Source organism: Balaenoptera ricei, chromosome 15 (genome assembly GCF_028023285.1).
Source record: "Balaenoptera ricei isolate mBalRic1 chromosome 15, mBalRic1.hap2, whole genome shotgun sequence".
Lineage (NCBI taxonomy): Eukaryota > Metazoa > Chordata > Mammalia > Artiodactyla > Balaenopteridae > Balaenoptera > Balaenoptera ricei.
The window spans coordinates 24,355,743-24,498,108 of NC_082653.1; the positions used below are offsets into that span (position 1 = coordinate 24,355,743).

Consider the following 142,366-nt stretch of genomic DNA (forward strand, 5'->3'; position numbering starts at 1 on the left):
TTTATTTATAACTGCACGTATTCCATCTTGCTATGACAATTTGTTGGTTAGTTTATTAACTCCCTATTTTATGCCTCTTTGTTGAGATAACATGTATCTAACTTTTGACACAGTGTCTGGAACATACATAGTAGGTCTTTTTTAATGTAAAATTTCTTCCTTTCTTCCCTTTGCATTTCTACCATAATTTCTGATACATAGCAGGTGTTCCATGAACAGCCTTGAGATAACTAGTTTGAAGCCCAAGCCAAGAACCTTGTGGCAAAATTAGTGTGTGTGTGTGTGTGTATGTGTGTGTGTGTGTATGCATCTTTTTGGGGAGAAGGGGTTTAAGCTTTCATCATAGAAGGGTCCTCAGCCCCTCAAAAAGTTAGGAAGTGCTGTTGTAGATTAAGGAGTGATTGGCTCTGGAAGTGAGGAAAGAATCTACATTGGTGGGGATTGGAGCAGAGATCTAGAGTGATTGTATTTTCTGAACTCAGATCAGGTGACAGAGTTGAACAAGTTCAATTCTCACAGGGGCCATTTAAAATTAGGATTGTCCCAGAAAATACCAAAAGGACACAGGAACTGGCTTGACAGGACTACCACTGGTCAAATTTGGGACAATTTGAGCATTAAAAACAATAATGATGTTGGATATTAACCTGTTATTGGACATATTTGCGAATATCTTATGCCATTCAATAGGTTGTCTTTTCATTTTGTCCATGGTTTCCTTTGCTGTGTGAAAGCTTTTAAGTTTAATTAGGTTCCATTTGTTTATTTTTATTTGGTTTCCTTTGCTTTAGTAGACGGATCCAAAAAAATATTGCTGTGATTTATGTCAAAGAGTGTTCTGCCTATGTTTTCCTCTAGTAGTTTTATAGTATCTGGTCTTACATTTAAGTCTTTAATCCATTTTGAGTTTATTTTTATATATGGTGTTAGAGAATGTTCTAATTTCATTCTTTTACATGTAGCTGTTCAGTTTTCCCAGTACCACTTATTGAAGAGATTGTCTTTTCTCCATTGTATATTCTTGCCTTCTTTGTCATACGTTACTTGACCATATAAGTGTGGGTTTATTTATTTCTGGGCTCTCTATTCTGTTCCAATGACCTATGTCTCTGTTTTTGTGCCAGTACCATACTGTTTTGATTACTGTAGTTTTGTAGTATAATCTGAAGTCAGAGAGCATGATTCCTCCAGCTCTGTTCTTCTTTCTCAAGATTGTTTTGGCTATTTGGGGTCTTTTGTGTGTCCGTACAAATTTTAAAACTATTTTTTCTAGTTCCGTGAAAAGTGCCATTTTATTTTGATAGGGATTGCATTGAATCTGTAGATTGCCTTGGATAGTATGGTCATTTTAACAATATTAATTCTTCCAGTCCAAGAACACAGTATATCTTTCCATCTGTGTGTGTTGTCTTCAGTTTCTTTCATCAGTATCTTATATATAGTTTTCCGCATACAGGTCTTTGACCTCCTCTGGTAGGTTTATTCCTAGGTATTTTATTCTTTTTGATGTGATGGTTAATGGGACTGTTTCCTTAATTTCTCTTTCTGACAGAATGAAAAGACAACCTACTGAATGGAAGAAGATATTTGCAAATGACATGACTGATAAGGGGTTAATATCCAACATATATAAACAGCTCATACAACTCAACATCAAGAAAAAAAACAACTCAATTAAAAAATGGCCAGAGGAACTGAGTAGACATTTTTTCCAAAGAGGAAATGCAGATGGCTAAAAGACACATGAAAAGATGCTCAATATCACTCATCGTAAGGGAAATGCAAATCAAAACCACAATGAGATATCACCTCACACCAATCTGAATGGCTGTCATCAAAAGGAACCCAAATAACAAACGTTGGCATGGGACTTCCCTGGTGGCACAGTGGTTAATACTCCATGCTCCCAATGCAGGGGGCCCGGGTTCGATCCCTGGTCAGGGAACCAGATCCCACATCATGCTGCAACTAAGAGCTCACATGCTACAACTAAGGAGCCGGTGAGCCGCAACTAAGGAGCCCACCTGCCGCAACTAAGGCCCTGTGCAACCAAATAAAAAAAACAGAAACAAATGTTAGCGAGGATGTAGAGAAAAGGGAACCCTCATACGCTGAAAAGACAGAAAAATGAAAGGGACTCTTTCATGAGACAGAAAAGATGAGGGGAGTCTTAGAGATTAAAAGACACTAAAGAGACATGGCATTCAAAAGCAATGAGTGATCCTTGATTGAATCCTGGATGTGGGGGGAAGACTCTATGGGACATTTTGGGGGGCAATTGCAGAAAATTGAATGTAAGGTAATATTATATCAACATTAACTTTCTTGGGTGTGATGGTGTCATGGTTATTAGGAGTATGTCCTTGTTCTTGGGAGATAGATGCTGAAATATTGGGGTGTAGTATCATGATATCTGTAATTTACTTTCAAATGGTTTGGCAAAAACTATGATATATATGTATATATACACATGTAGATAGAGAAGAAATAGATAAAACAATGTTAACAATTGGTGAGTTTAAGCAAGGATATATGAGTATTCATTGTATTATTCTTTCAGCTTTTCTGTAGATTTGAAAATTTCCCCCCAAAAAGCTGAGGGAAAATAAAATATTGCAAATAAGGTGCTTGGCCAACGGTAAATGCTGAAAGAAGGGTGGGTCTTACACAAGTGTATAAGCTCCATGAGAGCAGGGACTTTGTTTCTTTTATTTAGCATCTACAGTAGTGCCTGGCAGGTGAAATGGTACTCAACAAACATTTTTGAAACAAATCCTTGAGAGATTGTACATTAGAAACGTCATGTGAAAGAGTATAACCGTCGGAAATAACACCAAAGGACGATGCATGAACAGCTGTTTCTGTGGTCTGAATATAACTGTGCTAGTTGCTTTGATTAAAATGACTTTTCTATGATTAAAAAATATGATCTAAAAAAATTGCCCCAGAAAATCCATCTGCCCAGTTGAGTTTGGTAACTCATTTACAAGAAGTGATATTCTCTGAGTAGTATCAGCATGTTTGGTTAAGCCACTTGGGATTATTGTGGGGAAAAAAAAATTAGCCTATTAAGGAGCTTCAGTTTTTCTAACCCTGACCTAAATTGACATCAACTGGCCTCTTACGGGAGGGGTGCTCTGCCCTCTGGTGGTGAAAGACACTCATCTGGTTTCTACAGAAAGGGCCAGCAGAACAGAGATGAAGTGAAGAGTACCTTTACCCAGAGGTTTCTGGAAACCTATCTCCTTATTTCCTAGTCAGTATTGACCTTAGGACTGAACTTGATGTGATCATTTTTGACAAGGTGAATAGCCAGCTTTGGGGAATGCCTGGGCCAGGCTGGGCTGAGGAAGGTTCAAATTTAGGAATGTAAAGTGACATTTGTAGTTGGGTCAAAACTGAGGTGGGAAGACTTCCCAGCATGATGAGTGCCAAGGGAAACCTGAAGGGCCATTTGAACTGTAAGGTTTGTCAGGATCCTGTCTCCTTGCTGTGACAAGGATGAGAGTATATTCCACCATATGCCTCAGGAAGAGCTCTGGGTGGAATCTTAGGGCTGTGATTGCCCAGGGAAGGCTGGCTGCTGCACAGACGGCTGACCAATGTCCAGCTTTGTGTCCCTGGAATGGAATTTTTTTCTTTTTTTTCTTAATTTCTAACATTAAAAGAACTTTTTTTCCTCTCTGAGTGTAAAAATGATACATGGACTATGTAAAAAATTATGAAAAATATTAATAAAGTAAAAATTACCTGAAGTCTGTCTACATTGTGATAACCACAGTTGACATTTTTGATAACATTTCTTTCAGGTAATTCTGTGCATATAACCATATAGAGTATGAATGTCTAATTATACATGAATGGGGTCATAATATACCTCTTCCTTTGTAACTTGCTTTATTTTTCTTTCAAGAATGTGTGGTGAGCACCTTCCTATCCAGTTATAGATATGTAATTTTAAAAATTTACATTTTAAATTATTAAAGTTATCTACACTTATAATAAAATGCAAGGAATAGTGTAAAAGTTAGGAGAATGAATATTCTTTCCCTACCTCCTAATTCCGTTTCCCAGTGGTAATTGCTTTCAACTATTTTGTGCATAATCCTCCAGGTTTTGTAATGTATATGTAAATTTATATAAGTAGATGATTTTTTCTTACACAAATGAGATCACATGATACACAGTGGTCTTCCATGAGCACTTTTTTTTAAACAATTTTTTTTTTTTAAACAATTTTTTAAAGTTTTTTTTTTTGATGTGGGCCATTTTTAAAGTCTTTATTGAATGTTACAATATTGCTTCTGTTTTAATATTTTGTTTTTTTGGCGGCGAGGCATGTGGGATCTTAGCTCTTCGACCAGGGATCGAACCCACACCCCCTGCATTGGAAGGCGAAGTCTCAACCACTGGACCGCCAGGGAAGTCCCTCCATGAGCTTTTTTAACTTAACTGTGTCATGAACATCTTCCCATGTCAGTGTGTGTGTGTGTGTGTGTGTGTGTGTGTGTGTGTGTCCTATTCCTTTCGGTGACTGTGCAGTATTCTGCTGAGTAGATGAAACGTGGTTCGTTTAACTAGTCCCCTATTGATGGATATTCAGATTTTTCCAATATTTTGATATATAAATATCTCACTGAATATTTCAGTAATACATCTTGGTATACTTGTTTAGCTGTTGCTAAAACATAAATTCCGAGAAGCAGATCAAAGTATATGAATATTTAATTTTATTTGAAATCTTAGTATTTTATTTTGTAAATGATGATGTTCAATGGCTCAAATATTCCATTATATTGGAACACTAGATTTAACCATGATCCTACTTTATTGTTATATTTTTTTTCTATTTTTGCTTTCACAAATAATACAGTAATAAGCATTTTTGCATTAAATCATCATCATATCAAGTAATATCATTAGGGAGCAATTATCAAGTCAAAAAGTTTGGATTTCTTTATGACTTAATTCATATTGCTAAAAAATTTCTTTGCAGAAAGATATATCAGTTTATGTTCTCACCATCAACATTCTACTATTAATAAAATTGAGGGTGGGCAGTTTTTACACATTTACTGGCCATTTATTTTTCTTTTGTGAATTGCCTCTTCCTTTCTACCTATATTTCTATTGGGTTGTTTGGTTTTTTCCTTGATTTTTTAAAAAAACATTGATTTATTTATTTATTTTGGCTGCACCGGGTCTTCGTTGCAGCATGCGGGATCTTTTTAGTTGCAGCAATGTGGACTTCTTAGTTGTGGCATGCAGACTCTTAGTTGCCGCATGCATGCGGGATCTAGTTCCCCGATCAGGAATCGAACCCGGGCCCCCTGCATTGGGAGCCTGGGGTCTTACCCACTGGACCACCAGGAACCCTTTCCCTTGATTTTTGTAGGTGTTCATGCATCTGTTCATTAATTTTTTGAACCAATAAACAAATATTTGACCACCTACTATGTGTCAAGTACTATTCTATGTGCTGGAGATAAATGCAGCAATGAACAAAGACCAAGATTATACTCCAGTCAGGGGGAGGGGTGCAAAAAGTAAACAACTATGTCATGTGGAGATAGTGCTATAGAAACAAAGCAGGTAATAAGATGGTGAGTTTAAGGAGTGCTGTTTTTATATGGATAGTAGGGAAGATCTCTCCGTGAATAGAAACCTGGAGTTCATGAGGAAGCAAGCCATTCAGAGAGCTTCCTGGGGATGAGAACTTCAGGTAGAGGGCACAGTAAGTCCTTCATACATTCTGGATATTGACTGTTTCCCAGAATATCACTTGCCTTTTATGGTTGTTCATAGTGTCTTGTACAGAAAATTTTAACATTGTTAAGGTCAAACTTGTCAATCTTTTCCTATTCATGACTTCTGGGTTTTATGATTGAGAAGAACTTTTCTATCCCCAAATCGTAAAAGTATTCCCATAGATTAACTTATACTATTTTTTTTTTCATAAATTTATTTATTTATTTTTGGCTGCGTTGGGTATTTGTTGCTGTGCATGCGGGCTTTCTCTAGTTGCGGCGAGCAGGGGCTACTCTTCTGTGCAGTGCACGGGCTTTTCACTGCGGTAGCTTCTCTTGTTGTGGAGCATGGGCTCTAGGTTCGTGGGCCTCAGCACTTGTGGCACGTAGGCTTGGCAGCTGTGGCTCATGGGCTCCAGAGCGCAGGCTCAGTAGTTGTGGCGCGCAGGCTCAGTAGTTGTGGCACAGAGGCTCAGTTGCTCCGCGGCATGTGGGATCTTCCCGGACCAGGGCTCGAACCCGTGTCCCCTGCATTGGCAGGCAGATTCTTAACCACTGTGCCACCAGGGAAGTCCCCACTTGTACTATTTTTATACTTTGGTTTTTAACATATCAGATAATTTACATATCATAAATGTATGAGGTATAATTTACATATCATAAAACTCACCCATTTTGAATGTACAATCTAATGATTTTTAGTCAACTTAAGGTTGTATAACTATTACCACAATCCAGCTTTAGAACTATACTTTGATTTTGTTATACATAGCTTTTAGTATGTCTGAGATTCATTTTAGCTTGGTGTAAAGTTTAAGACCTAACTTTTTTTTTCTTTGCCCATTGATTTGAAATGTCTCCCTTACCACATGCTAAACTTCCATGTACACCTGGACCTGACCCTGGTCTCCCTGTTCTAGGGGTCATAAATAGGGTTTTATTTGGCCCATGGAGTTTTAAAAATTGAGTGATTTCACATAAAAACCCAGACTTTTGGCCTTTCTGGAAAAACTAGACAATTCAGCAACAATCTGAAGGAGGCGAGTAGAGACCACTCCTTGTAGCTGGGCATGGGGATGGTGACCACAATCACAGTTTGCCAGGAACAGTCCCTTTACACGCCTGCTGTCCCGTTGTAATTAATAGCATCCTTTCATTTTTAAAAGTTCTGGTTTGGGCAATAAGTTATGGGTCACAATCTCCACCATTCCTTATTGCATCACACCCAGCATTCCTCTTTCATTTATGTTACAAGACCCCCTCCCAGGAAGAAAAAAGGAGAGGAGATGCCATGATCCTGACACAAAAGTTTGCCAAAAAAATGATTACCTGGGCTCAGAGTAGAACAGAACATACTATCTGGTGGGGAGAAATCAGGACAAGAGTCCTCTGACAGAGAATATGATGTCACAATTTACCAATCCTTTTCCCTTCCATTATTTCATTTAACATCACAACAACCTACCCAGTTACACAACTTACCTAGTTTGTTACTGTGCGTCTGTGTATGGATGTGCTGTCTTTCCTGTAACCCGCATTTCAAAACAGGGACCTAGTTACTCTGCTCTGCTCACCACTGTTTTCTCAGGGACCGTTCGGTGCTGGGCGCAGAGCTGGCCCCAAGGAACTATTTCCTGGCTGAATAGGCTCCCAGGAACTACTGACTGAATGAACTAATGAGGAAATTGAGGCTCAGAGAGGTCCATGGCAAGTCAGAGGCAGAAAGAAGCAGGCGGGAAATCAGACCAGACGGCCTGATTCCTGGTCTGGAATCCAAGATCTTTTCCTAGCCAGTTGGCTGTAACCTCCCCCAAATAGGCAAGAAATGGGAGAATGCACACGCAGGGACCTGTCTTCGACCTCGGGGGACCTCACTGAAATGCTGGACGGAGGGGCCAGAAGGATAAGTGGCGCAAGAAACGCCACATCGCTCTCTCGCACCTGCCCTCCTGAGAGCAGGACTACATTTCCCAGCAGTCCCCGCGGCGCGCACGGCCCCTGCCACGCGTCTTGCGCCTCTGCCGTCGGCCCGCTGGGGGCGCTGCGGCGACCCCTCCGCCGCCCCGTAGGAATCTCCGCGGCCCCGGGGCCGCTTGCTTCCTGTTTGTCGGACGAGGAGACATGGCGGCGGCGCCGGCGGCTGCTGGGTCTGGGGTCGGCCGAGGGCGACGGGCGGCGGCAACTGTGGCGGCTTGGGGCGGATGGGGCGGCCGGCCGCGGCCTGGTAACATTCTGCTGCAGCTGCGGCAGGGCCAGCTGACCGGCCGGGGCCTGGTCCGGGCCGTGCAGGTACGAAGCCGGCCCGGAGGGGCGGGGCGGGGTGGACCGGGCGGGAGCTGGCGGGGGGCCGGGCAAGAGGCCTTTCCAGGCCGCCGCTGTACGGGCCCGACCCCTCTTGGCTGGCCGCGGGGCCTCCCTGTGGGCTGTCGCGACGCTGTCAGCCGCGGCGGGGCAGTGGGCAGCGGCAGGCTAGAGGCTCCGGGTTAGGGGCCGAGCAGGGCTGGGCTGCATCGGGCATTGATGGCGTGTACGAGTCCTAGGCCCAGCTCCTGGATCCTCCCTTCCTTGCGCCACGTCTGCACGTCTGGGGGACCCTGGGCGAGTTTGCTGTAGCCTCTGCGGGCCGCGAGTTTCTTCCCCGTGACTTGGGCGGTGGGTCATCACTGCAAACCCCAAACGGTTCGCAAGCCATCATAAATGTCATTCTCTCAGAGAGGCCTTTCCTCGACACAACCCTCCCCCTTCTAAAGTGGGTCCCCATTGTTATTCAGTTACAGGCCTGAATTCGTTCCGTTCACATTACTTTCTTAGTCTGTAATTACATATTTCTTTGTTGTCTATCCTTTTTCTCGCCTGTATCCCACGTTAGGCTGAGCTCCAGCGGATGCAGGGACTGTATCTCGTTTGCCAGAGTAGAGCGTCATGGTTAAGAGCTAGGGCTCTGGAGTCAGGCCTGGATTCAGAACCCTGCTCTCTCTTGCTTGGGCAAGTTACGTTTCTGTGACTCAGTTTCCTGATTTGTAAAATGGAGATGATAATTAGTAACCTACCCGTTAAGGTGTTGTGGGCATCGAAGACAATTGTGTAAAGCGTTAAATGCATTTCTGGTGCACAGTAAAAAGCTGAAGAGTAATCAGTTAAAGCTATAATTGGTATCTGGCTTATAATAGTGCCCAATATATGATTAGTATTTTTTTTTTTTTTTTTTTTGAGTGAATGAAGGACACTGCTTTAGGGTAAAGCAGGATGAATAAACCTAGGCTGCTCGCTCCTCTACTCCACCGGCCCCCATGTTCCCAGAACTTACGTTGCAAACACACCTGTAAAACATTGGCTTAATTTAAGGACAGCTTTTGCATAAAGAAACTTTTTAAGTAAATACAGGAATAGTAATAAAGTGATTGGTGGGAGTGGAGTGGGAATTGGGTAGATGAGGGAGAGAATGAGAATGAGACTTTCCACAGTATAACTTTATATAAGAACTTAATTTTGAACCACTTCAGTATTACTCATATTACTCATAAAGGACAGAATATAAGATAAAGACCAGGTGGTCTGTGTTTGTAGAGGGTTACAGATGAAGAAGCAGTTCTGGGTGAACAGTATTTTCCTGAACATCAGTTGACCATAGATGAGCAACTTTTTTCCCTTTGCATTCTTCTCTATCTGCTGTAAGATTCTGGAAATACTTGCTCTATCCTTTAACCCAAAGACCCTTAACTGAGCTGGGTATGTAGGAATGGGCAGAAAGGGAACTAACTCACCTTTACTGAGCACATATTTTGGATCAAGCATTGTGCATGGTATACAGTGTCTTTATTTAATTCTCAATCTTTTGAATCAAGTGTCGGGACTCATCTCAACACAGATGAAGAAACTGAGGCTCAGAAAAATTAGGTAATTTGCTCCTAAGCACTCGTCTTGATAATCCTCTATGTTCTGAGGGCAATAGGGAGCCACGGAAGTTCTTTAACTTAATGAATGGGGAAATTTAGTACACTTAATTTGTTTCTAGTGCTGGATGACTTGGAATGGGAGGAGACTGAAGAAGCTCACCAGATAGAAGGTGCTGGAATGTTCTTGAGCCTGGTCTAGTCTGGTTATTGTGGTAATCAGTAATTGTATACAGACAGGAGTGGGAGCTATTTCAGAGGTTGAGATGGAGGTACCTTCCCAAAACTATAGTGAAGATAAAGTGGGGAACTTCATCTTTCAGATGTGTCCTTTCTTAGTCACTTTCTTTGATCTCTTCCTTGCTACACCCCCACGTTGCAGAATAAATTATATCCTCACAAGTATTTCCATAGCACAGTAAGCATATCCATTATGGCATGTGGTATACTTGGAAAGACCAGATTAAAATTTTTTTTCTTTATGTTTTAAACACATAAAATTTACCTTCTTAATCATTTTTAAGTGTGCAGTCAGTAGTGTCAAGTATTCACATTGTTGTGAAACAGATCTCCAGAATTTTTTCATATCGCAAATCTGAAACTCAACCCATTAAACAACTACTTTTTTCCCCTCCCCCATCCCCTGGTAACCACCATTCTACTACTTTCTGTTTCCATGAATTTGATTACTTTAGATACCTCATATAAGTGGAATCATACATTGTCTTTTTGTGCCTGGCTTATTTCACTTAGCATAATATCCTCAAGGTTCATCCATGTTGTAGCATGTAACAGGATTTCCTTGGAAAAGACCAGATTTTGAAGTAAGATGGACCTGGATTGAATCCTAGTTCTGTCAGTTATAACTAGGTTATATTATTTAACCTCTCTAAACCTCAGTTTCATTATTTCTAAAATGGCTGTAGTAACATCTACCTCATAGGGCTGTTAGGAGGAGTGAAATAACATGTCTAAAAAGCTTGGCCAGTGTGTGGCACATAGTAAATGTTCAGTAAATAGTTGCCATCAGCTCATAGCTATCAGACTGGGCTTCTTGAGAGACTGTGTCTTATTTTTCTTTGTGTCTGCAGAGGCTGAAATACTTGAAATACTGTATGTGAGGGCTCTGTCCTCCTCCTCCTCAGTCCTGTCTCTTTGTCTATCCCAAACAGTCACATGGCTTTAAGGAGTTCTGGAGTCAGATTACCTAGGTTTAAGTTCCAGCTCTGGTACATATTTGCTATGTGTCTTTGGACAAGTAGCGTAATCTCTTTATGCATCAGTTTCTTCATTTTTAAAATAGAGATAATCATGGGACCTAACCTGCTAAAGCTGTGGTAAGGACCAAGAGCGTTTATACATATAAAGCACTTAAAATGGTGTCTGAAATATAGGAAGCATGCTATAAAGATTAGCAACTATCGTTTTTAGCGAAACTATATTCTGATAGATCCTAAATCTGTGTTTCCATCCTGGTTTCTCTCTTTAGCTCCAGTTGGATATATCCAGATACTTTCTCAGGATCTCCACCTAGGTGTCTAATGGTCACCTCAAACTTAATATGGCAAATACAATTCCTGATTCCTCTTGCACCAAACCTGATCTTCCTCAAGTCCCAAACGGAACTTGAGAGAAGCCTGGGAGAAGACCCCAGGCCACATGATTTAGAATGGGCCTGTCCTACTTGGATTTTAATGTGCCTTATTTTCATCTCTCCCTTTCAATTTGACCTCTATCAAGGTAATAAAATATGCTGGTATGATGCTTTAGCATTTACAGAGCCTGTTCACATTTATCAGCACATTTGATCCCTAAAGCAAATCAGGTCTTATAATCCCTTGCTTAAAACCCTCCAGTGGCATCCCATTGCAGTTGGAATCAAATCCAGATTCCTTTCCAGGGGTGCACAAGACTCTGCACGATCAGTAGGAATTGAGGGAAAGGGATAGACTAGGCAAAGCAACTCACACAGGTCATGACCCACCGCACCTAGAGATGTTACTGCAGTTTGGCAATCTGGTGACAGGCTAGGTTATGGCATCCTGTTTTGTTTCCCAAATTTCCGGTCATTGCTTCCTTCGTGATTATTGGCATATCTAAATTCTACCTGAGTGTTACTTCATATATATTTTTTCAGATTGACTCCTCTTTTTTTTTTTTAATTTCAATTGGCACAATTGTTTTAACCTTGTTCTGAGCATTAGCATTTGAAACCTAGCGGTTCAAGTCAAATACAGTCTTCCTTTGCCTGTCAAGGATAATTTGATATCGAAAACCCCATATATAGGATAAATTCTCATTAATTAAAAATATGAATAATATTTAAACAGTTTTTGTATTCGCAAACCATAAAATTCATTCTTATATTAAAACAAATCCCATTAAAGTAGACACAAGCATTCATTGGTTAATGTTTGTTATCAGAATAATATAACAGTGTATTTAATCTTCATTAATTAAAGGTATTTAATCTTCATTAATTATTCTTTAAGAAGGCTATTTACTTGCACTTAATACATTTTGAGGCATTAGATATCTTAGGACTAAACAAGTAAGATATACATTTTATGTTTATGGAATTCAGCCTTTAATTATTTAAAAAAGAAAAGCAGTAAAGACAAAAACAAGTCAATGAAAACTGTAAATGTCTGGAAGTGTCACATTCACTAAACAGGTTGACAGCTTAGGCAGCATGATGTAAGAGATTATCACTCCTGTAAACTGTCAAACCACAAGTATTCTGAGAGAAGAAACCCATACAACATCTGCCAAAAATTCAACTTTGAAGATGCCTGGATGGTGGCTCTTTTCATCACACTACTCAGCTGTTCACAAGGGAAACAAAATCCAGATGATTATTTTTATTTTATTTATTTATTTATAAATTTATTTACTTTTGGCTGCCTTGGGTCTTCGTTGCTGCATGTGGGATTTCTCTAGTTGCGGCGAGCAGTGGCTACTCTCCGTTGCGGTGCGCGGGCTTCTCATTGCGGTGGCTTCTCTTGTTGCAGAGTGCAGGCTCTAGGCACGCGGGCTTCGGTAGTTGTGGCACGCGGGCTCTAGAGCGCAGGTTCAGTAGTTGTGGCGCACGGGCTTAGTTGCTCCACGGCATGTGGGATCTTCCTGGACCAGGGCTCGAACCCATGTCCCCTGCATTGGCAGGTGGATTCTTTTTTTTTTTTTAATTAAATTAATTAATTAATTTTTATTCTTGGCTGCGTTGGGTCTTCGTTGTTGAGCATGGGCTTTCTCTAGTTGCGGCAAGCGGGGGCTACTCTTTCGTTGAGGTGCGCAGGCTTCTCATTGCAGTGGCTTCTCTTGTTGCGGAGCACGGGCTCTAGGCACATGGGCTTCAGTAGTTGTGGCACACGGGCTCAGTAGTTGTGGCTTGCAGGCTCTAGAGCGCAGGCTTCAGTAGTTGTGGCTCACGGGCTTAGTTGCTCCGCGGCATGTGGGACCTTCCTGGACCAGGGCTCGAACCCATGTCTCCTGCATTGGCAGGCGGAGTCTTAACCACTGCACCACCAAGGAAGCCCCAGTAGGCAGATTCTTAACCACTGTGCCACCAGGGAAGCCCAAGATGTTTATTTTTAAATGGGAGTAAATGCCTTGTGAGACAAACTAGTAGTAGTAAAAGAAATTCCATGTGAAGTTGAATATTTTGCATACGATTTGGAGGATCTCTGGGTATCATGAACCTTGTAACAAATAACAGCAGTGCCCCCACTTTTCACCGCCAAGTTCCACCCTCCCCAGGCAACCACTGCCCACACTGTAGCTGTTTTCTTTTGTAGGGCAAGAGTCCAGGAAACAGGAAAGCCAGCATTCTAAATAACATGCTTATAAGGCTATTTCTTGACTTCACAGTTTTAGAGATTATCTGTTTTCTTCCTCTTGTAGAGATTAGGATTTAATTCACAGCACCCTGTGCCACACATTTGGCCTCCATCATTTTCCTTATGTAGTTATATCAGTTTTGGCTGTTGGTGTTAAGTATTTACATTATGATGATAGTGATGAGATATAATTGTTTATAGCAGAGCCATATAGTATACAACATTTGTATTTGTTCTGTATAATTTGTTTTTCTTAGAGTTAAAAGCTGCCCTTTCTCCCCCTACTTTTTAAATTGAGTCACAAATATAGTAGAATTCACCCTTTCAGTGTATAGTTCTACAAGTCTTGACAAGCACACACAGTTGTGTGGCCACCACTACAGTTAGGATTTAGAAATTCCCTTGTAGTAGTCAACCCCTTCCCCACCGCCCTCCTTTGGCAACTCCTCATCTGTTTTCTATTCTGTTAATGCTATTTTACTGCCTATCATAGAAGTGGAATCATTCCATATGTAGCATTTTGAGTCTGGCTTCTTTCACTAGTATAATCATCCTTATAAAATTTGCTTTTCTTTTTGTTTACTTACAATTTACTACCAAATTCTAAAACTCCTACTTTTTTTTTTTTTTTTTTTAAAGAAATCCTTCTTGGAACCCTCTGTCCTCCAGTTTGAACTAGTTATTTGCTAGAACAGCTGTATAGCTGAATTCTTGGGATTTCCCTTCACCAAATTCAGGGCATTTTATTTCTTTTTCTCATGTTTTGGATCTCTGTTTTATGAATCCTGTTTTCCTTTTTCTTGGGGGAGTACATTCTCTAGTAGCCTCCTAGGAAAGCCTACGTGGGAGGTAACTTTTTTTTAAAGCTTGCGTGTCTGAAAATGTCTTTTATTCTTATACTTGAGTATTTAGTTTAGCTGGGTATAGAATTCTAAGTTGGAAGTTATTTTCCCTTAAATTTTTAATGGCATTATATTATTCCATTGTCTTTAAGTATTTGGTGTAGCTGTTTAGAGGTTCTGTTCTGATTCCCTGTCCTTTGTGCATGGCCTATTTTCCCACTCCTCACTCCCTAAGCATTTTTAGGATCATCTCTCTTTCTGGTATTCTGAAATTTAACTATGATATGCATTGATGAAAGTCTTTCTTTTTATTCATTGTGGATACACTTTGTGTAGATATACATTAAAATATATAACAACTATAATAAAGTCATGTCTATCACCTGACATTACCTAACCCCCTCTGCAAAATGATTGCACTAAGTGTTCTCTTAGGATCTTCCTATTTTTGAAAGACATTTTCTCTCCTGTGAAGTTCGGGCTGTGATTGCTTTGGAGAGCTTCATGGAATAGGTGAGACTTGAGTTGGTTCTGAAGAATGAGTAGAATTTTAACAGTAGCAGAGATATTTCTGAGACTAAGAACACCACTGAGGAAGTCCTCATAACCAGCCATTAGAAGATGGAAGAGAAAGTGAAGTGCTCCTGTGGGACATAGGTGGGAGATAAGTTTAGATATTTGGGAATATAGTGGGGAGGGTAACTAACATTTATTGAGCATACACAGTTTGTCATTGTGCAGGTACTTGGGTTTTTTTTTTTTTTAAGTTTATTGTTAAATATTTGACCTACAAAAAGCGGTAATAAGTAATGCCAGTGTGTTACAACAATAAACATGTACCCACGACCAAATTTGAGGAGTTACCAATATATTTAATGCCCCTTTCATATCAGTCCCTCCCTGCCAGAGGTGCTTGTTTTGAATAGATAACATATGCACATGTACAAAAGGGTTACAGAGAAAAGTAAGTCTCCCTTGCAAACAGCCCATTACCACCTCTACTAGCACCCTCCAGTTCTACTCCCAGAGGCAACTATGGTTTTGATTTCTTGTGTATCTCTCTATCTAAGCTTAGGAAAGCAGATATGTCTCTATATGTTTGTCCTTACACAAGTGATACTGTACTATACGCACTGTTGTGCATCCAGCTTTTTTCACTTAAAATATATTTTAGAGATCCTTCCATAATCAGTACATACAGATTATTTTGTTTTAGGTGTTTACAAAACATTTTGTGTTGAAATATACAAATAAAAATGCACAAAAAATAAAGAATAGCCCAATGCAACTTCCAACATTGCATTTAGTCGTACTAGTTTTCATGCTCTGTGTAAATAGAATCAAACTGTGTGTACTGAGTCTGCCTTCTTTCAATCAACATTGTGAAATTCATCCATGATGATGGGTGAAGCTGTAGTTCATTCATTTTCATTTCTGTATAGTATTCTGTGGTATTAAACCACAGTTAATTCATTGTACTTTTGATGAGTATTTGGGATCTATCCAGTTTTTGGCTATTGTGAATAATGCTTATGTGAACATTCTTGTACATGTCTCTTGACGTGTATATGCACAATTTCTTTTGGGTATATACTTAGAAGTAGAATTGCTGGGTTATACGATATACATAGGTTCAGCATCAGCAGCTGTTGCTGAAGTTTCGCAAGTGGTTGTACTAATTTACAATCCCACCAGCAGTGTATATGAGTTCCTGTTGTTCCATGTTCTCGCTAACCTATGGTACTGCCAGTCTTTTTAATTTTAGTCATTCTAGTGTGTGAGCAGTAGAATCTCATTATGGTTTTAGTTTGTGTTTCCCTCATGACTCATGAAGTTAAGCACCTTTTCAGAAGTTTACTGGCCATTTGGACATTCTCTCTTGTGGATTACCTGTTCAAATCTTTTGCACATTTTTCTGGTGGGGTTTTTCTTTCTTTTTTTTTTTTTTTAATTGATTTGAAGTTCTTTTTATTCGCTGGATATGAGCCCTTTGTGGTGATGTTTTGCAGATATCTTCTCTTATTTGGTGACTTGCCTTTTTAGTCTCTAAAAAGATCTTTTTTTTTTCTTTTTTCTTTTTTATAAATTTATTTATTTATTTATGGCTGTGTTGGGTCTTTCGTTTCTGTGCGAGGGCTTTCTCTGGTTGCGGCAAGTGGGGGCCACTCTTCATCGCAGTGCGCGGGCCTCTCACTGTCACGGCCTCTCGTTGCGGAGCACAGGCTCCAGACGCGCAGGCTCAGTAGCTGTGGCTCACGGGCCCAGTTGCTCCGCGGCATGTGGGATCCTCCCAGACCAGGGCTCGAACCCATGTCCCCTGCATTAGCAGGAGGATTCTCAACCACTGCGCCACCAGGGAAGCCCTAAAAAGATCTTTTGATGAACAGAAGTGCTTTATTTTAATATGACTCATTGTATAACTATTTTCCTTTATGGTTAGTGCGTTTTGTATTATGTTTAATAAATCTTTGCCTACCCTTCTATTTATCTTCTAGAAGCTTTATTGTTTTGCCTTTTCCATTTAAACATACACTCCACTTGGAATTTATTTTTGGATGTGGTGTGAGCTTTTCAATAGAGATACCAAGTTGACTTGTTATTTATTGAAAAGTCTTTTTTGTCCCTCTAGTGCTCTGTAGTGTTTGTTTTCACATCTGTTTCATGTCTGTTCTGTTTCTCTGTCCATTTACCCGTACACTGATATCACATTGTCCTATTTTCTGTAACTTTATATGTGTTGATTTTGGTTATAGAATATTGAATCAGAAGAGTAGCTTCTACTTATCTTCAAGATTCCTTTGGCTCTTCTAGCCCCTTTGCCATTTCCATATACATTTTAGAATGAGCTTGTACATTTTTACAAAAAAATTTTGATTGGGATTGCCTTCAATCTGTTCAGAACAACACATTCATTCTCTCTCTCCTGCCCTTACTCCTCTTTTTCTCTGATCTGGTCTCCCTTAATCTCTCTTGATAATGTTTTATGTATGTAGTTTTCTATATAGTGGTCTTGCATAACTTTTGTTAGATTTATTCCTTGGCATTTGACATGATTTGATGGTATTGTAAATAGTGTTTTTAAAATTGCGTTTTCTCACTGTAGCTATAAGATAAAAACAAGATTGATTTTTGTATTGCTTCAGCATTTATATTGCTCCTATATTTTAATACTTTACCTTTAGATTATTTTGGATTGTATATGTATACAGTCATCTGCGAATATCATATCTGCAAATGAAGCTTTTATCCTTTCTAATCTTACATCTTTTTTTTTTTTCCTTGCCTAAATGTGCTATTTGGGATGCTCCAGTACAGTGAATTGAATTGGCATGTTCCTGATCTGAGAGGGAGAGCCTTAAACATTTAACCATTAAGTATGATGTTTGCTGAAGATTTTCTGTAGATACTGTTATTAGTTCACTTCTTTTCTGAGTTTGAGTTTATGACGTTGAATTCTATCAATGCTTTTTCTGCATTGAGATGTTCATATAATTGTTTTCCTTGTGTTATTAATGTGATGAATTACATTGAGTAAAATTTTCAGATATTAAACCAAATCTGAATTTCTGATTCAAAATTTCATCCTTTTTATAGATTGCTAAATTTGATTCACTAATTTTTTTATTAGGATTTTCATCCTTCTGTGTTCATGAGTGAAAGTAGCCTATAATTTTCCTTTCACCGGGTTTTGGTATCAAGTTTATCCTGGCCACTAGTCATAGCTTTAGTTGGACCCCACGAAATTTGATCTGTAGTGTTTTCATTGTCATTTATTTCAGAATAGTTTCAGATTTCTTCTTTGACCTATGCATTTTTTAGAAGAGATATTTCTTAATTTCCAAACATTAGGGTTTTATAATTATCTTTCTGTTACAGATTTTAGGCTGACTGCACTGCAGTCAGGGAACATAGTCTGTATTTCAGTTCATTTAAATATGTTGAAATTTGCTCTATGGCCTAGCAACCGGTCATTTTGTAAACGTTCTGTGTACTTGCAAAGAATGTGTAGCGAGTAGTTATTAGATGTAGTGTCAATTTCTGCTGTGAAGCCATCTGGGATTTTGATAGGAACTGCAATGAATCAATATTGAGGGTATTGCCATATTAGAAATATTAAGTCTTCCCATCTTTGAACATGGATGACTTTCCATTTCCTTTTTTTACTTCTTTAATTTCTTTCAATGATGTTTTGTAGTTTCATTGTACAAGTCTTGTATCCCTTTTGTTAAATTTATTCATAAATATTTTATTCTTTTTGATGATGTTGTAAATGGGATTGCTTTCTTTTTTGTTTTTTTTTTGTGATTAATTTGTGCTTTTATTTGCCAGTATAAATACAGTAGCCTGCAAATTTTTTAATCTAAAAAGTACATTTTATATCACAATCCAACACACACAAATATATAATATGTATACATATGTAAAAGTGAAACAGAAGTTTTGCCAAAAACGTCTACCCTGCGTGTTAATTCTTTTTAAGACTTTTTTTTTTTCAACCAAGGCTGAACTGCCCTGACACATCATAATCACCAAAGTCCCTAGTTCATCTTAGGGTTCACTATAATGAAGTGAATAGTGTTGCACGTTCTATGGGTTTGGACAAAAGTATGATGACATAAAATCATTATAATGTCATACAAAGTATTTTCACCACTCATAAAAACTTCTGTACTCTGTGTATTTATCTCCCCTCTTCCCCCAAATTCCTGGCAACCATTGATCTTTTTATTGTCTCCATTGTTTTGCCTTTTCCAGAATGGCATATAGTTGGAATCTATTTTTCTTTTTTCCTTGAAGACCATAAGACCACTTATGACCCACCCATGCATGGACCGGACAGGCTGTAGGTGGCAAACTCCCCCACTAAATACTGTAGGTTTCCTTCCAGTACTGAGCCCTGTCCCACTGGTCCTGCCCGGTAGCCACGTAAAAGTGCAGAGGGATACATATTGGGTACTTGTTCATAGGAAGGCTACAAGTTTTGTGCCCCTTGTCACAGTGAACCCAAGTTCCTGTTGGGTGTGTTATAAACAGACGAGCCATTTCTTCAGACCCCTGCTCTGAGCACACCCATGGGATTGCTTTCTTATTTTCACTTTTGGATTCTTCATTGCAGGTGTGTAGAAATTCAGGTGATTTTTGTATATTGATTTTGTATCCTGCAATCTTGCTGAACTCATTTATTAGCTCTAATAATTTGTGTGTGTGTGTGTGTGTGTGTAGGGGTTCCTTAATATATTCTGTATGCAAGATGATAGCATCTGTAAATGTAGTTTTACAAATTCCTTTTCAATCTGCATGCCCTTATTTCTTTTTCTTGCATTGTTGCTGTGGCTAGAATCTCTAGTACAATGTTAAATAGAAGTTGTGAGGGTTAACGTCTTTGTCATTTTCTTGATCATTTTGGGAAATCATTCAGGCTTTCACTTTTTTAAAAAGTAAAGTCCATACTTCATTCAGATTTCCCCAATTTTTCTTTTTTTTTTTTTACTTGAAGTATAGTTGATTTACAATATCATATTGTTTCAGGTGTACAAGATAGTGAGTCAGTATTTTTATGGATTATACTCCATTTAAAGTTACTATAAAATAATGGCTATATTTCCCTGTGCTGTACAGAATATCCTTGTTGCTTATTTATTTTATACATAGTTTGTATCTCTTATTGTCCTTCCCCTCTTTCCACTGGTAACCACTAGTTTGTTCTCAGTATCTGTGAGTCTGTTTCTTTTTTGTTATATTCATTCGTTTTATTTTTTATTTTATTAAAAAAAATTTTTTTATTGGCGTATAATTGCTTTGCAATGTTGTGTTAGTTTCTGCTGTACAGTGAAGTGAATCAACTGTATGTGTACATATATCCCCTCCCTCTTGGACCTCCCTCCCCCACCCCTGAACCCATCCATCTAGGTCATCAGAGAGCACCGAGCTGAGCTCCCTGTGCTATACAGCAGGTTCCCACTAGCTATCTGTTTTACACATGATAGTGTATTTATGTCAAACCTAATCTCCCAATTCATCCTGCCACCCCTTCCCCCCCATGTCCACACGTCCGTTCTCTAGGTCGGCCTTTCTATTCCTGCCCTGCAAACAGGTTCATCTGTACCATTTTCCTAGATTCCATATATGTGTGTTTTTGTCTTTCTGATTTACTTCACTCTGTATGACAGACTCTAGGTCCATCCACGTCTCTACAAATGACCCAATTTCATTTCTTTTTATGGCTGAGTAATATTCTGTTATATATATGTACCACATCTTCTTTACCCATTCATATTTCGATGGACATTTAGGTTGTTTCATGTCCTGGCTATTGTAAATAGTGCTGCAGTAAACAGTGGGGTACATGTGTCTTTTTGAATTACGGTTTTCTCAGGGTATATGACCAGTAGTGGGATTGCTGGGTCATATGGTAGTTCTAGTTTTAGTTTTTTAAGGAACTTCCATACTGTTCTCCACAGTGGCTGTATCAGTTTACATTCCCACCAACGGTGCAAGAGGGTTCCCTTTCTCCGCGTCCTCTCCAGCATTTATTGTTTGTAGATTTTTTTATGATGGCCATTCTGACCAGTGTGAGGTGATACCTCATTGTAGTCTTGATTTGCATTTCTCTAATAGTGATGTTGAGCATCTTTTAATGTGCCTCTTGGCCATCTGTATGCCTTCTTTGCTGAAATGTCTATTTAGGTCTTCTGCCCATTTTTGGATTGGGTAGTTTGTTTTTTTTTTGATATTGAGCTGCATGAGCTGTTTGTATATTTTGGAGATTAATCCTTTGTCTGTTGCTTCGTTTGCAAATATTTTCTCCCATTCTGTGAGTTGTCTTTTTGTCTTGTTTATGGTTTCCTTTGCTGTGCAAAAGCTTTTAAGTTTAATTAGGTCCTATTTGCTTATCTTTGTTTTTATTTTCATTACTCTAGGAGGTGGGTCATAAAAGATCTTGCTGTGATTTATGTCAATGAGTGTTTTTCCTATGTTTTCCTCTAAGAGTTTTATAGTGTCTGATCCTACATTTAGGTCTTTAATCCATTTTGAGTTTATTTTTGTGTATGGTGTTAGGGAGTATTCTAATTTCATTCTTTTACATGTAGTTGTCCAGTTTTCCCAGCACCATTTATTGAAGAGGCTGTCTTGTCTCCATTGTATATTCTTGCCTCCTTTGTTATAGATTAGGTGACCATACATGTGCAGGTTTATCTCTGGGCTTTCTATCCTGTACCATTGATGTATATTTGTTTTTGTGCCAGTACCATACTGTCTTGATTACTGTAACTTTGTAGTATAGTCTGAAGTTGGGGAGCCTGATTCCTTCAGCTCCATTTTTCTTTCTCAAGATTGCTTTGGCTATTTGGGGTCTTTTTTGTGTTTCCATACAAACTGTATGATTTTTTGTCCTAATTCTGTGAAAAATGCCATTGGTAATTTGATAGAGATTGTGTTGAATCTGTAGATTTCTTTGGGTAATATAGTCATTTTCACAATATTGATTCTTCCAATCCAGGAACATGGTATATCTCCCCATTTCTTTATGCCATCTTTGATTTTTTTCATCAGTGTTTTATAGTTTGCTGAGTACAGGTCTTTTGCCTCCTTAGGTAGGTTTATTCCTAGGTATTTTATTCTTTTTGCTGCAATGGTAAATGGGAGTGTTTCCTTAATTTCTCTTTCTGATCTTCTGTTGTTAGTGTATAGGAATGCAAGAGATTTCTGTGCATTAATTTTGTATCCTGCAACCTCACCAAATTCATTGATTAGTTCTAATAGTTTTCTGGTGACATCTTTAGGATTTTCTATGGATGGTGTCATGTCATCTGCAAACAGTGACAGTTTTACTTTTTCTTTTCCAATTTGTATTCCTTTTATTTCTTTTTCTTTTCTGTTTCCTGTGGCTAGGACTTCCAACTGTGTTGAATAGTAGTGGCCAGAGTGGACATCCGTGTCTTGTTCCTGATCTTAGAGGAAATGCTTTCAGTTTTTCACCCACACCATCACCAGAATGATGTTTGCTGTGGGTTTGTCGTATATGGCCTTTATTATGTTGAGGTAGGTTCCCTCTATGCCCACTTTCTGGAGAGTTTTTATCATAAATGGGTGTTGAATTTTGTCAGAATCTTTTTCTGCATCTATTGAGGTGATCATATGCTTTTTTTCTTTAATTTTTAATATGGTGTATCACATTGATTGTTTTGCGTATGTTGAAGAATCCTTGCATCCTTGGGATAAATCCCACTTGATCATGGTGTATGATCTTTTTTTATATATATATAAATTTATTTATTTGTTTATTTATTGGCTGCGTGTGGGGTTTCTCTAATTGCAGCGAGTGGAGGCTACTCTTCGTGCAGTGCGTGGGCTTCTGATTCCGATGGCTTCTCTTGTTACGGAGCATGGGCGCTAGGTGTGTGGGCTTCAGTAGTTGTGGCACTTAGGCTCAGTAGTTGTGACTCGCAGGCTCTAGAGTGCAGGCTCAGTAGTTGTTGCACATGGACTTAGTTGCTCCGCCGCATGTGGGATGTTCCCAGACCAGGGCTCGAACCCGTGTCCCCTGCATTGGCAGGCGGATTCTTAACCACTGCGCCACCAGGCAAGTCCGGTGTATGATCTTTTTAATGTGTTGTTGGTTTCTGTTTGCTAGTATTTTGTTGAGGATTCTTGCATCTATGTTCATCAGTGATATTGGTCTGTAATTTTCTTTTTTTGTGATATCTTTGTCTGGTTTTGGTATCAGGGTGATGGTGGCCTCATAGAATGAGTTTGGGAGTATTCCTCCATCTGCAGTTTTTTGGAAGAGTTTGAGAAGGATAGGTGTTAACTCTTCCTCTAAATGTTTGATAGAATTTGCCTCTGAAACCATCTGGTCCTGAACTTTTGTCCATACTTTATTCAGATTTCCCCAGTTTTTCTTTTTCTTTTTCTTTTTCTTTTTTAAATTGAAGTGTAGTTGATTTACAGTATCATATTGTTTCAGGTGTACAACATAGTGATTCAGTATTTTTACGGATTATACTCTGTTTAAAGTTACTATAAAATAATGACTATATTTCCCTGTTCTGTACAAAATACCCTTGTTGCTTATTTATTTTATACATAGTAGTTTGTATCTTTTATTGCCCCTCCCCTCTTTCCACTGGTAACCACTAGTTCACAGTATCTGAGTCTGTTTCTGTTTTGTTATATTCATTCGTTTTATTTTTTAGATTCCACATATGAGTGGTAATATACAGTATTTGTCTTTCTCTGTCTGACTTAGTTCACTAAGTATAATACCTTCTAGGTCCTTTAATCCTTTTTTATTGCTGAGTATATTGTGTATTGATTTTGTATCCTGCAACCTTGTTTTCTGTTGTATATATATACCACATCTTCTTTATCCATTCGTCTGTTGATGGACGCTTAGGTTGCTTCCGTATCTTGGCTATTGTAAATAGTGCTGCTATGAACATTGGGGTGCATGTTTCTTTTTGAATTAGTGTTTTTGTTTTCCTCAGATATATAGCCAAGAGTGGGATTGCTGGATCATACAGTAGTTCTGTTTTCAGTTTTTTGAGGAACCTCTGTACTGTTTTCTGTACTGGCTGAAACAATTTACATTCCCACTAACAGTGTACTAGGGTTCCCTTTTCTCCACATCCTCCCCAACATTTGTTATTTGTAGACTTTTTGATGATAGACATTCTAACAGGTGTGAACTGATACCTTACTGTGGTTTTGTATTGCATTTCTCTCATGGTTAGCAATGTTGAGCATCTTTTCATGTGCCTCTTGGCCGTGTTTATGTCTTCTTTGAAAAAAATGTCTATTTAGGTCTTCCACCCATTTTTAAATTGGGTTGTTTATATTTTTTTCCTCTATTTGTTCTATTAAAGTATAGTTGATTTACAATGTTATGCTAATTTCTGCTAATTTGTGCTAATTGGGTTGTTTGTATTTTTGATTTGAGTTGTATGAACTGTTTATATATTTTAGATATTAATACCCTATCAGTCATATATTTGCAGATATTTTCTCCCATTCAGTAGGTTCTGCCTTTTCATGTTGTTGATGGTTTCCTTTGCTATGCAAAGGCTTTTAAGTTTGATCAGGTCCCATTTATTTATTTTTGCTTTTGTTTCTTTTGCCTTAGGAGACTGGTACAAAAACATACTGCTATGATTTATGTCAAAGTGTGTTCTGTCTATGTTCTCTTCTAGGGGTTTTATAGTTTCCAGTCTTACATTTAGGTCTTTAATCCATTTTGAGTTTATTTTTTATATGGTGTGAGAAAATGTACAAATTTTTAAAAATTTTATTTTATTGAAGTATAGCTGGTTTACAGTGTTGTGTTACAGATTTCATTGTTTATCATGTAGCTGTAGTTTTCCCAACACCACTTATGGAAGAGACTGGCTTTTCTTATTGTATATTCTTGTCTCCTTTGTTGTAAATTAATTGACTATAAGTGTGGGGGTTTATTTCTGGGCTCACTATTCTGTTCCACTGATCTATGTGTCTGCATGTATGTGCCAGTACTGTGCAGTTTTGGTTACTGTAGTTTTGTAATATAGTCTGAAGTCAGGGAGTATGTTACCTCCAGCTTTGTTCTTTTTTCCTCAGGATTGCTGTGGGTATACAAGGTCTTTTGTGGTTCTATATAAATTTTAGGAATTTGTTCTAGTTCTGTGAAAAATGCCATGGGTATTTTGATAGGGATTGCATTAAATCTGTAGATTGCTTTGGGTGTATGGACATTTTAACAATATCATTCTAATCCAAGAACACAGGATATTTTTCCATTTCTATGTATCATCCTTAATTTCCTTCATAAGTGTTTTATAGTTTTCCGAGTATAGGTCTTTTACCTCCTTGGTTAAGTTTATTTCTAGGTATTCTTTTTGGTATGATTTTAAGTGGGATTGTTTTCTTGTTTTCTCTTTCGATAGTTCATTATTAGTGTATATAAAAGCAACAGATTTCTGTATATTAATCTTGTGTTCTGCAACTTTATTGAATTCATTTATTCTAATAGTTTTTTGGTGGAAATTTTAGGGTTTTCTATATATGGTGTCATGTCATCTGCAAATAATGACAGTTTTACTTCTTTCCTTCCACTCTGAATGCCTTTTATTTCTTTTTCTTGTCTGATTGCTGTGGGTATGGCTTCCAATACTACATTAAGTAGAAGTAGCAAGAGTGGCATCCTTGTCTTTTTCCTGATTTTAGAAGAAAATCTTTTAGCTTTTCACTGTTGAGTATGATGTTAGCTGTGGGTTTGTCATAAATGACCTTTATTATGTTGAGGTATGTTCTCTGTATACCAACTTTGACAAGAGTTTTTATCATGAATGTATGTTGAATTTTGTGAAAAGCTTCTTCTGTATCTATTGAGACGATCATGTGATTTTTTTATCCTTTTCTTTTGTTAATGTGGTGTATCACTGATTGATTTGCGGATATTGAACCATCCTTGCATTTCTGGAATAAATCTCACTTTATCATGATGTATGATCACTTTTATATATTGTTGAATTCGGTTTGCTAGTATTTTGTTGAGGATTTTTGCATCTATATTCATCAGAAATATTGGCCTGTAATTTTGTTTTGTAGTGTCTTTGGTTTTGATATCAGGGTAATGGTGGCCTGGTAGAAGGAATTTGGAAGTGTTCCATCCTCTTCAATTTTTTGGAATAGTTTGAGTATAGGTATTATTTCTTCTTTATATGTTTGGTAGAATTCTCCTGTGAAGCTGTCTGGTCCTGGATTTTTGTTTGCTGGAAGTTTTTTAAATTTCAAATTGAGTTTCACTATTAGTGATCAAGCTGTTCAGATTTTCTGTTTCTTCCTGATTCAGTATTGGAAGGTTGTATATTTCTAGAAATTTGTCCATTTCTTCTAGGTTGTCCAACTTGTTGGCACATAACTGATCATAATATTCACTTGTGATTTTTTTGTATCTGTGCGTGCTCTAGATCACAGGCTCAGTAGTTGTGGCTCGTGGGCTTAGTTGCTTCACAGCATATGGGATCTTCCTGGACCAGGGATTGAACCTGTGTCCCCTGCATTGGCAGGCAGATTCTTAACCACTGTACCACCAGGGAAGTCCCTATTGTTACTTGTTTTCTGGTTGTTTTTGTAGTTCTCCTCTGTCCTCTTTTTCTTCTTTTAGTTTCTTCCTTTGTGGTTTGACGATTTTCTTTAGTGGCATGCTTGTGTTCCTTTTTCTCTAGTGTTTGTGTATCTATTTTAGGTTTTGATTTGTGGTTGCTATGAGGTTCATATATGTTGACTTACAATTGTATTGAGTGGTTTTAAACTAATAGTCATGTAAGTTCAAATGCATTCTAAAAGATCTACATTTTTTTTACTCCTCTCCCTGCCATTTTGTTTTTGATGTCATAGTTTGCATTTTTATGTTTATCCCTTTATTGTTTATTATAGTTACAGTTGACTTTACAATTTTTTGTGTTTTAATCTTCATAGAGCTTATTTAAGTGGTTGATCCTCAGCCTTTACAATATATTTGCCTTTCAGGCTTTCACTGTTAATTATGATGATAGCTGTGGAATTTTGATTAATGCCCTTTATCAGGTTGATTACATTGATTAGTTTTCATGTTTGACCCAACCTTGCATTCCTGACATGCATCTTGCTTTGTCGTGTTGTATAATCCTTTTTACATATTGTTGGATTTGGTTTGCTGGCACAGCTGATCCTTGAACAGTAGGTTTGAATTCCATGAGTCCACTTATACGTGGATTTTTTTCAATAAATACTTACTGCAGTACTACACGATCTGCAGTTGAATCTGTGGATGTGGAACCGTGGATACAGGGCTGATTGTAAAATTCAACTGTATGGGCAGTTGTCACCCCTAACCCCCATGTTGTTCAAGGATCAGCTATTTTGCTGGGCATTTTTGTGTTTATATTCATCAGAGATATTGTTCTGTAAGTTTTCTTTTAATGTCTTTGTTTGGTTTTGGTATCAGGGTAATAGTAGCCTCATAGAATGAATTGGGACGTGTTCCCTCCTCTTCTGTTTTATGGAAGAGTCTGTGAAGTATTTGCTAATTTCTCTTTAAATGTTCAGTAGAATTTACCAGTGAAGCATCTGGACTTGGGCTTTTCTTTGTGGGTAGTTTCTTTTCTTCCTTACTTGCTCCCTCCCTCCATTTCTTCCTTTCCTATTAAATTACTGGTTTGATCTCTTTAATTGTTGTAGGTATGTCAGATTTTCTATTTCTTCTTGAGTTAGTTTCTGTTGTTTGTGTCTTTCTGGGAATTTGTATATTTCATCTAAGTTATGTAGTTTGTTGGCATACAGTTGCTCCTAGTACTTCCTTGTAAACCTTTTTATTTCCTTAAAATTGGTAGTATTGTCCCCTTTTTCATTCCTGAATATAGTTGAGTCAGTGTAAGTTGGTCCCTGTAACTATTTTCAATATTGTTGGTTTTTCAAAGAACCAAATTTGATTTTGTTGATTTTTCTCTGTTATTTTTTTTTCTCTATATCACTTATTTTTGCAATGATCTTTTTAATTTCCTTGTGCTTGCTTTGGGTTTGGTTTATTCCTTTTTTCTCCTAGTTTCTTATGGGGGAAGATAAGATCATCTGAGATCCCCTCTCCTTTTTAATATAAATGTTTATAGCTATAAATTTGTCTGTAAGCACTGCTTTTGCTGAGTCCCATGAAACCATTATTGTCTTCTCTTTCTTTCAAGGAAGGGAAAGATGTTTTTTCATAGTTTTGGGGCTTGCCTTGATTTGAGCTTGCTTGAAGTATATAAAATTTCTGATAATCATTTAGACCTACGAAAGTGGTAATTTCCTATGGCTCACCCTAATACAAATTACTTTCACAAACATCTCATTACCTCCCATTACCCCTGTATTATCTTATTTTTACAATCTAAGAAAACAAGCTCAGGAAGAATAATGGGACTTGTTCAAGGTCATAGGACTGATATGCGTCCGGATAGGCTGTTATTGAAGACCTGCATGTCCTGTAATAAATTACAGTGAACTTTTGATCTAATTGAGGGACAAGTGTACATGAAAATAATTCACTTCTGGCACCTGATAATGCTGTGTCCCCACAGTAGATACTGCCATATTGATTAATGAACCTGTCATTAGACTAGGCTATTGCTCATGCCTTCAAACATTTACTGAGTGTCTGATCTGTGCCTAGCATTCTTTGAGAGAAAGAAGGTGTGCACAATAAACACAGCTTGGTACCTACTCTGAAGGAGCTTGTGGTCTACAGGAGGGGTGGACAAATGAACCAGTAATTATGATACAATATGATAAATGTTAGATAAGGCCCCAGACTCTTAGAAAGGAGAGAGGGGAAGGCCTATCAAGGAAAATTTCTGGTTTTTTGGCTTGCATTTAGGAGAAAGAGCTTTCTGGGTAGAAAAGACAGGGAGGAGAAAGAGCTTTCTGGGTAGAAAAGTCAGGGAGGAGAAGGAGCTTTCCAGATAGAAAAGACATCCAAAGATGTTCTGTGGCAGTAGAGTTCACCCTTGAACAATACAGGGGGTTCGGGGCACTGACCCTCCACAGTTGAAAATTCATGTATAGGTTTGAGTCGGTCCTCCATACCTGCAGTTTCCCTGCACCCGCGGATTCAACCAGTCGTGGATTGGGTAGTACTGTAGTATTTACTATTGAAAAAAATCCCATGTGTAAGAGGACCCACGCAGTTCAAACCTGTGTTTAAGGGTCAACTGTATGGGTGTGTGTGTAAATAATTACCCCCCTTGCCCCCACCTTAGGTTTATTTTCTCCCCACACAGGTGGCATACCATATATACAGGTACACAGCTCTGTGGGCAGGGGAAGAGCATGTGCAGAGAGGCACAGAGAGAGAACATGTACATCTGGAGCCTAGAGCGGGCACTGGGAAAGAGATGAAGCTAGAGAGGAAAGTAGGTGATAGAATAGGAAGGGTGTGTATCACAAACAAGGAGCTGGACTTTTATCTTGCAGGCTGTTGGGGAACTTCTGAACGTTTCTAGAAAGACCTTTGAATTATTTGTCCTGGGTGGGTTTGGGAGCCAGCTCCTCTCTTTTGCTGTATATGCTAGTAGTTCTTTCCTCACCAGTAAAATTATCCTCTTTTTTTTTTCTTTTGCCTCACAGTTCACTGAAAGTTTTTTGACGGAGAGGGACAAACAGTCCAAATGGAGTGGAATTCCTCAGCTGCTCCTTAAGCTGTATGCAACCAGCCACCTCCACAGTGACTTCATTGAGTGCCAGAACATCCTCAAGGTAACTGTTAGGGGACTTGGAGGGACTGCATTCAGGGTCTCCAGATGATACAAGATGTCTGTTTTTTTTCTCTTCTTCCGCCTACTTTTTAAAATAGCCTGTTTTTATTGCATAAGCTATAGAAAATTTGGGAAGTTCAGAAAAAGTGCAAAGAAGAAAATAAAAATCACCAATAATCCCCCACCACCCAGAGATAATCACCATTAAGTTTCCTGTGTATATACTTTTGGGTTTTATTCACATTTGTTTTGTATCAGTGCTTGCTTAATTAAGGAGGCCTGTGCCCTGGGATTAGGTTACATTCTGTTTCAACAGGATTTAAAAGATCCCATTTGCTGAAGGTGCAAGGAAGTAACCTTGTGGCTGTTGATAATTATGACTAACATATAAAGATGAAGGGACTGGGCCTGGCGGTTGGGAGAGGGATGGAAAGAATGCATAGACATCTAGGGCAGTTGTTCTCAATCTTGAGTGTGTATCAGAGTCACCTGGAAGGCCTGTTAAAACACAGAGTGCTGGGCGCTACCAGCAGAGTTTCTGATTTAGTAAGTCAGACTTCAGCTTGGGGAGGTGGGTCCAACTCTGAATTTAGATTACTGGCTCTAATGTAGCTAAAACCCATGCAAGTTATATTTGATCATAATGAAACGATGTAATGTTTTTCAGAGGTGAAGTTCTGTTTATCATATCACGTAAGAAGTCATTTAAAAATATAATAGGGCCAAAAAGTTTAGTCTGTACCTTTGAGAAGAGATGTTTTGGGACTTCCCTGGTGGTCCAGTGGTAAAGAATCGGCCTTTACCACTGGCGGGGACGTGGGTTCGACCCCTGGTCAGGGAACTAAGATCCCACACACTGCAGGGCAACTAAGCCCACTTGCCACAACTACTGAGCCCGTGTGCCTCAACTAGAGAGCCTGCGTGCCGCAAACTACAGAGCCCACGTGCTCTGGAACCCGTGCGCCACAACTACAGAGCCCAGGTGCCCTGGAGCCTGTGCGCCACAACTAGAGAAGAGAAAACCCGCACGCCACAACTAGAGAGAAACCTGCGCACTGCAATGAAAGATCCCGCGTGCCTCAACGAAGATCCTGCATGCTGCAACTAAGACCTAACACAGGCAGAAATAAATTAATTAATTAATAAATAATAAATCTTTAAAAAAAAAAGAAGAGATGTTTTGTCTGTACAACTTTTTTGTAAGTTGAAAATCATTCCCAAATAAAAGTTTAATTAAAAAAAAGACATTTTGTGTTCTTGATCTTCTCACAGTCTGATTAGGATAGAAATAATTATAGTGTCTTACACTTGTTTGAAAACATTTTGCAAGGAATAATGCATTATTTCATTTGATTCCTACAAAATCTCTGAGATATGAGGTAGATGAAAGAGGGAAATTAATATTTTGAGTGCTTGCTATGTGATCATCATTTCTTTATGCACTCAGCAAATACTTATTTGAAATTTACTGTGTACCAGGCATATTTAATTTTTATGATAACTCTGTGAGATGGGTGGTATTAGTGTATTAGTCCAAAATACTTTGATTGCAGGTAACAGTAACCCACTCAGATTAGCAAAAAAGATCTTTTATTGTCTCACGTAATCGGAAAGCACCGATGTGAATTGAGGGGCCAAATAGAGTTAGGCTGTCCATTTCTTATCTTGACATCTGTGTGTGGCCTCATGTTCCTCTACGGCAGTAGGGCTGTTGCCTGAGGAAGAGAAAAGGAGATACTGAGCAGGCAAATCCAGATGTCTTCTCCGTTCCCTTTTTCAGTTGAGAAAACAGACTCAGCATAACCTGCCCAAAGTCACGTGGCTATTATTGCTCCGAGCCCAGATTTGTCTTACTCCAGAAACCAGTTTCCATTGTACCATGTTGCCAGCAGAATTACACTCTAGTTTTATAAAGGAGAGAAATGAAACCCAGAGAAAGTAGTTCAGTCACTTACTAATTATGTGATCTTGCACAACTTTGTGATTTTGTTTTTCACCTGTAAAACTACACTCACTTCATTGAATTGTTTTAAAGATTAAATGGGCTAAAGTATAGAAACCCAGTGCTTGGCATATAATAGGTTATCCATAAGAGAGGGTTCTGCTTTTTCTTGATGTGTGGTATCTGGACCAACATCAGCATCACTTGGGGACTTATTATAAATGCACATTCTCAGGCCCCACCCCAGACCTATTAAATCAGAAACTGCAGGTGGGACCCAGCAGTCTGGGTTTTAACAAGCCCTTCAGATGATTCGGATGCTCATCACTGTGTGAGAACTACTGCTCTAGCCCACTGTGTTCCATCTTCCCTCGAGGTTCCTGAGAAGGGAGCATAATGAGTAGGGCCCTATTATATTCTTCCTATCCTATCTCCTGTTTCACCCAAAATAGTTCTGCTTTCTTTTGTAAGCACAGACTCAGGAGCCACACTTCCTAGGTTTAAGTCCTGACTCTGTCACATACCCTGTATGACATTGACAACTTCTTTGTGTCTCAGTCTCCTTATCTGTAAAATTGGGCTGATAAATTACTATTATATCATTGGGTTGTGAGGATTAAAATAGGTAATAGATGAAGTACTTAGAACCAAGCCTGGTACATAATAAGCGTTTAATAAGTTAGATATTACTACTGTTACAACAACTTTTATTATATCAGCTTTTCTGTAAGATTTTTTTTTTTTTATGGTTCATTGTCTTTGACCTCATGGGAGTTCAAGTTGTGACTAAAATGCAAACTGGTGTTTTGGTGTCTGGTTTGTGTTGGATACTAAACTGAATGTCTTTTTGTATCCTTTTTCACTAGGAAATTTCTCCTCTTCTCTCCATGGAGGCTATGGCATTTGTTACTGAAGAGAGGAAACTTACCCAAGAAACCACTTATCCAAATACTTATATTTTTGATTTGTTTGGAGGTGTTGATGTAAGTTGTTGTTTATTATTAGTACTGCTACTTAATGGCTTGGGAATTTAACTCTTGAAATGGGAGGTAGGAAACGTTTTAGAATTTATAGCAAACATTTCAGAATTTTCATCTTTTTTTATGATTTTTAAAAAATTTTTATTGAGTTATAATTTACATACCATACAGTTCACTTGCTTTACTTGTACAATTCAGTGATTTTTGGTGTATTTACAGAATTACAGAGTAACTATCACTACAGGCATAGCGTTTTTTTTTTGGCCACGTGGCATATGGGATCTTAGTTCCCCAACCAGGGATTGAACCCACACCCCCTGCATTGGAAGGCAGAGTCTTAGCCACTGGACCCCCAGGGAAGTCCCCAGAATTTTCATCTTTAGAAGCTCCGTGGTATTCACATGTATTGAAGCACCAAAGCTTTTACACTAGAATAATTGATTTATGTAAATTGATCTGGTAAATTGATCTGCACCACTGGCGCAGTGGTTAAGAATTCGCCTCCCAATGCAGGGGACGCGGGCTTGTTCCCTGGTCAGAGAACTAGATCCCACACGCATGCCGCAACTAAGACCTGGCACAACCAAAAATAAATAAATTAATTAAATTAATTAAATTTAAAAAATAAAATATATATATATCCCCTTTTTCTTAAGGTACAAAGTAAAAGGTATGTCTCTCTGGGACTTCCCTGGTGGTCCAGCAGTTAAGAGCCCACATTCCTTGTGCAGGGTGCCCGGGTTCAATCCCTGGTCAGGGAACTAGATCCCACATGCCGCAACGAAGATCCCGCACGTGGCAACTAAGACCCAGTGCAGCCAAATAAATAAATTTAAAAAAAAAAAGAAAAAAAATGGAGATCGGCATAAATTAAATGACTTCAGGGACTAGGATGAACCGGAGAGTGCATGCCTGCTTTTATGGGGAAATGGCTTCCATTCCTATTGACCTTTGCCCTCAGGGATGTAGGAAATCTAGATTCTTATGTAGAATCTCCCAGCTTTTCAGTAGATGTAGACCACATGAATTATGTCTGTGGGCCGGGTATGATCCATCACTTGGCATTCAGGGACTTTTAATTTATTCATTGACATAGTCCATCCTCTATTTGAAGAGAATTTATTTTAAATATAATAACCTATTCATAACTTTTCTTGGATGACTGTGAAAAGTGGGGCATCTCTTTTCAAAAGCATTTGTGTAGTATGCCTCAAAACCTTAAAGATCATTACTCATTTTGCCCTGTTGTTTCCATTTATGTGAATCTCTCATGAAGACATAAGTCAAAATGAGATAAGGCTTTGTATACAAAGATGCTTAGTGTGGCATTATATATAATAGTTAAAAGTATTCATCAGGAGGAAGGTAGTTCTTGTTTTCTATAAGGTCAGTGGTGATCTTGTTGATATTCTCTGTTATTTTCTATTCTCTGCTAAATTAGTTTCCATTCTAATCCTTATTACTTCTTTTCTTATGCTTGCTTTAGGTTTGTGTTGCACCTCTTTTTCCAGTGAATTGAAGTGAAAGATTAGGTTATTGGTTTGAGATAATTCCCTTTTTTTTCTTTTTTCTTTTTAAAGATTGCACAATTTTATTAATTAATTAATATATTTATTTTTGGCTGTGTTGAGTCTTCGTTTCTGTGCGAGGGGTTTCCCCAGTTGCGGCAAGCGGGGGCCACTCCTCATCGAGGTGCGCGGGCCTCTCACTCTCACGGCCTCTCTTTTTGGAAGCACAGACTCCAGACGCGCAGGCTCAGCAGCTGTGGGTCACGGGCCCAGTTGCTCCGTGGCATGTGGGATCTTCCCAGACCGGGGCTCGGACCCGTGTCCCCTGCACCGGCAGGCAGACTCTCAACCACTGTGCCACCAGGGAAGCCCCCTTTTTTTCTTTTAAGAGAAATTTATTTTTTGCATTTTTATTGAAGTATAGTTGCTGTACAATATAGTGATTCACAATTTTTAAAGGTTATGCTTTGTTTATAGTTATGGTAAAATATTGGCTGTATCCCCCATGTTGTACAATACATCCATGTAGGCTATCTTAGACTTACTAGTTTGTACCTCCCACTCTCCCACCTTTATATTGCCCCTCCCCCGCACTGGTAACCACTAGTTTGTTCTCTATATCTGTGAGTCTGCTTCTTTTTTGTTATAGTCACTATTTTGTTTTACTTTTTTAGATTCCACATACAAGTGGTATACAGTGTTTGTCTTTCTCTGTCTGACTTATTTCATTTAGCATAATGTCCTCCAAGTCCATCCATGTTGCTGCAGATGGAAAAATTTCATTCTTTTTTATGGCTGAGTAGTATTCCTGTGTGTGTGTGTGTGTGTGTGTGTGTCTATGTCTATTCCATGTGTGCTTGAGTAGAATGTATATTCTGCTGTTGCTGGGCAGAATGCTTTATAGCTGTCTGTTAGAGCTTGTTCATTTATAGTGTTCAAGTCTTCTATATTTTTGGTAATACCTCATTGTCTATCCATTATTGAAAGTGGGGTATTATCCAGCTGTTATTTTTGAATTGTCTCCTTCAGTTCTGTCAGCTTTTGCTTCATGTATTTTGAGGTTCTGTCGTTAGATGCATATATGTTTATAATTGTTATATCGTCCCAATGGATTGACCCTTTTATCATTATAAACTGTCCTTTGTTTCAACAGAATGGGTTTTTAAATGCATATTTATTGTAAACAGTTTAAACAAAATTATGTGTTATATTAAAAGTATGTAAAATGAAAAATGAATGCATATACTCCCCAGCCCCCTGTAGAAATCAGTATTAACAGTTTATGGTATACCTTTTGTGATTCTTTTTATAAACTTACGTTTATAAAAAGAACACAAATATTCTAAAGCAAAAGAGGAATCATAGTGAAAATGTTCTGCAGCTTTTAAAAAATTAAAGCCACGTTGGACTCCAGAGATTAACTAATCTAACATTCTTATTTTTAAAAATGAGAGCTGAGGCCATGGAGGGACACTGACTTGCCCGAGTTTACATGGGGAATAGGTGGCTGAGCTGCAACTAGAACCCAGGTTTCCTGACTCTTGGTACAGTGCTCATTTCCTTGAACTTCACTGCCTTCTGCCTGTGTTGGGAACAAGAGGGTCTTGCAGTACCCTGACAGATATTTGGGCCATGAGTTGTCATGGCAAAGATTGTTTTGTAAGCTGTGCTTTGAATTTTGAAGGTTTTATCCAATTTTTTTTTTATAGCTCCTTGTAGAAATTCTTATGAGGCCTACAATCTCTATTCGGGGACAGAAACTGAAAAGTAAGTATACTTATCAGCCACTGGTACTCATTTCCTAACCTGCTGTTATGATGGTAATTCCCAGGAGTTTCTCTTCTTTCCCTTCCTAACTCTTAACAATGAAGACATGCCTTAACATTCGGCTGTAGGACACTCTCCGCCCCTAACTAAGCAGCTCTCTTTATTTTATACTTAGTAGAAATATAAGTCTAGTGCTTTAAAAGAAAAAGTGTGAAAACTACTGGGCTAAAAGAATTGCATCTTTGTAGTTTCTAATAGTCCTTGGTTTCAGCTTTTATGTTTTCTTTGCAAATTCTTATTTCTCATATACTTAATTGAGAGAGTAAGGAAAAGCCTGGTAAGATCATTTGTTTTATTTTTTAAAATTATTGTCTTGTTTTTGTTGTTATAAAAGTGATATAAGCTCTTTGTGAAAAGTTCAGTCATTACCAGAATGTGTATGGTAAAAAGTCAAAGTGTTTAAGGTAGCATATTATTTCTTGGACTGGGTGGTAGGTATATGGGTATTATTCTATTATTATTCTCTATAACTTACACATGTTGCAAATATTATTTTTAGGTAGTCAGTTGATAATTTAAAAAAATGAGTAAGTACACTTACTTTGGCATTAAAAGCCAGAGATCAGTTAACATCTGATGAATGCTCTACTACAAATACCACTTTTTTTTTTAATTAAAAAAATTTTCCCCCCAACATCAACATGACATACTATGTAAGGCCTTGTTTTTATGTGTAGTAGTGGTTAAGAGAATTCATACTCATCTTTTATGTCGCAGCTTTGTATCCTATCTGAATTGGTCTTCACGTCTTCTACCCTCATAGCAGGTAGCATCTTGTAGTTACTTGTTGGTGTACTTATTTATTCTCTCTTCTCCCACCAGATTTATAAGTTCCATGAGGCTTTGTCTTTTTTTTTTTTTTTTTTCACTAACCACTGTATATTCTTTATCTGCTCTAGAGTGGATGCTGAATAAATATTTGATGAATGAGTGAATTCCAGTTCCCTTTGAAAATGAAAGGTCTAGAAGTACTGAGATATACTGATTTGGTGTTCCAGCCCTCTCTGAAGTCATGAAATAAATAAACCAAAAAGCCCCCATAGGTTGAAAAGTGGTGATGAGGGATACAGGACATCTGCATTGTCTCAAGATTATGTCAGATAACCCTTCTGGTCAAGCTAGCTTGGCAGGGCTGCCCACTGGGATCTTGGAGGGAAGCCTAACATTTTAGAGTTTGTGGCAGCGTAGGAATGAATGGAAACAGTTTGTTTTTAAAAGTAAAATTAATGCCAAACAAAACACTTTATCCATGGTTCATACTCAATTATCATCTCCCAGTTTTGAGGACTTGGAAATTTAGTTTCCTTTTTGTTGTACTCTCCTGTTCCTGCTCACAGGGAAGTAACTAGTTCTTTATTGGTACCCAACATAAATAACAACAGAACAAAACACGTTGAGTCTGTAGTAAAAATGACATCCTTGTTTGCTGCTAGTAGAATTTTCAGTGGAAATTAATAGCAACAATCCAATTACTTTGGATTCTCGTAATTCTGCTTTTGGAAATGTATCTTAGGGAACCAGTTCAACACAAGCATGAAAGGACTGTATGTCATGTTGTTTATTTCTAGTCTATTTAAATAGCAAGATTTTAAAAACCCTGGATATAATTCTAATCAAGCTATAAAGGGAACATGGCTTGCTAAGTGATAACACCACAACAGGTTGAAATTATGAAGACTATGGAACATAATAAGCATAATAGTATATCAAACCAAAAAGCAGTATACAAATTGGTTTGTAGGCTCTGATGCGGGCACCATGAAACTCTTTGGTAAATAAGGACTGGAAGGAGGTATGCTAAAAGGAAAATAATCATCTTGGAGGGGATTATGAGGAACAATTCTATGTTCAAAAATTTAATTCTGTTACATTATCCTTCCAATGAGAAAAATAACCAGTTATTCCCCTTTCACTTTCAGTAAGTGATGAAATGTCCAAGGACTGTTTGAGCATCTTGTATAATACCTGTGTCTGTGTAAGTATCCCTGCCACCGGGGCCTCATTTTTCTCCCTACCACGTCTGCAGTGCTTGAGGAGGGAAGATTTGAATGGGGGTGGTAGACATGACAGCTATCTTCAGACATTGGAGAATTGGACTTATATGTGCCTGAGAACCATAACCAACAGGTAGAAATTATGGATGGCAAAATTTCATAGTAATTGAGCCATGGCTGCTTCAGCAGGTACTGAACTCCTCTAGCCCTGGAGGTGTCCAAGCAGGGACTGAACAAAAAACTTGTTAAATGGATGCAAGCATTGAAAGAGTGCCTGTGACCTTTTAGGATTCCTTTAAACCCTGTTGTGCCTACTCCTTCGTTTTTAGTGTTAGAAAAGAAAACAAGAACCAGAAGACCCACCATGTGTTGATCAGGACACCCAACTAAGTTGATCACTGAGTGGGAAATAATGGTGAATAAAAGAAGCAATTTGGTGGAAAGAGCATAGCACTTAGTGCTAGAACTTGGTTTGGGGTTCTAGCTCTTGGCTTCATGCTTATTCTCCTCCCTGTGCTTTAATTTCTTATCTTAGTAGAGTGTAGTTGGTAATCATACATCATAGGGTTGTTGTGGGATTTAAATGAGATGATAGATGTGAAAGCACTTTGTAAAGCAATATACAAATGTTAATTTTGTAAGACCCAGTACCTGTCTTTTGGGAACATATGTGGTAAACTGTAAAGAGTGAATCAAATACAGCAGAATGAAACAAATGCTATTGTAGAAGTGAAACTTCTATGCAATGAAAACACAAAGGAACATTTAATTCCATTTCATTTCTTGCCTCATTCAAAAATAGATTTCGGGCATCTTTAGGAGTATGTAAGATCTACCAATATTATAAATTTAGAAGTAGGTATCCAGGAATTGGGCTGAACATAAAATCATTTGTACTACGGATGGGGTACAAATTTGGGTTTAAGCCCATATCGTATATTAACGCATATATGTGGAACCTAGAAAAATGGTACAGATGAACCGGTTTGCAGGGCAGAAATAGAGACACAGATGTAGAGAACAAACATATGGACACCAAGGGGGGAAAGTGGCGGGCGGGGTGGTGGTGGTGGGATGAATTGGGAGATTGGGATTGACATGTATACACTAATATGTGTAAAATGGATAACTAATAAGAACCTGCTGTATAAAAAATAAAATAAAATTCAAAAATTCAAAAAATAAATAAAACAGAAGCAATATTGTAACAAATTCAATAAACACTTTAAAAATGGTCCACATCAAAAAAAAAAAAGAATAATGCTACTATGAACATTTGTTCATATGTGTAAACTTGACTGAGCTAAGGGATGCCCAGATAGCTGGTTAAACATTTTTTTTCTGGGCGTGTCTGTGAGGGTGTCTCTGGAAGAGATTAGCATTTGTATCAGTAGATGCCCTCACCAATGTGGGTGACCACCATCCAATCCATTGAGGCCCTGAATAGAGCAAAAAGGTGGAGGTTGGGCGAATTCACTCTCTGCCAGAGCTGAGACATCCGTCTTCCCCTGCCTTCGGACTTGGAGTTCCTGGCTCTTGGGCCTTTGGCTCCAACAGGGACTTACACTGTTGGTTCAGATTCTCAGGCCTTTGGTCTCTGACTGAATTTCATCACCAGTTTTCCTGGTTCTCCAACTTGCAGATGGCTTATCAAGGGACTTCTCAGCCTCCATTAAAAAAAAAAAATTTGGATTTAAGCTTCTTAGCAACCAACACAAATAGGGAAATATGTTTCAACACAACACAAAGTTCAACATCCATAACATTGCTATGCAACAGAAATATAACACAAAACACTTAGGTTATTTTATTTTACCTTTAGGAATAACATATTTATTAGTTCAGGATTGATATCTTTTTTTTTTTTTTTTTTTTTTTTTTTGGCTGCGTTGGGTCTTTGTTGCTGTGCGCGGGCTTTCTCTAGTTGCGTTGAGCAGGGGCTACTCTTCGTTGCAGTGCATGGGCTTCTCACTGCGGTGTCTTCTCCTGTTGCAGAGCACAGACTCTAGGTGCATGGGCTTCAGTAGTTGTGGCACATGGGCTCCAGAACGCAGGCTTAGCGGTTCTGGCGTGTGGGCTTAGTTGCTCCGCGGCATGTGGGATCTTCCCGGACCAGGGCTTGAACCCGTGTCCCCAGCATTGGCAGGCGGATTCTTAACCACTGTGCCACGAGGGAAACCCCAGGATTGATATCTTAAGATAAAAATCAGTATCCACAAAAATCTTGACAACATAAATGATAGGCTGTTTGAATAAAAAGAATTGAAAAAGGATAATGTAAAGCTTTGGACATAACTCTAAACAAACAAATAAATTAATGCTGAGGTCCTGAGCAAGGGAGATATGTCTTAGGGACATAAAAATGAAAAATAGTTTAGGGGCCTAAACTGTCAGTAAGTTCAAAAGGATTCAGCAAAAACTATTGTCACCAAAAAGGCTAATGCAATCTTAGTGTAATAAACCTGCACTTTTAGTCACTGATTAGGCTATATATGGTATTTTGTGTTTGCTTCCGTGTATCACATTTTAAAAAGTATAAAAATGTATTATACCAGTCTCTCGAGAATATTAGAGTATAATATAAAAATACTCCAAAAACAAGTGAAATAACCCATCACCCCACCATACTTAGGTTATTTTCAATTTCTTTGTAGCCACGTTTTTTAGAAAGTAAGAAAAGAAGTAGGAAGAAATAGGTGAAGTTAATTTTAATAAAGTATTTTATTTAGCACAGTATATCAAGAATGTTATTCCAACATGTCATCAATATAAGTAATTATTAATGAGATATAATTCCTTTTTTTTGTATTAAGTTTTCAAAATCCAGTGTGTTTTTTACTCTCAGAACACATCTCAGTTCAGACTAGCCACGTTTCAAGTGCTCAATAGCGACATGTAGCTAGTGGCACAGGTAAGCACAGACAGACCCGTGAGATAAAAATAAACTAAATGTTCAGGTAGTGCACAATTTTTCTTGTAAGTAAGGCCAGTAAGAAATTGTTCTGGGCTTCCCTGGTGGCGCGGTGGTTAAGAATCTGCCTGCCAATGCAGGGGACACGGGTTCGAGCCCTGGTCTGGGAAGATCCCACATGCCACGGAGCGACTAAGCCCGTGAGCCACAACTACTGAGCCTGCGCGTCTGGAGCCTGTGCTCCGCGATGGGAGAGGCCGCGACGGTGAGAGGCCTGCGCACTGCGATGAAGAGTGGCCCCCGCTTGCCGCAACTGGAGAAAGCCCTCGCACAGAAACGAAGACCCAACACAGCCAAAAATAAAATATAAATAAATTAATTAATTTAAAAAAAATTGTTCTTATAAAAAAAAGATGATATATGTGTGATGTAATGACTCCATCATTGTCAGCTTCCATGTAGTTAATAGTCTTATGAGGCTGTTCGTTCATAATGACACCTAATGTTAATGATATTGCAGCAAAGCACAGTTCAGTTAAAAAAAGGAAGGAAGAGAAAGGAAAGAAAGGGAAGGAAGGAAGGAAAGAAAGAAAAGGAAAGAAAGGGAAAGAAAGAAAAGAAAAGAGAGGGAAAGAAAGAAAAGGAAAGAAAGAAGAAACAAAAACGTAAAGAACATAGGATGATATGGTCCAACTTTGTGCTGATCTGGCTTAAATCCAGGTTAGATGGAAACCTAGGGCTTTTAGAGTTGCAAACACCAGTGCCTCCAAGGATCAGACAGAAAACAAGAAACGTTTGAATTTGCCTGTTTTGGAGTGGGGACTTGTGCAAATTGTGACTAACCTGGAGTAAGCATATCCTATCTGAAGACTTAAAGTCAAAATTTAAAAGGTATTGCTGGCCAAATAAAACTTGGCCTACTGGGTGCTGGCTTGTAGCTCTTGATTTAGATACTAGGCAGATACTGGGTTAAAAACCTATGATGGATATTATTTAAAAACTCCTCCCCAGAAAAATACATTTGTACACAGTGTTTTATATATAGTTTTAGGGAATTAAGGGCTCAGCTAACAATTCCTGATGTAGCGTGGAATTGCTTTTCCAGTGTCTGGAATGGATATTTTGCCCTTCATATTTTATTTTGGGGTTATAACCTATTCTGCTTTTTCTCCTCTTCTCCCTTGCGATAGACGGAAGGGGTTACAAAGCGTTTGGCAGAAAAGAATGACTTTGTGATCTTCCTGTTTACACTGATGACGAGTAAGAAGACATTCTTACAAACAGCAACCCTCATTGAAGATATTTTGGGTGTTAAAAAGGTGAGCTGTGTCCTCTAGCAGGTGAATGACCAGGTGGAGGAGAGTGCCTCAGACAGTTGGATTCTCAAACCTGAATAATGTACAGAACTCCTTTAAAGAAAAACTCTGCCATACTCCTAGTGTTAAAATTATTTTTTTTTGTTACTTAAATATATTCACTAGGTTATACTCCTTATACTAATAGGTCTTAAATGATTATTAAACCTAAACAAATAGATTGAAATCAAACTAATTATAAAACTCAAAAGCTCAGATTGACTTTGTGAATTTAACGTGTTAGCTAATGTTACTTTGCTGAAATCAAATTGTCCCTCAATTATTATGGTGCAAGATCTTTTTAGCATAGCTCCAGTGCTGTATGCTGTATAATAACTCCGTTCTCCTACCACTTTTCTATATTTGAACTGTTGTGATGCTTTCTTGTGATGATGTTTGACTTTCACTTATTATGTTCACCTCTATTTTTTCTCATTAGTTTTCAACAGTTAAAGTTTAATTGACACCAACATAGGAAATAACAAATATGAGCACTGAAATCCTGCCAGTTGGTCATAAGATGGACGTTCAAATGATCCAGAATATGCTTAAAAAAAAAAAAAAAAAACTATGATTGACGTGAAAGCACTAAATTAAATATTTGTCATCGAGAATGCACAGTCCGCGCCCCTCCCCCCCAAACAGATCTATAGACATGTTAGAGAATCACTATATTAGATTTTTGGTGTAATGCTTGTTAGGACCTGGCTTACTTCCCCCAGTCCTTGTCCCATGCCTCCACGTCAGTTGCACGTTTGCAGATTTCTTCCTTTTACTACTGAGGAGGTAGGAGCAGCCTCTTAGATTTTCTGTTGCAGTGAAAAGAGTACCCATGTGCATTGTGGTGACCCCAGCTTTCATTTCTGTTTCTGCTGCACTTTCCCCAGGCTCTGCTTGTTATTGCCCAGGCAGAAGATGCACAAGTGACCCATTGTCTGTAGGAATACATTGGAGATGTGTGCAGGTCCCAGACAGACCCTTTGTGCCCTTTGATGAAAAGGCTTTGTTATTTTTCCAATAATTGTATGCACCAGTGTGTGAGAAGGGGCTTCCAGGGCGGAAACTCCAGACTCCCTGGCAGTCTTGGCATAAGACTCTAGGATTGCTCCTTCATAACTTTTCCTGCTTGTCCCTCATGCCCTCTCCCTCCCTCTCATACCTTTCTGTGTTGCCAAAAATAGTGATGAGTTCTGCTAGACATTACGGGTACCTTAGTGCAGTTTGAAAGGGGGATAGACACCATAAGAAAGTGGGAACACAAGCCACAAACTGGGAAAAGATGTTTGCAACCCATGCAACTAACAAAAGATTGGTATTCAGAATTTATCATGGGGAATTCCCTAGTGGTCCAGGCTTCCACTGCAGGGAGCATGGGTTCGATGCTTGGTCAGGGAACTAAGATCCCACATGTAGTGTGGCACGGCCAACAAACAAACAAAAACAACAACCAAAAAAACCCCCAAAACAACAACAGAATTTATCATGAATTCTTGTGAATCAGCAAGGAGAAGATAGACGGCCCAGTAGAAAAATGGGCAATGATAGGAGCAAGCATTTTACAGAGGAGAAACAAATGATCCATAAAAAGAAGATGCTTAACTTCATTGATAATCAGGAAAATGCAAATAAGACCACAGTGACAGAGCTCGAGAATGTGTATCACTGGAAACACTTACATTACTGCTGATACCTTTTTATAAAATCAGCAGAATATATCTATTTTGTTTTCTAGTTGAATGTGGGCATACCCTGTGACCCAGCACCTAAGGAAGCACTGACCTGAGGGCCGAGGCATCAGTATTGTGGCCTGGGTAACCTGTAACCTATGCCCAGGCACACTCGTGGGGAAGCTCAATTCCAGAACAGTGATTCTTAGAAATAAAAACACTAAATTGAAGCCAAGAGGGTGTGAAATGAATTCTGTGGATCTACCAGCTAAATATAAAAGATCAAAATGTATTGTGTAAGGGTATTGTTTAAGTTTTTGTTTCATATTTATACACATACATTCACCTGTGTATGTTTACTGTGTTGTGATGGAAAATTTATTTTTTATTCTTGGACATTGTCGGAATGGTTTGGAAGCCACTGCCTCAGAAAAACTTCTGCACATGTGCATCAAGAAACACATAAGAAAGGTTATAGCATTATTGGTTAAGGGCAAAAAACTGAAACCAGGTCTCTGATCCGTCAACAGGAAAATGGATAAATGTCCTCTATTCACACAATGGGATATTATACAATGAATGTTGCTATAGGCAACAACGTAGCTAAATCATAGAAATTATTGATAGAAGTCAGTTGCAGAAGATTGTATATAGTATATCTTTTTTTAAAATAGATCTTTATTGGAGTATAATTGCTTCATAATACTGTGTTAGTTTCTGCTGTACTCCAAAGTGAATCAGCCATATGCATACATATGTCCCCATATCCCCTCCCTCTTGCGTCTCCCTCCCATCCTCCCTATCCCACCCTCTAGGTCATCGCAAAGCACCCAGCTGATCTCCCTGTGCTATGCTGCTGCTTCCCACTAGCTAATTCTTTTACATTCGGTAGTGTATATGTGTCGATGCTACTCTCACTTTGCCCCAGCTTCCCCCTCCCACCCCATGTCCTCAGGTCCATTCTCTATGCCTACATCTTTATTCCTGCCCTGCAACTAGGTTCATCAGTACCATTTTTTTTTTTTTAGATTCATTAGCATACGGTATTTGTTTTTCTGACTGACTTCACTCTGTATGACAGACTGTAGGTCCATCCACCTCACTACAAACAACTCAATTTTGTTTCTTTTTATGGCTGAGTAATATTCAGTTGTATATATGTGCCACATCTTCTTTATCCATTCATCTGTCGATGGACATTTAGCTTGGTTCCATGTCTTGGCTATTTTATTTTTATTTATTTATTATTATTATTATTATTATTTTTTTTTTTTATTATTATTATTTTTAAAAATAAATTTATTTATTTTTGGCTCCATTGGGTCTTTGTTGTGGTGTGCGGGCTTCTCATTGTGGTGGCTTCTCTTTGTTGCGGAGCACGGGCTCTAGGCACGCGGGCTTCAGTAGTTGTGGCACGCAGGCTCAGTCGTTGTGGCTCGCGGGCTCTAGAGTGCAGGCTCAGTAGTTGTGGCGCACGGGTTTCGCTGCTCCGCGGCATGTGGGATCTTCCCAGACCAGGGCTCGAACCCGCGTCGCCTGCATTGGCAGGTGGATTCTTAACCACTGTGCCACCAGGGAGGTCCTTGGCTATTTTAAATAGTGCTGCAGTGAACATTGTGGTACATGTCTCTTTTTGAATTATGGTTTTCTCAGGGTATATGCCCAGTAGTGGGATTGCTGGGTCATACGGTAGTTCTATTTTTAGTTTTTTAAGGAACCTCCATACTGTTTTCCATAGTGGTTGTATCAATTTACATTCCCACCAGTAGTGCAGGAGGGTTCCCTTTTCACCACACCCTTTCCAGCATTTATTGTTTCTAGATTTTTTGATAATGGCCATTCTGTCTGGCATGAGGTGATACCTCACTGTAGTTTTGATTTGCATTTCTCTAATAATTAGTGATGTTGAGCGTCTTTTCATGTGCCTTTTGGCCATCTGTATGTCTTCCTTGGTGAAATGTCTATTTAGGTCTTCCACCCATGTTTTAATTCCACCCATTTTTAAATTTTTCAATAATTTAAAATTGCAAATATTTTCTCCCATTCTGAGGGTTGTCTTTTTGTCTTGTTTATGGTTTCCTTTGCTGTGCAAAAGCTTTTAAGCTTAATTAAGTCCCATTTGTTTATTTTTGTTTTTATTTCCGTTACTCTAGGAGGTGGGTCAAAAAAGATCTTGCTGTGGTTTATGTCAAAGAGTGTTTTTCCTGTGTTTTCCTCAAAGAGTTTTATAGTGTCTGGTCTTACATTTAAGTCTTTAATCCATTTGGAGTTTATTTTTGTGTATGGTGTTAGGGAGTGTTCGAATTTCTTTCTTTTACATGTAGCTGTCCAGTTTTCCCAGCACCATTTATTGAAGGGGCTGTCTTTTCTCCATTGTATGTTCTTGCCTCCTTGGTTGTAAATTAGGTGACCATAGGTGTGTGGGTTTATCTCCGGGCAGTCTATCCTGTACCATTGATCTGTATTTCTGTTTTTGTGCCAGTACCATACTGTCTTGATTACTGTAGCTTTGTGGTATACTTTGAAGCCAGGGACCCTGATTCCTCCAACTCCGTTTTTCTTTCTCAAGAATGCTTTGGCTGTTCGGGGTCTTTTGTGTTTCCATACGAATTGTAACATTTTTTGTTCTAATTCTGTGAAGAATGCCATTGGTAGTTTGATAGGGATTGCATTGAATCTGTAGATTGCTTTGGGTAGTATAGTCATTTTCACAATATTGATTCTTCCAATCCAAGAACAATAGTATATTTCTCCATCTGTTTATGTCATCTTTGATTTCTTTCATCAGTGTTTTATAGTTTTCTGAGTACAAGTCTTTCTCCTTATGCAGGTTTATTCCTAGGTATTTTATTCTTTTTATTTCAATGGTAAATGGGAGTGTTTCCTTAATTTCTCTTTCTGATTTTTCATTGTAGGTGTCTAGGAATGCCAGAGATTTCTGTGCATTAATTTTGTATCCTTCAACCTTACCAGATTCATTGATTAGTTCTAGTAGTCTTCTGGTGGCATCTTTAGGATTTTCTGTGGATAGTGTCATGTCATCTGCAAACAGTGACATCTTTACTTCTTCTTTTCCAATTTGTATTCCTTTTATTTCTTTTTCTTCTCTGATTGCCATGGCTAGGACTTCCAAAACTATGTTGAATAAGAGTGGCGAGAGTGGACATCCTTGTCTTGTTCCTGATCTTTGTGGAAATGCTTTCAGTTTTTCACCATTGAGAATGATGCTTGCTATGGGTTTGTCATATATGGCTTTTATTATGTTGAGGTAGGTTCCCTCTATGCCCATTTTCTGGAGAGTTTTTATCATAAATGGGTGTTGAATTTTGTCAAAAACTTTTTCTGCATCTATTGAGATGATCATATGGTTTTTATTTCTTAATTTGTTAATGTGGTGTATCACATTGATTGATTTGCGTATGTTGAAGAATCCTTGCATCCCTGGGATAAATCCCACTTAATCATGGTGTATGATCCTTTTAATGTGCTGTTGGATTCCGTTTGCTAGTATTTTGTTCAGGATTTTTGCATCTATGTTCATCAGTGATATTGGTCTATAATTTTCTTTTTTTGTGATGTCTTTTTCTGGTTTTGGTATCAGGATGATGGTGGTTTCATAGAATGAATTTGGGAGTGTTTCTCCCTCTGCAATTTTTTTGGAAGTATTTGAGAAGGATCAGTGTTAGCTCTGCTCTAAATGTTTGATAGAATTCACCTGTGAAGCCATCTGATCCTGGACTTTTGTTTGTTGGAAGAGTTTTAATCACAGTTTCAATTTCATTACTTGTCATATGTCTGTTTATATTTTCTAATTCTTCCTGGTTCAGTCTTGGAAAATTTTACCTTTCCAAGAATTTGTCCATTTCTATGTGGTTATCCATTTTATTGGCATATAGTTGTTTGTAGTAGTTTGTAGTAGTCTCTTATAATCCTTTGTGTTTCTGCAGTGTCAGTTGTGATTTCTCCTTTTTCATTTCCAATTTTATTGATTTGCGTCCTCTCCCTTTTTTTCTTGATGAATCTGGCTATGGGTTTATCAGTTTTGTTTATCTTCTCAAAAAAACAGCTTTTTTTTTTTGACTGGTCTAAATACATAAATTTATTTTCCCCCTTACCTTCCTTTCTTTGGGAAAAGGAAAAAGGAAACATTACTCTGTCTACTCAGAGAGCAAGGAGAACAGCAGAACAGATGAAGGGGGACTGAACTTATAGACTCTTCTACCCGCTTCTGTTCTCTCTCAGCCTGTATGTTGTCCTTATAGGTGAGTGAGAGATGTTAGGATTTCAGCATGCTGCTCCTTAACTGGAATGGGGCAAGAAATGCTCCAGCTGTTTTAATCAGTGACGTTTATTAACATGTTTCAAATGGCCAAAGTGTGTAGCCAGCACAATACCCAAAGCAATTAGATCATTCCTTTTTAAGACCAAGAAACTTTCTCTTGGTTTGATCTACTCCAAAATACCAAATACATAGATTTAGGAATAAACTCAAATAAATTGTAATTTACTTTCACCCAAAATTACACATCCTCTACCTAAGGACAAAGTCACTGCTCTTGTAAAGATACTGAGGGGAAGGGGAGTAGCTCAAATGAGCCTGTAATTTAAAATCACAACCAGAGAAGAAACACTTCAAGCACAATGGGGACATTCCATTGAAGAGCCACATTCATTTGGAATGTTTGCTTTGAAAACAACTCTTCTGGGGAATAAAGAACCAGCTTTTAGTTTTTTTGATCTTTGCTATTGTTTTCTTCATTTCTATTTCATTTATTTCTGCTCTGGTCTTTATGATTTCTTTCCTTCTACTGACTTTGGGTTTTCTTTGTTCTTTCTCTAGTTGTTTTAAGTGTAGGGTTAGATTGTTTATTTGAGATTTTTCTTGTTTCTTGATGTGAGATTGAATTGCTGTAAACATCCCTCTTAGAACTGCTTTTGCTGTGTCCCATAGCTTTTGGGTCCTTGTGTTTTCATTGTCATTTGTTTCTATGTATTTTTTTATTTCTTCTTTGATTTCTTCAGTGATCTCTTGGTTATTTAGTAGGGCACTGTTTAGCCTCCATGTGTATAGTATATCATTTTTACAAAGTTCAAAAATAGGCAAACTCAAATCATACAAAGCTTTTTTTTAATGAAAAAGCAATACTAAACAAAATTCAGGATAGTGGTTACCTCTGGCAGAGAGAAAGGGAGATGTGATAGGAAAGGCACACATAGCTATTCACTTTGTTATGCTTTATAACATATGTTGTATCAAGTATTAAATAAAAATTAAAATATAACACAAAGAAGTGGGCCTGGAAGGTGGGGGGGGACCTGGTTTGCAACCCATACACTGAGTTGGACAGGGCTAAAGGAACAGATGAGCTGAAAGTCCCAGTTTCCAATAATAACAATAGCTAACATTTGTGTACTGGGAAGGCAAAGGTGGAAGAAGCTGCTCCCAAATACCCCCTCCACAGCCATCCAGAAATAGGAGTGAGATTCACAAGGGCTTCTAGGAATCATTCACTGGTTCAGTACACATTTACTGAGACCTTCACTACCAGGGTCTATGCACTGAGGCTCTGGAGAGGAGGTAAGACACACTCCTGCCTCAAGGCAGTGTCAGTTTATTTGGGAAATTAGATGCAGGCACAGATAATTACAAGATCATGTTATAGTGCAGTGATAGAGAAATACCCAATCCAGTGGAAGTTAAGTACATTAGTGGGATGAAGGGTAGCAGGTATTATCTGAGGAATGTAAAGATGTTTCAGAAGGAGAGAAGATCATGTGATGTACAACATTTGGGATATTAAGGGAGAAAGAAAATGAGAATATAACCAAATAACAAAAAGCATTTCATAAAATTCAGTACTCATTCATGATAAAAGCTAGGAATAGAAAGAAAATTCCTTAACTTGGTATTGGGTATCTGTTAAAACTTATAGCAAACATCAAACTAAACCTGAAACTTTGGAAGTATTTCTAATAAGGAAAAAGAGGAGAGGGTCTGCTATCACTTACTCTAGATAATTGGTTACATGGGCATGTACACAAGGAGACACCTATAGGAATGTTCATTGCAACACTGTTTAATAGTGAAAAATTATAGTCCACCTAAACATACACATATTTAAAAAGGAGAATGATTGAATAAATTGTGAATTAAAACAATGAGAAATGATTGAAGTAGACTTACTTGTATCAGTGTAGTTGAATCTCATTGTTGACCGTGAAGTATCATTCACACTGCATGCAGAACAAAACCATGTATTTTTGTTTTATTTTTTATTGAGGTATAATTGATTTACAGTATTATATTAGTTTCAGGTATACAACATAGTGATTCAAAAGTTTTATAGGTTTTACTCCATTTAAAGTTATAAAATATTGGCTGTGTTCCCTGTGCTCTACAATATATGCTTGTAGCTTATTTATTTTATACGTAGTAGTTTGTGAACAATACCATATATTTTTTGTGGAAATATTTGTAAGTGTGAAAACATGTAGAAATAATAAACAGAGTTCAAAATAATGATTACATCTGGGGGGCAAATGAAGTGAATGCAACTAGGTAGGGATACACAAGGACCTTCAGCTATATTTGAAATATTTTACGTCTTGAAAACATCTATGGCAATTTCTGATTGATAAAACTTGAGTGGTAGGCTTTTTTTTTTAGGCAAAATGGGGCATATGAGCAAAGGTGGAGATTAAGAATAGTGACCCTCAAAGGGTTTAATCCTCAAACCAATCCTATGAGGTAGATTAGATTAGTCCCATTTGACAGAAGAGCAGACAAAGACTTAGGTTCCATGACTTACCTAAGGTTGTGCAGCTGCGAATTGTGGAGCTGGGGTTTGAACCTAAGTGGTCTAGCTACCAAGCCCCATTCTTAGGGGAATGCAAAAGAGCAGCACATTCAATCTCAAATGAACTGAGCATGGGGATTGTTTTATTTGTGTCTTTTGTAGGAAATGATCCGACTAGATGAAGTCCCCAATCTGAGTTCCTTAGTATCCAATTTCGATCAGCAGCAGCTTGCTAATTTCTGCCGGATTCTGGCTGTCACCATTTCAGAGATGGATACAGGGAATGATGACAAGCATACGCTTCTGGCCAAAAATGCTCAGCAGAAGAAGAGCTTGAGCTTGGGGCCTTCTGCAGCTGAAATCAACCAAGGTAAAGTCTCTAAGTTGTCAGAATTTTGACATTGTAGTTCTGAGGTCCCTTCCTAAATCATCTAGCTCTTTCAGTATTTCTAGAGATTTGATCCATGTTAGGGCTCCTTGGGTCCACTTAGGGTATGTAAAATTTATATCTATGTATCTCTTCATTATTTTGGGGGACCAGGTCCATAGCCATCAGACTTTTTAATAGATCCAGAACCTCAAAAAAGTTAAGCACCATTATTTATCAGAATTAAAATTACATACCTTTTCTTCCACTGAGCCTTTTCTGGGCCTTTATCCTATATGATAGATATAGATATAGATATATGAGATAGATATATGAAATATATAGAGAGAGAGAGAGGGAGAGAGAGAGAGATACAGTCATACATCAGAGATGGGAGTTGGGTACCAGTATTTGCGACACTGCGATAAAGCGCATATTGCAATGGAGTCGCACAAACTTTTTGGTTTCCGAGTGCATATAAAAGTTATGGTTACACTATATCGTAGTCTATTATGTGCAATAGCATTACGTCTAAAAAATGTACATACTTTAATTAAAAAATACTTTATTGCTTAAAGAGGTACCCATCATCTGAGCCTTCAGAGAGTCATAAATAATCTCTTTGCCTCCATGTTGATGGCTGCTGACTCACCAGGGTGGTGGTTGCTGAAGCTTGGGTGGCTGCGGCGATGTCTTAAAATAAGACAGCAGTGAAGTCTGCCACATTCATTGACTCCTGCTTTCATGAACGATTTCTCTGTAGCAGGCAATGCTGTTTGATAGCATTTTACTCACAGTAGAACTTCTTTCAGAATTAGAGACCGTCTTCTCAAACCCTGCTGCTGTTTTATCAACTAAGTTTATATAATATTCTAAATCCTTTGTCATTTCAACAATCTTTTTTTATTGCAGTATAGTTGATTTACAGTGTTGTGTTAGTTTCTGCTTTCCAGCAAAGTAATTCAGTTATATATATATGTATACATTCTTTTTTACAGTCTTTTCCATTATGATTTATCACAGGGTATTGAATATAGTTCCCTGTGCTATACAGTAGGACCTTATTGTTTATCCATTCTATATATAATAGTTTGCAACTGCTAATCCCCAACTCCCGAACCATCCCTCTCCCACCGCCCCTCCCCCTTGATTGTTGATTGCATCAACAGTCTTCCCAGCATCTTTGCCAGGAGTAGATTCTATCTCAAGAAGCCCTTTCTTTGTTCATCCATACTCTTCATCTGTTAAAGTTTTGTCATAAGATTGCATCAATTCAGTCCCACCTTCAAGCTCCACTTCTAATTCTGTTTCTCTTCCTGTTTCCACCACATCTGCAGTTACTTCCTCCACTGAAGTCTTGAACCCCTCAAAGTCATCCATGAGGGTTGGAATGAACTTTGTCCAAATTCCTGTTAATGTTGATACTTTGACCTCTTCCCATGAATCATGAATGTCCTTTACAGCATCTAGAACAGTGAATCCTTTCCAGAAGGTCCTTGTAGGGTTTTTACCCCCATCCTCCTTTCTTATGACTTTGGGGAGTTCTCATTTTACTAAATCATAAAATATACATTCTTAAAAACATGAATTTTATTATAACTAAATTATACCTCAAACCTAGTTTAAGCACATGCATACACTTACACTGACAAAAGCTAACGTTTGTTAAGCTCCTGTGTGTGGCAAACATTGAGCTAACTGCTTTACCTAGGAGTGATTTTGTTTAATCCTCCAAGCAGCCCTGTGAAATAGAGATTAGCATCCCCATTGCACAGCTTGGGAAACTGAGGGTCATACAGTTTCAGTAATGGATACCTGTGTGTGCTGAGGCACTAAGTAACTTTCATCTTTTAGTTTCCCATTTAGGGAATCTATTCTGGCAGGTTAGTTTTATCCTGTTGGTATCGATTACCTTCATGGACCTGTTTGTAAGCTGACTAATTGTAAGCTGACAAATTCCTATCTCCTTGTCCCCCTGCCTCACACACATTTTTCTCCAGTCAAATGCCCTAGGAAGGCCAAGGTGAGTGGATGAGAAAGATCTTAGTCCTTAGTGTTGTCTATCTTTAATTGAACTCCAGTACTGAATACTTTTATTTTTTTATTCCTTTAATTAATTTTTATTGGAGTATAGTTGATTTACAGTGTTGTGTTAGTTTCTGTTGTACAGCAAAGTGAATCAGTTACACATATATCCACTTTTCTTGTTTTAGATTCTTTTCCCATAAAGGTCATTACAGAGTATTGAGTAGAGTTCCCTGTGCTATACAGTAGGTTCTTATTAGTTATCTATTTTATATATACTAGTGTGTATATGTCAATCCCAAGCTTCCAGTTCATCCCTCCCCCCCATACCCTTGGTAACCATAAGTTTATTTTCTACATCTGTGACTCTATTTCTGTTTTGTAAATAAGTTCACTTGTACCATTTTTTTAGATTCCACATGTAAGCGATATCATATGATATTTGTCTTTCTCTGTCTGGCTTACTTCACTCAGTATGACAATCTCTAGGTCCATCCATGTCACTGCAAATGGCATTATTTCATTCTTTTGTGTGGCTGAGTAATACTCCATTGTATATAGGTACCACATCTTCTTTATCCATCCATCCATCGATGGACATTTAGGTTGCTTCCATGTCCTGGCTGTTGTAAATAGTACTGCAATGAACATTAGGGTGCGTGTGTCTTTTCAAATTATGGTTTTCTCTGGATATATGCCCAGGAGTGGGATTGCTCTATTTTTAGTTTTTTAAGGAAATAGAGGTATGTGTAATAGTCAGCTTTGGCTGTCATAACAGGATAGCACAGACTGGGTGGCTTAAACAGCAGAAATTAGCTTCTCACAGTTTTGGAGGCTAGAGGTCCAACTTTAAAGTGCCATCAGCAGTGGTTTTTTGTGAGGCCTCTCTTCCTGGCTTGCAGATGGCCACCCTCTCACTGTGTCCTCATGTGGCCTTTTCTCTGTACATGCACAAAGAGAGCTCTGGTGTCTCTTCCTCTTATATAAGGACACCAATTCCTATCAGATTAGGGCCCCAGTCTTACGACCTCATTTAATTACCGCTCTAAAGGCTCTGTCTCCAGATATAGTCATATTGTGGATTAAGGAGGCTTCAACATATGAATTTCAGGGGGAACACAATTCAATCCATTTTAGTATGGAAAGCTGAAGTGTGTAGGATGTTGCCGAAAAGTTTTTGTTTTGTTTTTAATAAACTGCAGCTGTGAAATAGTTTTCTTGGCCAGCAAAATGATGTCTTATGCTATCTTCCTGGAGCTTAGATAATAAAAATGTTAGAGAACTTTTTAGGCTTCTCAGAAAGTACCAGTTATCTCTTCTGTTGATTCAGATAAGAACACATGGATCCATCTGCAGGGAAAAAATCACTCAAAATGTTAGTCAGATGTAGAGGAAGCCACAGGCCTGGTAATTATCAATTTATAGGTGACACCAAGCTGATTTACACAGCATATGAGCTAATTGAGAATCATCTCAGAGAGCTGGAAAGCAGAGCCTAAACTGCAACAGGAAAATTTACAGGAGTGTTTGGGAAATACTAATGTTTTAACAGATAAGAGGAGAGAAGAGGTCTGCTTTTGCAGAAATTATTGGAAGTTGTGGGTGTTTTAGTTGTCAACCCGTTTAACGTTAACCAGCAGTGCATGTGGTAGCTACTGATAAAGCTGTGAGAAGTACAAAGACTGTACGATGCTGGGGTGCCAGTCCCCTGAGATTGTGTATAAGTTGGTGAATATAATGGGCCAGTGAGTTTTTCCTGGGGAGAGAATCCAAAACTTTCATCAGCTTTTCAAGAGATGAGTGACTAACAAAAGCTCAGGAATCTCTGGGGTGGAAGTCAGTCTCAGAACCCTGAATACTAGGGTAGGTTACATCTGAAGTGCTGTGTTTAGTGTGCAGGGTGTGAAGACTAGGTCTTAGGAACTGCCCTGTGAGGAACAGTTAGAGAAACTGGAGCTATTTACCTGGAGATAGGAGGTGTGACTAAAAATCCATCTTTTTGAAATTTTTCAAAATTAGAAATTTTTAGAAATCCAAACTCTTCATTTACTTTATTTTTGGGGGAAAAAATTATAGTTTTTGTTTGTTTGTTTGTTTTAAATTCACAAACTACAGAGGAACAGCAGGTGTACGGTAGAAAGTTTGTTCCCATCCCAGTGGTGACCTATTACCAGTTTCTCATTTGTTCCTCCAGGGATACTCTGTACGTGACCATTTTCGGGGGTGGAGGAGGGAAGAAGAGAAGACTGGCTCCTTTCTGTTTGTACTGATGGTGATGTAAGATAAGCACCATTCTGCCCCTGGCTCTTTTCACTTCGCTTTATCTTGCAAAGCATCCATTCCAGTACATACAGAATTATCTGATTCCTTTTTACAACTGGATAGTATTCTAGTATATGGGCGTAGCATAATTTATTTAACCAGTCCCCTGTTGATGGAAATTTGGTTTACCTCAAGTCTTTTTTCCTACAAATAACAGCCTTATGTATAGAGTTTAATGTGCTGGATATTTGCCTTTTAAACTTTGATAGATATTAACAGATTTACCTTCCATAGAAATTACTAGTTCATCTTTCCACCCTGTATACCCTTCCCAGTACAGGGCCTTTTTAAACTTCTTGATATTTGTCAAACTTGATAAGGAAAAAAATGGTATCTCAAAAAAAAAAAAAAATCTATCTCAGTATATTTTTTTTTAAATTGAGGTGAAAGTCACATTAAAAAAAATTAACCATTTAATTCAGTGGTTTATAGTACATGTACAATTTGTGCAGCCACCATCTAGTTCCAAAACATTTTCATTACCCCAAAAGGAAACCCTGTACACATTCAGCAGTTATTCTCCATTACCCCCAACCCCTGGCAACCATCTGCTTTCTGTTGGTGGATTTATCTATTCTGGGTATTTCATATAAATGGAATTTTAAAAATGTGACCTTTTATATCTCATATCATACGTCTTTCACTTATCGTGATGTTTTTGAGGTTCATCAGTGCTGTTGCATGTCAGTATTTCATTCTTTTTTATGGCTGAATAATATTCTTTGTGTGTACATACCAATTTGTGAAACATTGATGGACATTTGGGTTATTTCCACCTTTTGACTGTTGTGAATAGTGCTGCTCTGAACACATGCATACACAGGTATTTGTTTGAGCACCTGTTTCACTTCTTTTGGATGTGAACTTAGGATGGAATTGCTAGGTCATATGGTAATTCTATGTTTAACTTTTTGAGGAAACGTTAATTTCAGTGCAGTTGGTTTTTTTTTTTTTTTAAGGTTTTTTTGATTTGGACCATTTTTAAAGTCTTTATTGAACTTGTTACAATATTGCTTCTGTATTATGTTTTGGTTTTTTGGCCATGAGGCATGTGGGATCCCAACTCCCCGACCAGGGATTGAACCCACAACCCCTGCATTGGAAGGCAAAGTCCCAACCACTGGACCACCAGGGAAGTCCCTCAGTGTAGTTTAATTCACCTTTTTTTTATTAATGCAGTCGTAGATTATTTTATAGTCACTCTCTAATTTATAGAGAATGGAAAGGGGGCTAAGATGATTTGCCAAGCTCTGTGCTGGGACTAAATTCATATGACTTCATGTAATCCTCCTAACTACTTTGTTTTTATTTATTTTATTTTTAAAGAATTTTCTTGAATGTTGTATTCTTTTAAGGTTTACTTTAAAATTTTTTATTATGGGAAACTTCACACATATAAAAGCAGAGACATATATATGACAGTGTAATGATCCCCATTTACCTATTACCTACCTTCAACAGTTATCAACTGATGGTCTGTCTTTATCTCCACCCTCATTTACTCCTACCGTCCTCACTTTAGATTATTTTGAAGCATATCCCAGACATTATAAGATTTCACTTGCATATATTTCAGTGTTTCTATAAGATAATTACTCTTTAAACCATATTGTACACTCCCAAATTAATATCTTGATATTTTGAAATATCTAGTTATTTATTAATTTTTGATTAGATGATACATGTACATGATTCAGAAAATCTACAAATTCAAAAAGTTGTTCACTGAAAAGTATCCCTCCCACTGTATTCCCAGTGGCGTTATTCTCTTTGCCTTTGGCAAACCACTGTTTTCTATCCTTAAGAAGATTTAATGCATACACAAGCAAATACGTAGCTTTATTTTAAAGAAGGTTAAATTTTGGAGCCAAGATTTGAACCTGGATTCCCTGCCTTCAAAGTTTTTTATGTTCTTTATGCTGACCAGAATTTCTGTCTTACTCATCATTGTCAGTAAAATGGGACTGGTGCAAATAGGAGCTGGGTAATTATTCAGTTTCTTTCTTTACCTTAAAAAAAGAAAAGAGTAAAGGCTTATCTTTTTTCTTCCTGCTAGTATGTGTGTGTTACAGGAAAATCAAACCATAGTTAAGTAGTTTTTTTTTTTTTTTAAAGGTAATTTTAAATTTATTTATTTATTTATTTATTTATTTTTGGCTGTGTTGGGTCCTCGCTTCTGCGCGAGGGCTCCCCCCAGCCGCGGCAAGTGGGGGCCACTCTTCATCGCAGTGCGCGGGCCTCTCACCATCGTGGCCTCTCCTGTTGCGGAGCACAGGCTCCAGGTGCTCAGGCTCAGCAGCCGTGGCTCACGGGCCCAGTTGCTCCACGGCATGCGGGATCTTCCCAGACCAGGGCTCGAACCCGTGTCCCCTGCATTGGCAGGCGGACTCTCAACCACTGCGCCACCAGGGAAGCCCAGTTAAGTAGTTTTAAAAGAAGCATTTATATGCTCTCCTACTCAGGAACAGCCACAGTAAGTACCTTGGTACATATCCTTCCGTTCTTTATCTGTGTATATGTATATTATGTGCATATTTTAAAGAAGAAAACTTTTAAAATTTTAAAGAAAATGGGCTTAAGCCAATACTGTTTAATAATTTACTTCCTGGGGCTTCCCTGGTGGCACAGTGGTTAAGAATCCGCCTGCCAGTGCAGGGGGCACAGATTCGATCCCTAGTCCAGGAAGATCCCACATGCCGCGGAGCAGCTAAGCCCGTGCGCCACAACTACTGAGCCTGCGCTCTAGAGCCTGCGAGCCACAACTGCTGAGCCCGCGTGCCACAACTGCTGAATGAAACCTGCGCGCCTGGAGCCCATGCTCCACAACTACAACAAGAGAAGCCACTGCAGTGAGAAGCCCGCGCACTGCAAGGAAAAGTAGCCCCTGCTCACCACAACTAGAGAGAGCCCACGCACAGCAACGAAGACCCAACGCAGCCAAAAAATAAATAAATAAAAAATAAATAAATTTTTATAAAAATCACTAAAATAATAATAATAAGTTACTTCCTTAACAAGTAAAATCAAACATCTTTCTGGAGTTGCTGTATAAAGATGTGTGTGTCATTGTTCTTAGTGTCTGTGTGTTGTATTCCACTGCACGGATGTATCATTTAATCAGTATGCTATTAATGAACATATAGTTATCTTTACCTTTTTGCTGTTATGGAAACCACACCAATGAACCTCTCTATACAGATATCTATGTATATATAATTAGTTATTTCTTTATGGTAAATCCCCAGAAATGGACCTCAGAGACACACAGATTTACAGCGTAAAGGTTATTCCAGTTTATATTCCCACCAGTAGATACGAGTCTGTTTCCCTGCACCTGCTAAAATTGAACTTGTTTTTATAACTTTATTACTATTTTACTTGGGTTGGCATTTCATTTTAAAGGGAAGCTCTGACTAACTGCTGTCAGATTAAGGTGAGAAGCTGGTTTGTTTCTTGAGTGCTTTAGAGCTGGTCTCTGTTTTGACATTTTCTCTTTTGTTCTTTCCTCGACAGCAGCCCTTCTCAGCATCCCTGGCTTTGTCGAGCGGCTTTGCAAGCTGGCAACTCGAAAGGTGTCAGAGTCAACGGGCACAGCCAGCTTCCTTCAGGAGTTGGAGGAGTGGTACACCTGGCTAGACAACGCTTTGGTGCTAGATGCCCTGATGCGAGTGGCTAATGAGGAATCTGAGCACAATCAAGGTACTCGGGATGGGTTTCCTGAGAGGTGGGGAGCGTTCCTGTGGGTTCCTAGAGCCATTCTTGACCTCTTTTCCAAGCAGAATAAGTTGAAATTTGCTCAAAGTAGAATTTCCCTCAGGGCAGTCCTGGATCATGATTGTTAAGACTTTTGATAGCCAGTGACAGAACCTCTTTGAGCTCCTTTAAAGCAGACCTGATTTCAGGGACAGGGGCTTTGTTGCAGAACCCAAGGAATTGACTGGAAACATTACCGGAGCATTTTTAGGAACCCAGAGGGTTCTTTCTCTGTTTCCACTTCTTCCTACACGTTTCTTTAGTCTTATCTTTCCTCCATTCTGACAAGTAGGCTGCCTAGTAAATGTGTGGACTCCTAGTCTCAGCTCCAGCTCCTTGGTGAAGTACTCTGGCCTGTTTTGGGTGAGGTGCTCAACCCAGAGCATTTGATTCTGGGGTCAAATTGTACAAACCCAGGAATTCCCACTGGAATCATGCAGATAAAAGTGAAGGGAGGAATTTCGTTCCTGGGACGGCAGTGTGTGGAGCTCCGTGCACCTGCTTGGTCAGTGAAACTAAACAAAGCCTGTACACAACAGCAGCAACAACAAACATCCACATAAAGTCTGTGGAAGTTGTTCTCAGAGTGTACAACAAGTAGGGAAACATTTCTTCCAGAAAATCTACTAAAATTTAGTGAGAACATTGAGAGCCTATGACACTAGAATTTCTGCTTGATGCAGGTTCCACTCTGGACATGTGTGGCCTAAAAGGGCTCCCTCAGCTTCCAAACAAGGAATACAGAATCTCACTGGAAGGGGCAGGCTACCAGCTTTTCTCATCCCTTCCAGCTCCGAGTGGAAGAGGCTAAATTATTGATGAATATAGCCAAGAGGGCAGGGGCTCCTTTCTTTCTCCCTCCCCTCCCTCCCTCCCTCCCTCCATCCCTTTTCTCAACTTTCTTGAGATATAATCAACATGTAATATTGTGTAAGTTTGAATTGTACAATGTGTTGATTTTATACATTTATATATTGTAGAATGATTGCCACTGTAGCAATAGCTAACACCTCTGTCCCATCACATAATTACCATTTCTTTTTTTCTGGTGAGAATATTTAAGATCTGTTCTCTTAGCAACATTCAATTATATGATATAGTATTATTGGCTATAATCACCATCCTATACACTGGATACCCAGAATTTGTTAATCTTATAACTGGAAGTTTGTGTTCTTTGACCGATAACTCCCCATTCCCTCCCCCCCCCCCACCCCACCACTAGTAACCACCACTCTGTTTCTCTGAGCTTTTTTAGATTCTACATTAAATGATATCATACAGTATTTGTCTTTCTCTGACTTATTTGATTTAGCATAATGCCAGGGCCTCCTTCCCTCCACCCACCTCCATACTGTACTCATAGTACAGAAGCTCTACCCAGGCCCAGTAGGCCAAGAATTCTATGGCCCTTATCGCCCTTGCCCCAGCTCTCTTGTAGGACAGAGGTTCCACCATGTAGGCAGAGGCAAGCTGAGAAGGCTATAGAGGCTACCTATCCTGCTCAGAGTAATAACACTGAGATTTTGCCAGGGGGAGAGGTAATAGGTACGAACAGAATGTTGGGAAGTTTGAGCTCAAGGTCATTCTCAGAAACTGTAGATTTTGGTGGTACGAAAATAAAAGGAGCTCTTTTTAATTGAGAACAAAAAGCCAAACCATATGCCAGCTAGTTCACCAGAGAGAACCAAGGAAAGAGGTGGCTAAGAAGAACTTAAAGCTGAGGTCAAAACAAACCTCAGTCTCAAAAACTATCCCTGCCTGAATTTAATTGCATCAGACTTTGGAGCAATTTATGCCTCAAGGCATTGTCAAAAACAGTAGAGCATTCAGCCAGCAGTTAGTGGAGCCTGACAACTGTTTCATACTAGATGAGGCAGAAAGTTTAACAGAGATTTCAAGGAAAGAGCCAGACAAAGAGAGCCCTGCTAAAACACTGTCATCCAGGGACACATGCCCAAGGCTGCGCTCTCTGCCAAATGGCCTCATCAGTCCTCAGAGAAATAGACTTTACTGAAATAGGCTAGCCAGGGCATTAAACAAATAAACAAGAAAACAACCACAAGCCCTGAAAGAAGAAAGAGGGAAGAGTATCAAGAGTTGCTACAGTATTTACTGTAAATGTCCAGTTTTTAACAAAAATCGAGACAAGCAAAGAAACAGGAAAGTATAACCCAAACGTAGGAGAAAGCAGACAACAGAAATTGCCTGTGAGAGAGCCCACATACCAGAATTAACAAAGACTTCAAAGCAGCCATTATAAATATGGTCAAAGAACTAAAGGAAACTATCCTCAAAGAAGCAGTGATGACAGTGTGTCATCAAATAGAGAATATTAGTAATGAGATAAGAGATATAAAAAGCCAAATGGAAGTTCCAGAGATGAAAAATACAATAACTGGAATGAAAAGTTCACTGAGAGAGAGAAAGGAACAGAAAAAAATAGAAATAATAGCTGAAAACTTCCCAAATATGATTAATGTACACATCTGAGAAGTTCAAAGAACTGCAAGTAGAATAAACTCAAAGATTTACACCCATTCACATCATAATGAAAATGCTGACAGAGAAAATCTGGAAAGTAGCAAGGGAAAAATGACTCATCATGTTCAAGAGTATCCCAGTAAGATTATCAGCTTACTTCTCATCAGAAATGATAGAGGCCAGAAGGGAGTGGGATGACATATTCAGAGTGCTGGGAAAAAACTCAGCCAAGAATTACATCCAATAAAACCTTCTTTCAAAAATGAAGGTGAAATAAACAGCTTCCTAGATTTTAAACAAGAACTTAGGAAATTTACTACTAGCAGACCTGCCTTAGGAGAAATACTGGCTGAAAGCAAGTTACCTCGGCCAGTAATTCAAATTCACACAGCAAAAACACGAATAAAGACACAGACCTACTAGAGAATGGACTTGAGGATATGCGGAGGGGGTGGGGTGAGATGTGACAGGGTAAGAGAGTGTCATGGACATATATACACTACCAAATGTGGAATAGATAGCTAGTGGGAAGCAGCCACATAGCACAGGGAGATCAGCTCGGTGCTTTGTGACCACCTAGAGGGGTGGGATGGGGAGAGTGGGAGGGAGGGAGATGCAAGAGGGAAGAGATATGGGAACATATTGTATGTGTATAACTGATTCACTTTGTTATAAAGCAGAAGCTAACACACCATTGTAAGGCAATTATACTTCAATAAAGATGTTAAAAAAAAAAAAAAACACGGAGCATCAGTGAAGGTAATTGTATAATAATAAAAGACAATATATGTGCATATTTCTTCTCCTTAACTAATTTTAAAAGCAGTTGTATAAAACTATGTGTTTATAGTTGCATTGTTGAACCTATAACATGTAGAAATGTAATATATTTGACAATAACAGGTCAAAGAAAGTGGGTGGACCCAAAGTTGTATTGGAGTAAGGAAATTGGACAAGGTGGTAACTCGAATTGACAGGAATCAGTGAAGAAAATCAAAATGGTAAATAAGAGGGTCACTATAGCAGACTCTGTAAATATTTACTTGCTCTCCTTTCTTTTCTCAGCTGCTTTAATGGACATAAAATTTTATAAAGTAATAATTATAACAGTATTGTGTAACAATGTATACAATGTATTATACAGTATATTGTATTGTTCGGCTTTTAGCATATGTAGATGTAGTATGCATAATAATAATAGCACAAAAAGGGGGAAGAGGGAGCTCTGGGAGCCCTGGAATTAAGTTAATTTATATCTGAAAAAGAGTCTGTCAAGTTAAGATGTATATTGCAGGCAAGCCTTGTAGCAACTGCTAAGAAAGTAACTTTAGAAATATAGTGAGAAAGTCATTAAAGGAATTACAGTGTTATACTAGAAAATATTTACTTAATGCAAAAGAAAGTGTTAAAGGAAAACTAGAGGAATTTTAAAAAGTGAGCTATATAGAAGACAAAAAGTAAAAGGCAGAAGTAAATCCAACTTTGTCAATAATAACATTAAATGTGAATAGATTAAATAATTCATTCAAAAAACAGATTGTCATGTTGGATTTTTTAAAAAGATCCAATTATATACAGCTTACAGGATACACACTTTCTATTCAAAGGTAGAAATAGGTTGAAAGTAAATGACAGAAGAAGATGTATCATGCAAAGGACAACCATAAGAAAACTGTAGTGGCTGTACTAAGAGTGACTTTAAAACAAAAATGTTATCAGAGACTTTAAAAATAGATTTTATAATAATATAAAAGGGTGAATCTATCAAGAAGATATAACAGTGTGTATATCTAACAACAGAGCCAAAAATAAGTAAATGAAGCAAAACCAACAGATTCAAAGAGAGAAATAGGCAGTTCAACATGATAGTTGGAGACTTTAATAACCCATTTTCAATAGTGGACAACTATATAGAAGATCAGCAAGGAAATAGAAGACTTGAGCCACACTATAAGCCAACTAGACTGAACTGATAGAACACTCCACCCAACAACTGTAGAGAACATATTCTTCTCAAGTACACATGGAATGTTCTCCAGGATGGACCATATGCTAGGCCTTAAAAAAAGAACAACTCAGGAAAGTTAAAAGGATTAAAATTGTACGAAGTATGTACTCCAATCGCAAGGGAGAGATATTAGAAATTAATAGCAGAAAGAAATTTGGGAAATTCACAAATGTATGGAAATTAAGCAATACACTTGTAAATAACTGATGGTTCAAAGATAAAATCACAAAGGAAACTAGAAGATATTTTGAGATAAATGAAAATGAAAGCACAACATACCAAACTTATGGAATGCAGCTAAAGGATGCTTATAAATTTATAGCTGTAAATGCCTACGTTTAAAAAGAGCTCAAAAAATAACCTAACTTTCCGCCTTAAGTCATTGAAAAAAGAAGAGCAAACTATATTCCCAAAGCAAACAGATGAGAAGAAATAATAGGATTGGATTGGAAGTTAATGAAATAGAGAATAGAAAAACAATAGAGAAAATCCACAAAACCAAAAGTTGGTTCTTTGAAAAGGTCAACAAAATTGACAAACCTTTAGCTACACTGACCAAGCAAAAAAGAGACAAGATTCAAATTACTAAAATCAGGAATGAAAGAGGGTATATTATAATCAACCTTACAAAGATTTTTAAAAAGGACTCTAAGAGAATACTATAAACAACTGTATGCCAATAAATTAGATAACCTAGATGAAATGGAAAAATTATAAGAAAGATACAAACTCCTGCAACTGACTCAAGAAGAAATAGAAAATCTGAACAGACCTATAACAAGAGATTGAATTAGTGATGAAAAACTACCCCAAAGACAAACCCTGGCCCAAAAGGCTTCACTGGTTAATTCTACCAAGCATTTGAAGAAGTAACACCAGTACATCAGACTCTTTCATAAAATAGAAGAGGAAAGAACTTTTCTTAACTCATTCTATGAAGCCATATTACCCAGATATCAAAACAAGACCAAGGGCTTCCCTGGTGGCGCAGTGGTTGGGAGTCTGCCTGCCGGTGCAGGGGACACGGGTTCGAGCCCTGGTCTGGGAAGATCCCGCATGCCGCGGAGCAGCTGGGCCCGTGAGCCACAATTGCTGAGCCTGCGCGTCTGGAGCCTGTGCTCCGCAGCGGGAGAGGCCGCGATGGTGAGAGGCCCGCGCACTGCGATGAGGAGTGGTCCCCACTTGCCACAACTAGAGAAAGCCCTCGCACAGAGACGAAGACCCAACACAGCCATAAATAAATAAATAAATAAATATTAAAAAAAAAAAAAAAAGACCAAAAGAAAAAAAGACATCACAAGGAAATTACAGACTAATGTGTCTTACAAATATAGATGCAAAACCGCTCAACAAAATACTAGCAAACAAAATACAGCAGCAAAAACAGATTATATACCTGATCAAGTGTAGATACATAACTAAGTGGGATTTATGCAAGGTTGGCTCAGTATATGAAAATCAATTTAATATAGCATATCAATAGAACAAAGGACAAAAACTACATGATTATTTCAATAGATGCAAAAAAAACATTTGACAAACTCCATCTTCATGATAAAAACATTCAAACTAGGAATAGAAGGGAATTCCTCAACCTGTTAAAAAAGCATCTACAAAAAACCCACAATCAACATTATACTTAACAGCTGAAGACTGAAAGCTTTTCCCTCACTAGGATCAGAGCAAGACAAAGATATCTGCTCTTACTACTTGTATTCAACATTGTACTGGAGGTTCTGGCTAGGTAGTTAGGCAAGAAAAAGAAATAAAAGGCATCCACATTAGGAAGAAGTAAAACTATCTCTAGTCACAGATGACGTGATCTTTTATATAGAAAAACCTAAGGATGCACTAAAACACCGCTAAACCAATAAACAAGTTCATTCAACACAGTTTCAGGATGGAAGATCAGTATACAAAAATCAGTTGTATTTCTATACAGTAGCAATGAACAGACCAAAAATGAAATTAAAACAATTTCATTTAAAGGAGCATCAAAAAAGAATAAAATACTTAGTGATAAATGTAGCAAAGAAATATAAAACTTACACTCTGAATTCAAAGTGTAAAACATCATTGTTACTGAAAGAAAGAAAACCTAAATGAATGTAAAGACAGCTTATGTTCATGAATCAGAAGAGTCAGTATTGTTAAAGTAGCAATATTTCACACCTTGATCTACAGATCTATCTACAGATTCAGCATGGTCCCTATCACAATCCCCACTGGCTTTTTTACAGAAATGGACTAGCTGGTCCTAAAATTCATTTGGAAATGCAAGGGGCCCAAAATAGCCAGGACAATCTTGAAGAAGAAGAACAAACATGGAGGACTTACATTTCCTAATTTTTCAACTTAGTACAAAGCTGTAGTAATCAAGACAGTGTGCTACTGGCATAAAGAGAGACATATACAATGAAATAGAATCGAGAGTTCAGAAATAAACGCTCACTTATGTGGTCGGTTGATTTTCAACAAGAGTGCCAAGACCATTCAGTTGGGGAAACAATAGTCTTTTCAACAAATGGTACTGGGACCATTAGCTCTCCACATGCAAAAGAATGAAGTTGGAACCCCCTACCTCACATCATATATAAAAATGAACTCAAAAGGATCAAAGACCTAAATGTAAGAGCTAATCCTGTAAAACGCTTAGAAGAAAACAGGGATAAACCTTTATGACTTTGGATTTGGTGGTGGTTTCTTAGATGACACTAAAGCAGAGGCAGCCAAATGAAAAATAGGTAAATTGGACTTCATTAAAATTAAAACCTTTTGTGCTTCAAAAAACACCATCAAGAAAGTGAAAAGCCAGAATGGGAGAACATTTTTGGAGGGTGGAGAACATTTTTGCCAACCATATATCTAATAAGGGACTTGTATCTAGGAGATACAAAGAACTCCTACAGCTCCATAATGAAAAGACAACCCATTTCAAATTATGGGCAAAAGATCTGAATAGATTTTCTCCAGAGAAGATACAAGAATAGCCAGCAAGCACATGAAAACATGCTCAGCATCATTAGCCATCAGGGAAGTGCAAATCCAACCCACAATCAGATACCACTCCACACCCACTAGGATGATTATCATCAAAAAGACAGATAACATGGGGCTTCCCTGGTGGCGCAGTGGTTAAGAATCCGCCTGCCAATGTAGGGGAAAAGGGTTCGAGCCCTGGCCCGGGAAGATCCCACATGCCGCAGAGCAGCTAAGCCCGTGTGCCACAACTACTGAGCCTGCGCTCTAGAGCCCACGAGCCATAACTGCTGAGCCCACGCACCGCAACTACTGAAGCCCGCGTGCCTAGAGCCCGTGCCCCGCAACAAGAGAGGCCACCGCAATGAGAAGCCTGCGCACCGCAACGAAGAGTAGCCCCGCTCGCCGCAACTAGAGAAAGCCCGCGTGCAGCAACAAAGACCCAATGCAACCAAAGATTAATTAATTAATTAATTTTTTTTAAAAAAAGAGGTAACAGGTGTCGGCAAGGAGATGGAGAAATCAGAACCCTCATTCCCTGTTGGTGGGCATGCAAAATGGTGCAGCCACTGTGGAAAACAGTCTGTCAGGTACTGAAAAGGTTAAACATAGTTTCCGTATGACCTAGAAATTCCACTTGTAGGTATATACCCAAGAGAAATGAAAACATGTTTACGCAAAAATTTAGACACGAATGTTCATAAGAGCAAATTTACTATAGCCAAAATATGGAAACAACTCAAATGTCCATCAGCTGATGAATGGATAACAATGTGGTATATTGTATGTAATAGAATATTATACAGTAGTTTAAAAAAAAAATGAAATACTGTTACATACTGCAACCTGAATGAATCTTGAAAACATTGTGCTAGAAACAAAATAACACAAGTTGTATGATTCTGTTTATATAAAATGTCCTGAATAGGCAGTTCCATAGAGACAGAAAGTAGTCTAGTGGATGCCTGGCACTGTAGGGGCTTGGCGGGAAATGGGGAGTGACTGCTAATGCGAACAGGATTTCTTTTAGGGGTGATAAAAGTGCTCTAATATTGATTGTGGAGATGGCTGCACAATTCTGTGAATATATTAAAGACCGATAAATTGTACGTTTGAAAGGGGTGAATTGTATGGCATGTGAATCATAGCTCAGAGCTGTTTTTTTTTTTTTTTAAAGTGAGTGTGCCCCAGGGTACAGTACAGATATATGGAGGGTGGTACCCACTTTAATCAGTATTGTGGAGCTGAAGAGATTTGGAGGGAAGCACAGGCCTCTTAAACTAGTTTTTCCATCCTCATCCTTGGGAATCACCTTGTTACTAAGCTCTGGCCATTGCTTTCAGGACTGTGATTCTTGAAAATATTTATCCCAGAGAGTTCCTTGTCAGGCCTTTGCAAACCAGGCACCAAAAGTTGGCAGTGACTTGGCAGAGTCCAGGCTGCCTGCATCTCTCTTTCTCCACAGACGCTCATTACTGAGGAGGGCTCGTGCGCCATCCACCACCCCTGCTCCTTCCACAGACGTCCTCTCCCGCAGTCCCCCCCAGACCCCCAGGCTAGGTGATGAGGACGCTGAGGCGCTGGAGCCTACACGGCAGGTGTGCAGCAGAGGCGCGATTCTGCGTGGTAGCTCTTCAGATTCTCTTTACAAATTAGTTGACTCTTAAACTGTTCTGGGAGCGGGGCCAAGGAGTCCCAAGACGTAAATTGAGTAATTATGGTTTTCCTCCCAACATGCAAGAAAAGATATGTGAATAGATAGAATTTTCTCAATTAGATTTTTTCCAGTAAATTTTTCTTAGTCTTTGCTGGCTGTCACTTTCGTTGCCATTAAGAGCTTGCAGATTAAAAGGAAGAAAAGAAATAGCAAGCAAGCATTAGCAAAAACTCAGAGTTCGTTTTCTACTTCTGTTTAACACATACTTGTGTGTTGGGTACATGTGCCCTGCATTTTTTAAGCATTTTCAACATATTAAATCATTTGATCTTTGCAACATTAGTAAGAGATAGGTACTGTTGCCATTATTTCTGTTTTACAGATGAGGATGGATGCTGAAGCATAGACACATCAACAGACTTCCCCAAAGCCACCCAGCAGTCTGGCTCCGAGTCCTTAACCCCTGCGCTGCACTGCCTCTCTGTCATGCTTCGTTCAGCAGCTGGTCGTCTTTCAGCTTTTATATTAGTGATGTAACATGGCTGGAAAAAATAGTTCTAAGTCTGTAGGGTGGAGTAAATTAGGATTTTAGGTCATGATATCACCATACAGAAATCATAACTGCATGCGCCTCACCCGAATATATCTCATGACCACTGCTCTGTACCACATAGACTTTCTGGCCTTTTCAAAAGGCCTCTAGGGCAACAGTTCCAATAGGAGCTTAAAAGGACCTTAGTAGTTACTGATTCATCCTTTCACCTTAAAGATGAGGAAAACTAAGGGGAAGTAAATCCTAAGGTCTCCTGACTCTGACCTTTTAAAATAATAGGGACCTAAGAGTGAGGCTTCCCAAGAATCAGGTGCTGGGCTTTCTTGTGTCCTCGTTCACTCCTCACAGGAACTCTAGCCGACTGCTGCAGCACTACTGTTCTTCCCGTTTACAGAGCACTTGAAAGCCTGACGAGGAGTTGACTTGCCCAGGGTCACACAGCCAGCAAGTTGTCGTTCCACAGCCCGCCCTCAGTCTTCATCCCTTTGCTCTGCCCCATTCCCGAGAGTACTCTCCACTGTGGCCTGCATGACCCACTGAGACTTTTTTGTTAACTGGGTAGTAGAGGAAATGAGATGGTTTACCTAAAGCCCAAAACCCAATGCCTGACACATATTGTGTCCCATGAATATTATGTAGCTTTTGCTGTTGTCACTAATAATGCAATTGGGTAAAATGATAACCTGCTAGTAGATAATATGTTCATCTGTATCACTAGTATCGATTGTGATGCCTCGTCTGCCTTAGGAAACTTTCCATGGCTGTTTGAAAAACAGGAGGGAAAAAAATCTTCAAAAAGCATCCATTTCAGTCCTTCAGCAGTGCCCCCTTGTGGCATCTAAGCAGAGGGACCAAGTACTCAGAGCCCTTTGTGACCTGAAGAGAATTTGACACAGTTTGCTGCTGGACATCTGTCTGGGCACTTTCTCAGGGTGGGCGTGGTGGGTCTGGCGGTGGCAGGAGAAGGGATTTGGGGGCAGGGCATGGATCAGGTTACTGGGTTGGCTGTGTCAGGGTATTTTTTACTGGGTGTTAAAAGCTGATGGGATAGAATTGCGGAGTCCATGTTCCTAAGTTTCTAAGCTTCCCTGAACCCGGTGGCCAGGAGAGAGTTTTGTGGCTTTCAGAGTCTCTGTCACGGACTCAGGGCCCAGTCTGATGGCTCTGTTACCTCAGGTCTGTTCAGAGCAGGTTTGAGGGGCAGAAACATGTTTCCTCACGAGCAGTGATTGAACCCTGTCTCCTGGTGGCTGTCTCAGCCTCCATTGTGTTCCCTCCTCCAGGGGCTTCGGAGGAAAATGGCCTGCCTCACACTTCAGCTAGGACCCAGCTGCCTCAGTCAATGAAGATCATGCATGAGATCATGTACAAACTGGAAGTGCTCTATGTCCTCTGCGTGTTGCTGATGGGGCGCCAGCGAAACCAGGTGGGCCCTTCCGCCACATCTCAGAGCAGGAGGAGCCGCGGGCAGACACTTCCCAGGCACCTGTTAGGCCGCCCCTCACAATGCCTCTGTCTCTGGCCCAGCAGAGCGAGGGGTTGGGTCCCTTATCCCTGTTTTACACATCAGGAAACCAGTCTGATTCCGGGGCTCATAGTCTTTCCACTGTACCTTGCTGTGGGCATCATTTCTAGACAGAGCATTGGTGCCCCGGGCAGGAGTGGGCGGCTTAGCCATGTTATCTGACCTTGTTAATGTGCAGATTAAAGGGTGGGTGTCTGCCCTATAGATGCACTGGAGGAGTTGCCAATCTGATGGGGGCTTGGGGTGGTGGGTCGGAACTGTGTCAAGTTATGAAAACTAGGCAACTGCGGGGGGTCCAGCCATGCTGAGGTTCCTTGAAGCAGTTCCAGGAGGGAGGAGCAAGGAGGAGGGGTAGGGCTCTAGAAGTATGCAGCACTCCTCAAGATGCATAAGTCGCCCACTCGTGCTCCCTACGCATTCGCCTAGGGGTGAAACGAGGCCTGTGGGGAGGGGTGGGCTAAGGGAAGGGGAGCTGGGAACTCAACAGTCCTTGAGTACCTTTTTGAGTTAGGGACTGTACTCTCACACAGCTCTCTGTGAGATGGGTGCAGTTATCACAAGTTTACAAGTGAGGAGCAGTTTTAGAGAGGGTAGCAGGGAAAAGACTGGCTGAAAAGATGACATCTGGCCTGGCAAAGTCCTGAAGAAAGCGAGGAAGCCAGGCATGCTGACCCTCAAGGCAGCCTGCCAGGTAGAGGGAGCAGGCCCAGCTGGGAAGTAGGTGCAAGCCTGCCTGGTGGGTTGGGGGATGGACAGGAACCAGCAGCGAGGGGAGGTGGGCTGAGGGGTCGCACGGGGACCAGGTCGCGTTGGGCTTTCATAGGCCATTTAAGGGCTCTTGTGTTTATACTCTGAGTGAAACGGGAAGCCATCCTCTGGCTGCTGTGTGAAAGAGCTCACAGTAGCTAGGACCAGCATGTTAGTGGCAGGAGTGGTGAGAGGTGCTTGCGTTCTGGATCTATTTTGAAGGTAGAACAGGTAAGATTTGCTGATAGGTTAGATGTGGACCTAAGTGGGGAGAGGAGTTAAAGGTAACTTCCTTACCTCTTTCCAAGCAGGTGGGAGGAATGGTTTGCCATTTATTGACCTGGTTAAGACTGGTTGGTAAGGATTGGAGGGGCAGACGTCTGAAGGGAGGAAGGGGAGGAGTTCAGTTTGAACAAGTTAGGTTTAGATGTCTGTTAGAATTGGCATTTGGCTTACCTGCACCTGGAGTTAGGGGAGAAGAGGGGCCTGGAGGTATAACTTCGGGCGTCGTCACCCTGTGGTTGGCATTTAAAACCAGGATGCTGGATGAGATCCTGCCCTGATGTCCACAGCACTGGGGCTCCTTCCTTTAATATGGAATATATTTCTTATAAAAAATATTAGTCACGATGTCTTACCTGTGTTGAGTGCTTTTTCTTTTTTGAGGCACTTTCATAGTCATTCATATTTGAATTTGAGGTTATTTGGTAAGTTATGCAGCAGGTGGTGACCTCTACCCCACTTGATGCTTGTGAAAATGAAGATACAAAAAAGGGCCCTGCTCTCAGTCTCCAGGCATCGTGAGAGCCAGGATTTAAACTCTGCTGCCCTGACTCTTCTTTCTGTCCCCTCACCATGACAGTTCCCTGCTCCCTGAGCCTTCCTGTTACCAAGTTTCTATGAATCATTGTGATCTTTAGTTAAACTGTGATTACAGCCGCCGCTTCCTTGGGAGGGACCATCAGCTGGCCTCAGAACCCTGCCTTCCTGAGAACCAGTGTTATGCTGGTGTGTCCTCATTTGCACAGTCAGCATTAACTGAGTTCCTACTCTGTGCTAGGCACTGTGGGGACATGGATTCACAGACCCTGCGTAGACCAGGACAGCAGGGGGAACAGTTTCCCCGGCCAGGTCCCCCAGAAGGCCCCTCCTTGGAGTGACCTTATTATTGTGCACTCGGGCCAGGTTCTCTGACCAGTCTTGGCTAAGTTGAAATCACTAGACTGGAAATGCTCACCAAATGTCGTAAGTTCCATCCCTCTGGTGCTAATGAAAATAATCAATACAACAGTCATTTTTTCCAGTGCTTCCTGTAAGTCAGGCCCTGAGCTTCCCCCACATTACCTCATTCAGCCCTTTCAACACTTCATCAGCCCTCATTTTCCATCAAGGGACTCAGGCTTAAAGAAGAATGTTGCCCAGAGTCACAGCACTGTCAAGTTCTGGTCTCCCAAGATAAACACCAGCCTGTGGTGGGCGGGGAAGGGACAGGCTTTCAGATGAGAACACCTGAGTTAGGGTGACATTTCCACCCCTGCCTTGGCTACATCAGTCCTGGTAAACTTTCCTTTCCTCTGTAAAATGGGAATTAGTAAGTACTGGGGCTGTGCTCTGGACTAGACGTACATTTTCTGACTTTATCCTTACAACAGCCCTGAAAAGGAGTAATAGTTTTGTTTTATGTTACGTAAAAAATTATTTTAATAGGTCAGTAATTCACATAGTTCTGTATTAAAAGGTGTAAATGAGTATAAGTGAAGCCTTTCTCCTCTCTGATCCTGAACATTCAGGGTTCTCCATGAAGCATCTAATTTTACCAGTTATTAATGTCTCCTTTTAGAGAGTTTAAAAGTATGTTTGTGCGTAGTGGGAGTGGTGGTGAGGGTAGAGTAAGTGTGGCTGTTTTCTTTAAACTTCAGCAGTGCTCTCTTCGTCCTGAAGCCTCATGGTACCTACCTGCCCAGGCTTTGATAGGCCTTCACAGCACATTTGTCTTAATGCTTTTGCCTTCCTGCCCCATCCAGGTTCACAGAATGATTGCGGAGTTCAAGCTGATCCCCGGGCTGAATAATTTGTTTGACAAACTGATTTGGAGGAAGCATTCAGCATCTGCCCTTGTCCTCCACGGTCACAACCAGAACTGTGACTGTAGCCCGGTGAGCAGGGACCCTGGTGACAGATGGGCTTTGCTTGCCAGAAGTAGTTGTTTCAAGACCTGCTGTTGGCCCTTTGAAATCTCATTCTTTGAGAGCAGAGCAGAAACTGAAAGTCATAGCCTATGTAACCCCATAATTGGAAGCCACCTTGGGGAAGGATCTGACCCCCACCCTTCACCTATCCAGAAATCCCTTTTGACGCCCTCCAGCCAGCCTTCCCTTGTTCACCTCTGGGCAGGGCACTCACTTTCCTCCAGACAGCGCCACCCTCTCTACTATGGAAGAGCAAGTTTTTCCTCATTCTGTTCTCTATCCCATTGTAATTTACATCCACTGATAGTAGGTTTGCCTTCCAGAACCACGCCAGTGGTCTGCCTCCAAAATGGGCTTTAGGAGGTTTTCTCTTTTTTAAGGGTCAAGGGCTCACCTTTGCTTGGTCTTTCTCACGGTGCCCTAGAGAGCACTGAACTGGGAGTCAGGAGCCCTGTTGTGCCACTCAGCTTTTTGGGAGAGCTTGAACAAGTCACTGAATCTCTGAGCCTCTGTTTCTTGCAAAAGAAAGATCATCAGCTATCAGCATGAGGGGGAAAGTGCCACACGGCCACCAGGCCCAGTGACATGCGTCCTCCCTGGTCTCTAAGCTACATTCTGGGGACTTTCCTCAGTGCCGTATCTTCCAGTTTACTGTTTTTCTCCTTGGTTTTGTCAGATTTACCTTTCAGCACATCCATTTGAGTTAATTTCAAGTGAATATATTATGCATTTCTAGGCATTTTGTCTGGATCTTTGTCAAAAGCTACGTGGTCTTTTATTCATTATGTTAATATTTTGTTCTTCTGTTGCATTTTCTGTCTTTAATTTTATCTCTTTAATTATTCATAACATACTTTTTTATGGTCTTTTTTGGATTGCTCATGGGGTGCTACTTGTGTCTGAGTCTTCAGACTCACCTCGGGGTGGAGTGTTGCCTTGTGTTCTGTACTGTTTGTAGAAGGTCACCTTCGGAGGAGGGGGAGCTTGTTTTCCCTGTGAGTACCTGTGTAGCCTGGGCCCTGGAAGTAGTCCTATAGAACATTTGGCTTTTGTCTGCCAGGTACTTCAGGGGGCATGGCATCCCAGGACAAGGTTTCATTTTGAGTGTCTGCCGTCCCACTCTGGTAGTATGAGCCCAGGGTCCTCCTGGGGACCTGGGGGCTCCCCTCCACCACCAGCAGCACCCTGGCAGAGACAGGCTTCTTTGCCAGCTCCCTGGGCTGGTAGGTGGGGTTTTTCTAACCCTTTTTTCACCAAATGTATACATTCTGCAGGCTTTCTATGGGCCCAAGGTTCTTTCTGGTCCCTGCAGAGCATTGAAACCCAAGCCCTGGCCCGAATAAGTCTCATTTCCACTTCTCCACCAGCCCAGGATTGCCAGCCAACAGCTCTTGTGCTCGCTGCTCTGAACTCGGTCCTTTCATTTCTGGTTCTAGTGGAATTTCCTTTCTTTCCTATGAACTTAGCCTCACATTTAAAATAATTTCAGTTATTTTTTTTTTTAGGACTTTTTTAAAAAAAATTAATTTATTTTATTTTTGGCTGCATTGGGTCTTCATTGCTGCCCGCGGGCCTTTCTCTAGTTGTGGCGAGCGGGGGCCTGTGGTGCGTGGGCCTCTCACTGCAGTGACCTCCCCCGTTGTGGAGCACGGGCTCTAGGTGCACGGGCTTCAGCAGTTGTGGCTCACGGGCTCTAGAGCGCAGGCTCAGTAGCTGTGGTGCGCCGGCCCAGTTGCCTCGCAGCTTGTGGGATCCTCCCGGACCAGGGCTCGAACCCATGTCCCCTGCATTGTCAGGTGGATTCCCAACCACTGTGCCACCGGGGAAGCCCAATTTCAGTTATTTTTTATCCAGTATGTTGGGGTGTTTTTAACAGGAAGGGTCTACGTTAGCTTAATATGCTGTTGGCCAGATGTGGACAAAGGGTTTTCTGACTAAAGAGAAGTCCTCATTGTGCGCGAGGACAGGGGCTCAGAGAAGCAGAGTGACATCCAGGCTGTCACCAGAGCCTTTTGTTTTCTTTTGGAACATTGTGACTGTGGTTTTAACATCGAGGATGCACGTGTATTTTAGGACATCACCTTGAAGATTCAGTTTTTGAGGCTCCTCCAGAGTTTCAGCGACCACCATGAGTAAGTACGAGCCGTCCCTGGGAGGAGAATTGTTTCGCTGTCTTTTCTTCTCCCTTTGTCTCATCGCTGACCTCGGCTCAGGAGGACCTGGGCGCCGTGAGAGCCACTCTCACCGCATGGGGCTGCACTTCCGTGATGAGGGCTGCCATTCGTGCAGCCCTTCCTTTATGCCAGGCCCTACACTGAATTTCCCCTTGCCCCACAGCCACCTTGGAAGTGAGTGCGGAAGTTGCTGGCCCCTTATTACCCTTGGGGTCAATAACAGCTCTCAGCCGTCTGTCCCTCTGAGCCAGGAGCTTGGCTATTTGCAGGGGCCAGCAGGAACCTCACATGGCCAAAGTGGGCTGAGTATTGGCATGTTGAGCAGATGGAATATTCTTCACCTGTACAAGGAGATGTACTCTCCCCCGTTTTCCTTGAAACACACTCTGCCCTCTTATTTTTACTGTCCAACCTTTGGTGGAGAATGTATTGGAGAATGATTCTCTGCTATAAGGGAAGTGCAGGGGAGGGGTAAATGGCAGCTGACCTTGGCGTTGGTGAGACCTTGGTGAGCTGGAACACACAGGCAGCCACTGCTCAGCTCTTAGCAGCTGTTGGTGTACGGGAAACAAGGCCCAGTGTTGCATAGCTTCTGAGTTTTTCCCCCAGGGAAAGCCAGAAATTAAGATTTATGTGAAAAGTCCTGATTTTTAAGTGCTGGTTTATATTCTTTTGAAACATTGTATAAGCTAATAGGACATGCCTGAGGACACATATGACCTCAAGGGCCTTCACTTTGCAGCTTTTGTCTGGATCGTGTTGATCATCCTCTTTGAGAGGTTCTCTGTCTGAAGGCCTCAAGCTCCAGCAAGTATGTCAGCCCTGAAAAATGGCACCAGTATGTTCTGAACGTGTCCTTTTTTTCCTGAAGAATTGAGCCCCTAGCTTTCATCAGACTCTTAAATCTGATGGGTCGTGTTCGCAGGCTTGGATTTTATATATTCTAAAGCAGTGCGAAAATGTGGGAGCATTTTTCATGGGAGTGACATGATCAGATTCCAGTTATCTGAAGATCATTCCGGGTGCTGTGTGTGGGATTGACTCCTGTGGGGAGACCATTTAGGAAGCTGGTTCTGTCCACATGACTTGGGTGACGAGAGGCCTGGATGTGAAAGGGAAAGGAGGGAGGGAGTGTCACAGCCAACTCAGGCCTCCTGGTGGGAATGCTGGAACAGGGCCAGTCTTGAGGAGTAAAATAATGAGTTTGATTTGGACATCACTGAGTTGGAAGTGCCTTTGAGAAATTAAATAGAAATGTTCAGTGGCAAAAGAAAGGCCTAGAGATGCTAAGGAAAGGGGCCTCATTAGTGGACGTGGCAGGCAGAGGGTGGGCATTGGGGCCAGGGAGACTCCCACAGCCTGAGAGCAGTGGGCTGTGTGCCCTGCCGCAGAATGCTGGCTCGGGGTAAGTGGTGTTGGGGGCGGGTACCCGGGGGCTTCTCGGATTCCCTCCACAGCAGATGGGCAGGGGACTAGCCCAGTGTTGATGCGGCAGCCACAGTTCCTGTCCTTTACCGCCTCCAACACATTTATTTCAGGAACAAGTATCTACTGCTCAACAACCAAGAGCTGAATGAACTCAGCGCCATCTCTCTCAAGGCCAACATCCCCGAGGTGGAAGCCGTCCTCAACACTGACAGGTGAGCATGGCTGGGGTGCATCTGTGGCCCACAGCCCACCCTGGTTTCCTGCGTGTCCCAGGGCTCCCAGATGGGTGCACACAGGTGTGTGTACTTGTCCTTTCTCACGCATGTGTAGCTACAGTGTCTTGAGGGCTCCTGTGTGCCAGGCACTGTCCTCCCGTCACCTGCATTATCTCATTGGAGCCCCACAGCAGCCCTTGGAGGGAAGTGCCATCGTCACCTCCACTTTACAGACAGGGGATCAGGGGCTCGGAGAGGTCACCTGCCACAGGTCGTATATACTCTGCTCTCCCCCTTGTCACTCAGCTTTGTTGACATGCTCCTTTCCTGCCCTCTGTCAAGTCCCATTAGCTGGGTTATACTTGCCTCACTTTCTGGAGCAGAGCAGGGAAGTCACAGGCTCACAGGGGTCAGGGCAGGGAGGACTGTATCCAGCAACAGGAGTTGTAATTCTCCAGCCTTTTTTGTTTGTTTGTTTGTTTTTACTTTTAAAGTAGCAGAAATCTTTGTTCAAATGAAACTGAATATAGTCCCACCCTAACAGCTGTAGTGGGTGAATAGTAGAGCTGCTCTATTTGAAGGGGGAGTTTAAGGACCTAGAGTCCCTGCCTGCTTGGCCTTCTCTCCCCAATAATGCAACCTGAGTCATTTCCTCACTTACTGTCTTTGCTTCCTAGACCAGGAAGCGGAGGCCCAGAACCTCAGGTACTTGTCCAAGGCCAGCTGGAGCTGAAGCTGGGGCCCAGGGTACTCCCTGCCTCACCCTGTTGGCACAGACTTTGCCCCATCTGCTAGACTGTCATGGTATTTCAAACCCACTTTTGTTGTAAGCAGCCCTCTCTCCAGCAGTTCTGAGCCCTGTATGACTCTGGTTGTGTTTTTGGCCTCTCATCACTTGTCAGTGAGTTTGGGCAGGAAAAGCTGCCCTGAGATGTAGTGAGAATGCACTTGGCTATTCAGTTGTGAGACTGCAGGAGTCCTTAGGGTGCTCTGGACCCAGGTAGAGCAGGAGGACATCCTGTAGGTTTGGAAATGTCACCATGTTTTTTTACCCACCTAACCCAGCAGAGACACTCAACCCCAGGGCCCCAAGACACAGTCCTTCAGCCAAGTGGAATTTGGCCCCTGTCAGGCTCTCAGATCTGCCCCCAATATGTTCCTGTCTATTTTATTTCAGGAGTTTGGTGTGTGATGGGAAGAGGGGCTTATTAACTCGTCTGCTGCAGGTCATGAAGAAGGAGCCAGCTGAGTCATCTTTCAGGTAGATCTGGGACACGCATCTGCCACTCCTGAGGGCCCAGGAGCCAAGTGTTTCTTAAGCTGTTAGAATTACCTTCTTTAGTCACCAGCTTCTACCCCGGACATCTGGTTACTGTCCGGGAGAGGGAGTTTGCCGTCTCCCTTGTGTTGACTCAGCACGTACTCACTAGCTTCTGCGTGCCACCAGTGTGTTTCAAGAATTGACCAAGCATTCACCAAGCACCTGTTCTGTGCTGGTGCTGGACAGGTGGGGGAGAAATGGGAGCTACAGTCCCTGCCCACATGGAGTTCCCTGGGTTGTGAGAAACAAGCATGAAAAGAAACCTGCGTGGGGGATGCAGCGTGGAAAGGCTCGGAGCCAGGACCTGTCCCAGGAGCGGTGGGAGCAAAGGAAAGGCTGGTGGGGCGGGTGCGGACAGGGAGGGCACCTCAGTTCCTTAGACTCATCTGAGTTGAGTCTTAAAGGCTGCAGACAGCAGTAGCAGGTGAGGGAGGCATTCCATCAGAGTGGGTGTGAGCTGTCAGTAGGCTCCATCCCCAAGGGTCCCCTGTCAACTCAGCCTGCTTTGTCCTGACGTCCACTTACGGATCCCAGCTCTGCCCTCTGGGGCCACTCAGTGAACATCAGCCACCTCTTCTCTAGGACAGCCCATCAGAAGTGAGCTCGGTGGTCTGTCCACACGTCTGTCAGGTTCCCTTATGCATTCCTGGCCCCTCACTTCCATGTCCTCCTGTTCCTCTGAAGGGGCAGAGGCTAGAGTGTGTTTTCACACGTGATTCACAGGGCCAGCCCTTTGATCCTAGATGCTGCCTTCTCCAAGACACAGCTCCTTCCAGACGAACCACATGGAGGACTGTTCCCCCCTGAGCTGTCAGATCCCTGAGGATGGGGACCCTTGATGTGTCCCCAATGCCTAGTGTGAGGCCCGATGCCTAGTAGATAGACGTTCAGTAAATGTCTGTTGGATAAATGAAAAGGCAGCAGACATCTCCCAGCCCCTTGGTGAATAGAACATGGGCCAGAAGAGGGCAGCCTTAGCCACCTGGGCCAGGGGTCAACATTTGGGTCGCAGGTTTTGGCAAGCCCGGGCTGTGGAGAGTTTCCTCCGAGGGACCACCTCCTATGCAGACCAGATGTTCCTGCTGAAGCGAGGCCTTCTGGAGGTAATGGCCCGGAGGAGCCAGGGTGTCGGGTGTCCCTCTCCCCAGCCCCATGCGTTGCTTTCCTGTCCTGAGACCTAGACAGCTGGCAGAGCAGACCAGATCTCTTTATCGTAAAATGCCAGTGCGGATCGCGCTGGTACTTCCCCTTAGCTGTCAACTCTGGGTTCCCCATGGGTGCCTAATGGGTGATTGAGGGATCTGGGGGTGGCCATGGAGGATTATAGGAGTCTGTAAAGTTGCTCAGCAAGGCCTTTTGACCCTGAGGATATTTTGCTGCTGACTGAAAGTTAATTTCCCTTTATTGAAAAATGGCCTCCAGAAAAAGCAAAATTTACGAAGGGAGGTAGGGCAAAATGTCCAAAGCTACAATTGGTTAAAAAAAAAAATAAAGATACAAATAAGAAACTGACCCATGCATTGTTATAAAAATCCACAAGGAAAAGAATTGACCCAAATTGGTATATACAACTTCAAGAAAATTAAAATGTAAAAAAACAGTTTAACTGTCATAGAAAACCTTCTCAAGGAGTTAATAAATTGCTTTATGTTCTTGATAAAAGTTCACTGACTTTAGTGTGAACTTCTTCTTTTATTAACATAAAGACAAACCATGGGGTCAAAATGTGTCTCGTGTTCTTAAACCCTGTGCTTCACTTGAATGGCTTCAGTGCTCGGGCAGTGGCCAGTGTTACCTCTGGAGACGGCCGCCTCCCTGCGAGCTGGAGAGCCTGGTCATCTTGCGGACAGTTTAGCTCAGACCTGGGCAAGCGAGAGAGGTTGTGGCTACATAGCCCAACCTCCCCCCACCCCCCACCCGCCTTCCTGGTGAGGTGTGTCAGGCCTGGCCCTGCCCTGGGAGCCACCAGCGTCCTCAGATGAGAATCTAGACAGGGGAGCAGGTTCCATCAACCTGGATGCTTGCTCGAAGCTAATGCCACGTGGTCTGAGCTACGTGCCAGGGCTGGGGGAGGCCGGCGGTGGGCAGCTTAGATGAGCGCAGCCTGGGGGCAGCAGCCATATGTGCCTGTTGGCCCCCGGGATCAGCCGCCTTCCTGCCTTCACCCTGTCCTCTCCCACCCCCAGCACATCCTCTACTGCATTGTGGACAGTGAGTGCAAGTCGCGGGATGTGCTCCAAAGTTACTTTGACCTCCTGGGGGAGCTGATGAAGTTTAATGTTGATGCATTCAAGAGATTCAATAAATACATCAACACGGATGCAAAGGTAAGTCTAACCCAGGCTTCCGTGGGGTTTGCCACATCATCCAGAAGCTATGTTGGAGCCCAGTCTTCAGGTGCTGGTTTTAAATTGGAGAGTCCTGGGGAGTCAGCGGGTAGTTGTCAACAAACATTCATTAGCCCTTGTTGTGTGCCGGGCACTGTGCTAGACCCTGGGTACACAGGGATGAAAGTCTCAGCTGCTTGCGGGCAGGTGGGCTTGGAAATGGGTCTGATGCAGCGTGCTGGGTGCCATGATGAGCCCCAGAAGGGCAGGACTGGGCCCAGTGTGTTAGGCTCACAGGATGTGTGTGGCAGAAACCCAGCTCAGAGAAGTTGAAGTAAAAATGACAGTAGACCCTTCAGTGCAGAAAACACTGGACATAGTGTCAGAAGATCTGAGTCGAGTTCTTTTGCTGGGACTGCTTATTAGGTGGTGAGGGCAGGGCACAGGTTTGTCCGAGCTTCAGTCTTCCTGTTGGAAACAGCTGGGCCAGGGTACGGGGATGCCCCCTGCAGTGACTGCATGCCCTAGGCCTTGGCCGTCTCCAGCCGAGAGCCCACCACCCCGGTCAGCCCAGCCTCCGCTCCAGTTCCAGGTGTTCCTGAAGCAGATCAACAGCTCGCTGGTGGACTCCAACATGCTGGTGCGCTGCGTCACTCTGTCACTGGACCGATTCGAAAACCAGGTGGACATGAAAGGTAAGAAAAAGCCGTAATGCCAAGGTGAATCGGTCCAGTGTGGCTGCAATTGGTATCAAACGCCCAGCCTCTAGCAAGGAGACAGAAATGTCTGGAAGTAGCTGCACCAAACACCCACGTGGTTGGGGTCAAGGCGGTGGCTCTCAGGGTGATTTTCTTGGCTTTTACTTTTATCATCCATGCTTCCTCTGATGAGCATGTGTGACATTTTAATGGCAGGTGAAAAAAAAAAAAAAACCACTGTTGCCAGCAAAATGCAAAAAACAACACCCTTCCTCTCCTGGCCTGGACTTGGCTGGGATGAGAGGCCCCCAGGTGGTGAAGCCTGGGGAGGGCCTCTGGGAGAGGCGGTTCCCAAACGTGACCGAAGGAAAAGGTGGAAGCAAACTCCTGGCAGGGGCTCTAGTGAGAACGCAGGCTTTAGCCAGGGTGGCAGAGCAGCTGGAGATTTGTTCCTGCTGCAGCCAACCTTTTCTGTAGTTGTTTTGACAGTGGGGGCTCCCAGCTTCAGAGTCAGAGCCCAAGGGGGGCTTGACTAGAAGCCTGGGTGTCAGGCCCCTGGGCCTGAGCCGCAGACCAGCTTCCACACCTGCTGCTCACACCTCTGCCTCTCTGTCCCTAGTCGCAGAGGTCCTGTCCGAGTGCCGCCTGCTTGCCTACATATCCCAGGTGCCCACACAGATGTCCTTCCTCTTCCGCCTCATCAATATCATCCACGTGCAGACGCTGACCCAGGTGAGAGGCCCTGCAGACCTGCCACAGGGAAGGGGAGATTGGAAGCAGTTACCCTCCTCCCAGAGCCACCTTCACCCTAGAAGTGTTGGGTTGGCCAAAAAGTTCGTTTGGTTAATGAATACATTCAATAAAGTTCTTGGTGAAAATGAAAAATGTGTCTTTTTACTTAAAACTGAACAAACTTTCGGGCCAACCCAATACATCTCCTGAGACCCATCCCTTGGTTCCTGGGAAACCCTCCCAGCTATTCTGAGGACTTTTCTCCAATAAGGATCAGTGCCCCATTTTACAGAAGGGGCCTGGGGAGGGAGCAAGGCTCCAAGGTCACAGGTGGTTTGGGGCAGAGTCAGGATGGGCACTGAGCTCTGACTCCCAGTCCAGTGCTCTCCGAGCCCAGCCTCCTGTGCAGACTTTGGGGTTGGACCTGATGTTGACTCCCACCTCCTTCAACAGATAACTGTGCAGCTGACCCTTTTCCGAGCTTCACACCCCTCTTTTCTAAAATGGGGGTAATACTCAGAGGTTGTTCTTTCGTTCCTTCATCTAACGTTTACTGAGGCGAGGCCCTGGGCTGGGGATGCACAGTGAACGGAACGGTCCGAGACACTTCAGGAAGCTGCCTGTCTAGTGCTGAGTGAAGCGGAGTGAGGCACCTGCATCTGATGCGTGCACCCCGCTGCCCCAGGGATCGAAGCTCCTGGGAAGAAGCGATGCCTGAGCTGATTCTGGAGGAAGAGTGGACTCCATCCAGACTGATGATGCCGTTCCCACCGGGGACATCCCAGGGTGGGGGTGGGGGTTGGGGTGAGGGACCAGGAAGGCACTTGGGCCAGGATGCCGGCATCGTTCCTCTCCCCAGTCCTCTTGTCAGCTTTCTGCAGGGGCAGCGCAGTGCGTGGCCCCTGGACTCTGCCAGGGACGCCGTCCTCCCTGCCCAGTGGCACCCCCGGTCCACTGGGGCCCCTGGGGCTGCCGGCACATGCGTGACCTGGATGGCCTGGTGCTTGCAGGAGAATGTCAGCTGCCTGAACACCAGCCTGGTGATCCTGATGCTGGCCCGACGGAAAGAGCGGCTGCCCCTGTACCTGCGGCTGCTGCAGCGGATGGAGCACAGCAAGAAGTACCCTGGCTTCCTGCTCAACAACTTCCACAACCTGCTGCGCTTCTGGCAGCAGCATTACCTACACAAGGACAAGGACAGCACCTGCCTGGAGAACGTGAGTGCCCCGCCGCTGAGGGGTGGCAGGCGGGCTGCGGGCACGCAGACCTAGGGCCCCTCGGAGGGGCATCTGGGGTCCCTGGTCCCCTCCTGGACCCTGTGGCAGGCAGCTCTTTGTCCCCTTACCAAGGCCCTCCCCGCGGGGTGCTGGGCTTGACCCGAGTCCCCCAGGCACCCGCCCAGCCCCTCTCTCTTTGCCCAGAGCTCCTGCATCAGCTTCTCATACTGGAAAGAGACCGTGTCCATCCTGTTGAACCCAGACCGCCAGTCACCCTCTGCCCTTGTCAGCTACATCGAGGAGCCCTACATGGACATAGACAGGGACTTCACCGAGGAGTGATCTTGGGCCGGGCCTCGGGAGGCTGCTGGGCCTGGGCCAGCATGGGTGAGCGTGGGTTCGTGTGCCTCACGCCCTGCCCTGTCCCGTCCCCCCCCCCGACCTCCCTGCTGCTCTCCGCCTGCCCCAGGTCTTCAGGTACAGGCTTGGTGGGAGGGAGCGTCTAGAAGCCCCTGGCCCCTGGGTCTGAGGGCCCCGGGTCAATGGGGAGCCTCAGTTCCCTCACGATCTCCATGACGAGGACAGGGACACTGTGCCCACCCTTCCTTCAGAACCCTGGGGTCCCGGCCCACCCAGAGGTAAGGGGACTTTTAAAAATAGCTCTGTCTGAGCTCCTACCCGGTCTCTTGGCTGTCAGCCCTGGGGTGGGGAGGGAGATATGGGCACCCTCCCCCAATCTGTGAGCCAAGCTTGCCCTGGCCTTTGGACCCAGGCAAAGGCTTCTGAGCCCCTGGGCAGGGGTGGGGGACACCAGAGAACGCTACCTTCCCCCAAGCCTGCCCATCTGTCCCTCCCTTCCTCCCTCCCTTGTTTTCCTTTAGCTCCTCTGGTTCTGTTTGCTCATTGGCCGCTGTGTTCATGGTTTCCCCCAGAAGTGGGAGGGGCCTTCTCTTTCCATCCCTTGGAGCACAGGGAGGCTGCGGCCGGGCCCCCCGCTCCAGGGCAGCGTCTCCTGCCTGAGCCCACACCCCGCGCAGGAGCCTGCCTGGGAGCATACCCTCGGCCCCTCCGTGTGTTGCCAATTTATTAACAACAAATAAACCAATTAAATGGAGACTATTAAAGAATTTATTTTAAATGACTGATGTGGACCTGACTTTTGTCCATGAGACCATGTGCTCCCCTCCCCTCCTGAACCCCAAAGAATGAGAGGGAACCCGGTAGGAGCTGCAGATGTGGCGTTTATTCAGGGTGTAGCAGAGCTTGGGGTGGCGAGGCTCCAGCAGGGGTGGATGAAGAGAGGAGAGGATCAGGGTGGGGCAAACAGCAGGTGTCCCTCTTCAGAGCCCAGGGCTCAGGTGTCACTCCTTGTGCTAAGGGGAGAGGGGTGCCTGGGTGAGCTGCCCTCCACGCAGAGGGCAGGGTGGGTGCCCCACACCACTCCTCACCTTGGGGCCCAGGGTGTCCCGGGTCCGCGCCCGCAGCTTGTTGGCCTGGGTTTCCGCCATGTCTGCCCGCTCCTCCGCATCGTCCAGCTCGTGCTGGGCCTTGCGGTACTTGGCCAGGTTAGTGTTGGCCTGCTGCTCCTGGGGGCACAGGCAGGCCTGCTCACCCTTTGGTCACTGAAAGGGTCAGCACCCCCAGAAGGGGCTGGCTTCTCCGGGTCCTCACCTCTGCTCCACCACCACTGCCCGCGGCCCTCCTCCCTCCTCACCAGTACCCACAGCAGGAAGGAGGGGGTGGAGCCACTCCTTCCAGAGGCGCCCGAGTGCCAGACCTGGCTGGAAGGGGAAGGCGCATGCGGTCCCTTCAGAGACAGAGCTAGGTCTCACGTCTTGCCGGAGCTGTTAGAAACGCGTCTTTCTTCTCGCTGGGCAGTGGGGTCACTGTCCCAACCTACACACAAAGCCAACACGGGGGAATCCACGGCCCAGCGATGGAGCAGGCCTGACCGGCTGCTGGCATCCCACCTGGCTGTAGAGCCTGGGGCCAGCTGTAGAAGTTGGGTGACCACAGGCATCCTCAGACCCCCGTGCACTCACCGCCTCTTCACACTGCCGTTTGTAGCTCTTGACCTTGCTCTGCAGCTTGTCCACCAGGTCCTGCATGCGAGCCAGGTTCTTCCTGTCCTCCTCGGCCTGGGCAGGCAAAGGGGATTCAGGTCTTGCCCGAAACCAGGCCAGCTCCAGGGCTGCCCCCCTAGGTGGACCTGGTCACCCACCTGGTACGCGAGCTCCTTGACCCGGCGCTCATGTTTCCGCACCCCCTTGAGGGCCTCGGCGTGCTTCTTCTGTTCTGCGTCGAGCTCGGCCTCCAGCTCCCGCACCTGCGAGCAGCCAGCCCGTGGGCCTGGTGCCCTCAGCCTGCCCTCGGGTGGCCCACCCTGCAGGGCAAGGGACTGGGAGGGCCGCACACACCTTGGCCTCCAGCTTCTGCACCTGCTTCTTTCCTCCACGGAGGGCGGCTTGTTCTGCTTCCTCAAGCCGGGCCTGCAGCTCCCGCACCGTCTGCTCCAGAGTCTTCTTCATCCGTTCCAGGTGTGCGCTCGTGTCCTGCTCCTTTTGCAGCTCCTCTGCCATCATGGCTGCCTGTGCGGGAGGAGGTGGCGTGGTCGGGGGTGAAAGTCCCTTCGGACTCTGCTCGGGGCCCCCACGGTCCCGGCCCAGCCTCACGTCGGTGATGGCCTTCTTGGCCTTCTCCTCGGCTTCCCGCCTTTCCTGGGCAGCCTCCTCCGCCTCCCCGCTCAGCTGGGCCAAATCCACCTCTAACTTCTTCTTCTGGCTCAGGAGGCCTGTGTTCTGGGGAGGGGGTGGGGGGGTGGGCAGGGCTTTAGAGTCGGCCTTCAGGCCCCCGCCCCATGCATCCCTGTGACCCCCGTCCTCACCTGCGAATGCAGGAGGTTGAGGCGCTCGGTGGCCTCCAGCAGCTCCTGTTCCGCCAGCCGCCGGCTGCGCTCGCCCTGCTCCAGGGCGGCCCGCAGCTCTTCCAGCTCCGCGGCCAGCAGGGTGGCCCGCCGCTCCAGGGCCTGTGCCTGCTCGTGGAGCTCGGCCGCCAGCCGCTGCTCCGCATCCCGCCCTGCCTGCTCCTCCTTGAGTTGGGCCTGCAGCAGCCGTGTGGCGGCCTGTGCCTCCGTGGCCTGGCGGGTGGCGTGGCCCAGCTGCAGCTCCAGGTCGTTGAGGTCACCCTCCATCTTCTTCTTGAGCCGCAGCGCCTCATTGCGGGCCCGAGTCTCTGCATCCAAGGAGGCCTGCAGGGACTCCACTGCTCGCTGGTGGTTGCGCCTGTAGTTAGGAGGGATGAAAGGAGGGGTCGTGGCCTGCGAGAGACTTGCTTACAGACACGCAGGGAACACTGGAGACGTGAAGCCAGTTGGAGAATAAGTGACTGATCGATCTCTCCCTGGTTTCAAGCCCCTTGTGTCTGCCTGCCTGTTGCCCATCAGAGCAATTTCACAGCAGACAGACAGGGACTGAACTCTGGCTCTACCCCCACTGTGTAACCTTGGGCAAGTCCTTTGGCCTCTCCGAGGTTCACCTCCAAACTGTGGACGATGGTCCCCACCTGAGAGGGTCGTGGGTATGGGGGCATTAGGTGTCTGTGCCAGTCCCCTGCACAGTGGGGCTCAGCCAACATCACCCGCCCTTGTGCTCTCAGGTGGTTGGGATGGGGGAGGCTGTCGGCCCGGGGAGAAGGGACAGCCCGGCCCCACACCTCAAGTTACTGCACTCCTCGTCTTTCTCCGCCAGTTTCCGGTCCACCTCAGCCTTGACCTGGGATAGCTCCAGCTGGATCCGCAGAGTCTTGGTCTCCTCCAGCTCCAGGGCCCCCTGGGGTGCAGAGCAGATAGTATGGTGATGGGGCCGTGAGTGTATGTGGAGAGGGCAGGCCAGGGAGCAGCGGGTCAGTGTCCACCCCGCCCCTGACCTCGGCCTCCTCCAGTGTGGCCTGGAGCTCGCTCTTCTCCCCTTCCAGTGCCTTCTTGGCTTTCTCCAGCTCCTGGATGCTCTTCCCGCTGAGGCTGACCTGGTCTGTGAGGTCACTGATCTCCTCTGCAGAGTGGACAGGGCACTGAAGGGCCACCCCCATGGCTCTGCTCCAACCGTGTCACCCTGTGTGACCCTGAGGGACTCCCAGTGACCCCAGAGCGGCTCTGACCCTGGGGTGGGTCATACCTTGCAGGTTCTTGTTCTCCCGCCTGAGCGTCTCCAGGGCCTCGAGAGCCTCTTCGTGGCTGTGCTGCAGCCGGAAGAGCTCCGTGCCCAGGCTGCGGGCCTCCCTCTGGGCGGCCTCCAGCTCCCGCTGCATCTCCTCCTCCTGCCGCCGCCGCTCCTCCAGCGCCCGCTCCAAGTGCCGCTGCTTCTTGTCCAGCGCCGCGGCCGCTGAGGTCGCCCGCTCCAGCTCCAGGGTCACGTCCTCCGACTCTGTCTGCAGCCGCAGCTTGGCCTTCTCCAGCGACGAGCACTTGGCATGAGCGGCCTCTACCCCCGCCTCTGCCTCCTGCAGCCGCAGTGCCAGCTTCTTTCTAGGCCACGGGAGCAGACGGGATCTGGATGCGCAGCTGAGCCCTGCATCTCCCCTCACCCCTGACAGCTCAGAGGTGCAGGCGCCGTCCCTGTGTGGTGACGGCCTGGCCGGCAAGGCACTCACTTGGCCTCCTCCAGTTCCTCGGTCCTCTGGATGGCATCTGCCTCGTACTTGCTCCTCCACTGGGCCACCTCGGCGTTGGCCTTGGACAGCAGCCGCTGCAGCTCGGCCTGGGCTTCAGCCTCCTCCTCGTGCTGCTCCCGCAGGAGGTCACAGTCATGCCGCGAAGCCTGCACGGCATGGGCCAGCGTGCTCTTGGCCTACAGAGAGCCCATTGACCTCAGCATCGGGCCAGGCCAGTGGCCTTGTGCCCACCCCGCCTGCTCTGTGGCAGCCAATGGCTGGCCCACCTTGCTCTCCTCCTCCAGCTGTCGCCGCAGTTCCTCCAGGCTCTGGGTGGCCAAGGCCTTCCCACGGCTCAGCTGGCTAATCAGAGACTCCTTCTCTTCCAGCAGGCGGCTCAGCTCCCCTGCAGGCCAAGGGGCAAGCCGGCAGGTCAGGTGGGTGAGGGGCAGCACCGAACCCCGCTGTGGCCCAGCCAAGCCCCCGGCCTCACCACTCTCGGTTTGTAACCGCCCCCGCTGGGTGCTGGCATCTGCCAGTTGCCGCTGCAGCTCCTCCACCTTGACCTTGGCCTCGCTCAGCTGATCCTCATAGGCCCGGCACAGCTTCTCTGCACTGGCCTGGGATCCGGGGTCAGGGATCAGAAAAAGTTTGTGACTCACAGGGCAGGATCTAGGGCTGCCAGTCAGAGACGGGGACCCGGAGTCGGGAACTAGCAGGCTAGACACGTGCCCAGGAATCAAAGGGAGAGCAGAACCCCACGTTCAGGGTCGGAGATTCTATTGCTGGACTATGGCTTAAAAGATGAGTGTCAGAAGTGAGAGGGCTGTACTAGCCCCAAGGCCGGTGGGTCAAGGTGAGGTTAGGATACTAGAGCGTGAAGTCGGCCGGGGACACTGGTCAGAGGTCAGCTGTCAAGCTTAGGTGGTACAAAGGTCAGGGGTCAGGGTTGGGTGCTGGGATTCAGGACAGGAACAGAGCCAGGACAGGTATGAGGTCAGAATTCAGAGGTCAAGGACTGAGAAGTTGGAATTGGATGCTGGGTCAAAAATCCCCTGGAGTCAGGGCACAGAGTTTAGGAGGTAGGGTCAGAGGTCAGGACTGGTGTGGGGTTCAGGCTGGGTGTCAGGTGAATGGATCAGGAGTCCCGATCGGGTGCAGGGCCAGGACTAGTATGGAGTCAGACTGGCAGCGGGTGGTCAGGGGTCAGCTGCTGGAGTCAGAAGTGGTTCAGTCAGGATAGGCTGCTAGAGTCGGGTCAGAGGTCGGGATCAGGAAGGAGGCAGACACCTTGCCGCGGGCCAGAGTCTCCACGCTGGCGGCCAGATCGTCCACCTCCATGCGGAGCTCGCTCTTCTCCTTTTCCAGCTTCTGCCGCGCCCGCTGCAGACTGTCCACCTGCTCGCCCAGCTCGGCCGCGCTCTCCGCCTGCTTGCGCCGCAGGGCAGCCACTGTGGCCTCGTGCCGCAGGGCCACCTCCTCCAGTTCCCGCCGCAGCCGCCCCAGCTCGGCCTCGCGCTTCCGGCAGCCCTCGCGCTGCCCCGCGGACGCGCCGCCCGCCTCCTCCAGCCGCTCGCTCAGCTCCTCCAGCTCCCGGGCTGCTTCTGCCCGCTGCTTCTCCACGCGGGCCCGGGCCGCCCGCTCGGCCTCCAGCTCCTCTTCCAGCTCCTCCGCCCGAGCCTGGGGATGCGCGGGCGGCAGTGTCACCTCCGTGGGCCTCTGACCCGGGTCTCCGCCCACCCCCGTTCCCCCGCACACCTGCAGCTCCTTGATCTTCTTCTGCAGCTGGGCCCCAAGGAGCTGCTCGTCCTCCACTCGAAGGTTCAGCTGACTCAGCTCGGAGTCCTTTCTGGAGGTCACAGGGTGGGCATGAGCCGGCCCAGGGCCTAACTCCCATGCACCTGCCTGGGGCCCCTCCGTACCCGCCCCCAGCACACTCCCTGACTGAGGCACCTCGCCCGGAGCAGCCCTAAGTGACCTCATCCCTGTGTTCCCTCTCAAGCCCGGGCCCTAGATCCTGGCCCTTGGTGACCCCCTACACCCTAGGGTTCAACCTCTGCTGTGATGCAGAACTGACTAGAGGCCAGGGGGGTGAGAAGCGGGGTGCAGGTTCAGGAAGCCCCCTGTGGCCAGGAGGTCGGGGCTGCGGCCCTCCCCACGCCTACTTCTTGAGCTTCTCCTCCAGCTGCTGCTTGTCCTGGGCAGCATCTGTCACCGACTCCTGCGTCAGTTTCAGGTCACCCTCGAGCTTGCGTTTGGCCCGCTCCGTGTCCATGCGCAGCTTCTTCTCTTGCTCCAGGGAGCACTCCAGCTGTGGGCAGGACGGGGTGGGTGGGCTCTGCGCCATCCCGGCTGTCCCGGCCCCACCACACAGCCCGCTGCCGTGGCCCCGACTTACATCTTCCACCTGCTGCTCCAGGCGGGCCTTGGCCTTGGCCAGCGCGCTCACACGGTCCTCCTCAGCCTGCAGGTCGCCCAGGGCCTGCTGGTGGGCCTCCTGCAAGGCCTTCTTCTCCTTCGTCAGCCGGGCCACCGACTCATCCAGCGCCGTCATCTCCTCCGTCAGGTTCTTCACCTGTGTCAGGGCCAAGGTCACCACGGGGATGCCTCCCCCGCACTCTGGTCTGAGCGGCCGCCACACCATGCCACAGCAACCGTCCCCTTCTAGCCAGGGAACCTCGGGCGAGTCACTTCATTCTGAGCCTCAATTTCTTCATCCTTAAGGGATGATTATAGCGTCCTCCTCTAGGGATTAATGAGCAAATGCTCACAAAGCCCTGTGCACAGTGTCCGGCCCAGAGTGAGAGATCAACAGACACCAGCTATTCTGGGGATTCACAGGTGTTTAAGCAGCTATTTCCCAGTCCTGCCTTCCTCGGGGAGCACCTGTGAGAACCTGAATAAGCGGCTAACCCTGCTGAGCCCCACTTTCCCCTCCTGTATGATGGAGTCAATACCCCAAGTCTTTGAACCACGTGGGCTCTTGGGAGGGTTCAATGAGGGAAGGCACCTGGGGGACATGGAGCTGGTGGACGACAATCACTAGCATTTGCTGAGTACCTACTACGGGCGAGGCCCGGTGGCGAGCGCTAGCACAGGCTAGTTACACACTGAATCCTCACCGGCCCTAATGAGGGAAGTGCTGCTATTAACAGCAGCATTTAACAGATGAGGAAATTGAGGCCCACAGAGAGGAAGACACCTGCCCAGGGCCACTGCCGGCCCGGCCCACACCTTATTCTCCGTGGCTTGCTTCTCCTTCTCGGCCTTGGCCAGCGTCAGCTCCAGGTCATCAATGTCCTTCTTGAGCTCTGTGCACTCGCCTTCCAGCTTGCGCCGGCGGGCAGCCAGGTCAGCGTTCACCTCCTCCTCGTCCTCCAGCCGCTCGCTCAGCTCCTTCACCTTCGCCTCCAGCTGCACCTTGGACTTGATGAGCAAGTGGCAGCGCTCCTCGGCATCCGCCAGGTTTTCCTGCTCCTGGAGGGGGACACAGGGAATGGGGCAGAGTCAAGGCAGCTGAGGGACACCAGGCCAGGCCCCGGAAAGCAAGTTCATTTGTCCGTGCAGAGGCTGGACACACGCTCGGTTGGGCTCCGGGACCCAGGAATGCCGAAGACCTGCTCTTGGCCCTGAAGGCGTTCAAGTGTGGTGGGATAAGGGCTCAGGTAGAGGGATGGACGGGGCAGCAAGAGGGGAACGTTAGACAGGCTGGGGGCAACCCAGAGTAAGGCCCAAACAAGGGCTCTAGCAGAGAAGCCAACTGCCAGCTCTGCCCACACTGGGCTGAGGGGGTGGGGAGAGCCCTGCACGGCCACGGAGGGCTCAGGTTCTCTGCCATCACTGTTTCCTCACTACCTGGCTGCATAACGTCTCCTGCTCTAGCAGGTGAGTTTGTGAGCACAGGCCTGTCTGTTCTCCCACCAATGTATCTCCAGAGTTTCCATGGGGCCTGACACTCAAAGTATTTGCTGAAGGAAGGAATGGCTCTGTGGACTTGGGGAGGATCCGGACCCTTGATCTCTACCCTCTGGTTGTTACTGTTACCTGCTGCCTGGGTTCCCGTGGCCCTTAACCAGAGAAGGGAGCATGGAGCTGTCTTGGGGATGGAGAGGAGGGGAGAGTTGGGGAGATGGGGCTACACTGTAGCTTTGCAGGAAGCCACGGGGGCACAAGGCGTGGGAGCATTAGGACACGTGCACAGACTGGGTGGGGAGGTTGGGAACATGGGAGGCTGCGCACGGGCACAAGCCCATGAGCCTCCGGAATAGGAAGGAAGACCCGGGTGAGGCCTGAGCACCCAGAGCACGCCAGGTCCGCCCTGGCCGGGGATCTGGTTATGGTATTTCCTCAGAGCGGCCTGGGGTTCTCTGAGCAGGGCTGGGGGCCGGGGGCACCACGTCACAGAAAGAAACCCTGCCCCTCCCCTACTCACTGCCTGCAGCTGCAGGGCCAGGTCGTTCTTCTCCTGGGTGACGCTGACGTGCGTCTCCTCCAGCTCCTGGCACTTGGCCTCGGCAGTGGCCAGTGCCCCTCGCAGCCCCCGCAGCTCTGCCCGCAGGGCCGCCAGCTCCTCCTCAGCCTGCGCCGAGCGTAGTAGTGGCTTCATCTTGAAAAAGAGCTTCATCCATGACCAGTTCTTGACGGCGTTGAAGGCGCGGATGTTCCACTGGATGGTGAACAGGGCATCCCTGGGGAGGGGCAGCCACAGGTGGCCAGCAGGTTCAGTGCCGCCCCTTCATAGTGACAGCCCCGATGTTCCCTGAGCACCTACCCTGGGCCGGACACTGCACTGAGCACTTTAGCGTGGGACCTCGTTAACCTTCCCAACAGCCTCTCAAGTAGGTCCTAATCCTCTGCTTTACAGGCGAGCTTGAGGGTGAGGCCCAAGGTCACACAGGTCTGCCTCCGGGGCAGGAGCTCAGGAGCCCTGAATGGCCCCTGCAAGTGTCCTGAAGACACCAGGGGCGGTTAAGCCACTGGGCTCTTTTATAAGGTCAGACTGCCTGGGCTCACCTCCCAGCCTCCCACCTCCCGCCACAAGCCAGCTGACAGGCTCCGTCTGCTCAGACACCCCCTCTAGTGAACAGAGATGATCATGGCACCTACCTCTCAGGACTGTCCTGTACTTCAACCGAGATAAATTCAAATAAAGTATCTTGCCCAGGGCTTGGCACTTAAGAGTCTTGGGAAACACTAGATGCCCTGATTACTACTCCAGGCCACACTCTGGGATGGCCTGGAGCACAGGCAGGTTCTCTTACCTCAACTTCTGAGGTGAGGAAGTGGCAGCTGGGGGCTGAGGGGCACGAGCCACAGCCTTGCCCCTTGGGAGGTGTGGCATGCAGGCAGCCACACGGTGAAATCTGACCCACAGGACGGTATGACAGGGTTCAGAGATCCTGGGTTCAGAGGGTCCTGCGAGCTGGGGGACAGTGGCTGTGCCCCCGCATCCCCCCCACCCCCTTCCGACACCCACCTGCCTCCAAGCAGGCGCTGGTACTCGAGGCGCATGAGGCGGCCCCGGCTCCGTGCCTGCAGCAGTGTCAGGACCTTGGCCAGACGCTGGTCACGAAGCTCCTCCAAGACGCCTAGAAGCCCAGCCTTGAAGAACACCTGGGGTGTGGGCGGTAGGTATAACCCTCAGTCGCCTGCATGACCCCTGTAGCGTGACCGCCCACATCCGGTCCAGTGCCCTAATTCCCTTGTGCCCTGACCTTGGTATGGCCAAACTGGTACTGGGTGTGGTCGATATCCAGCGAGGCCAGCAGCTTCTCTGTGGCCTTCCTGCTGTCCATGAAGGTGTCGTCCGGGATGGCGCTGGGGTTCAGGATGCGGTACCTGGGGGAGCGGGGAAAGGGCTGGAGAGGAGGGTGCTGGGCAGGGAGCCGACGACGGAAGAGGCTGGCCCCTCAGAGGCCGGAGTAGAGGCTCCAGAGGGGCACCCCCTGAACAGGCTGGCGGGGGACGGCCTTGTGACACCTGAGGACTGGGCATACTCTGCTTTGAAAGCTTGGGTAGCATTTAAATGCATTCAGTAGTTAAGTTCTTTAAGAGCCTACAGCATTTACAAAAGGCATACAGCACTTTTATAAGTTTTTAGTTTATAATTTTTAATAATTTATCATTTTTTTCAGAAGGGCAAAAAAAGTAAAGAAGGTGATGTGTTACAGTGTATCACAAACTGAAGAAACACTTGGGAGAGAATTCTAATCAACAAGAGCAAGGGTTCTGGCACAGCCACTTCTAAAGGGGACACACTTGCACATGTGTACAGGGCTGTGTGGGTCAGGCTGTCGTGACCACACTGTGAAGGCAAAACCCTAGAAACACAAAAAGGCCCCTTACTAAGGGACTGATGAACAAAGCACGGTTCACTGGATTATGGGATATTTTACTGCCATAACAAAATGGATGCTGCTACATGTGTCATTACATTTATCCAAAGCCCTAGAATGTACAACACCAAGAGTGAACTGTAATGGAAACTATGGACTCTGGGTGATTAGGATGCGTCAGTGCGCGCTCATCAGCTGTAACAAATGTCCCACTCTGGTGGGAGATGCTGATGACGGGGGAGGCTGTGCACGTGTGGGGGCAGGGGCTTATGGGAAATCTCTGTGCCTTCCCCTCAATTTTGCTATGAACCTAAAACTGCTCTAAAAAAAGAAAGTCTTAATATTTAAAAAAAGGATGATGATGCAGACTTATGTCTATTAATAAGGAACAATCTCCAAGACATATAGTTACAGGGAAAAACAAAGAGAACATGTGTGTGTGCACCCATGTGTACAATATTTGTATGGACACACAAGTATAACGGTCAGCGTGGATGGCTCCAGTTACTTCTGAAGGGGGAGGGAACTGTGCACGATTGCAGCCTGACAAAAATCAAACCTATAAAGGGAAGGCAGAGGGGCTAACAGCACGGGCCAAACACTCACTTGGTGCCAGCCATTACATGAAGTCTAGTCCACGTGAACCCTCATTCAACTCCCAAATCTACCTCCAGCTCTGCCTGCCCCCCGACCCTTGAGCTCCAGACTAACAAATCCAATCTCTCCCTCAACTTTCCTATCTGCTGGAGACATTTCTTTTTTTTCCGGCCATGCTGTGTAGCTTGTGGGATTTTAGTTCCCCGACTAGGGATCAAATGCCCGGGCGCTCAGCAGTGAGAGCGCAGAGTCCTAACCACTGGACCGCCAGGGAATTCCCTGCTGGAGACATTTCAAAGTTGACATGTTCAAAGTCAAGCTCAATCCACTCTCCCACTACTTCCCCACAAAATTTTAAAAATCCTATCTTGGTTTCTCAGTAAATCTACCACCAACTCCCCAGTTGCTCAGGCCAAACAACCAGAAGTCACCCTTGTATTTTCTTTTTCTTTCTTATTCCACATCCAATTCATCAGTAGCAAGGCCTGTTGGCTGCACCTCCAATATTTACCCTGAGCCTGTTCACATCTCCCCCAGCCCACCGCCCACCCCCAGGTCTCAGCCATCAGCATCTCCCTCTGGGATACCTTCTGGCCTCCTCCCCAGTCCCCCTGCATCCTCCTCGGTGCCCTTCCACCCCCTCAGGCTGGAGCTGGGGAGGAGCCAGGGCTGGTGCAGGGAGACACCCACCGTTGCCGGAAGTCAGCGTAAAGCAGCCTATTGGGGAATCCCTGTCGGCAGATCCGGATCCCCTCCAGAACCCCATTGCAGCGCAGCTGGTGTAGCACCAAGAAGGCATCCATGACCCCTGGACATGGTGGGGGTTAAAGGAAAAGATTAGAGGTCAATGGACACAACTTCATGCCCCAGAAAAGACGAGAAGTCCAGACACAGGACTCACTTTGAGGCTGAGCAGGCCCTGCGGAGGGGGCAAGACCCAGCTTCCAGTCTGCGCTGTCCCCTCCCTCCAATGTGCCCCCACGCCACCAACCCACCCTGGGGTGACTACCTGGGGTCTTGTTCTCGTTGGGGACAATGCAACGGACAAAGTGGGGCTGTGTGGCCCGCAGGTTGGTCATCAGCTTGTTGAGGTTCTCCTGTGGGTGAGGAGAGGGGAGAAAGCACAAGAGGGCAGAGAAGCAGAATTGGAAACCGCAGTGGAGGAGCCCCTTAAGGACTGCGCAGTAGGTGCCTAAGCGTGTCTCTGCGGTGCTGCCCTTTCACTCTGCTCCTTGTGACCCTTTGCCCTCTTCTGTTTGACTGGGTCCCCGTTACCATCACCAAAGTCTTCACTCCCCCACCCAATCCCTGTGGCTCCGGCCCCATCCCCCCCAAACCCTGCCCAGGCAGCATGGGGACGGGAAGCAGCACAGACTTGCTGTGATGTTCACGTGGAGAGGAATTAAACATCACTGCAAGTCTTAACGGCCGCCCGCCCAGGGTGCAGGGGACAGAGCAGGGACCCGGGACGGGGTGGAGGCGGCAGGGTGAGGGCCTGCACGAGGCCTAGACTGGGCCTCACCTTGTGTAGCTGGGACACCGTCTGGAATGATGCTGCCTTCCTACGCTTCTCTTTCACCCCAGACTTGGGGGGCTCGGCTAGGAGAGACATGGGACCAGTCACTCCAAGGGACATCACTCTGCAAGTCCCCTACAGAATCTCATCCCTCTGTACTCACTAGAGCATGAGCCAGCATAGTTCTCGTAGAGAGTAGCCAAGAGCTTGTTCTGCGACTTTTGGAAGATGGGGACCACCGTCTCATTCAGTGGATCCTTGTTTTTTTCCAGCCAGCCCACGATGCTGTAAGGCACCTGCCAGAGACCAGACGGGGGCTGAACCGAGGTGGGGGAACCCGGAGGAGGGAGGAGAGAGGCCAAGAGCTGGGGTTTCAACAGGCACCTACCACGCCCGCGTAGTGGACCACCTCAAAGTGGGCCTGGTATTTGCGCTTCTTGTCAGGCCGTGGCTGCTGGAAATTGGGCGACTTCCCCGCGTGGTTATCATAGAGCTTGGCCCGGAAGCTGGCATCTGAGGCCTTGGGGAACATACACTCCTCCTCCAGAATAGACAGGATGCCCAGTGGCTGGGGACAGGGCACAGCTTGAAGGGCCTCCGTCAAGCCGGCCCATCCAGGCCGGGCTGGATCCCCACTTCCTGGAGCCCCTCCCTCTGGGAGCTTTCCCAGACCCTCCAACCTCAGCCATCTGCCCTGAGGGACAAAGAACTGACCTGCACCCAGGAGCCCTGTCTTCTAAGAAAGAAAGTTTGTGGTTTGGCTTCCAAGCCCTTTCTGCCCAACTTGCAGCTCTGAGTTGTTCTCTTTACTTATAAGAAGTGTGCAAACTCAAACCGGCATCCGTGGTCTCACACTCTCACACGTGGTACAGTCAAAAAAGGCAGCTGAGTTCAAATTCTGGCTTCCTCACTTAGTAGCTATGGGGTCCTCAGACCTCTCTAAGCCTCAATTTCCTAACTTGCAAAATGGGGAAATGAAAACTTTCATTGTTGTTATAACAGCAAAAGCTGTCAACCACCTAAATGTCCACTAGTAGGAGATTACAGAAATGCATGAAAATCATCTGCTGCATGAACTACTGTGTCTTCTTCAACAAAGCACCATGCTCAAAATACACTCTCAGAGAAAAGGTAGGATGAGAAATGCGTCTGTGTTCATAAGAGAAAAGAGATGCCCAGGATAAAGGACTGGGAGGAGACAGGTTGTGGTAGGATTGGGGGACACATCTTTTCTCCTTTATTTCTGATTTTTCAATTTTTCTTTGATTTTTCTTTCTTTCTAGTCTTTATACAATAGGGAAATATATGTAATGTTTTATAGACAAATAAACAAACACACCCTACCCTGCCCTGTAGTTCCGGACAGTTTTGAGGGTCCAAAGAAACTGTGGCTGCAACAGTGCTGGGATGCACGCTCACACACACACACTGCTCACCAACACACAATCACACTCAATCTCCAAAACACCTAGTCACACACATGCACACATTTCCATTCATATACCCGTTACACACACATGTGCACAGCCACGCTCATACATGCACACACACATGCAGGCTTGCACACGCTCGCTCACACACAAGTGCGCATTCATTCCTGCTCACCCACTGCACACATGCCTTCCCTTCCTTGCAGTGACCTGGCCCCGGGCCTCACCTTCTCGATGAGGTCAATGCAGGGCTGCAGGTCCAGGCCGAAGTCGATGAAGACCCAGTCGATGCCCTCCCGCTTGTACTCCTCCTGCTCCAGCACAAACATGTGCTGGTTGAAGAACTGCTGCAGCTTCTCGTTGGTGAAGTTGATACACAGCTGTTCAAAGCTGTTAAACTATAGTGGGAGGCGCCCGGCTCAGCAGGCCTCCTTGTAGACAGGGACAAGGAGACCCACAGAGAACAGGGATGTGCGGGAGCTCACCCCGCTTCCAGGCAGACACCCAGGGCTCTTGCCCCTACCCCCAATGGTCCCCCACCCCAGAGACAACAGAGCCTGGGGGTGTGGGCCTGCCCTCACCTCAAAGATCTCAAAACCGGCGATGTCCAGGACGCCGATGAAGAACTGACGGGGCATCTTGGTGTCCAGCGTCTGGTTGATCCGTGACACCAGCCACCGGAACAGCCGGTCGTAGGTGGCCTTGGCCAGAGCCCCCACGGCAAACACCACCTGGAGGCGCGGGGAGGCTGCTCTGGGACCTGGCAAGGAGGGGACCCTGCCCCAGCTGTCCCCAGGTGGGCCCCGGCCTGCCAGCCGCTCACCTGCTCCACACTCTGACCCTTGGTCACATACTCGTTCCCCACACGCACTCGGGGGTGCAGAAGGCCTTTGAGGAGGTCTCCACTGCTGACCCCCATCAGGTAGGCAGCCTTGTCAGCACCTGGCAGGGCACATGGGTGAGATGAGGGGGAGGAGGCCAAGAAGACGGGTACTTGGGAGCTCTACCGGCCTCGACTTAGGGTTATGAGAGGGAGGTTGGAAGAGGTCAAGTTCAGGGTCAGCAAACTGTACAGCTCAGGAGGGTGAGGGTCTGGAATTGAGAAGTCAAGGTTTACAATCAGGGCCAGGTTAAGACTGAGGTCAAAGGCTGTGGACAAGTCTTAGGGTTAATGGTCACGGACTGGATGCTGGGATCAGGGTCAAGAGGATGACCAGGTCAGGCCAGGGTCAGGGCCCCTCACTCTCAGTGCCGTCGGCCTCAGCCTGCTCCTCCCACTGCTTCTGCTTGAACTTCATGTTGCCAAAGTGCAGGAGGGCCCCCACGATCTTGTAGCAGGCACACTTCTCATCCACGCTGAAGCCCAGGATGTCCATGGCATGCTGGGGGGTGGGGGGTGGAAGGCTCAGAGAAGTCTGGGCTCCTCCAGGGTTCAGCCGAGTGAAGGGCACTGGACCTGCTCCCCCAGGTTTCCTCCCCTCCCACCAGAGACATACGTCAGTGGCCATGAGCTCCTCCCCGTCGTTCATGTTGTCCACAGTGATGACGCCCTGGCTGCAGAAGTGGTAGTCATAGGGGTTCATGGACAGAAGCAGCATGTCTGGGGGACACGGGGCGGAGAAGGGCAGGTCGGCTGTGTTCACCCAGCTCTCCTCTGCACCCCCATCCCAGCGTGGTAGGTCCTGGGAGCCAGCCCGGCAGGAGAGTGTAGGGCCCTCCCGAGATTTTGTAGCTTGAGTTTCTCTCCTCGACTCCCATGCTCATGGCTTCTCTTTCTTTACGGTTCTGAGAAATGAGCCTCGGTCCCTATGTCTCACTCATCTTTTGACCATTGCGCAAGCCACCCCTATGGCCCAGACCCTGTGCTGGGTGCTGCGGCCCAGCGAGGACCAGATTCTGCCCTTGAGGGGCTTGCAAGAGAGGGGAGCTGGGCCTAGACAGAGCCATTGCTCCCCACTGGTGCTAGGTGGGGCCTCTCTAGTCTCAGGACAGCAGGAGAGACAACCCTGCCAGGGCAATGGTACTAAGGGGCCCATTTCCTAGCACAAGGAGGAGAGGGCTCAGCAAGAACTGGAAGTCCCAGGAAGGGGATGGGTGGATAGAAGGGGCTCTAGGTCTCCAGGAAAGAAGGGATGTCACAGACCCCAGAACAGTGGGGGAACAGGTAGCCCAGGGCCTGATCTGATGGGGGCCGGGACAAGGCTGGGCAGCCCAACTGCCACCCAGACCTGTGGGCTCCGATTCCCACCCCATCTGCTGCTGGCCCTCACCCTGCAGCTCTGGTTTCTTCCCCGAGAGGATCTGGTAGTAGACGTGGTAGCCTCGCTCACCGGGCAGCTGGAAGATCACCCTTGACTTCTCCAGGAGATCTGGGGAAAAGGGAGGCGCTGGCCTAGTTTCCCGAGTGGGTCACCCCACTATGGCTGAGGGGCAGGGAGGACGTGTCAGCAAGGGGCAGGGGTGTGTGTGGAGGTGCCGTGTCTGCACACATGCCAGCATGTGCTGAAGGGTGTCTCTCCATCAGCGCACGTGTCACGGTGTGGGAATGTGTATGTTTGTACGTCTGTGTGTCTCTGCGTGTGGGTGTATTAACGTAGCTGTCTGTGTATGGGTCTTGATTTGTCTGTTCTTTCATCTGTGCTTTCATTCCACCATCCACAGACCACACTCCTTTTCTCCAGAGCACTGCTGGTGTGTCAGTGTGTGCACCGAGCAGAGCCTCTGTGTGTTTGCGCATGGGTCGGTCGGGGCATGAATTATGACGTTCCCGTCTATCACCACCTGCCCATGCTTATCCATCATGATCTGGCCATGCACCCCAAGATGGGGAGCAGTCAGCGTGGGGGCCCCTCTATGCATGCAGCCTGGGCACCTGGTGTCTATGCAGCAGGTCTGGGTCAGGCGGGATGGGCAATGGCCCCAGAGAGGCATTGGGGGAGGCTTCCGGGAAGGATGGGGACTCGAGGTGTAGAGATGAGGCCAGGGCAGGAGGGGCACAGGCCTGCCCTATCGAGGGCCAGAGAAAAGACTGGGATGGTGGGTGAGGGGAAGGGCCCAGTCACAAGGAGCCTGGCTGGCCAAATAAAGATTTGGGTCTCCATCTTAAGGTGATGCGATCTGGAAAAGGTCTTTAAGCAGGAATGCGATGTGGTCAGATTAGTCTCTAAGAAAAGATCACTCTGGCTGAAAGGAGATCCAGCAGAGGAATGGAGAATGGAAGACCACACGGGGGCTGGGGGAATGTTTCAGGTGAGAGGTGAGGTGGCCTGAGCTGGGCTGTGGCCAGGGGATGAAGAGAAGCGCCTGGGACAGGTGGGAGCCCCAAGGACTTGATGACAGACACTCAGTCTGAGCGGAAAGACTCAGGCCTGGGCCTGTCTCCCCATCCTCACCCTCCCCCACCCTCTCCTAGACTCACAGCTGTCAATATCCGCGGATGCCAGCTTCCCAGAGGGACCGAAGTGAATGCGGATGAACTTGCCCTGTGGGCAGAAAAGCAGCCTCAGTTGGGGGCCCAGCCAGCGCTGCCCTATTTGTCCAAGGCTCCCACCACCTTGTGTCTCCCCACACCCGGCTCTCCCACTGCGGCACTCACGAAGCGGGACGAGTTGTCGTTCCGCAGGGTCTTGGCGTTGCCAAAAGCCTCCATGGCAGGGTTAGCCTCAATGATTTGATCCTCGAGGGTGCCCTGGTGGTGGCGGGCCGAGGGCTCTGTCAGCCCGTGGTCCCGGGGTCTCGGCCCATCCCAGACAACCTCTGGTTGGGAAGGGGAAGGGGAGGGGAGGGGGGTTCCCCAGGACCTCATAATTGTTGCCTGCCCCACTCACACCAGCCCCATACCTACCCTGGTCTTCATGGCCAGAAACTGCCGGGAGGAGAAGGAAGACAACGTTAGAGGGTGTGAGGTGTCACCAGGCAGGAGCGGGCAGTGGGGTGGTTAGCGGGACAGTGAACGTTAGTCACCCAAATGTGTACCCGCCCCCGACCCCTCATGCCCGACCCTCCAGGGACTGTTAGAAGGAGAAATGCTAGAAAGTGGAGCAAACATGGCCCTAGTCAGGGGCTTGAGGCAGCGGCTGCGTCTGGGGGTCTCCTATTCACAGCCCCCCCCAAGCCCCGTCTCTGGCCTCCTCCATATCCCTTCACTTCCCATGCCCCAGGAAGTGACCCTGCCCCAAGCCCTAGAGGCTCCTGACTACAGTCTACTCCCCTTTAGAGCCCAGCTCAAGTGCCCCTTCCTCTAGGAAGGCCTCCCTGATGCTCTGAGGCTGGAAGAGACCTCTTCCTGCCCAAACCTTCTGACCCCTCCCCTCCCTCTGTGACTGCCCTTCTTCACACTACTCCTTTGTATTGTGATGAGGTGCATTTTCATTGTACAGTTGTACACCGACTATTATTCAAAATAGCCCTGTTGGGTGCATATCATTAGCCCTAATTTGCAAATGAGGAAACTAAGACTCAGAGCAGGAAAGTGATCTGCTCAAGATGGCACAGTGGGTCAGGGGCAGAACAGACACTGAGCCCAGGCATCCTGCTTTCCACGATGCCCAAAGCCACCTGTATGTCTCATCTAGAGGGACTTACTGAATGGAGGGGATCCTCCCCCCTTGCTCTCCTAGCCTCATCCTTGTCTTCCCTCCTTTTCCCTTTCTTTCTCTTCCCTACCCTGGATCCCAGCAGCCTGGGAAAAAAGGGAGAAAAAGGAAGGAATAGATTCTGGAGTGACAGGTGTCATGCCACCTGTCCCATGCCAGGGGACTGTGGTTATTCACTCACCTCCAGGGAGCGCAAGACTTAAAAACCCCCCTGAGGTATTGCTGGGGAGACAGAGGCAGGAGAGAACTGGCAGGAGCCCCTCCCCCGAGCTCCACCCCACACATTCAAGTCCAGGGCTTTTGAACAGGGCTCTCTTTGGAGATGTGGTCAATTTGGGGGCCGAGGGGAGGGAGGTTGATAAGGCTCTTAAGCTCCAGCACCCATGGCCCCTGAGGGGCAGCCTTTCTCTCTACCTCCCCTGCCTGACAGCTCCCCCCAACCCCGACTCCACGATGCAGGGCTCCTTTCTGCCCAGGTGCCCCCTACCCCTGCCCCTCTCAGCTGCATCCCTGCCAGCTCCCTGCCCTCCATTCCTGTTCCTGGACCAAGACCCGACTTTCTGTAGCATCCTCAGAGACACTTAGGGAGTTGGGAAAATGGGGTGGGGGGGAGGGAGGAAAGAGTACCAAAAAGTCAACAGCAAAAACAAAACAAAACAATAAAAACAACCACCACCACACCAAAAAAACAAAACTGAAATAAAAAGAAAAAACGAGAAAATCAACTGGGAAAATAGGAAGAGGCAAAAAGAAAAAGAAAAAGAAAAAAACTTTAAATGGAAAAAAGAAAAGAAAAAGAAGAAAGAAAAATGTCCCAGAATAAATGCAAGGCTCAACAGGACCAGGAGTAGGGGCTGTGCAGGAGGAGGCTTGGGTTTCTGGAAAGAAAAGGCAACCCATTTTGGGGTAGGGGAGCACACACAGAGATCTGAACAGCTGGCCCTGGGGCTAGGAATGAAAGTTGTACCTCGAAAACAAAAACAAAACAAAAAAATGGTTCCCCCATTGTTTCAGAAAATTTCAAAAACCATAAAGAAATCATGGGGTGCAAAACTGCCCCTTAACCTTGGCTGTTGGGAATGCCAAGTGCCCTTGGCTCTGGCTGAACCTGCTTGTTTGATTGACAGCAGGTAACTGTGTCTTTGGTGCATGAAAACCAAGAAAACAATTACTTCTTGGTAAAAGCAGCCTACCTGGTAAACTCTCTCAAAATATGAAGGTCATGATGAAAGGGAAAAAATACATAAAATGCTTAGGAATAGCAATGTGGTCCCATCGGCTGTGTTACAGATGGGAACAGTGAGGTAAGCCTGGAACCGCGTCATACAATGTGACAGAGAATGGCCACAGCCTCGCTGGTCGAGCCTTGCTCAGGCCAGAGTCTGCCACCAGGGTGGGAGGCTCAGGCAGGGCTGGAGGCTCTGGGGAATCAACTTTTTAAAAAGAAAAAAAGAAGAAAAAAAGAAGGAGAAGAAAGAAAAGAAAAACAGAAGCAGCAGGGAGCAGCGCCCGCGTGGGCGAGTCTTACGGCCTTCTTGCCCAGCCCGTCTCCCAGGGCAGCGACGATGGCAAAGTACTGAATGACCCGCTTGGTGTTAACCGTCTTACCGGCCCCCGACTCTCCCCTTGGACGACACAAACATGAGTCACCAATGTCCATCTGGCTACTCTAATTCCTCCCATCCCCCAACACCCTACCCCTCAAGCAGGTCCCCTCTGCCCTCCCCACACCCAGCTCCCAACTCAGGACCCACACCCTAACTCAAAACTCCTGAGATAAATTAGCCCTCAGAATTGTTTACAAAACAAGCCAACCTAGACCATCCCAGTGAGATGAGAAAACACATTATGATGCCACTGTTTACTGAACACTAACTTACTGCCAGACACTGGGCCGAGTGCTTTACCTATATTGGCTCATTTAAGCCTCAGAAACCTGTGAGGCAGGCACCACTATCATCCGCTTTTGATAGATAAGGAAATGCGGCTCAGAGAAGTTATGTAGCTGTTTCTGCTGTCTGCCAGGTACAGACATTAACTCACTGACTCCTATAGCTCTGTGTGGTAGGTAAGTAGGATTGTTCTGTCTTTTCTGATGAGACTCAGAGGCCCAAGCACACCAGCAGGAAGTGGACCCGTGAGAACTTGAATACAGGTCTTTCTGATTTCAAAGGCCTTGATCTTCACCAGCAGGCTGCACACACACACACACACACACACACACACATACACACACCCCCACACACGAACGATGTCCATATTGGCTTGGCTGGATATAAACTTGGTATGTAAGAATTCTACCACTTACCAGTGAAGGCAAACAAAGGATTAGAAATAAGACTCAGAAATATGGAGATGGTAAGAAGGAGGAAAGGGGTCTCCCCACTCTCCTTGAGCGAGAATCAGAACTCCCAAAAGATCAAGGTGGGAGAAGATTCCAGGCCCTAGGGACAGAGGGTATCAGGGCTGGTGATCAGTCTGTTACCCACTTCCTGCACACCACCCATAATACATCTGCCCAGAATAGGGGGCAGAGAAAATGCTCTAATTTAGTTTCACCTGGGACACTGACTCCAGGCGGTAAAACCCCTGCCCTAAGCACTTTGTATTCAACCTTGGGAAATGATTTTAGTTCCACTCTCTTCCTGTCAGATGGCCAGCATTTCCCACCCCATCCCCAGAGCCCCACACTCACGTGATCAGCATGGACTGGTTCTCTCGGTCTGGAAGAAAGGGGAGGAGATAGAGAAGTTAGCCAAAGTGAGGGACCAGCCACAGGTGGAACACCTTGGGTATCCTTGGCGCTGGGGCAGCCCCTCTACCACCCAGGGCCAGAAACGGGAAGGACCAGGTGGGACCTTCAGACTGCAGGCCAGCTCCCACTCAGAGAGACAGAAGCATTATGCTAGAGTGTCCAGCAGCATCAAAAGGAGGGCAGTGCAAATGGAGGGAATGGGGTCCTGGAGCCGGGGGAGGGGCCTCGGGTGGGGGAGACGAGTCAAGGCGGCCCTTACTGCGCAGCATGTCATTGTAGGCGTTATCTGCCACAGCATATATGTGGGGCGGGGCCTCCGAGCGGCGCTTTCCCTTGTAAGCGGCTACCACGGAGGCTGTATAGATCGGGAGCCATTTGTAGGGGTTGATGGTGACACAGAAGAGGCCCGAGTATGTCTGAGGAGAGAGTGTATAGATAGGTTGTTGGAGGCCAAGTTCCCATTCCCAGGCTCTAGCCCTCGCAAAACTGTGACCCTTGCAAAATCCCCCAAGGAGCTGCTTAAGGTGCGATGCCACACCCTCTGTGGCCGCCCTAGCCCCGCCCTAGCCCTTACTCCTGCCCACAGCCCGTGGCCCCTTCATAGCCCCATTGCCCAGCCTCTGTGCTGCTGCAGCTCCGCCCCTACACTGCCGTAGCCAAACCTCCAGCACTACCTCTAGTCCCGCCCCAGCCAGTGGCCCCGCCTCCACAGCCCCATGACATCACCCTACCCTGCCTCTAGCCCTGCTCCCTCACTGCACACAGCCCCGCCCCTTCCCCCCGTTCTGTCCCCACCAGGCTGTGCCTCTTGCCCTAGCCCCGCCCCTGCTACTATGGCCCCGCCCCCACCACACACAGCCCCATCCCACCCGTGGCCCCTCCCCGGCCCATGGCTCACATAGATCATCCAGCGAGCATAACGCTGGCGCAGGTTGTGCAGTACGGCTGCCTCGTTGAGGTGCGTCATCATGGCCATGTCCTCCAGCAAGTCGAAGCGGGGCGGGTTCGTGGGCTGCAGTTCAGCTTCACGAACCGTCAGCACCTGCCAGGAAGGCCGTATGGTGGGGTGACAGGTGGGCAGGAACAAACTGACCTCAGCCTCTCACTCCTGTACGCTCCCAGACCCCCTTTCATCCAGAGCACACTGGTCAGGAGCTACACCCGGGAAGGCGGAGGAGCTAATTCCGGGAAAAGGGGGAGCCAAACCTTCTGGTCTTTGGTCTCCACGTTGACTCTGCCCCCAGTAGCCTCGGATTTGACCTCAGCCTCCACGTAACCATCCTGTTCATCAGGTACCCAGACCCGCTTCTTCCCTGGGTTTCGGGGAGAGCATGGGGGTTTTGAGAAAGGCTTACACACATCCAGGGGTTGGGGACCCAGCTGGGGTTCTCAAATCGTGTCTACAGAGCTGTGCCCCTCGTAGGAGCCCCTCTGTCAGGATGCAGGAGTACCCAGAAAAGATCCTTCCAGACACAGACTCCCGGAAGGGCAGAGCTGGGAGGGTCCCTAGAGATCTCCTCAAAGGATTCCCTGACTGAGGTTACACTCCCTCACAGCCCTGGATTACACACTTGGGTTCAGAATCCTGCTTCTGTTGTATTTGCCCTGTGACCTCAGGAAAATCCCTCATTCTCTATGGGCCTGTCCCTCAAAGGTAAAACATTATGGGCATGTGCTTAGTTCCCATATGGAGCAGCCCTCAATATCAGGCACTTAATTCTCAGTGGGTTCTGCCTTCCCCATTTCACTGAAGACTCAAACCCCGGTCTCGTAAGTCTGTCTTATGCTCCTTCCTGCCTGGCCAGCTGGCCCCAGAGCTCCAGGGAGCCCATATTTCATGGTAGTTAAAGGCACAGACTCAGGTGTCCTGCCACTTACTAGTCAAGTGCCTTAGTCAGGACCAGCTCCATAACTTGCAGGCCCCAGTGTTAAAATGCAGATCCTTAAATAATTAAGAAATTATTTACAATTTCGAGATGGTGATAGCAGAGTGTTAAATCGAGCATGAGGCCCCTCTGAGGGCGGTGCCCTGTGTGGCTGCAGAGGTTGCACACCCACGAAGCCGGCCCTGGCCCTGGTCTCCATCTCCCCAGGTTGTTGAGATGATGCGTGGAAAGTCATCTGCTCTGGGCCTGGCACACAATAAGCACTTGATACACATTGCCTATTGTTATTATTGTCCTATGAGCAAACCGGGTCATAAATAGTAGCCTTTATTCCTGTCCCTGATAAACAGAGGCTTTGGCTCTATGGAAAGCACTAAAAATAACTCCAGCACAGGTTTTATGGACATGTGGAGGCAGCCTGCACACATACCAATCACTCTCATCTCAGAAGCTTCAGGATCCAGCCACAGACTGCAGCCCCAGGAGGCGGGTGGTACTGTCCCATTTTACAGAGGAGCAAACCGAGGCTTGCTCACAGAAATACAGTGATGTACACAGGCTCCCTGGGATTTTATCCTCAGGGCTAAAGCTGTCGGGCCAGAGTTCCCCTTCAGACCCGAGCTGAGTGCCACCCCTCCCCACTCCTGGTCTGAGTCCATAAGGGCTTCTCTGTAGCTGTGCCCCACTCTGCCCTCACTTACCATCCCACAGGACAGTGTGCACCTTCATCTGCTCCTGGTAGCCCTGGCGGAGGTAGCGGGCAGACTCCCCAAGTTCACTCACATCCATCACGGTAGTGGCACTGAGAGGTGCAGGATGAGATCTTAGAGGTTCAAGGCAGTCCAAGGCAGCAGGCACTGGAAGATGGCAGTGACAGGGGAACTGAGGGACCAGGGGCCCCAAACTGGGGCATGATCGAACAACCCACAAGACCTAACGGTAGGTGATTCCGTGGGGCTCCCCACTTCAGCCTCCCTGGTGAGCCCCCAACACACACACACACACACACACACACACACTCTCTCTCTCTCTCTCTCTAACACCAGAGCATCCTCTTCCACAGAAATGGAGAGACTTGTGCCAGCCCACAAGCACCCTCACCCATCAGCCTGTCTGCCCTCCCTTGGGCTCCAACTCCAGCCCTGATCACCCACCTCAGCACCACGGTGAGGGCTGGGAGCTGGGCTACCCCTTTTATTGCCGCCGTCAAGGTCATCGGAGGAGAGCTATGTCAGCAATCTCCACGTGTCACAGCCCCCCCGGCCTGGCCACAGGACACAAAAGGCAAATTCCCTTTTATCTCCACCAGCACAGCCCCTGGGCTATTTTTACCTCCTATTGTCAGGGGATCACAAAGGCAGAGAGAGACACTCACTCCACTCAGAGGTTGAGATTCAGACTGACAGGGGCAGGGACAAGGCAGTGAGAGATTTGGGAAGACTGAGGTGCTGGGAGAGAGGAACTGAGTCACAGGGAGTCTGATACACCCAGAAAAAGGTCCACACCCCCAGAAGTGGAGAGCAAGGAGATTCAGGGAGGGCGACCACAAAATGCACTCTGGGACTATTTGGTCCAATCCTCTTTACACATCCAGAGAAACTGAGGCCCAGGGAAAGGAAACCACTAGCCAAACCTCACAGATAAACAGTGGCAGAGACCAAGTCAAAAAGAGAAGCAGACACACTAAGGCATCTCTCTCCAGGCACCTGGATGCTGTCTCTTCCCCACTCCCCCTCACCTCTATCCCCAGTTCTCTGAGGTACCCTGGGGAAATTACACAAGAAGAAAACCAGACCTAGGACCATAGGCATAAAGGAATAACTTGGCTGAAGAGGAAGCAAATTGAGGAAATTTAGACCAATCAGGAGCCCGCTTCATAATGACATTTAAGATTCACAGGAAGCCAAGTTCCCACTCTTAGCCCCCTCCTGCACCCTACTCACATCAGGGGTTCGGGGTGCTGACACTCAGTCTGCCTTCAGAATGTGTCAGGGCACTTCCAGGCTCTCCTTTTCTGTCACCCCATTCAGGCCCTGGTGACGCCACAGAATTTTGGAGTCAGAATATCAAAGGATCCTGGAAACTTCGACACTGGACACAAAGAAGTCCAGAGCCAGGATTCCAGCCAGACATTAGGCTGAGCTCACAAAGAGAAATCCTCTGCACCAACGGGCTACCAATTCCAAATATACAGACATATCTATAGTCTATAGGAATAATTTCAAAGATACATTTTCAACCATAAATAGTTCAAAACAGGCAAAACTAACAAATGATGATAAAGTGAAAGAGTGGTCCTTTGAGGGAAAGTAATGATGAGAGGAGGCACAAGAGAAGCTTCTGGAATGCAGGAAACACTCTATATACTGAGCTGGGCTGTGGTTACACAGGTGTGTTCACTTTGTAATACTAATCGTGCTATACGCTTAAGATGTATGCACTTCACGGTATGTATATGACATGAAAACTTTGTTAAAAATGCATGGCCATGGGCTTCCCTGGTGGCGCAGTGGTTGAGAATCTGCCTGCCAATGCAGGGGACACGGGTTCGAGCCCTGGTCTGGGAAGATCCCACATGCCACGGAGCAACTGGGCCCGTGAGCCACAATTACTGAGCCTGCGCGTCTGGAGCCTGTGCTCCGCAATAAGAGAGGCCGCAATAGTGAGAGGCCCACGCACCGCGATGAAGAGTGGCCCCCGCTTGCCGCAACTAGAGGAAGCCCTGGCACAGAAACGAAGACCCAACACAGCCATAAATAAATAAATAAACAAATCAATAATTAAAAAAAAAAAAAAAAAGAACCAACACCTATCAAACTCCTTTAAAAAAAAATGCATGGCTAAATTTGGCAATATCTATCAAAATTACAAATGCCCAGACCCTTTTAGTAATTTATCCTACAGATATTTCCCCATGTTACAAAATGATACAGGTCTCCTTTGGGTGGACATTTAGATTTTTCTCTTTTTGCCATTACAATCAGGGCTGAATTGTGGTGAATATTCTTGTACAGTCTGATGAATTTTCACAAAGTAAACACACTCTGTTCAAGAAACTAAAATTACCAGCATCCCCATCAACCCTCTTTCAGTTACCACTCCCTCACCTACTATCCTGACTTCTAATATCACAGATTGTTTTGAAATTTATATGAATGGAGTCCTACATTATGTATTCCTTTCTTTTTTCTCTCCACATCATATTTGTGACAACATCATTCTGTTTTAATTCTCTTCATAGAACTTAGATTGTTTCTTCCCTGCCCCCGCCTCCCACCCACACCCACACCCAGTAAAGGGCAAGAGCTTGGTCTAGGCCCCCTAGCACCTTGCAGAGTAGCTGCACATAGTAGAAAGTCAATAAATATCTATGAAGTAAGAGAATGAAGCAAATTTGATTGATAGTTCAGATTAGAGTTTTAATCTCCATATGGGGTCAGAGGCTAAGGAGCTGGGCTTGAGCAATTTATAGAAAGCCCAGAGGGTAGGGAAAACTCTGCTCCTGTTCAAAGATGCTCAGAAAGCAGGGCTTTGTGCCTAAGGCCCAAGCAATAGAACTGGCCTGGAGAATCAGAATCTCTAACGAGCCTAGCCTATACCAAATATAATGTGGGTCTGAATTCTAGAATTACCTGCTCAGTGTAGAAACCTGGGGCTGAAAAGCCAACCCAAAGAAGTGGGTCTAGAACTGCTCTGTAAGTTCGCTTCTACTACACCGGACACACCTTCCTCCTGAGATGAGCTCACAGACAAACATGACAAAGCAGTGAGGAAACCCAAGATGCACCTGAGAGATGCAACAAATGCTACAATCTGCAAGGACTTAAGGTTCCAACTTTAAACACCTGAAGAGCCATGCTGGAACAGAGGGAGCCTGTGTGATTTGTGTGGCCCCAAGAGCAGAACAACAGTGCAGTTACAAGGAAGCAGAGTTTGCAGATACACACAAAAAAGGACTTTTTCACACTTGGAGCCAATCAGCAATGGAAGAGTCTGCCTTGGAAGAAAATGAGCCTGCCAAAAGCAAGGAAGAATCAAGTAGAGACTGCACAGGGCTTGGGGCTTTGGAATGGATGACCTCCGAGGTCTACTCCAACCTCAGGATTCCAGGATTCCAGGATTTTAGATCCTCTGGAAGCTTTGTTTCTTAACAACGACCCTCAACCCAACAAACCCACCCACTGCGTAGCCAGTATAGACAGCCCAAAGTCTTTCTTCCTGCCTTCTCTTCCCAATGTTATAAGTACAGAGACAAGACATATATGCACCTCAGTTTTAGATTGCTGGGGTGTTAGAACCCAGGGTCATTAGAACCCTGAAGTGCTAGAATCCTGGGGCAAAAGACTTGAAGCAAATATGACAAAATGTACACTGGTTTGGTATTATTTGTACTTCCCTGTATCTTTTACATTTGTCCCTCCTTTGGGTTTTTTTGTTTGTTGTTGTTTTAGTTTTTATTTTTATTTTTTAAGATTTTTTTTGATGTGGACCATTTTTAAAGTCTTTTATTGAATTTGTTACAATATTGCTTCTGTTTTATGTCTTGGTTTTTTGGCTGCGAGGCATGTGGGATCTTAGCTCCTTGACCAGGGTTCGAACCCACACCCCCTGCATTGGAAGGCAAAGTCTTAACCACCAGACCGCCAGGGAAGTCCCCTGTTGTTTTTTTTAAATTAAAGACTCCTAGGGCATTAGGAATCAGGAGCATCAGGGCTAGAGGGCTGGAAGGGAAATCAGCTTAGCTAAGGACACCAAGACCCTGATGGGGACAGAGGGAAGCCCAGGCCAGACTCCAGGATCCCACTCCGAAGGCAAGCTCTCTACTCCTGCACATGAAAACTGGGAAAGGAGAAAGCAACTTCAGGCAGGACCAGCATGAGGGCAGCTGGGCCACCTGCAGCCTGGCCTGCAGTGTGTCCACCCTCCTGGGCTAGAGGGACTCTCCCTGGAAATCACTCAAAGAAACACCATCTTCAAGGGACTTAGGGTACTGACAGCCCCAGAAAAGGCTGTCGGGGAGGGCTGGACCTCAGGCTTTCTAGTCTGTGTCTCCAGGCCCCCAGACCCAGGTGGCCCTGAATAGGTGTACCACTGCCCTCAAAAACTGATATGCTGTCCGCCAGCCCCCACTTACACCAGGGAACCTTGGGCCTGGCTAGGAAGAGAGTTGGAGGGGAGAAGCAGGAGTCAGGGAAGAGAGTAAAGTGGCCAAAGATAGAAATTGGAAGTCTTAGTATGTAGGGGGCTAGAGCCAAGCTGGGCACCAGGGTCTAGGTGTCCCCAGTTCCTCTCCTCCAAAGACCTCAGATCAGCAGTTGCCAAGAGTCCTGGAACCCACAGCTTAGTAGCAGCCAGACTGATGAGGCAAAGCCCGAAAGGGGCATAGTACCTCTGGCGTCTCCTCTTCCAGCCCAAAATGCCAGTAGAGGAGCTGAGTATTGGAGAAAGCAAGGGCAGGCAGGTAGGCAGAGAGGATGTAATTTGGGAGCCACCCCAGCCCCAAATATATCTGCCAGCAATGCACCCCAGTGCCTGGAAGTCCTTCTTTGGATAAAGACATTGAAGGACTCTGTGAAGGAGGGAGGGACACATGAATTCAATTCAATATGCATCTGACAGCTTCTCTTATGTGTCCAGGATGGGAACACAACACTCATTGTCCAGGGAAAAAAATGATGCTCAAGGAGGATGTCAGAATGGAGGAGTTTGAAGGATAAAAGATTGTGGCATGTGCTATGAAGGCATCACGCAAAGTAGTGTTGTGGAGGGTAACGGGGGTGTAACTCTATTCAGGTTAGTCAGAGAGGGCCTCTCTGAGGAGGTGACATTTAAGGCAAGACCTGAAGGATAAGAGCTAGCCAGTTAGGTGAAGAGCTGGGGGAAGGATATTCCAACCAGGAGGAACAGTAAATACAAAAGCCGTGAGGCAGAGCATAGCTTGGTGTGTCTGAGGCCCTGTCACAGTGCTAGTGCCGCTGGGGTAGGAAGGTGGGGAAAGTTTTGCAAGGTGAGGTTAGACAGGTAGGCAGGGGCTGGGTCACCGGGACTCTTGTGGGACCTTATTCCAAGTGCGAAGGGGAGCTGTTAGGGCAGGAGAGTAAGTGGTGAAGGTTAATAATGATCACTCTGGCTGCCGTATAGAGAATGGACCGGAAGGAGCAAGAGATGCCACAGGCAGACCAGTGAGGAGGCTGTGGCCGTCCAGGGAGAGGCACTGAAGGTAGAGGACAGGGGACGGAGAGCATGAACCTAAACTCCAAGCCCAGGGCAGCCACACGGGCGTAAAGGGAGGTGAGGCTGGACGGAGCAGTTGGGACTGGATTGTGAAGGGCTTCAAAAGCCAGATTAGGATTTGGTTCTTTATCCTGCAGGAGTTGGGGAGCCATCAAAGGCATTTTTACTTTATTTTTTTCATCAAAGAGCTCGGAGCAAGGGCATTTGACAGTGTGTTCAGATTTATGTGTTCACAAGAGCCCCATGACAGCTGGTGTGGAGGATGGACTGCAGGGGCGAGACCGGGGCAGGAAGACTTAGGAGGCGGCTGCCATAAGGGTCTAAATGCGAGGTGGTGAGGCCCAAAGAGGGGCCTCCACCCTGGCACCCCGGGGGGGTGCCCCTGCTCGTCCAAGGCTTGTCCCCCTCCTGGGGCCGTGGGCAGCTGCAGAGGGCCCGAGTGGGCCCCGGCTCTGATGCTTCAAGCAGAAAATAGGATGAGGGCAGCCAAAAGGCATCAGGGCTGTTTATCCGGTGGAGAGACGCCTCAGCATGGATTTATGGCTGAAAGGTTACTGGGGGGAGGGGATGGGGGGACCAGCTGTCCCCCATCCTCACAAAGGGCAAACAAAGGAGGAGACTATGGCCTCCACTGCAGCAAGAGGGAGAGAGGTTAGACACATGAGGAATATGTCCTGACAGGCATCAGAGGATGAAAGGGCCCTTCAGGGATCATGCAAACCAACTCTCTCATTGGGTGGCTGGGGAAACGGAGGCACAGAGGAAGAAGCAGGTCTGTGCCCAAGGTCACATACTGAATTAAAGCTACGACTAGACACAGCAGCACAACGTCTTCCTTTCAAAGATCTCAGGAGTCTCCCAGAGCACTTCCCAAAACATGTTCCTTCAACTGCCTCGGAAGAATCTGGGATGTGGCTCTCCCAGAGAGAAATGTGCTTGTGTAGCCCTCCCAGAGCCCCAACCAATCTCTGTGTTTATGGCGTTTGGTGGGAGCTTCCTGTATCTCTCAAGGGTCTTGGTCTTTCTGTGTTACTCTGTCTCTCTCTGCCCTCCGAGACTCTGTTTCTTTGTCTTGGCCCCTGACTCAGTCTCTGTAGAGCTGAGCTAGGCTGGACCAATCTCCCACCCCCAGGGGGCCCTCACTGGTAAAGTACCCCCACGTAGACAACGCTTGGGCCCAGTGCCCAGGCTGGAACAGGTGACAGCAGCTGTGGATCTATCTATAGCTCCCTTGCCCTTCAATTGTTCCCAACTTCAAACAATGGTTGGGCCCTGGATTAGAGGCACCCCCCAGCAGCCCTGCTGAAATGGATCCCGGGGGCAGGGGATGAGGCTCACGAGGGCCACACTGTGATCTCTCATGTCTACTTCTGTCTGGATCTCCATGTTCCTACCTATAGCTCTGGGCTCTAAGGCCTTCTAGCTCAGAGGCTGAGTGAGTAAAGGACCAGTGGATAAGGGACAGGGTGTGTGTGAACAGCAGACGGTATCCAGGCATGTGAGTGACACGTGGGTTTCCCTCCTCCTACCTTGGTTGACAGACACTCATGGGCACTGGGATGCCAGTTCCATGAGGGCAGAGACCTAGTCTTTTTTATTTTTTGCTGCAGACCAGCCTGAGCCTGGCCATGGCACGTGTTCAATATATAGTACATCTCTGACCTTGGCCCTTAGGAAGAGCAAGGGTGTGCTGTGTAATGACATGACATAAGTGTGAGCAGAAGTATGGAGCAGTGATGAAGAATACCTTATCTAATATCAGACTGCCTGGGACTGAATCCTGGCTCTGCCAATTACCAGCCATGAAATCGTGGAAAATCACTTAACCTCTTAACAATGGAGATTCATACAAAGTACCCACCACATAGGATTCTGATGAGCACTAAATGGGTTAAAACATCTGAAGTGCTTAGAACAGTGCCTGGCACATAGCGGAGACTCATGATGTAACGTGGGTTTCCCTCATATTATATTATTATTTACATTACTGTTGTTACTTTCAAGATATCTCATTAAATGAAAAAAGTGAGGAGCAGAGAGGAATAGGTGGCTGGAGGCTAGGAAAGGGACAGACTGATATCTTTTCCTTGTGTATCCTTTTATACCTTTGAATTTTGAATCATGTCTATGTATTACCTATTTCTTAAGTGTTTGCTAAATGAATAAAGGTCGCTTCCAACATATCGACCCTTGAAAAAGCAAGCCCCTACTCTGTGCCAGTGGGGAGGGCCTGGAGGAGGGCGGGTCCTCAGGGTGTGGGCTCAGTGCCCTCAGCCCTGGGTCTGAGTCCCTGGGACACCCTCTGTCCTCCAACCCAAAGGTGGACAAGATGTATCCATGCGAAATCATCCCAGAGCAAACTGTAAGCCAGAAGGAAGGCTTCCCAGTTTCTAGGCCAAGCAGCAGGGGTGGAGGGGGCAGTGGAAAAAGGCTCCTGCCCTCTTCCCTGGCCCCGGCCCCCAACACTTCAGCCCAAGCTATTCTTAGAACCCAGATAATGCCAGCAGTTGCTGCTGCTCATATCAGCTTCCAGAACCACCCGGTCCTGAGAGGCCCAGTGCTGCCCCCACCCCCAGAACGCTGGCCTCTCTGCAAGGTATGGGCGTCCTGCTCACTCTATCCACCGTATCCCACAGGCCACTGCAGGTAGGTAAGAAGACTGGGTGATGGGCCCCTCCAAGACTTCCCTTGCCAGGCAGCTGAGTGGAAATAGGAAGGGCTAAAGGACACCCTAGGGTATGGGCTGACCCCTGGAGGTCACCATCCAGATAGTCTGACCCGACCTCAGCCTCCAAACTATGCTCAGAATATGAATGAAAGGGCTGGGGGCTCCGGACATGGGTTAGTCTGGGGAGCTGGGGTGGGGGAGAGTGGAAACAGCAGCGGGAAGAAAGCCTGGGAGGGTCAGTGTATGGGGGAGGGAGGATGCTAAAAAAAAGGAGGAAGAGATGGCAGAAGAGGGTCTGATAGCTCTGGCTCCAGAGTCAGACTGTCCAGCTCTGCCCCTTACTTGCTATGTGACCTTGACCTTTTCCTGTCGGAGCTTCCATTTCCATCATAAAATGGGCATAACCTTATTCCATTGGGTTGTGAAGCAGAGTCAAGGAAATAATGTATGTAAAGAGCTTAGCCTGTGCCTGATATATACAAGCCCTATGTAAATGTCTGACAACATTATCGTTGACTCCGTTTGAGCAGGCAGTGGTTCTTTTTTAGCTTTGCACCTGCAGGGACTAGGCTGGGCACGTGTTAGGACTGCCTCTTTGAGTCCTTGCTCTGCCATTTACAAGCTAAGTGACCCTGAGCTAGTTACTTAACCTCTCTGAGCCTTGGGTCCTTCTCTGCAAAATGGATATACGAAGAGTACCTGCCTTATAATGTTGCTGAGAGATATAACTGAGCCAGAGTGCTTAGCCCATGGTAAGAGATCAACAGTGTGAACACGCCAGCCCTGTGGTGATGTGTATGTTGGGGTAGTCTGGCGGGGAGGCCTTGGGTCTGCCACTCTGGGGATGGAATTTGAGGTACTGCCCAGGGCAGCCAACATTCTGGAAGAGACATCCTTGTGGGCATACCACGTGGAAGGAAAGTCCCAGGGTCTTATAAGACCACAGCCACCCCACTGCCAAAATCCTGTGCCAAAGCCTTGGCCCTGCCTGGGGTCTCAGGATCAAGACAGGCTTGTCCCAGCCTATGTCAGCTTCCCATTTCGTTGAATTCAACAGACACTCTCTGATGCCACCCAGACTGGGACTGGTTCTAGGCTTGCTCCTAAGGAGGATTCTGTCTGGTAGAGTGGCGATGGGGGAAGAACTCTCAGAAGACCAGTTAGAGGTAGAGTGGGACGGTGGGGTGAGGTTGTGTCTCTGCCCTTATGATCATGGTCAGTCAGCTTGGTAGGTGAAGGGCAGAGAGAGGCTCAATGAGTTAGGATTGGAAACCAACCCAAACGGTCTACCCTGGGTATCTTGAGGTGTGCAGGGTGACCCTGCGCTCTCCCACATCTCAGGGTATACTGCAAACCTCTCTGCGAATCTGCACTTTGCTAACTTAAGGGTGAGAGGTCTCCTTGAGCACAGCCCTCAGGGGTTTTTTTTTAATGGGTTGAAAATGTTGTTATTACAAATATCTCTATTTTCCTACCTAATTCTTTGGGCCTTAAATTTCATTTTCCAATCATTTTCCAATTGAAATTTGTGAGATAATTGTATAGTCACAAGAATTTATAAGAAATAATACAGGACTTCCCTGGTGGCACAGTGGTTAAGAATCCACCTGCCAATGCAGGGGACACGGGTTCGAGCCCTGGTCCGGGAAGATCCCACATGCTGCGGAGCCACTAAGGCCATGCACCACAACTACTGAGCCTGCGCTCTAGAGCCCGCGAGCCACAGCTACTGAACCCACGCACCACAACTACTGAAGCCCGTGCGCCTAGAGCCCGTGTTCCGCAACAAGAGAAGCCACCGCAATGAGAAGCCCACGCACAACAAGAGAAGAGTAGCCCCCGCTCGCCGCAGCTAGAGAAAGCCCACACACAGCAATGAAGACCCAATGCAGCCAAAAATAACTAAATAAAATAAATGTATAACAGCAACAAAAGAAAGTGTAAACTAGAATCACCCTATATTAAAAAAAAAAAAAAAAAAAGAACCATCTTCCCCAGGGGCCTCTCACTCTGCTCCCTGCTGCCTTCTCCATGCCAGGCCCAATGGATATTGTGACTTGTGTTTCTCACCTACCCAAGCCTGGGCAAGCTTCTCCTTTCTTTGCTGTCCTGGGTTTAGCTGAGCCAGGCTAACAACACAGCACAGTGCTTAAGAGTTCTGGAGTCAGACTGCTTGGGTACAAACCTTCAGTTACTCTGTCCCTTTGATCCTCTGTTCCTCACCTATAAAGCAGGAATAATAACAGCACCTACTCCACAGGGAATTAAATAATACCTATAAAAAGAAAAAGGTACAATGCCTCGCATATGTGTTCAATACACAATCCTTACCATTATTTTTCTTATTATCATTATCATCATCCCCAAACTCAGTGAATAAATAAGGGAAATACAGGGACTTCCCTGGCGGTCCAGTGGTAAAGATTCTGAGCTTCCACTGCAGGGGGCACGCGTCCGATCCCTGGTCGGGGAACAAAGATCCTGCATGCCATGAGGTGCAGCCAAAAAATAATAAAAATTAAAAACAAACAAAACAAAACAAAACAAAAAACCAAGGGAAATACATACCACCAATACAGAGACCATGAGAAGGTCCTCAAGAAAGGGTCATTCCTAAGACTGTGGGACCCCATTCTTATCGTTACACAATTCCCTTCTGGCTTCTCTCTAGCTCCCTCCCTTCTTGGGGAAAGTGTGGGGAGATGGAAGCGCAAGACTATAGCCTCTCCCTGGGGTAAGGCTCCCATTGCTGGTTTCAAGGTGACAACTGCCTTTCCCCATAGATATAGAGTCGTTGGTCTTACCCAGTGCTTCCTAGCTCCAGGGTCTCCCTACACACAGCTGGCAGTCTAGGCCCAGAGCCCCGCCATCCTCTAGCCACAGGCAGAACAGAGGGTCATCTCCTCATCAAAGAGCTGAATCCATTCTACTTTCATGCCATCCATTCAACCATGCAAATATTTACTGAAAAATAAACTTTGCTATTAATCTGGGAAATCCTAATGAGATATCATTTCACACCCACTAGCCTGGCAAAATCAAAAAAGCCCAACAATACTGAGTCTTGGTGAGGATGCCGAATAAGGGCAATTCTATTACATTGCTGGCAGGAGTGCAAATTTGTAAAACCACTTATGAGAGTAATTTTGTATTATCTAGTAAATCTGAAAATGCCCATGACCTTCAACATACTGCACAAGGAGGCACATATTAGACTGTTTACCCTTTGTAACAGCAAAATAGTAGAGACAAACCCAAAGGATCATTGATAGGAGAAAAGGTAAATGAAATGTGGTATTTTTATGCAATGAAACCTATAGAGCAGTGAAAACAAATGAACTAGTTACTCTTATCAACATGGATGAATCTCCCAACATAAGGCTGAATGAGAAAAACAAGCTGCACAAGAACACACGTTACCATTTAAAGTCCCCCAATCAGGAAAAACAGTATCATATTTTTTTTAGAAGCACACACCTAGTAAAAGGACTAAAAATGCATAGGACCTACCTCACACCATATACAAAAATTAACTAAAAATGAATCAAAGACCTAAATGTAACAGCAAAACCCATAAATCTCACAGAGAAAGACAGATGTAAGTCTTCATGATTTTGGATTAGGCAATGGTTTCGTAGATATGACACTCTAAACATAAGCAACCTAAGAAAAAAAATAGATGAATTAGATTACATCAAAATTAAAAACATTTGTGCTTCAAAGGACACTATCAAGGGGTGGGATAGGGAGGGTGGGAGGGAGACGCAAGAGGCAGGGGATATGGGCATGTGTGTATACGTATAGCTGATTCACTTTGTTATACAGCAGCAACTAACACAACAATGTAAAGCAATTATACTCCAATAAAGATGTTAAAAAAACCCATTTCTTCAATATAAAGAGGCTGCATAAAATATAGAGATATTTACCAAAAAAAAAAAAAAAAAGACAACATCAAGAAACTGAAAAGAAAACCCACAGAATGGGAGAAAATATTTGCAAATCATATATCTGATAAGGGTCTGGTATCCAGAATATATAAAGAATTCTTAAAACTCAATAATATTTTTGCCCTTAAGATGGGTAAAAGGTTTTAATAGACATTTCTCCAAAGGATATATACAAATGGCCAATAAGCACACGAAAACACGCTCAATATCATTAGTCATTAGGGAAATGCAAATTGAAACCATAATGAGATACCACTTCACACCCATTAGGATGGTCATAATCAAAGACATAAGTGTTGGTGAGGATGTAAAAATTGAAACTCTCATACATTGCTTGTGGGAATGGAAAATAGTGCAGCCACTTTAGAAAACAGTCTGGCAGTTCCTCAAAAAGTTAAACATAGAGTTACCATATGACCCACCAAGTCCACTTATATAACCAAGAGAATTGAAAACATATATCCACACAAAAACTTGTTCATAGCAGCATTATTTATAATAGCAAAAAGCAGAAACAACCCAAATGTCCACAAGTGATGGATGAACAAAACGTGCCGTATTCACACAATGGAATACCATACCATAAAAAGGAATGAAACATTGATTCATACCACAACATGGACGAACCTTGAAAACATTATGGTAAGTGAAGGAAGCCAGACACAAAAGACCACATACAGGATTCCATTTATAGAAAATGTCCAGAATGGGCAAATCCATAGAGACAGAAAGCAGATTAGTGATTGCCGGGGCTGGAGAGAGGGAGGAATGGGGGAGTGACTGATAATGAGTATGGGGTTCCTTTTGGGGGTGAAAATGTTCTAGAATTAGATAGTGGTGATGGTTGCGCAATCTTGTGAACGCACTAAAAGCCACTAAATTATACACTTAAAAAGGTTGAATTTTATGGTATATGAATACAAAATGGCATAGAATAATAAACACCAACCAAATTCAGAAGACTCTTAACTTCGCCAGGGGTTGGGGAGATGCAGTTGTAGAGGGGCACACAGGGGGCCTTCAGCTGTATTAGCAGTTTTTATTTCACAAGTGGGGTGGTGGGTATATGGGTGTCTGTTATACTAACCTTTATACTTTTCTCAATGTTTTTATAATAAATAAAATTTAAAAGCATTTACCGAGTGTCAAGTAGGACCAGGCACTGGGCTATCTGGGTGGTATAATGATGAGTAAAATTGGATCTCATCCTGCCCAAAAGGAAGTAGATAAAGATAAGTAGTGGGACTTCCCTGGTGGTCCAGTGGTTAAGAATCCGTCTTGCAATGCAGGGGATGCCAGTTCGATCCCTGGTCAGGGAACTAAGATCCCACATGCCACAGAGCAACTAAGCCCTCGCGCCGCAAATACTGAGCCCACGTGCCACAACTACAGAGCCCACGCCCTCTGGAGCCCGCAGGCCACAACTAGAGAGACCGTGCCCCACAACTAGAGAGCCCACATGCTCTGGAGCTCCTGAGCCACAACTAGAAAGAAGCCTGTGCACCACAACGAAGAGCCCGAGCGCCGCAATGAAAGATCCCGTGTGCCGCAACTAAGACCCGATGCAGCCAATAAATAAATAAATTTTTTTTTTTTAAAAAACCAACAGATAAGTAGTAAGCAGAAAAGAGGGGCTATAAGTAAGTCATCGCTCCTTTCTGGGCTCCTGTTTCCTTATGGATGAAATGAGAGCTGGACTAGAAGCTTGTTGGTAGAAAGTCTCTGAGGGTCCTGGGGGCTGAGGAGTGTCTCCCCTTTATCAGCCCACAGCTTCAAGAATTCATCATGCACAATGAGCACACAGGCCCTAGAGCCAGTCCTGGTGCCATCAATCACCCCAGGTGGGCCTAAGGCAAAGCCCAACTGAGTCTGTTTCTTCTCAGTAAAATAGAGACAGTAACTTCTCCCTCCCAGGATTACTGGGGCGTGTAAATGAGATAACACATGTAAAGTGTCCAGGACAGGCCTGGTACACAGTAAATCCTCAACACATGGAAGAGTCCTCCCTTTGATTCCAAAGGCATTTCCTGAGCAGCATGGCTGGGCCAGGCCTGTGGTAGGTAGGGGCTGGAAGACACAGGAATTCCACTCTGAACGGCCAAGCAGTGGCCCCCAGTCAGGTGTGGAGACAGCCTCATAATTCCAGGCAGAGTGACATCATTGCTAAAAAGAGACAGCAGCCACGTGCACAAATGCAGACCTCCGTGCAATGCAGACCCTGGGACGACACAGATGTCCCAGTCAAGAGGCCCAGTCTAGGCTTGGCCAGGGGCCCTTACAGGGGGAAAGGCAACATACAAAGAGATTGGCCTCCATTCACACTGCAGTGCAGCCCTCCTTGCCTTTTTTTTAAACTAATTCAGACTCAAATGTTTCCACAAACCCAACAGAGTTTGCAATGGATTCAGAAGTCAGCTTTGGGAAGCCTGAGCTCGTGGCACATCCCAAGGTACATGTGTAGGTGCACAATGGCTAAGAGTGTAAAGCTGCATAATCTTCAGCAAGTCAGGGCATCTCTTCAAGCCTCCAAGTCCCCAGCTGTAAAATGGACATGATAACAGTACTCACCTCATAGGTTTGTGGTGAAAGTGAGATAACAACTGTAAAGCCAGCAGCCAAGTACCCGGCACTTAACGAGCAGATCAAATAAAGATTAGTTATTGTGAGAAAAAAACCAAAAAACAGATTCCATTTTGAAAGTGAGGGAAGTGGGATTCAGAGAGGTGAGAAGTCTTGCCCATAGTCACACTGATAGTTTGTGGAGTCAGGATTTGAACTCAGGTCGGAGACATCAAAGGCTCAAGGCATCATAAACTCGCTCTGCTCCAAAATCTTCAGCAGGTTCCCTGATGTCCACTAAAGGGAATCTATCCTTGCCATGGAGGGAGGAACCAGCAAAGGCTTGAGGCCAGAAAGACCTCGGGCAAGTTCCCTAATCCTGGGTTCCTTGATCTGGGATCCCTGAGTAGACCTGAAGGGGTCTCTGAATTCCTTCACATGGTCTGCTAAAAGTTTGTGTCTAATGGAGATTCTCAAAGGAGCCTATGGCCTCAAAAGTAACAAACGACCGACTTGACCTCACTTCCCATGTTTTCTTATCCACCCAGTGGAGATACAGTACCCACCTGGAAAGGCTATGAGGGGCTCAAATGAGATAGTTTATGAGAAGCACCTGAAACATCCCAAGCTTTCACCTAATGTTGGTTTCCTTCCCTTCCTCCCTCCCCAGCTTATTTCCATCAGTCGGCAAATATTATTGAGTATCTACTATTGCAGGTGCTGGGGGTAAAGTGGTGACCAAGACAGATATTGCCCCTGTTTTCATGGAGCTCACATTCTAGTGGAGGGAAACACATAAAATTATTTCAGATACTAATAAGTGTTATGTAGAAAATACACAGGAAAATGTGATACAGGCTGATCAGGTGGGGATGTCATCTGAGGAGGAAACATCTGAATGACAAGAAGGAGCCACTTATGCCAAGATTTCGAGGAAAAGCATCTGGGCAGAGGGAGCAAGAAAGGCAAAGCCTTGCTGGAAACATCTTTGGCCAAGAGCCCCTCACTTCCAGTCCCACCACAAACTGGATCCCCTTGAACAAGTCACATAACTTCTGAGGCTCAACTGTCACATCTACAAAATGGGAATGAAAATACCTTACCTGCCACAATGTGAGAGGACACAACCAAAGGGGTGTTAAGGTCTGGGATCCTCCCCAGATCTCACAAATAGGCACCTGATACACGTCATTTGGCACCCATCTTGGAAGAGGAGAACCTGCACAGAGAACCCTGGGTCATGATTTTTTATTTTTAATTTCATACTGCCCTAGAAATAGCTTCCTTTGTTCCTTGTTAGCCCGGTGGACTTTTTCTGGCACCTGGGGCCTATTATAGTAACTGCTGCTTCAGACTCTCCCTTAGGTACAAAAGCAGACAAAAGAGGGACATCATGAAATCACAGTTGTGGCAATAACCAGACCACCTATCCCTTCCTTCCCACCAACAAGATTGGAAAGCTCAGTCTGTCCTGTAGGTAGAAAATGTACATACTTTATTATTTTTTAAATATTTATGTATTTATTTATTTTGGCTGCGCCAGATCTTAGTTGCAGCACGTGGGATCTTCGTTGTGGCATGTGGGCTTCTTAGTTGTGGCATGCGGGCTTCTTAGTTGAGGCACGCATGCAGGAGGATCTAGTTTCCCGACCAGGGATTGAGCCCGGTTCGCCTGCATTGGGAGCATGCAGTCTTACCCACTGGACCACCAGGGAAGTCCCACATACTTTATTTAAGGAGTTGGAAACATCCTGTCCCCTGGATTGGGCCGCTGATTTATAATCAGTCGGAGTTCTCTCTCCTAAATATCTCTTTAATCTGTCCCCTTCTCTCCATCTTCTTGGCCCCGCCTCATCATCTCACACCTTAACTACCTCTGAGATCTCTCTCTGGCCTTGGTCTCCCCACTTACAAACCATTTGCCATGCTGTAACCAGCACCTAACACACCATGTCTCCCTCTTCCTTAATATCCTTAGACAACTCATTGGACAAATGCTAAACTTCTTAACCTAGCATCCAAGGCTCCCTCCCCAAGACTGAGCTCCTAAAAGCCTGTTCCAACCCCCAGACCCTCCTCAGTATCTACACCAAACTCCTCATTGTCTCTAAAACAAGACTAGCCACATTCAGAATTATTTGCCTTTGCTGTTTCTGCTCCTGCTACTTGGTACACTAGCCCCTTTCCTGCCTCTAACCACCCCTACTTCCTTCACTGTTTACACATGCTTACCTGTCCTTCAAGACCCCAAAAGCCTTCCCTACTTCCCCAGAAAAACACTGTTTACCTGTCTACCTTTTAAATCAGATGTGAAAGCCGGGGCTCTGTCTTATTCATGGTTAATTCCCCAGAGCCCAGACTGATAAATTCAGTTTAATTAAAATTCGTATCAGGTGCTTCAGACTGAGAAGAATCCTATCACAATCCAGAAAGAAGGAACAGTTAAAGAACTGGGGAGCTGCCAATGGGTGAGATGGAGGTAGGGACAAAAAAATCTGCATTAAAAAAAAAAAAAAAAACTGCACCAGATCCTGATGCAGGTGATATTGGACATTTTGTGAAACACTGGATCACCCTCAAACGTTCCTAACTTTAAAACTGCTGGAAAAATGAAATTACTTTCCTTTTGCCATTAAAGCTTTTCCTGCAGCTGTCCCAGGGTTGGAGAAATCGGGTGTTCTTTTCTGGGACGCAGCTGGGTTCCAACACTGGCTCAGCCTTTAACGTGCTATGGGACCCTGCGCTGGGCTCTGTCTCTGTCTCTGGGCATCTATTACCACACCCACTACCACCAACTGCGTGTCCCCAAGGTAGTGACTGTCCCATTCTGAGTATCAGTTTCCCCATCTTGCGTCGGAAGTCAGCAGTTCTGACGCCCTACGAGCTTTAGCTTTGCAAACCCGTAGCTCCCGGCTGACCCAACACGACTCCTCCCTTCCTTCCCAAGGCGCTGTCCCAAAGCTGCCCTCACACGGACCGTCCCTTCCCAGCCACCGTCCAGCTCCGCTGCTCTTTAAGCCCTGCCCGGGGCGTGGAGGGGATGGGGGCGCGCAAGCGCGTTGGATCGCATCGAGGCCCCGCCCCCTGAAGCTCCGGTAAAGGCGCGAGGGGGCCTGAGTACGGAGAGCGGCAGGACGACGAACGAGTAGGTTGGGGCACTGCAACGGCGGCCGGTAAGGGTCATGCTTCTTCGGGAGAAAGGCCATGAGGGAGGGATCTGTCAGCGATTGGAGCTCTGGAGGCCAGGAGATGTCGTAGCTCATACCCATGGCAGGGACCTGGAAGCTGGTGTCCAGTGAGGGGGTGGGGCTGGTGCTTCTTGATTGCAGATTTCCTAGATCTCCTGACTCCAGATTGTGCTGGTGTCGGGCACTCGGTGCCGGTGAGACTAGAGCCGGAGTTTGTTTTTTTTTTAAACAACAAAAGTGGAAGCGATTAGAACCAAACTTTGCCCCGGGTGGGAGCGAGCGGGCCGTGAGGCGGGGCAGGCCTGGGCAGGAGACCGTGTTGTTGCCCCGGGCCTCAGGCAGGCATTGGCCTCGCCCTTGGCTTTAAGTCCGACCGGGGTTTTCTTGTGGGCGTGTTAAGGCTTTTGGTGATCTGGCTCCAGTATGTCATTCATTCATCATTCTTTCATTTAACATTCATTGAATACAGTAGTAGGCGCTGGAGCTAGAGAAGTGATCAAGACACACTATTCCCAATGATACAGGGGAAATTAATGGGCCGTAGAAAGAAGCCCTGGGCGGGGAACAGGGACGGCTTCTGAAACTAAGTCGTGAGCGGTGGTCGGAGTGGTGGGGATTGTCCCAAAGAGAGACGACAGCAAATGCCAAGGCCTGGAAGCGGGAGACTAGCTGGTGTGTCCTGAAGATACATCACTCCGAATCTGTTTCGTGCCTAGGGAAGAGATGGTGGTAGTCGGAACCAGGCCTCCTAACGGTGAAGGTGGAGAGAAATCAAGGAATTCAGAGTAATGTATACTGAGAATCCATAGGATTGGGGGAGAATGGGGTGTAGGAAAGATGTATGTACAAGGCTTGGGTGCCTGGGTCGGGTTCATCAAGAGTAGGAGCAGATTTATGGGGCGACAACAACACATTCTATTCTGGTTCTATGGAGACTCTCAGTAAGCAGTTGGATATTCTCCGTTGAAGGTCAGGAAAAGCACTGCAGTGAAGTTATAGTTTCGAGTGTCATCAGCAAAACAGAAATAAAGCCCCAAGAAGGATTGAGACTGTAGAATGAGAAATACAAAGGGCCCAACTAGCACTTGTCATAGTAATTATTTTTGTCTTATCTTTCTTTGCGTCCTCAGTCAGGGTCCTGGCATTAGATGCCAATCGGTGTTTATGCCAGCTAAACAAAAACCCAACAGCAGGTGGAGATGATAGAATCCCAGAGTTGTGAAGAGATGGGGGCCAGTGGAGAGTTTCATTGCTCTTAATGTCAGAGTCACAGGTTCTAGTCTTGGCTCTGCCACCAGGCTGCCAGGTGACCTCTGACAAGTCTTCTACCTGTAAAGTGGGTACAGCCAAAAAAGAAGCTCCCATGTATAGAGCTTCAAACACTGCTAAGGAACTACACACAGGTTTTTTTTTCATTTAATCCACATGGTGACCTTATTTATAAAGGAAGTAATTATTATGGATTCAAACCCAGGTCTGACTGACCTCAGAGCTTTGTTCTCTACTATGACTGCCCTTATCTATGTCTCACCTGACAGGGTTGTTGTCAGGACCCTCTTGAAATCACATGCTCATTCTTTCAAAACATTGTGCTGAGGCCGACAGACTATCATTATTGGTCTAGCACCACACCAGTTCTGTCATGGGGAGTGGGGGATGGAGCTGAATGTGACGGAGGTTACTTGTCATTCTCCAGCTCTCTTCCTGGGACCACTGAGCTGGGCAGCCATGTTCTAATGACTGGTGTTTCCATATTTTTATCCAGATTTTCTTACACCCCTGGGGCCTGCTGCAAAATCAGTGAGTGTCAAAGTGTGAGTTGGTTCACCCTGTGTGTCTCTGGCAGCCAGTTGGACTCCTCCTATTACATTGGGCACTTGGGTTTCAATTATTTCTATCCTGCTAATATGATTTCTCAAGAATATTATCTGTCTTTTGGTTCTATGATGATAGATGTCCATACAAGGAATGTAATCATTTCCTGCTAGTGAGTTTGCCTCTGGTTAGTATGAGGGAGGAGTTCACCTTATTTGCATTTAATAGTATTCCACAAAGGGCTCCTTTCCCCCACTCCCACATAATTTATTTGAAACCTGCTGACATGGGTTGTTGGAGCTAGAAGGGAAATTAATAATATATTACAGCAGTTCCCGTCCCAGGAAAATTTATTAAACATACAGAGCTTCAGCCCTTCCCTCCCCTCAGACCTCTTGAATCAGAATCTCTAGTAGGGCCCAGGAATCTGTATTCTTTTCCAAGCTCTCCAGAATATTCAGCTGGTTTGGAAACCATGGTCTACCCCAGACCCCTTGTTTCACAGGTAGAGAACCTGCAGCTCTGGGAGGAGAAAGAACTTGCCACGATCACATATGTATTAGTGCCTCTTTCTCCAATGGAAAGCATCGGGCTGGGAGTCCAGAGACCCGAGTTCAAGTCCAGATTTTACTAGTCATTACCTTGGGCAAGTCATTTCATCTCTCTGAGCCTCCGCTTCCTTACTGTGAGAATAAGGCTGTCATTGGATTAGGACTCAAAAGAAAGAGTGTCAATGGAAATGCTTTGTCAAGCTTTCCATTTTGTGCTCATGGAAATTGTTAAGAACTGCCAGCCAGTGTTCACTCCCCTGTACCACACTGCCAGTTGCTGGGCCCCAGGCCATCTGTCAGCCCTTCTCTCTCCTCCTTTGCAGGTCAGGATGGCCACCGGCTGGGGGAGCCTCTTGCAGGATGAACAGCAGCTGGAGGAGCTAGCAAGGCAGGCTGTAGACCGGGCCCTGGCAGAGGGGGTGTTGCTGAGGACCTCACAAGAGCCCAGCTCCTCAGATGTAAGCCCCTGACCCCTCTTCACAGCACTGACCACACTGCTTGGATCCTACTAGGCCCCTGCCAGGCTGGAGGCAGCTCCTTTGGATTATCTTTTTTTTCAATAACTAAAATTGATCTCTAGAAGTATGTAAAGTTAAAAAGCACCATGCTAGAGTAATCAAATTTAAGTCTGAGGCTTGAAGTGTGACTTAGGCAGTTACATAGCCTCTCTCAGCTACAGTTTCTTCAAATATAAAAAGGAATAATAATGGGGCCTACATCATGGAGTTGGTAAGAGAATTAGAAGGTAATTCATATGAAGCACCTTGCCCAGTAAACTTATTTTTTAAGGCCCCCTAGTCACACTGCCTTCCCTGTAATTAGTTTGTGGTATATCCTTCCAGGTCTTTCTCTGTGCATTTACATACATATATATGTATATAAAGAAATACAGTTGACCCTTGAACAGTGCTGTGGTTAGGGGTGCCAGCCTTCTGCGCAGTTGAAAATCTGCATATAACTTATAGTCGGCCCTCCATGTATGCAGTTCCTCTGTATCAGAGGTTCAGCATCCATGGATTCAACCAACCTCAGATTGCATAGTACTGTAGTATTTACTCCTGAAAAAAATCTGCGTATAAGTGGACTTGTGCAGTTCAAACCCACAACTTGTGCAGTTGTTCAAGGGTCAACTGTATATAGTTTTTAAAAGCCAAATTGGATGATATATATTATGCTGTGATATATTTTTGTTTTCTTTTCATTTAACAATCTGTCTTAGAACTCTTTCCAACTCCTTCCATAAAGGTCAGCTTCATTCTGATGCATAGGATTCCAAGTGTGAATGGATCACAGTTTAGCTTTCCTCTACTGACGGCTATTCTGGTGATTTCTAATGTTTTATGACTACAAATAGCCCTACAGGGAACGTCCACATACATGCCTGTTTGGGCCCCTGTATGAGTGTTTCTCTAAGGTTGATACATAAAAGTAGAACTGCTTAGTCTAAACCACATCTTTAAAAAATCTCATCCTTGGGCTTCCCTCGTGGTGCAGTGGTTGAGAGTCTGCCTGCCAATGCAGGGGACACGGGTTCGAGCCCTGGTCTGGGAGGATCCCACATGCCGCGGAGCAACTGGGCCCGTGAGCCACAACTGCTGAGCCTGCGCGCCTGTAGCCTGTGCTCCGCAACAAGAGAGGCCGCGATAGTGAGAGGCCCGGGCACCGCAATGAAGAGTGGCCCCCGCTCGCAGCAACTGGGGAAGGCCCTCGCACAGAAACGAGGATCCAATACAGCCAAAAATAAATAAATAAATAAGTAAATAAATTTTAAAAATTACCTTTTTCTAAAAAAAAAAAAAAAAAAAAATCTCATCCTTTAAAAAAGAAAAACTTTTAATTTTGTGACTAATAAGACATTTTCAGGCTTCAAAATTCAAAGGGTATAAGAGTTTACAGTTTAACCCTCCCTTCCACATTCCCTAGCCACTCAGTTCTCCCACCCTGAAGGCAACCTGTGTTTTAGTATTCTTGTTTATTCTTTTAGCTAGTTTACTCATAACAAGAAAATACGTATATATTCCTTTTCCCCATTTTTTACACAAAGAAGCATATTAGACAAGCTCTTCTAGCCTTAATATATACCATATGATTATCCACATTAGTAACTAAGCCACATACTTTTTTTTTAACAAATTTATTTATTTATTTATTTATTTATTTATGGCTGCGTTGGTTCTTCGTTGCTGCACGCAGGCTTTCTCTAGTTGCGGTGAGCGGGGGCTACTCTTCGTTGTGGTGCGCGGGTTTCTCATTGTGGTGGCTTCTCTTGTTGCGGAGCATGGGCTCTAGGCTCGTGGGCTTCAGTAGTTGTGGTACACGGGCTCAGTAGTTGTGGCTCACAGGCTCAGTAGTTGTAGCGCACGGGCTTAGTTGCTCCACGGCATGTGGGATCCTCCCGGGCCAGGGGTCGAACCTGTGTCCCCTGCATTGGCAGGTGGATTCTTAACCACTGCACCACCAGGGAAGTCCCAAGCCACATACTTTTTTTAACAAGCCACATACTCTTTTGTCTCTGTGTGCCCAGAACCTAGTTAAGGGCCTGATAGAGAGTTCAAACTCAATAACTGTTTACTGAGGCCCAAGTGAATGAGAATGGCTGTCACCTAAGGTAGGCTGATGCTATAAAAAGTCTGCCTCTGGCTTTGGGAATATAATTGCATGGTTTGTGAACTTCAGATTTTGTGAACTTCTTGTGTGAACCCATAATGAAGCACCTTCCACTCCGAGATTTTATTTCTTCTGTTAATCAATAGGTATTGTGTGCAGGTCCAACACCTTGTCCTTCTGGAAGTCAGTGGAGCCTAGAAAAGGCACAGTCCTCAGTGAGATTTCCAGTCCAGAGAAAAAAGACAGGAAGTGTGTGTATGTGTATGTATGTGTGGGGGATTTCATTCCAAATCTTTACCAGGTGCCTGTTCTATGCCCGGCCATTCTAGGCACTGAAGACACAGGTGAGTCAGCCAGAGGCTCTGACCTCTGGAGCTCATGGTCTAGTTGGAGAATGTACCACAAGACAAAATTAAATAATGTCAGTTCTGGAGACTTCCGTGGTGGTCCACTGGTTAAGACTTCACCCTCCAATGTAGGGGGTATGGGTTCGATCCCTGGTCGGGGAGCTAAGATACCACATGCCTCGTGGCCAAAAAACCAAAACATAAAACAGAAACAGTATTGTAACAAATTCAATAAAGACTTTAAACATGGTCCACATCAAAAAAAGTCTTTAAAAAAATAATAATGTCAGTCCTATGAGGAAATATAGGCCACCTGCTACACAATATTAGCTATCATTTATTGAGTATTTACTACCTGCCAGGCACTATTCTAAACATTTTGGAATCTCTAACTCATTTAATTCTCACCACAGCAGAGATGAGGAAACCAAGGCCCAGAGAAGTTAAGTAACTTTCCAGAGGTCATTTAAATGGTGGTATAATTGGCAGAGCCAGAATTCAAATCCAAGGAGTTTACCTCCTGAGTCCATGCTCTGAAATTACATTTTTTACTGCCTCTCCCAGGATACTGTATAGGACACCTGGAAGAAGGATCAATTCATTAGTAGTATTTGAACTATATCTTAAAAGACAAATTGCAGAAAGGAACAGCATAGCAGAGGCCCCAAAGAAGGAAAAGGCAAAACATGTTCAAGAGAATGCAGCTGAATGCAGGGGACATAAGTGGATATAGTGGGAAAGAGTCAGGCCAAAGTCAGACAGCCAAGAGGCTTTGGGTACTGGGCAGAAGAAGAGTGTGAACTTTATCCTGTAGATCAGGCCTACAGACCAGCCACGTGCAGATTAAATAGTTGGCTCCTGCAGTGTTTAGAGAGTTAATTTATTTTTTAAAATACATGACCAGGGTACAAAATTCAAAAGGATATTCAGTGTAGAATAAGTCCTTCCTCCAGTAATGGTTTTCCCTCCCCAGAGGCAAGCACTGTTAACAGTTTTTTCACCAGATTGTCTTTAAAAAGTCAGAGCCAACATTTTTTTTAATTGAAGTACAGTTGATTTACAATATTATGTTAGTTTCAGGTGTACAGCATAGTGATTCAGTATTTTTGCAGATTATACTCCATTATAGGTTATTACAAGAGAATGGATATAATTACCTGTGCTATACAGTATATCCTTGTTGCTTATCTATTTTATATATAGTAGTTTGTTTCTGTTAATCCCATACCCCTAATTTGTCCCTCCCCCCTTTGGTAACCACATATAGAAACCCCTTTGTTTTCTATATCTGTGAATCTGTTTTGCATATACATTCATTTGTATTATTTTTTAGATTCTATAAATAAGTGATATGATACAGTATGCTGATATCATACTGACTTATTTCACTAAGCATAATACCCTCCACTTTGTTGCAAATGGCAGAATTTCTTCCTTTTTTATTGCTGAGTAGTATTCCATTGAATATATATACCATGTCTTCTTTATCCATTCATCTGTTGACGGATACTTAGGTTAATTCCATATCTTGGCTATTATAAATAGTACTGCTGTGAACATTAAGGTGTATGTTTCTGAATTAGTGTATTCATTTTCTTCGGATATATAGCCAGGAATGGAATTGCTGGATCATATGGTAGTTCTGTTTTCAGTTTTTTGAGTAACCTCCGTACTGTTTTCTATACTGGCTGAAACAATTTACATTACCACCAACAGTGTACGAGGGTTCCCTTTTCTTCACATCCTCTCCAACATTTGTTATTTATAGTCTTTTTGATGATAGCCATTCTGACAGGTGTGAAGTGATATCTCATTGTAGTTTTGATTTGCACTTCTCTAATTAGCAATCTTGAGCATCTTTTCATGTGCCTGTTAGCCATCTGTATGCCTTCTTTGAAGAAATGTCTATTCTGGTTTTCTGCCCATTTTTTGATTGGGTTGTTTGTTTTTTTGATATTGAGTTATATGAGTTGTTTGTATATTTTGGATATTAACCCCGTGTCAGTCGCATCATTTGCAAATATCTTCTACCATTCCGTAGGTTGTCTTTTCGTTTTGTGTTATATCAAAGAGTGTGCCACCTGCGTTCTCTTCTAGGAATTTTATGGTTTCAGGTCTTACATGTAGGTTTTTAAACCATTTTGAGTTTATTTTTGAATATGGTATGAGGGAATGTTCTAATCTCATTGTTTTACATTTGGCTGTCCAGTTTTCCCAGCACCACTTATTGAAGAGACCGTCTTTTCTTCATTGCATATTCCTGCTTCCTTTGTGGTAGATTAATTGACCATAGGTGCATGGGTTTATTTCTGGGCTCTGTATTCTGTTCCATTGATCTATGTGTCTGTTTTTGTGCCAATACTATGCTGTTTTGATTACTCTAGCTTTGTAGTATAGTCTGAAGTCTGAGAGGGTTATACCTCCAGCTTTGTTCTTTTTTCTCAGGATTGCTTTGCAATTCAGGGTCTTTTATGGTTCCATATAAATTTTAGGATTATTTGTTCTAGTTCTGTGAAAAATGTCATGGGTGTTTTGAAAGGGATTGCATTAAATCTGTAGGTTGCTTTGGGTAGTATGGCCATTTTAACAATATTAATTCTTCCAGTCTAAGAGGATGGGCTATCTTTCCATTTCTTTGAATCATCTTCAGTTCCCTTCATCAATGTTTTTATAGTTTTTAGAGTATAAGTCTTTTACCTTTTTGGTTAAATTTATTGCTAGGGATTTTATTTTTTTGAGATTTTGAACAGGATTGTTTTTTACTTTCTCTTTCTGATATTTCATTATTAGTATGTAGAAATGCAACAGATTTCTGTATATTAACCTTGTATCCTGCTATCTTGCTGAATTCATTTATTAGTTCTAATAGTTTTGGGGTGGAGACTTTAGGGTTCTCCATATAGCGTATCATGTCGTCTGCAAATAGTGATAGTTTTACCTCCTCACTTCCAATTTGGATACCTTTTATTTCTTTTTCTTGTCTGATGGCTGTGGGTAGGACTTCCAATACTAGGTCAAATAGAAACTGTGAGAGTGGGCATACTTGTTCCTGAATTTAGCAAGAAGGGTTTCAGCTTTTCATTGTTGAGTATTACGTTGACTGTGGGTCTGTCGTAAATGGCCTTTATTATGTTGAGGTATGTTCCCTGTATACCCACTTTGATGAGTTTTTATCATGAATGGATGTTAAATTTTGTGAAATGCGTTTTCTGTGTCTATTGAGATGGTCATGTGATTTTTATCCTTCCTTTTGTTAATGTAGTGTATCACATTGATTGATTTGTTAATGTAGAACCATCCTTATGACCCTGGAATAAATCCAGCTTGATCACGGTGTATGATCCTTTTTATGTATTGTTGGATCCAGTTTGATAATATTTTGTTGAGAATTTTTGCATCTATATTCATCAAAGATATTGGCCTGTAATTTTCTTTATTTGTAGTGTCTTTGTCTGGTTTTGGTATCAGTGTAATGGTGGCCTCGTAGAATGAATTTGGGAGTGCTCCCGTCTCTTCAGTTTTTTGGAATAGTTTGAGAAGGATAGATATTTGTTCTTCTTTATATGTTTGGTGGAATTTCCCTGTGAAGCCATCCAGTCCTGGACTTCTGTTTGCTGGGAGTATTTTTATTACAAATTCAATTTCACTTCTAGTGATTGCTCTGTTCAAGTTGTTTCTTCTTGATTCAGTCTTGGCAGGCTGTATATTTCAAGAAATTTGTCTGTTTCTTCTAGGTTGCCCAATTTGTTGGCATATGACTGTTCATAGTATTCTCTTATGATTTTTTATATCTCTGTGGTATCAGTTGTTATTTCTCCTCTTTCATTTCTTATTTTGTTTATTCAACATTTTTTAAAATCATGAAATTAAAAAAAAAAAACTCTAGATACCCAGCTTATCTTGAAAAATCAGGTCAGTTAGCAATCCTGGCTCACTTTCCTGCATGGCAGCAATTGGCTAGAGTGGAGTTATGACTGCCCCCTTTAGATAAGGTAGGAGTTCTTACTTCTATCACTCTCTGTTGTATTGTTTTCCTGGCTGTGAAGCTGAGTGTTTATTGTCATGCATGTGCTATAGTTTTTCTTATAATAGAAGAATATGACTCTGTGTGTCTATTGCAAGTGAAAAGAATGTGTTTCAGCCTTTAGCCTATGGACAGCAGAGAACAGCACTATACTATTGATCCCAAATCCAAGCGGGCATAATGAGTCACGTGGACAGAGGCAGAAGGAAGTCTTAACAGAAAAACTCTTTGGAAGTTTTTCATGCCAAATGGGATTTGTTGGAGGAGTCAGAGTTCTGAGCTTTAAAACCAAGGAAATACCCCTGCAGTTTTCACACATGCACTCAGCGTATTAAGTCACCCCTTACATATGTGCAATATTTCCCACTCTAACTCCTAAAGGCTTCAAGCTAAAAAAAACCTTACTCTCACAAACACCCTTCCTTAATTTTGTCTTAAATTGATGCTGAGGATGGCAATTTGGGAATTATTTAGAAAATTTTAATTGGATTTACATTAATTACCTGACATTTCTACTTTTAGAAATTTACAATTTATGAACCTCCTCACACACAAAATACCTAGAATGTATATTCTAGGATGTTCACTGAAACATCGAGGTGTAATGGAGGAAACAAAGGAAACCACCTTGATGTTCATAATAGAAGGCTAGATTCAATAAATTATGGTATATACAAAGAATGGAATACTATACAGCCATTAAAAAGAATGAGAGAGACCTTCAAGATGGCGGAGGAGTAAGACATGGAGATCACCTCCCTCCCCACAAGTACATCAGAAATACATCTACATGTGGAACAACTCCCACAGAACACCTACTGAACACTGGCAGAAGACCTCAGACTTCCCAAAAGATATATATATATTTTTTCCTTTTTCTCTTTTTGTGAGTGTGTATGTGTATTCTTCTTTGTATAATTTTGTCTGTATAGCTTTGCTTTTACCATTTGTCCTAGGGCTCTGTCTGTCCGTTTTTGTTTCTCATTTTTTTTCTTAGTATAGTTTTTAGCGCTTGTTATCATTGGTGGATTTGTTTTTTGGTTTGGTTGCTCTCTTCTTCCTTTTTTTTTTCTTTTTTTAAAAATTTTTAAATTTTTAATATTTTTTTTATTTTTTTATTTTAATAACTTTATTTCATTTTATTTTATTTTATTTTATTTTTCTCTTTCTTTCTTTTTTCTCCCTTTTCTTCTGAGCCATGTGGCTGACAGGGTCTTGGTGCTCCGGCCAGGTGTCAGGCCTGTGCCTCTGAGGTGGGAGAGCCGAATTCAGGACATTGGTCCACCAGAGACCTCCTGGTTCCACGTAATATCAAATGGCGAAAGCACTCCCAGAGATCTCCATCTCAATGCTAAGACCCAGCTCCACTCAATGACCAGCAAGCTACAGTGCTGGACACCCTATGCCAAACAACTAGCAAGACAGGAACACAGCCCCACCCATTAGCAGAGAGGCTGCCTAAAATCATAGTAAGGTCACAGACACCCCAAAACATACCACTGGCCGCGGTCCTGCCCACCAGAAAGACAAGATCCAGCCTCATCCACCAGAACACAGGCACCAGTCCCCTCCACCAGGAAGCCTACACAACCCACTGAACAAACCTTAGCCACTGGGGGCAGACACCAAAAACAACAGGAACTACGAACCTGCAGCCTGCAAAAAGGAGACCCCAAACACAGTAAGTTAAGCAAAATGAGAAGACAGAGAAACACACAGCAGATGAAGGAGCAAGGTAAAAACCCACCAGAACAAACAAATGAAGAGGAAATAGGCAGTCTACCTGAAAAAGAATTCAGAGTAATGATAGTAAAGATGATCAAAAATCTTGGAAATAGAATGGAGAAAATACAAGAAACGTTTAACAAGGACCTAGAAGAACTAAGAGCAAACAAACAATGATAAACAACACAATAAATGAAATTTAAAATTCTCTAGAAGGAATCAATACCAGAATAACTGAGGCAGAAGAATGTATAAATGACCTGGAAGATAAAATAGTGGAAAGGGACTTCCCTGGTGGTGCAGTGGTTGGGAATCCGCCTGCCAATGTGGGGGACGTGGGTTCGAGCCCTGGTCCCAGAGGATCCCACATGCTGTGGAGCAACTGGGCCTGTGCACCACTACTACTGAGCCCGTGCACCACAACAGAGAGTAGCCCCCGCTCGCCACAACTGGAGAGAGCCCGTGCAAAGCAATGAAGACCTAACACAACCAAAAATAAATAAATAAATAAACTTATTTTTTAAAAAAATAGTGGAAATAACTACCACAGAGCAGAATAAAGAAAAAAGAATAAAAAGAATTGAGGACAGTCTCAGAGACCTCTGGGACAACATTAAACACACCAACATTCAAATTATAGGGGTCCCAGAAGAAGAAGAGAAAAAAAAAAGGGACTGAGAAAATATTTGAACAGATTATAGTTGAAAACTTCCCTAATATGGGAAAGGAAATAGTCAATCAAGCCCGGGAAGCCCAGAGAGTCCCATACAGGATAAATCCAATGAGAAACATGCCAAGACACATATTAATGAAACTATCAAAAATTAAATACAAAGAAAAAATATTAAAAGCAGCAAGGGAAAAACAACAAATAACATACAAGGGAATCCCCATAAGGTTAACAGCTGATCTTTCAGCAGAAACTCTGCAAGCCAGAAGGGAGTGGCAGGACATATTAAAGTGATGAAAGGGAAAAACCTACAACCAAGATTACTCTATCCAGCAGGGATCTCATTCAGATTCAGTGGAGAAATTAAAACTTTACAGACAAGCAAAAGCTAAGAGAATTCAGCACCACCAAACCAGCTCTACAATAAATGCTAAAGGAACTTCTCTAAGTGGGAAACACAAGAGAAGGAAAAGACCTACAATAACAAACCCAAAACAATTAAGAAAATGGTAATAGGAACATACATATCAATAATTACCTTAAATGTAAATCGATTAAATTGCTGCAACCAAAAGACACAGACTGGCTGAATGGATACAAAAACAAGACCCATATATATGCTGTCTACAAGAGACCCACTTCAGACCTAGGGACACATACAGACTGAAAGTGAGGGGATGGAAAAAGATATTCCATGCAAATGGAAATCAAAAGAAACCTGCAGTAGCAATTCTCATATCAGACAAAATAGACTTTAAAATAAAGACGATTACAAGAGACAAAGAAGGACACTACATAATGATCAAGGGATCAATCCAAGAAGAAGTTATAACAATTGTAAATATTTATGCACCCAAAATAGGAGCACCTCAATACATAAGGCAAATGCTAACAGCCATAAAAGGGGAAATCAACAGTACCACAATCATAGTAGGGGACTTTAACACCCCACTTTCACCAATGGACAGATCATCCAAAATGAAAACAAATAAGGAAACACAAGCTTTAAGTGATACATTAAACAAGATGGACTTAATTGATATTTATAGGACATTACATCCAAAAACAACAGAATACACTTTCTTCTCAAGTGCTCATGGGAAATCCTCCAGGATAGATCATATCTTGGGTCACAAATCAAGCCTTGGTAAATTTAAGAAAATTGAAATCATATCAAGTAACTTTTCCAACCACAATGCTATGAGACTAGATATCAATTACAGGAAAAAATCTGTAAAAAATACAAACACATGGAGGCTAAACAACACACTACTAAATAACCATGAGATCACTGAAGAAATCAAAGAGGAAATCAAAAAATACCTAGAAATGAAAGACAATGGAAACATGATGACCCAAAACCTATGGAATGCAGCAAAAGCAGTTCTAAGAGGGAAGTTTATAGCAATACAATCCTACCTCAAGGAACAAGAAACAGCTCAAATAAACAACCTAAACTTACACCTAAAGCAATTAGAGAAAGAAGAACAAAAAAACCCCAAAGTTAGCAGAAGGAAAGAAATCATAAAGATCAGAGCAGAAATAAATGAAATAGAAACAAAGAAAACAGTAGCAAAGGTCAATAAAACTAAAAGCTGGTTCTTTGAGAAGATAAACAAAATTGATAAGCCATTAGCCAGACTCATCAAGAAAAAAAGGGAGAAGACTCAAATCAATAGAATTAGAAATGAAAAAGGAGAAGTAACAACTGACACTGCAGAAATACAAAGGATCATGAGAGATTACTACAAGCAACTATATGTCAATAAAATGGACAACCACGAAGAAATGGACAAATTCTTAGAAAAGCACAACCTTTTGAGACTGAACCAGGAAGAAATAGAAAATACAAACAGACCAATCACAAGCACTGAAATTGAGACAGTGATTAAAAATCTTCCAACAGGGCTTCACTTGTGGCGCAGTGGTTGGGAGTCTGCCTGCCAATGCAGGGGACACGGGTTCGAGCCCTGGTCCGGGAAGATCCCACATGCTGCAGAGCAACTAGGCCCGTGAGCCACAATTACTGAGCCTGCGCGTCTGGAGCCTGTGCTCTGCAACAAGAGAGGCCACAACAGTGAGAGGCCCGCGCACCGCGATGAAGAGTGGCCCCCACTTGCTGCAACTACAGAAAGCCCTCGCACAGAAATGAAGACCCAACACAGCCATAAATAAATAAATAAATAAAAATTAAAAAAAAAATCTTCCAACAAACAAAAGCCCAGCACCAGATGGCTTCACAGGCGAATTCTATCAAACATTTAGAGAAGATCTAACACCTATCCTTCTCAAACTCTTCCAAAATATAGCAGAGGGAGGAACACTCCGAAACTCATTCTATGATGTCACCATCACCCTGATACCAAAACCGGACAAAGATACTACAAAAAAAGAAAATTACAGACCAATATCTCTGATGAATATAGATGCAAAAATCCTCAACAAAATACTAGCAAACAGAATCCAAAAACACATTAAAAGGATCATACACCATGATCAAGTGAGATTTATCCCAGGGATGCAAGGATTCTTCAGTATATGCACATCAATCAATGTGATACACGATATTAACAAATTGAAGAATAAAAACCATATGATCATCTCAACAGATACAGAAAAAGCTTTTGGCAAAATTCAACACCATTTATTGTAAAAAACTCTCCAGAAAGTGGGCATAGAGGGAACCTACCTCAATATAATGAAGGCCATATACGACAAACCCACAGCAAACATCATTCTCAATGGTGAAAAACTGAAAGCATTTCCTCTAAGATCAGGCACAACAGAAGGATGCCCACTCTCAACACTATTATGCAACATGGTTTTGGAAGTCCTAGCCACGGCAATCAGAGAAGAAAAAGAAATAAAAGAAATCCAAATCGGAAAAGAAGATGTAAAGATGTCACTGTTTGCAGATGACATGATACTATACATAGAGAATCCTAAAGACTCTACCAGAAAACTACTAGAGCTAATCAATAAATTTGGTAGAGTAGCAGGATACAAAATTAATGCACAGAAATCTCTTGCATTCCTATACACTAATGATGAAAAATCTGAAAGAGAAATTAAGGAAACACTCCCATTTACCATTGCAACAAAAAGAATACAATGCCTAAGAATAAACCTACCTAAGGACACAAAAGACCTGTATGCAGAAAACTATAAGACACTGATGAAAGAAATTAAATTAAAGACGATACCAACAGCTGGGGAGATATACCATGTTCTTGGATTGGAAGAATCAACATAGTGAAAATGACAATACTACCCAAAGCAATCTACAGATTCAATGCAATCCCTGTCAAACTACCAATGGCATTTTTCACAGAACTAGAACAAAAAATTTCACAATTTGTATGGAAACACAAAAGACCCCAAATAGCCAAAGCAATCTTGAGAAAGAAAAATGGAGCTGGAGGAATCAGGCTCCTGGACTTCAGACTATACTACAAAGCTACAGTAATCAAGACAATATGGTACTGGCACAAAAACAGAAATATAGATCAATGGAAGAGGATAGAAAGCCCAGAGATAAACCCATGCACATATGGTCACCGTATTTTTGATAAAATATACAAAATGAATATACAATGGAGAAAAGACATCCTCTTCAATAACTGGTGCTGGGAAAACTGGACAGCTACATGTAAAAGAATGAAATTAGAACACTTCCTAACACCACACACAAAAATAAACTCAAAATGGATTAAAGACCTAAATATAAGGCCAGACAGTATAAAACTCTTAGAGGAAAACATAGGCATAAAACTCTGACATAAATCACAGCAAGATCCTTTTTGACCCACCTCCTAGAGAAATGGAAATAAAAACCAAAAATAAACAAATGAGACCTAATGAAACTTAAAAGCTTTTGCACAGCAAAGGAAAACATAAATAAGACGAAAAGACAACTCTCAGAATGGGAGAAAATATTTGCAAATGAAGCAACTGACAAAGGATTAATCTCCAAAATTTACAAGCAGCTCATGCAGCTCAATATCAAAAAAACAAACAACCCAATCCAAAAATGGGCAGAAGACATAAATAGACATTTCTCCAAAGAAGATATGCAGATTGCCAACAAACACATGAAAGGATGCTCAACATCTCTAATCATTAGAGAAATACAAATCAAAACCGCAATGAGGTATCACCTCACACCTGTCAGAATGGCCATCATCAAAAAATCTACAAACAATAAATGCTGGAGAGGGTGTGGAGAAAAGGGAACCCTCTTGCACTGTTGGTGGGAATATAAATTGATACAGCCACTGTGGAGAACAGTATGGAGGTTCCTTGAAAAACTAAAAATAGAGCTACCATATGACCCAGCAATCCCACTACTGGGTATATACCCTGAGAAAACCATAATTCAAAAAGCAACCTAAGTGTTCATCGACAGATGAATGGATAAAGAAGATGTGGTACATATATACAATGGAATATTATTCAGCCATAAAAAGAAATGAAATTGAGTTATTTGTAGTGAGGTGGATGGACCTAGAGTCTGTCATACAGAGTGAAGTAAGTCAGAAAGAGAAAAACAAATACCGTATGCTAACACGTATATATGGAATCTAAAAAAAAAAAGGTTCAGAAGAACCTAGGGGCAGGACAGGAATAAAGACTCAGATGTAGAGAATGGACTTGAGGACACAGGGAGTGGGAAGGGTAAGCTGGGACGAAGTGAGAGAGTGGCATGGACATATATACACTACCAAATGTAAAATAGGTAGCTAGTGGGAAGCAGCCACATAGCACAGGGAGATCAGCTCCGTGCTTTGTGTCCACCTAGAGGGGTGGGACAGGGAGGGTGGGAGGGAGACACAAGAAGGAGGAGATATGGGGATATATGTATATGTATAGCTGATTCACTTTGTTATACAGCAGAAACACACCATTGTAAAGCAATTATACTCCAATAAAGGTGTTAAAAAAATAAAATAAAAAGAATGAGAGTGCTCTATTTGAATGTATTTGGAAATGTCTCTGAAAT

General features: G+C 44.5%; 4 protein-coding genes, 1 long non-coding RNA gene and 1 other non-coding gene across 18 annotated transcripts in view; 3 read left to right on the top strand and 3 right to left on the bottom strand.

Moving 5' to 3' along the window:
- Window positions 1-7,810: 7,810 nt before the first annotated feature.
- Window positions 7,811-84,409, top strand: TRPC4AP (transient receptor potential cation channel subfamily C member 4 associated protein). Of its 5 annotated transcripts, none has more exons than XM_059898451.1 (20): window positions 7,811-8,036; window positions 29,439-29,567; window positions 32,375-32,491; window positions 35,706-35,763; window positions 37,743-37,798; window positions 41,919-42,047; window positions 50,710-50,917; window positions 58,775-58,960; window positions 69,979-70,121; window positions 72,992-73,123; window positions 75,230-75,288; window positions 76,869-76,970; window positions 78,151-78,234; window positions 79,307-79,397; window positions 80,481-80,621; window positions 81,150-81,316; window positions 81,939-82,051; window positions 83,062-83,268; window positions 83,473-83,655; window positions 84,150-84,409. In XM_059898451.1, the coding sequence occupies exons 1-20, from the start codon at window positions 7,869-7,871 to the stop codon at window positions 84,356-84,358; spliced, it is 2,682 nt and encodes an 893-aa protein (XP_059754434.1). In that variant the 5' UTR covers window positions 7,811-7,868; the 3' UTR covers window positions 84,359-84,409. The 5 variants fall into 5 exon arrangements, with proteins under 5 accessions (XP_059754434.1, XP_059754433.1, XP_059754437.1 ...); XM_059898450.1 differs by having other exon boundaries at window positions 7,812-8,036; window positions 69,955-70,121; XM_059898454.1 differs by having other exon boundaries at window positions 7,813-8,036; window positions 69,955-70,121; window positions 81,208-81,316; window positions 84,150-84,239.
- On the bottom strand, window positions 19,263-19,391 carry LOC132350060 (small nucleolar RNA SNORA11). The gene has a single exon (XR_009497816.1). It is a non-coding gene; the product is annotated as a small nucleolar RNA SNORA11 (small nucleolar RNA).
- An 80-nt stretch (window positions 84,410-84,489) lies between the features above and the next one.
- MYH7B (myosin heavy chain 7B) lies at window positions 84,490-107,886 on the bottom strand. Of its 4 annotated transcripts, XM_059898449.1 has the most exons (41): window positions 107,731-107,886; window positions 106,350-106,456; window positions 106,042-106,185; window positions 105,403-105,559; window positions 105,084-105,111; window positions 103,917-104,013; window positions 101,638-101,658; window positions 101,389-101,481; window positions 101,212-101,275; window positions 100,064-100,162; window positions 99,290-99,393; window positions 99,037-99,175; window positions 98,617-98,735; window positions 98,375-98,524; window positions 98,021-98,191; window positions 96,752-96,931; window positions 96,527-96,659; window positions 96,370-96,446; window positions 95,857-95,944; window positions 95,538-95,655; window positions 93,630-93,753; window positions 93,392-93,528; window positions 92,348-92,603; window positions 91,150-91,392; window positions 90,314-90,490; window positions 90,081-90,226; window positions 89,674-89,764; window positions 89,206-89,595; window positions 88,409-88,535; window positions 88,203-88,321; window positions 87,916-88,112; window positions 87,441-87,790; window positions 87,193-87,317; window positions 86,980-87,095; window positions 86,153-86,549; window positions 85,941-86,066; window positions 85,686-85,856; window positions 85,490-85,594; window positions 85,311-85,406; window positions 84,717-84,854; window positions 84,490-84,641 (listed from the first exon to the last, which is right to left on the bottom strand). In XM_059898449.1, exons 1-41 carry the CDS (start codon window positions 107,816-107,818, stop codon window positions 84,630-84,632), a joined length of 5,820 nt encoding a protein of 1,939 aa, XP_059754432.1. In that variant the 5' UTR covers window positions 107,819-107,886; the 3' UTR covers window positions 84,490-84,629. The 4 variants fall into 4 exon arrangements, with proteins under 4 accessions (XP_059754432.1, XP_059754431.1, XP_059754429.1 ...); XM_059898448.1 differs by lacking the exons at window positions 103,917-104,013; window positions 106,042-106,185; window positions 106,350-106,456; window positions 107,731-107,886 and having other exon boundaries at window positions 105,403-105,463; XM_059898446.1 differs by lacking the exons at window positions 103,917-104,013; window positions 106,042-106,185; window positions 106,350-106,456; window positions 107,731-107,886 and having other exon boundaries at window positions 85,686-86,066; window positions 105,403-105,463.
- A 7,889-nt stretch (window positions 107,887-115,775) lies between these two features.
- On the top strand, window positions 115,776-117,869 carry LOC132349758 (uncharacterized). Its single transcript, XR_009497740.1, has 2 exons — window positions 115,776-115,909; window positions 117,551-117,869. It is a non-coding gene; the product is annotated as an uncharacterized LOC132349758 (long non-coding RNA).
- Window positions 117,870-125,488: 7,619 nt separating this feature from the next.
- The window catches only part of GSS (glutathione synthetase), a 34,123-nt gene continuing 17,245 nt past the window's right edge, over window positions 125,489-142,366 (top strand). Inside the window, exons 1-4 of one of the 6 annotated variants that reach the window (XM_059898460.1) lie at window positions 125,489-125,613; window positions 126,345-126,413; window positions 127,394-127,428; window positions 128,318-128,452. In XM_059898460.1, coding sequence (XP_059754443.1) covers window positions 128,324-128,452 — 129 coding nt within the window. In that variant the 5' untranslated portion in view covers window positions 125,489-125,613; window positions 126,345-126,413; window positions 127,394-127,428; window positions 128,318-128,323. Of the gene's footprint in view, window positions 125,614-125,733; window positions 125,823-126,344; window positions 126,414-127,393; window positions 127,429-128,317; window positions 128,453-142,366 lie in introns of those variants that run through there. The other 5 variants (XM_059898461.1, XM_059898462.1, XM_059898459.1 and 2 more) reach the window with 5 other exon arrangements.
- The window catches only part of ACSS2 (acyl-CoA synthetase short chain family member 2), a 76,546-nt gene continuing 64,325 nt past the window's right edge, over window positions 130,146-142,366 (bottom strand). The window contains exon 17 of the mRNA XM_059898458.1: window positions 130,146-130,795. Within this exon, the coding sequence (XP_059754441.1) occupies window positions 130,737-130,795 (59 nt within the window). The 3' untranslated portion in view covers window positions 130,146-130,736. The remainder of the gene's footprint in view (window positions 130,796-142,366) is intronic.

Excerpts from the sequence above, each read along its gene's own strand:
- TRPC4AP (XM_059898450.1), top strand. The coding sequence starts at position 7,869 with ATGGCGGCGGCGCCGGCGGCTGCTGGGTCTGGGGTCGGCCGAGGGCGA. Across the intron at positions 83,269-83,472 it reads ACAGCACCTGCCTGGAGAAC|AGCTCCTGCATCAGCTTCTC; the intron begins GTGAGTGCCCCG and ends CTCTTTGCCCAG. Across the intron at positions 83,656-84,149 it reads CTGGGCCTGGGCCAGCATGG|CTCCTCTGGTTCTGTTTGCT; the intron begins GTGAGCGTGGGT and ends GTTTTCCTTTAG.
- MYH7B (XM_059898449.1), bottom strand. The coding sequence starts at position 107,818 with ATGGATGTGAGTGAACTTGGGGAGTCTGCCCGCTACCTCCGCCAGGGC. Across the intron at positions 105,560-106,041 it reads ATGCTCGCTGGATGATCTAT|ACATACTCGGGCCTCTTCTG; the intron begins GTGAGCCATGGG and ends CTCTCTCCTCAG. Across the intron at positions 96,660-96,751 it reads TGGTCCACTACGCGGGCGTG|GTGCCTTACAGCATCGTGGG; the intron begins GTAGGTGCCTGT and ends GGTCTCTGGCAG.